This window comes from Aquarana catesbeiana, linkage group LG05 (assembly GCF_042186555.1).
Source record: "Aquarana catesbeiana isolate 2022-GZ linkage group LG05, ASM4218655v1, whole genome shotgun sequence".
In the NCBI taxonomy this organism is placed as follows: Eukaryota; Metazoa; Chordata; class Amphibia; order Anura; family Ranidae; genus Aquarana; species Aquarana catesbeiana.
Genome location: NC_133328.1, coordinates 450,973,823 through 451,118,001, shown reverse-complemented (window position 1 = coordinate 451,118,001; position 144,179 = coordinate 450,973,823). Strand labels below are relative to the sequence as shown.

Below are 144,179 nucleotides of genomic sequence, written 5' to 3'. Positions count from 1 at the left end.
TAGGCCCACTGGAATATGTTCCTATTTTCCAAAGAGGGTGCGACCCTTCTTGAACCTAGCCTATAATGCCCTGCACTGCTCCTTTTCCACCCTCCTAAACTTCAACCACTCCTTCATCTCTCCACCCCCCCCCGTCCCTACCTATTATTCCATACAACTTATATGGAAAATTAGTATGCCATACATTCCTTTGGCTATGGAGGCTAACCGCCTACTATTAGCTCAACTGAGCAATCTGGGCAGAATAATTTGGATGCAACTCTCCACCTTCTAGATTGCTGTCTGGTCTGGAAGTCTGGAATCCCATGTAACCCCTCTAATTGTGGGCTATTACCTATATGTTTATGTATTTAGATTTGTATCTACCAAGCTGTAACACCTGCACTTTGTCTTATATGTTTATTGATGCTATCCTTTGTTGCCCTTTGAGTGCTGGATATTTTAAAGTGGTTGTAAACCCTTACAACACACCTTTTGCTACAGGTAAGCCTATAGTAAGGCTTACCTGTAGCTACCCTGGATATCTCCTAAACCTGAACGGTTTAAGAGATATCCCCTGTATTTGCATGTGCTGACATAATCGGCACATGCGCACTGAAGCAAACCGATTGCTTCATTGTGCATGCTTCAGTTAGACTGTGCCATCACCGGCCGCTCCTGCGCGCATGTGCAGGAGTGACTTAATTGCAGCTCCAGCCAATCACAGTGCTGGAGCCTGCGATACCCAGAAGTAACTCCGGGAGCGATGACGCCGGCCAGAGCAGTGAACCACTGGGGACCATTGCGGGGGCTTCGATCTATGATAAATAATAAATAATGAGCTAGTATGCTATGCATTATGCTTTTGTCTTGTCTTGTTTTTTGTTTTGTTTTTGGGTTTACAACCACTTTAACCTGTTGGGGATAATTCACTTCACCTCTTGTCCCAGATATAGAACGGGAGTAAAAGATAACCTCTGCAAAGTGAAGGAAGTTTTACTTGGGGCAGGTTGGTTCCCCTGCACAAAACCACGTTACTGTAAATGATCTCGCGGGATCCGGATAGCAGGTGCACACGCCCGCTGCACAGCGGGGGTGCCGATGCTTGTGGCCGACGATCGGGATGACCGCTGGCCACGAGCGATCGTGACCAGAAGACACAGAACAGGGAAGTGTGTGTGTAAACACACACTTCCCTGTTCTGTTCTGACAAGAGTCACAGATCGTGTGTTCCTATTAGCTAGGAACCACGATCTGTCACTTCCTGTAGTTAGTCCCTCCCCCTTCGGTTAGAATCACCTCCCAGGGAACACAGTTAATCCCTTCACCGCCTCCTAGTGTTAACCCCTTCACTGCCAGTGACATTTTCACAGGAATCAATGCATTTTTAATCGCACTGATCGCTGTATTAATGCCAATGGTTCCAAAAATGTGTCAGAATTGTCCGATGTGTCCGCCATAATGTCGAAGTCACAATAAAAATCGCTGCCATTACTAGTGAGATCACTTTTATCGGTGGCGGGAGAGGGGCCCCCCTCCCGCCGCGATCCGGTGCCCTCCGCCGCTTACCGGAGCTGTCGGTAGCGGCGGAGGCGATCGCGTACTGTTCTCTGGCGTGTCTGGAGACGAGTGAGGCCAAGATGGCGCTCACTCGTCTCCATGACACTGCTGGGCGGAAGCGACGTCAAAACGTCACTTCCGTCCACGCCTCTTAAAGGCATATTTTTTCAAATGTCATTTTTCTAAATGACTTTTTTTTTTTTTTTTATTGCATTTTAGTGTAAATATGAGATCTGAGGTCTTTTTGACCCCAGATCTCATATTTAAGAGGTCCTGCCATGCTTTTTTCTATTACAAGGGATGTTTACATTCCTTGTAATAGGAATAAAAGTGACACAATTTTTTTTTTTTTTAAACAGTGTAAAAATTAATAAAATATTGTAAAATAAATAATAAAAAATAAAAAAAAAATTTTTTAAAACCCCCCTGTCCCGACGAGCTTGCGCGCAGAAGGGAACGCATACGCGAGTAGCGCCCGCATATGAAAACGGTGGTCAAACCACACATGTGAGGTATCACAGCGACCGGTAGAGCGAGAGCAATAATTCTAGCCCTAGACCTCCTCTGTAGCGCAAAATATGCAACCTGTAGAATTTTTTAAACGTCGCCTATGGAGATTTTTGAGGGTAAAAGTTTGACGCCATTCCACGAGCGGGCACAATTTTCAAGCATGACATGTTGGGTATCAATTTACTTGGCGTAACATTATATTTCACAATATAAAAAAAAATTGGGATAACTTTACTGTTGTTTTATTTTTTTATTCAAAAAAGTGAATTTTTTCCAAAAAAAGTGCGCTTATAAGACCGCTGCGCAAATACGGTGCAAAAAAAAGTATTGCAATGACCGCTATTGTATTCTCTAGGGTGTTAGAAGAAAAACCATATATAATGTTTGGGGTTCTAAGTAATTTTCTAGCAGAAAAACCTGTTTTAAACATGTAAACACCTAAAATCCAAAACGAGGCTGGTCCTTAAGTGGTTAACCAAAAATATGTAGAAGAATACATATCGGCCTAAACTGAGGAAAACATTTGTTTTTTTATATATTTTTGGGGGATAGTTATTGTAGCAAAAAGTAAAAAATTATGCGTTTTTTTTTTCAAAATTGTCGCTTTTTTTTGTTTATAGCGCAAAAAATAAAAACCGCAGAGGCGATCAAATACCCCCAAAGAAAGCTCTATTTGTGGGAAAAAAAGGACATCAATTTTGTTTGGGTACAACGTCGCACGACCGTGCAATTGTCAGTTAAAGCGACCCAGTGCTGAATCTCAAAAAGTGCTCTGGTCAGGAAGGGTGCTGAAGTGGTTAAGTTATTACTGAGCAGGTTCCTGCATTGGGAGATTTCCCCTCTCCTCTTCACAACAGTGACCACTGTAACATTTGGAATTTTCCATCACTTTCTGCCATGATAATAATGGTCAATAGCATAAAAGACGAGTGAATATACTCAGTGAAGACACAGATGGCACTAAATTTCAAAGGGAGTTCTAATCCTTCCCTACTCCAAAGAAAAATGAAAAAAAAAAAGTTATAGCTGTGCATGCACAATAGAATATCTAGAAAGAAATGAACATTAATGAAGATATGAAGTTGATGGAGCACTGGATCAGGATCTTGGTAAGTGAGCTGCTCTCTAAGATCTGATGAGTCTGAAGAAGAGACATCTGAATTGACAGTCATAAGTTTGGTAGAGTGAAGGCAGTGCCAGTGGTATGGTGGAGAGTCCAGTTTGACTTTAATTCATCATAATGGTAAAAAAGCTATCAATGCATTTCAGGGACTTTCCTGAATCTTTATGAGGGCTTGTGCAGGAGTGACTTGGATCAAAGCTGGACTGAGAGCAGATATCAAGGCCTGCTGTTGTCACTGATCTTGCCACTAATCTAGACTGTGAGAATGGTGACCAAAGCAGGCCCTTATTCCATGCTAGAGAAATCTACTCCAGGATACCAGGCCTTTAAGATATGTGATTTAATTTTCTAGCAACAAATATTGCCATATAACTGAAAACCTTTTATTTTTGCAATGATGGATCAGGTTGGTTTTCAATATAACCATGTCATCAGCAAAAAGGTCAATAATGTGTGACACCTGGTTTATCGCAAAACCTTTAATTAAGAGGAATGCTCTTAATGCTTTTGCTAGAAGTGCCCTAAAATGTGCACTATTATGGGCGTTTGCCTTATCTTGTTCCATAGATATTTCAAACTCTCTTATTACGTTTCAGATGTAGCCCCCTTTATCAAGGGCTTGATAAAGGTAACTCTGCCCTGAAATGTGTAGCTCTGCCCCATGTGTGACATCATTACAACCTCACTTTCTGTCAATATTACACCTCCACATATTCAGCCAGGAATGTGTGTGTTGTGTTCTCACGGCTAAACTCTTTTATAATAGGTCAGTAAACCTGGCATGATTGTTTAATATATGTTAGTTCAAACTAACAATATAATTGCTTAGGCCTGGTTTCCACACATCCTTTTCAATGCCATTGAAAAAGAGATCTGGTTTTAACACCCAGGCTTGTATAGACATGCTAGGGCAGTATAGGGGCAGGCTAGGGTAGTATAGGGGCAGGCAGAGGGGCCCAGGGGGCAGTTGTTGTCATGACACACAAAACCGCTGAAAAAAAAAATCTTGGTCATAAATTTGCTGGGTAAATAGAAGAGAAGGAGAGGCGGCCGTGGTTCAATTTGCTGCCCCTCTCAAAGTGCTGCCTGGGTCTAATGGACCCACTGGGATCCATGGTAGGTTCGGCCCTGGCCTCATGCCTATAAAAGAGGTGCCAGACAGTGGGAACATCACAACGGAGAAAGACAGCTTCAGGACAAGACCGGCTTTTTTTGTTTTTTAGCAGGTAACCTGCGGTGAGGAAGAAGAAGAAGATGACAGCGGCGGCAAGGAAGAGGAAGAAGATGAAGACGGGCATCAAGGAAGAAGAAGATGGCGGCAGCGAGGAAGAAGACAGCTCCACGGGAAATTAGAGCACAAGAAGAAGACGGCATTGGGAGATTACAGAAACGGGAGATGATGGAACCGGGAGAAAAATGGCTTCTTATTTACCAAAGTACTTGTCAAAAACCGTCTCCTGTAGTTTGTTAACATTTCACAGTTTTTTGGTGAATGGGTAGGGGTACGATGTACCTGATACCCATTCACAAAGGGAGGGGCGGGATCTAGGGGTTTCCAGATTCCAATAAGCCCCCCGCCTGCAGACCCCGACAACCACTGGCCAGGGTTGTTGGGAAAAGCCCCCTGTCCTCATCAACATGGGGGCAAGGTGCTTTGGGGTGTAGGACACAGAGACCCCCCTGCCCCAAAGCACCCCCCCATGTTTAGGGCATGCAGCCTAGTATGGTTCAGGAGGGGGAGTGTTCACTCGTCCCCTCCCTTTCCTGATCCACCAGGCGGCATGCTCAGATAGTGGTCTGGTATGGATTGTGGGGGGGACACCATGCTAAAAAAATTAAATTCATAATAGACCCGGATTTTTGGGAGACCCCAGGGCAAAAATCCAAATCCATACTAGACCCCAAGGGCCTGGTATAGACCTGGGGGGAACCCCTTGCCATTGTTTTTGCGATGTTGTTTTTGCCGGCAATTTCAGCTTTCAAAAGAAAACTTACCCAAGCTCTACTGCTGTATGATGTAGTTAGTGTGCAGAGTGGTCGGTGCTCTGGCTAATTGAGTTCACAGAGAATCCATAACATGTACAAACCGGCAACTCGACAGATTCTCTACAGAAAATTTTATTGTAGCATTACAGCAGTAACCTTATCCAAAACTGATGTGTTTCGGCCTAAGCCTTCATCAAAAGCATAAAAAATTAACATAAAAAACAGGTATATATAGCACAACATGTTAACCATTAAAGTTCCACTGATGCAACAGTGTAAAAAAATGCAATACAAAATACATAATATATTTCAAAGACTCATTTCAAAAACAGGCTAACATCCATCCTATTGTTCTTACCCAGTGACATCCTGGTAATTAACGTGTGTGTCCACCCCACCTCTCGTTGGAGCAGGGTGCGATGAGTGTCCCCCCTCTTGTAGATTGTTTGATTTGTTCTAGACCGAAGAAAGAAAAGATGTCAAGGTTACCTCCATGCAATGTCTTAAAATGTTTTGATACATTTGAAATGTCTTTCTATCAATCCAAATGCCAAAAACAAATCAAACAATCTACAAGAGGGGGGAGAGGGTGAATCTCCCTAACAGGGTCAGAGGTAACAATAAATTCCTTATAGGTAATCTAATCCATCTCCACAATGTCCAAAACTTAAAAAAAAAAGTTTTGCCTTTAGTTATACTTTAACCTTGCATTTTTTTTTACAGTCTGTATTTAATGTTCAGAGATAAAATGGAAACTAGTGCAAGCAGACCTTGCAAGTGTAAACAAATCTGGCAATAAAAAATTGTGATTTCTATACAAATGTGTTAATATTATAAAAAGGAACATTAACAGAACAATAAACTGAATTTTGGTTGGAAGTTTAATCAAAAAATGGGTCAAGAGCATAAAATCTATAAAGCAGTCTAGGACACAACCCTACATTTCTTACTCATAAAAGGGATCTTGAGTGTACCTTTTTTCACCAAGCTATTAAATATCTATTAAATAGGTCAAGGACACTGTAAAGTATTGCTTTAATGATATTGATTCATGCAAAACTAATAGAAAAAAAAGATCTAGCTTTCACTGCATGACATTGAAAGTATTTGAAACAATGTGATCAGGCAACATGCTGTCAGACAAGCATGCTAGTTCTTTGCTGAATCACACGCATGCAGGATCTTAGTGTACCGCCCCCCTGGGTCTACTGGGAGCAGGAAGGTACCTCCAGATACAGGGACCGGGCTTACATTCACCCCAGGGCTAAGTCCATGGCTATAATGGGAAGTTTGAACAGAATATAGGTGTCAATCACTTTAGGTATTTTTTAATTCTTTAATTAGAACTTGATAAAGGTTGTAAGAAAGAGGTTGAGGGGAGGTTTCAGATATCCTTTTTGGCAGATCACTTGCAGACTCCTTGAATCCAAGGACAAACAACTTTCTTTGAGCAGATCTTGAATACCTGGTTAGGTCTCTCACACAGACCTAGCAACCAGCAATTGCCTGGATAAGCCTCCCTCACAGATTTAGCGGCCAGTAGATGCCTGGATAAGTCTCTCTCACACACTTTGCAGCCAGGAGTGTATTACCTTGATTAGATTGTAGAACAGCGTGACAGTGCTAGAAACTTTAAGCTGACCCGGTGGTACAGTAAGGGTAGTTAGATGTAGGTGTGTCCTCCAAACGAGTTACCAGGCCCTTCTGAGAGACCAGCCTTCATTCTGGCGCTCTCCAGCAAGGGTCCTCCCCTGGATCTCCTCAGCTTGGCTCGGCTTCTTCCACTTAGGCCAGACAGCCTAAGGACCACCTCAGGAGTAGTAGGCCCAGACAGAGCGTGCACCAACGTAGCCTCAGGCCAGAAAGGCCACGAGGCGAGGACTGACTAGAGCACATGGCATCTGTCCAATAAATACTCCTTCCCAGAATGCACAGCGGCCAGGAACCTCCTACTGGGCTGTTTCCAGAAAAAGAATATTCATTACAGCTCAACCTAGTTGTAATTCTCACACTGTCCTATGGTACCAGTAACACCTACTGGCAACAGTGGGAAATGCACAACACAGTCAAGTTTAGAACAGAACTAAATAAACTATGTACAATCAATCTGAGCTGTTTACACCTCAGCCAAAAACTAAATTTACACTATAGCCCCAATTTTAGGAACAGGGGGCTACATTAGCATATTTCAAAAACTGGTTGAGTGTTAAAATCTCCATGATTACACATGGGATTAATTTACAAAAGTCAAATAGACTATACACTTTGCAAATGCAGTTGCTGCACAGCTTAGTAAATGAGGGGAAACTCTGACTTCCATCATCCAATCATGTGCAAGAAAAAATTCTGTTTTGTTTTTTTTCCTTGCTTGTGATTGGATATTCTTTGCAAAGTGAAGCTTCCCCTCATTTACTATGCTCTGGAGCAACAGCACTAGCAAATTACACAGTCTATTTGCCTTTAGTAAATCAATTCCATGGCTTCTTAAAGTGGTTGTAAACCCTTTTAAGTAACTTTTGCCTATAGGTAAGCCTAGAATAAGCCTTACCTATAGGTAGTGGAAATATCTCTTAAATGTGCGCCGTTCTGGAGATATTTCACTTGTACTGTACCGATGTCATCATCGGCGCATGCGCTGTGAAGAAATGGACAACCGTGCTGTTTCTTTCCCCAGCGTGTGCCGTGACTGACGGCTCCCGCACGCATGCACGGGAATGACATCACGCGACTCCGACCAGTCACAGAGCTGGAGTCCGTGGCCCAGGAAGGAAGAGGGGCGAAGATGGACGCGGCCTGCACGGGGGACAGCGCGGGCTTCGTTTGCAAGTAAGTGTCATATAATGGGCTAGTATGTGATGCATAGTAGCCCATTATGCTTTTAATTTGCAGGTCTTGCGGGAAACAAAAGAGGAAGTAAAACCTATCTAGACTCAAAATCAAAAATGTAACATATTGCAACTTGTCAATGGCTGTATTCGTTTTCTGTATATATTTATTTTTTATTTTCTTTTCACCTGGACAGTAAAGCTGGCCATAGATATTCTTTCAAAAAGATATACGTGTTTTTCCATCCACACAAACAAGGTGAATGGAGGAATCCCGACACTGAGAAAGCGGGTTTGATTTACAAAACTGAAGAGTGCAAAGTCTAGTGCAGCTCTGCATAGAAACCAATTAGCTTCCATTTTTTTGTCAAAGCTTAATTAACCACCTCAATACAAGACACTTTTCATTTTCCAGCTTTCATCGCTGTCACACTTTGAATGACAATTTTCTTCACAAAAATAGAGCTTTGTTTTAGAGTTATTTAATAACTGCTGGGTTTTTTATTTTTTACAAATAAAAGACCAAAAGTTTTGAAAAAAAAATTTTTTCTTAGTTTCTGTCAGTAAATTTTGTAAAAGTAATTTTTCTCCTTCACTGATGTGCGCTGATGAGGCTGCACTGATGGGCACTGATGGGGTGGCACTTATGGGCACTGATGAGGTGGCACTTTTGGGCACTGATTAGGTGGCACTGATGAGGAGGCACTAATATGCTGCACTTATGGGCACTGATAGGTAGCATTTATATGGGGCACTGATAGGCAGCACTGATGGGGGCACTGGTGAGCACTGATAGGTGGCACAGATGGGCACTGTTCGGCGGCACTGATGGGCACTGATAGGTGGTGCAGATAAGCGGCACTGATGGGTGGAACTGATGGGCATTGATGGGCAGCACTGATGGCCATTGACGGGCAGCACTGATAGGTAGCATTGATGGGCAGTGAAAGCCATCACTGACTGGCATCACTAATGGGCACTAATTGGTGGCACTGGTGGGCACTGATTGCTGGCACATTATTGTAATCAGGGCACTGATGATCAGTGCCCTGATTACCCATCTTGCTGTCCCCTGCGAGGAGATGCCACTGATCGGCTCTCCTCGCCACACACCAGTGTGAGGTGATGAGAGCTGATTACGAGCACTTCAGACACAGCCGATCACATGGTTAAAGAGCCGTGTTAGGGAGCGGGAGCTGCTGTTCGGGAGCGCAGTCATATGACGTCCACCCAGAATGAGAGCCGCACCTTCCCTCCGTCATTTGACAGTGGACGGGCAGCAAATGGTTAAACAAGTTGAAGTTATAAGCTCATTGGCTACCATGCTGCACCATGCTACCAACTTCACCAGTTTTTGCACTAGACATGTGCAGAACGGAAAAATTTATTTTGTTTCCTTTCAGATGGATTTGTTACGTTACTAATTTCATTTCTTAATGGAATTCATTTAGTTTGGTTGTGGAATTTGTTTAGTTTAGTTTTCGTTAAATTTCGTTTGTTTTCGTTAAACTTTGTTTCATTTATTAATTTTCTAATAAATTCCAACTTTTCAGAAAGATCAGAATTCGGATCGGTCAAAAAATGATCGATTCAAGCCGGTCGCCCGCATCCTTCCCCACTGACAGATGGATGTAAAGATAAAAAATGCTGGCAATTGCCCAGCAATAGTAAAATGTAAAAAAAAAATAGCATATGGCCCCCCAGTCCATACCAGTCCTTCGGGTTTAATATAGATTTTAAGGGGAACCCCACGCCAAAATGAAATACAAAACTGGTGTGGGATCCCCCCAAAATCCATACCAGACCCTTATGTGAGCATGCAGCATGGCAGGTCAGGAAAGGGGGGGGCAAACAAAAGCCCCCCCTTCTGAACTATACCAGGCCACATACCTTCAACATGGGGGGGTGCATTGGCCCTAAAGCACCTTGCCCCCATGTTGATGAGGACAAGGGCCTTTTCCCGACAACCTTGGCTGGTGGTTGTTGGAGTCTACGGGTGGGGGGCTTATTGAAATCTGGAAGCCCCCAAATCCCCCCATGTGAATGGGTATTGGGTACATCGTATCTGTACCCATTGACCAAGAAAAGTGTCAAAAAGTAAGAAACACAGGAAACAGTTTTTGACAAGTCCTTTATTAAAAAATAAATAAAAAAAGGATCCCTCGATGTCCATTATGATGCCCACCGACCCCAAAAAATGGCAAAAAACGTTTTGCCTCTTAAGAGGCTACCCACCATATGCTCCCTCTTCGGCTTTGACAGTTCTTATATAGGCACCCGGTTACATCACCCAGTGGCACCGCCCCCTTCTGACATCACATGACATACAAATGACTTACTGGCAGGGACAATAGGTAAAAAAAAAACTAAATTGCAGGGGGGGGGGGGGGGCTTTTGTGTTACTGCTATTCCAAGAAATGGTGGATGTGAAGTGCTGGACTTGATTATTTTATATGTCAGTCAGGGAGCAATATTTGAAACTGATGCCCTATAGTCAATTAATTAGAATATGCCAGATTTCCTCAACAGATGGAATTTATTTTGATTTAAGCCAGGCTCATGTTGGAGAACTTTGTTCAGCGGGGGTAGCTTTGTGCAGAATTAAATAAATCACTTAATAAAGGTTTGTCCAGGGATAGGGCATCCTTGCTTATGTTAAACACAAAAGTTTCATCCAAACATATTCATGTGGTACTTACCTTCAATGCAATCCCCTCCAATTGAGCTTATTATTAGGAAACTCTGGAGAGTTCTGGCTAATGATCCGAAGTTGGAGGAGATATTTAGATAACCCCTCCCCCCCCCCACACACACACTTCTGCTCATAAGAGGCCACAGGCAGTCAGAAATGCTGTAATATGTGCAGAGGTTCAAGTTTTATTACTTTCATGGATTAAAAAGAAACCTTATCTGTACAGCAGCCCCCCAGCCCCCTTAATACTTACTTGAGCCCCATCGCGATCGAGCGACGTGCATGAGAGCCTCAGCTCTCCCTCCTCATTGGCTGAGACAGTAGCGGGAGACATTGGCTCCTGCTCCTGTCAATCACAGCCAATGAGAAGAGAGAGGGGCTGGGGCCAAGACACAGCTCTGTATGTGAATAGACACGCAGGGCAGTGGCTCTGGAGTAAGCCTGTTTGTGTGCCCCCATTGCAAGGTACTTGTTCTGGGGGCACTTGGCAGGAAGGAGGCACCAGGAGCGCTGGCAGGAGACCCAAGAAGAGGAGGATCCGGGCTGCTCTGTGCAGACCATTCAAGTTCCTCCACCTTAAACTCGCTCATCAATGTATTTATGGATCTTGCTTAGTGCACTGGTGCAAATGATTTGGTGGAGCGGGGATTATGGTGTGGGGTTGTTTTTAGGGGTTGGGCTTGGCCATTTTGGAGAGTTTTCATGCTCCCAACTTTGTGGGAACAAATGTGCTTCTGGAAGAATGATCAAACATTCCCATAGACACACTCCTAAACCTTGTGGAAAGCATTCCCAGAAGAGTTGAAGCTGTTATAGCTGCAAAGGGTGGGCCAACTCAATATTGAACCCTACAGACTAAGACTAGGATGCCATTAAAGGGGAAGTAAACCCTTATGGGTTTACTTCTTCTTTATTCCCCTGCAAAGTAAAAGCATAATGGGCTAGTATGCATCGCATACTAGCCCATTATGTTGCACTTACCTGCAAACGAAGTCCACGATGTCCCCGCTGGTACCGCGTCCATCTTCGCCCCTCTTCCTTCCGGGGGCCGTGGACTCCGGCTCTGTGACTGGCCGGAGTCACATGACGTCACTCCCAGGCATATAAGGTCACGACACAGACCCTATAGAAACGGCACGATCATGCCCTTTCTTTAGTGCGCATGCAGGTTTAGGAGATATTTCCAGTACCTACAGGTAAACACTATTATAGGCTTACCTGTAGGTAAAAGTAGTGTGTAAGGGTATACAGCAACTTTAAAGTTCATGTGTGTGTAAAGGCAGGCGTCCCAATACAGTGTATTTAGAAAACATAATTCTGTGGAGTACTGCAATGTTGTGGCTGCTGCAAAAACTAGGCATTACACAGGGGATATCTGAATCATGTAGAGAACAGCTGGAAATCTTTTGCATGTATATAAGGAGGGACTCTGACCACCAATGTAATGAGGGATTTCTTTACTGACCACCAATGAAGAGGAAGAGGAACTTGCACTGACCATTAATGTAAGGGGGAAATCTATAACGACTGCCAAATACCAACGTATGGGGGGTTAAAGCAGGCCACAGATGGATTCAAATTTGATCGGTTAGGCAGAGACTGGCCACATTTTGATCTATGCATGGCCATTTCTGTGCAAAAGATCATTAGACCGACTTCTGTAGAACAGGAATGTTGGAAAAATGTTCTCAATCAGCGCTTTCAGCTGTTGATTAGTGTGATCTGACAGCAGAGTCCTGCTGTCAGAATAGACTGTCTGAGTAGGGAGAATTCCTCCATCTTCCTCGCTCATGTAGATGGTGGAATACGTTTTTGTGGCCTGCTGGCTTATTTATCTATGACCAGCTTTACACTCACCACCAACGTACTACCAATGTACTGTAAGAGGGGATTTGCACTAACCACCAATATAAATGAGACGTTTACACTGACTAGTGATGTAAGGCCTATTTTACACTTGCAGTTGGAGGATAGTAAAAAATAGGTGGTTGAACCATGGTTTTACTGCTCCCTTTAAGCTGCAAAGGCAGCTGGATAGGGTTGTGCACATTCCACAACCATGATGTGTTGCTTTATGGCTGTGACCAAAATTACACACCCAGTTGCATTTGCCTGGCAGTACTGCTGCCAAACACAACCCATTTAAGTGAATGCGTGCAATTCAAGCAGTTGCGCCATGGTGATGCGTTCTTTTCAGGGTTAAAACAAGCAGTGGAGAGATGATATATTGACTCCCAGCGGCTTGTCAACTGCCTTCTGAAAATTGATCCACCTTGGATCTTTTCTCTGTGGAGCAGCAAGAGCTTCAACAAGTGTAAATGAGCCCTAACAGAGGTAGTTACAGTGACCGCCACCCTGCTAACCTCTTCATCCTTATCCACCCCCTCTCAACGAATCTTTTGCATCCTAAATCCCCTCTGAACCCCAAAGCCCTCTACTTATATATGAATGCCTTACTCTGCTCAGATTTGCATCCTAACCCCCTGTTTACCTCTGCACACCCCTTTTTTACTCACCTTTGCATGCCAATCATCCTGCTCACCTGTGCACCCAAATGGTTAACCCCCTTCCCTCAGCTCACCTCTGAAGTGCTGCAGCACCCTTTAACTGCTGTACCTGGTAGCGTGCTCCATTGTGGCAGTGCTGGCAGGACTCTTGATCCTGCTTTTGACTGTTTACACTCATGGGCAGCATTCAGGAGGTGCTGGTGGGTGGGAATTTGGGGGGGGGGGATGGTCATATGAATGTGTGAGTGATTTGCATAGTGTTGGGATATTTACATATGAATCATATTAATATGCAAATCACCCAATTCAATAGTACATGCTGTAACAGGGCAGAGATAGGCAGAGGTAAGGTCAGTCTCAGGCCACTGTCAGGGTAAAGCCTGGGACACAGCCATCTAGGGACAGGTAGGTAAAATTGGGGCTGTCCCACCAAGTATGTTGTTATAATGCTTGCTTCCTGACAACCATTTAGCACAAGCTGTCATATTTAGCAGTGGTAGCATTACCACTGCTAAAGGTTTCACTTCCAACATTGTTAAATATCGAGTGGCTAGACCAAGCGATAATTAGCATTTTTTTTTTTTTTTTGTGAAATTACTTTAATTGCATTTTTATGTGGTACTTACCATGTTTTATGGCTTTTGTGGTATTTACTACACACTCATTTTTTTTTTTTTTTTACATGAACCTTTTATTTAATGACATGTAATATTTGGCTGCAATGGATCACATGACTAAATTATTGCATGTCATATGGCTTAGTGAACTGAGCCCTGTGTCACTTAATAAACAATTAAGAAAATATTTCATTCATGCAACTTAGCTAAATCTCAGTATGGAAATTATATTATTTCAGTAGACAAAACATTTTATGGAAGCATTCATCCATCTCTATTTTTTTTTTTAACAGCCTGCTTGTTTACTTGTTCTCTAAGACACATTCTCTAGAGCCAATAAAGTAAAAGAAAGAAAAACAGATCTTGCACATTTACAGTATTCTTAATCGCGCAGTTAAATACGATGAAATGAGCAAAGTATTCATGTAAGAGAATTCTTTCCCACTAGAGGAATATTATGCTTTGCTCATACTTCAATGAATTAAGTCAAGCCTGAACAATGAAAGGAGGAAAAAATAGTGTCAGCAAAGTTTGAGGCTTTTACACAAGTTTAAAGGAAATCAAAACATCAAATGTGTGTTCATTCCTAAAGACAATGTGCATGAATAATTTATCATTTCAAATGTTTAGCAAGTGAAACAATAATGCATTTTATTCTTGTTTTTATGACTTTACACACCCAGCTGTTCCAAAAAAAAAAGTAGAGTTCTTTTAAAGACAAAATAATAATATAAAAAACACAGCGCAATGTATAATATATAATACCTCAGTAAGTAAATGGATTACCTGATTGATTGATGCTTAATTCATGTAAATGAATTAAGGAAAAAAAATGCAGCGCAATGCTCTAAAAAAAAACAAAAACATTATAAACGCACATGAATCATGTGTAATACCACTTAACCACTTAAGGACCGAGCCTATTTTTCAGACGCAGTGTTTACAAATTAAAATCATTTTTTTTTCTAGAAAATGACTTAGAACTACCAAACATTATATATTTTTAATATATATATATAAATATTTTTTTCTTCTAACACCCTAGAGAATAAAATGGCGGTCGTTGCAATACTTTCTGTCACACCGTATTTGCGCAGTAATCTTAAAAGTGCACTTTTTTGGGAAAAAATACACTTTTTTGAATTAAAAAATAAGACAACAGTAAAGTTAGCCAATTTTTTTATATATTGTGAAAGATAATGTTAAGCTGAGTAAACTGATACCCAACATGTCATGCTTCAAAATTGCGCCCACTTGTGAAATGGCGACAAACTTTACTCTTAAAAATCTCCATAGGCGAAATCAAAAATTTCTACAGGTTACCAGTTTTGAGTTACAGAGGAGGTCTATGGCTAGAATTATTGCTCTTGCTCTAACAATCGCAGTGATACCTCACATGTATGGTTAGAACACAATTTTCATATGCAGGCGATACTCACGTATGCATTCGCTTCTGTGCGCGAGCTCGGCGGGACAGGGAGCTTTAAATTATTTTTTTTCTTATTTATTTTACTTTTTTTTTTCACACTGTCCTTTTAAAGAAAACATTTTGTGTCACTTTTATTTCTATTACAAGGAATGTAAACATCCCTTGTAATAGAAAAAAAGCATTACAGGACCTCTTAACCACTTGACCACTGGGCACTTAGACCCCCTTAATAACCAGACCAATTTTCAGCTTTCAGTGCCCTCACATTTTGAATGACAATTACCCAGTCATGCAACACTGTACCTATATGAACTTTTTGTCCTTTTTTTCACACAAATAGAGCTTTCTTTTGGTGGTATTTAATCACCGCTGGGTTCTTTATTTTTTGCGCTATAAAAGAAAAAAGACCAAAAATTCTGTAAAAAAAATTTCTTTGTTTCTGTTATAAAATTTTGCAAATTAGTAATTTTTCTTCATATATTTTGGCCAAAATTTATGCCTCTACATATCATTGGTAAAAATAACCCAAATCAGTGTATATTATTTGTTCTTTGTGAAAGTTATAGAGTCCACAAGCTATGGTGCCAATATCTGAAAATTGATCACAATATCTGAAAATTGATTACTGACGGCCTATCTAATTTCTTGAGACCCTAACATGCCAGAAAAGTACAAATACCCCCCAAATGACCCCTTTTTGGAAAGAAGACATTCCAAGGTATTTAGAAAGATGCATGATGAGTTTTTTGAAGTTGTCATTTTTTTCCCACAATTCTTTGCAAAATCAAGATTTTTTTTTTATTTTTATTTTTTTCACAAAATTGTCATATTAGCAGGTTATTTCTTATACACAGCATATGCTCCCGAGTATGGCGATACCACATGTGTGAGACTTTTAAACAGCGTGGCCAAATACAGAGGCCCAACATGCACGGAGCAGCTTCAGGCGTTCTGGAGCACCCAGGCCAATTCTGACATTTCTCTCCTACATGTAAAAATCACCATTTATTTGCTAGAAAATTACATAGAACCCCAAAACATTGTATATTTTTTTTTAGCAAAGACCCTAGAGAATAGAATGGTGGGTTTTTTGAAGTTGTCATTTTTTCCCACAATTCTTTGCAAAATCAAGATTTTTTTATTTTATTTGATTTTTTTTCACAAAATTGTCATATTAGCAGGTTATTTCTTATACACAGCATATGCATACCACAAATTACACCCCAAAACACATTCTGCTATTACTCCCGAGTATGGCGATACCACATGTGTGAGACTTTTAAACAGCGTGGCCAAATACAGAGGCCCAACATGCACGGAGAACCTTCAGGCGTTCTGGAGCACCCAGGCCAATTCTGACATTTCTCTCCTACATGTAAAAATCATCATTTATTTGCTAGAAAATTACATAGAACCCCAAAACATTATATATTTTTTTTTAGCAAAGACCCTAGAGAATAGAATGGTGGTCGTTGCAGCTTTTTATCTCCCACGGTATTTGCGCAGCAATTTTTCGAACGTGTTTTTTTTGGAAAAAAACTGTTTTTTGCTTTAAAGCTTCAATAAGACCCCACATCTCATATCTAGGCTGGGAAGCCTGAAATAAAAAAAAAAAGATCCTGGCTTCGATCGTAGTGGTGAGTCGGTAGAAGCAGCTGAGGGCGGTGGGAGTGGGGGATGTCCCCTCTCGCCTCCCGTAAGAACGATCAAGCAGTGGAACAGCCACTATGATCACTCTTATGGTGTAGGGAATCGCCGGCTGAAAAAGCTGATATCTGAATGATGCCTGTAGCTGCAAGCATCATTCAGATACAGTGGGGCAAATAAGTATTTAGTCATCCACCAATTGTGCAAGTTTTCCCACTTAAAAAGATGAGAGAGGCCTGTAATTGTCATCATAGGTATACCTCAACTATGAGAGACAAAATGTGGAAACAAATCCAGAGAATCACATTGTCTGATTTTTGAAAGAATTTATTTGCAAATTATGGTGGAAAATAAGTATTTGGTCACCTACAAACAAGCAAGATTTCTGGCTCTCACAGACCTGTATATTCTTCTTTTCCTCTGTCCTCCACTCATTACTTGTATTAATGGCACCTGTTTGAACTTGTTATCAGTATAAAAGACACCTGTCCACAACCTCAAACAGTCACACTCCAAACTCCACTATGGTGAAGACCAAAGAGCTGTCGAAGGACACCAGAAACAAAATTGTAGACCTGCCCCAGGCTGGGAAGACTCAACCTGCAATAGGCAAGCAGCTTGGTGTGACAAAATCAACTGTGGGAGCAATAATTAGAAAATGGAAGACATACAAGACCACTGATAATCTCCCTCGACCTGGTGCTCCACGCAAGATCTCACCCCGTGGGGTCAAAATGATCACAAGAACAGTGAGCTGGGACCAACGTAACAAAGGCTACCATCAGTAACACTCTACGCCACCAGGGACTCAGATCCTGCAGTGCCAGATGTGTCCCCCTGCTTAAGCTAGTACATGTCCGGGCCCGTCTGAGGTTTGCTAGAGAGCATTTGGATGATCCAGAAGAGGATTGGGGGAATGTCATATAGTCAGATGAAACCAAAGTAGAACTGTTTGGTAGAAACACAACTCGTCGTGTTTGGAGGAGAGAGAATGCTGAGTTGCAACCAAAGAACATCATACCTACCGTGAAGCATGGGAGTGGCAACATCATGCTTTGGGGCTGTTTCTCTGCAAAGGGAACAGGACGACTGATCCGTGTACATGAAAGAATGAATGGGGCTATGTATCATGAGATTTTGAGTGCAAACCTCCTCCCATCAGCAAGGGCATTGAAGATGAAACTTGGCTGGGTCTTTCAGCATGACAATGATCCCAAACACACTGCCCGGGCAACGAAGGAGTGGCTTCGTAAGAAGCATTTCAAGGTCCTGGAGTGGCCTAGCCAGTCTCCAGATCTCAACCCCATAGAAAACCTTTGGAGGGAGTTGAAAGTCCGTGTTGCCCAGCGACAGCCCCAAAACATCACTGCTCTAGAGGAGATCTGCATGGAGGAATGGGCCAACATACCAGCAACAGTGTGTGACAACCTTGTGAAGACTTACAGAAAATGTTTGACCTCTGTCATTGCCAACAAAGGATATATAACAATTGAGATTGAGATGAACTTTTGATATTGACCAAATACTTATTTTCCACCATAATTTGCAAATAAATTCTTTCAAAAATCAGACAATGTGATTGTCTGGATTTGTTTCCACATTTTGTCTCTCATAGTTGAGGTATACCTATGATGACAATTACAGGCCTCTCTCATCTTTTTAAGTGGGAGAACTTGCACAATTGGTGGCCGACTAAATACTTTTTTGCCCAACTGTATCCCCGCACAAAGTCAAGGACGTCGTATGACGGCCGGCAGGTGGGAAGTGGTTAAAACGCATTTTTTTTTAACACAAAGTTGTCCATTTATACAATATTTCTAACAGATAGCATGTACATACCAAAAATGACACCCCAAAATAGATTCTCCTTCTCCTCCTGAGTACGGCGATACCACATATGTGAGACTTCCACAGCCTGGCCACATACAGAGACTGAGTACAGCCGAGTATGGATGAGCATGGCAGAGTATGGCCGAGTATGGCCGAGTATGGCTCAGCATGGCTGAGTATGGCTGAGCATGGCCGAGCATGGCTGGGTATGGCTGAGTATGGCTGGGTATGGCTGGGTATTGCTGGGTATGGCAGAGTATGGCTGGGTATCACCAAGTATTGCAGAGTATGGCTGGGTATTGCTGGGTATGGCAGAGTATGGCTGGGTATCACTGAGTATTGCAGAGTATGGCTGGGTATTGCAGAGTATGGCTGGGTATGGCAGAGTATGGCTGAGTATGGCAGAGTATTGCAGAGTATTTCGGGGTATTGCAGAATATTGCAGGGTATTGCAGAATATTGCATAGTATTGCAGAGTATTGCAGGGTATTGCAGAGTATTGCAGAGTATTGCAGGGTATTGCGGGGTATTGCAGGGTATTGCAGAGTATTGCAGGGTATTGCAGAGTATTGCAGGGTATTGCGGGGTATTGCAGAGTATTGCAGGGTATTGCGGGGTATTGCAGAGTATTGCAGGGTATTTCAGAGTATTGCAGAGTAATGCAGGGTATTGAAGAGTATTGCAGAGCATTGCAGAGTATTTCAGAGTATTGCAGAGCATTGCAGAGTATTGCAGGGTATTGCAGAGTATTGCAGGGTATTGCAGAGTATTGCAGGGCATTGCAGAGTAGTGCAGGGTATTGCTGAGCATGGATGGATGGATCCATGGATGTGACAGCAATTGTCACAGAGCAGTGCTGTGGGCATTACACATCCAGCCCACAGCGCTGCTGCCATCCGATCCCTCCCCCTCTGTACCGATTGCTACAGAGAGGGGAGGGAGGAACCGGTGTCATGACATGACGCCGGTTTGTTTATGTGATCGCTTGGTCATTTGACGGAACGATCACGTGGTAAACGGCCGCGCCCAGAGAACGGATGTTCTCAGGTGCATGCCCCAGGGGGCGCGTGAGAGCAGGATTCTGGGAGGACGTAACTGTACGCCCTCCCAGAGTTATCCAATTGCCCTGCAGCCGTCATTTGGCTATGGGCCGGTTGGTAACTGGTTAAATATGAGTTTTGGGGTCAAAAAAACCTCAGATCTCATATTTACACTAAAATGCAATAAAAATAAAAAATAAAATGTCATTTGAAAAAAAAAAAAATTCTCTTTTAAGAGCATTGGCCACAACTGACATTGGACGTCGCTTCCACCAGTCAATGCTACGGACTTGAGTGGGGGCCATCTTCCCCTCACTCAGCAGTCAGCAAAACAGGGGGAAGGACCTGATCATCTCTGCCGCTACCGGTGGGTCTGGTAAGCAGCGGAGACCACCGTAGCGTGGCGGGAGGGGGAAGCCCTCTCCTAAAACCGATAAAAGTTATCTCATGGCAGGGGCGGACTGACAACTTGTGGGGCCCCCGGGCAATAGAAGATCATGAGGCTCCCTGTGTCCCCACCCACACGCAAGCCACATCTACACAAAGCCCCACCTACATAAATCATGGGGCACACAGTAAGGCATACAGCAGGGCTCAGGCACAACGCAGGGCATGGGGCGCACAACAGGGCACATCAAGGGGTACACAGCAGGGAACAACACAGGGCATGGGGCACATCACAGGGCACACAGGAAGGCACATCATGGGGCAAAGGGCACATCAGGGGGTACACAGCAGGGCACTGAGAACATCACAGGGCACATCACAGGACATACAGCAGGGCACTGAGAACATTGCGGGGCATGGGGCACATCACAGGTCACACAGCAGGGCACATCAGGTGGTACACAGCAGGTCATAGGGCACATCACAGGGCACACAGCAGGGTTTATTATGCTGTATACAGCAGGGCACATTATTAAGCACAGCATGGTGTATCACAGGGGGCACAGGGAACATCAGGGTGTACACAGCAGGGCATGGGGCACACAGTAGGCACATCATGGGGTACACAACGGGGCACATCACAGGGCACATCAGGAGGTACACAGCAGGGCATGCATCACAGGGCATGTGGCACATAGTAGGGCACACAGCAGAGCACAGGGCACACAGTAGGGCACATAATTGGAAACAGGGCACATCTGGCGGTACACAGCAGGACACATCACAGGGCATGGGGCACACAGTATGGTACACAGCAAAGCACAGGGCACATCAGGGAGTACGCAGCAGGGCACAGAGCACATCACAGGGTATGGGGCACACAGTAGGTCACATCAAAGGGCACACAGTAGGGAACATCATGGGTCACAGGGCACATTAGATGGTACACAGCAGGGCACATCACAGGGCATGGGGCACACAGTAGGGAACATCAGGGAGTACACAACACATCACAGGACACACAGTAGAGCACATCAGGCAGTACACAGCAGGGCATGGGGCACATAGCAGGGCAAAGGACACATCACAGGGCATGGGGTACACAGTATGGCACATCTGCGGGGTACACAGCAGGGCACATCACAGGCCACGAGGCACGCAGTAGGACAAATAGCAGGGCAGAAACCAAAACACAGGGCACAAAGCAGGGCACTGGGATCCTCCAGACACGGCACAGTGTCTCTCAGGGCAGCTGTGGGGGGAGAAGGCATAGGGGGACACCGTGGGTGGGTGGAGGACACAGGGGGACACTGTGGGGGGTGTAAGGCACAGGGGGACAAGGTGGGCAGGTGGATACAGGGGGACATGGTGGGGGGTGTAAGGCACAGGGGGACACAGTGGGTGGATGAGGACACAGGGGGACACGGTGGGTGGTGTAAGGCACAGGGGGACATGGTGGGGGGGCGTAAGACACAGGGGGACACGGTGCGTAGGTGGACACAGGGGGACATGGTGGCGGGTGGTGTAAGGCACAGGGGAACATGGTGGGTGGATGAGGACACAGGGAGACACAGTGGGGGGGTTTAAGGCACATGGGGACACAGTGGGTGGAGGAGGACACAGGGGCACACTGTGGGGGGGTGTAAGGCATGGGGGACATGGTGGGTGGGTGTAAGGCACAAGGGGGCACTGGGGGGGTGTAAGGCACAGGGGGACACTGGGGGGGTGTAAGGCACTGGAGGGGTGTAAGGCACAGGGGGACACTGGGGTGGGGTGTAAGGTACAGGGGGACACTGGGGGGGTGTAAGGCACAGGGGGACACTGGAGGGGTGTAAGGCACAGGAGTACACCGGGGGGTGTAAGGCACAGGGGGACACTGCGGGGGGTGTAAGGCACAGGGGGACACGGGGGGAGTAAGGCACAGGGGGACACTGGGGGTGTAAGGCACAGGGGGACACCGGGGGGGTGTAAGGCACAGGTGGACACTCTGGGGGGTGTAAAGCACTGGGGTGTGTAAGGCACAGGGGGACACTGGGGGGTGTAAGGCACAGGGGGACACTGGGGGGGTGCAAGGGACAGGGGGACACACATTGTGGGGGGGTGGAGGACATTGGGGCTCGGGAGACTAGGGGCCTCCTGCAGTTCTGTTGGGGACCAGGACCTGTACTGTCTGCTGTCCCGCGATGGCGGCCATCATCCATGGTACCTTCAGCAACAACAGCACCTCACCCGATGCCTGAATACATAATGCAGTCTAACAGGGATTCAGCAGGACACGGCTGTGATAATACCTCTCAAAGCGCACTGCTCCTTGCCGGCTCCTCCTCTCCTGTCATCTGTCCCAGGTGATGTCATGTGCAAGCATCTGGGGTGGACGGGAGGGAAGGAGGAGCCGGCAAGGAGCAGTGTCCTGTGAGAGGTATTATCACAGCCGTGTCCTGCTGAATCCCTGTTAGACTGCATTATGAATTGCAGGTGCAGAGGCTCTCATGGGCCCCCTAGCGGCACGAGCCCTCGGTCCGCGTCCGACTGACCGATGGGTCAGTCCGCCCCTGTCTCGCGGCGAATCTGCCGCAGAGACCAATTTTATCTGAAAGCCGACTGCCCACTGAAGAAGAGGATACAGGGGTTTTGGCAGCTATCCGTGGCCATAACAACGATATTACTCTTCAAACAGCCGACATATACCGATGGCGGTTGGTCGGCTAGTGGTTAAGGCAGAGCTTAAAATTTCAAGTCCTGAGCTACTAGCTAAGCCTTAAGGGTTACTCACCACCAGTTGCCCCACTCAACCCCTACCATGCCCCACCTCTAATCCCGCCCCTAAACACACCGTCCTAAATGATCTCATGAAATGACACTTAAATGTTTTATGCAGAACTAAGTTACAAAAATAAATATTAACAACTTTAGCAGTGCAGCCTCCCCTGTGACCATCAGTGCAGACCCACCTGTGCTCATTAGTGCAGCCGCACCTGTGCCCATCAGTGCTGCCTCACCTGTGCTCATTAGTGCTCCCCCACCTATGCCCATAGGCCTGCACAGGGGGTGTGCCCAGGCACACCCTAATCACCTCGTGCAGCGTAGATTACCCCGGCTGAAGTTTCACCAAAGCCACTCAATGGGGCTCCTAAAATTGTCAAAAATATTATAAAAATAGAATAATAAAAACTACTGACACCAACCTCTGCCCTACTAACACATCCATATTTTAATACATTTTAAAATGTTTTTTACATTTATTTATAAGAGTGTGTGTGTATATATTACATATACATACATACATATGCATACACACGCGTGTTTGAGCTTTGGGGTGCACACACTAATGCAATAGGCTGCGCACACCTATGCCTGTGCCCATCAGTGCAGCCCCACATGTGCTCATCAATGCAGCCCCACCTGTGGCCATCAGTGCAGCCCCACCTGTGGCCATCAGTGCAGCCCCACCTGTGCCCATCAATGCAGCCTCACTTGTGCCCAATGCAGCCTACAGTGTGACCTGTGCCCAATGCAGCGTGACCTGTGCCCAATGCAGCCTCACCTGTGCCCAATGCAGCCTCACCTGTGCCCAATACAGTGTGACCTGTGCCCAATGCAGCCTCACCTGTGACAAATGCAGCCTGTGCAGAGGAAGAGGCGAGCTGTCTGGATCAGCAGAGAGCAGGATTGCCCACTGTAATAGCTTTCAATTGAATTTGAGGGCTGGTTTAACCACTTCAATACCAGGCACTTAGACACCTTCCCGCCCAGGCCAATTTTCAGCTTTCAGCGCTGTCGCAATTTGAATGACAATTGCGTGGTCATGCTACACTGTACCCAAACAAATTTTTTATCATTTTGTTCCCACAAATAGAGATTTCTTTTGGTGGTATTTGATCACCTCTGCGGTTTTTATTTTTTGCGCAACAAATAAAAAATGACCGAAAATTTTGAAAAAAAACAAGTTTTTCTTTGTTTCTGTTAAAATTTTTTGTAAATAAGTACGTTTTCTTCTTCAATGACAGGCACTGATATGGCTGCACTAACGGGCACTGATATGGCTGCACTGACGGGCACTGATATGGCGGCACTGATGGGCACCGATGAGGTGACACCAATGAGGTGGCACTGATGAGGTGGCACTGCAAGGCACTGATGATGGGCACTGATAGGTGGCACTGATGGGCACTGATAGGTGGCACTGGTATGCGGCACTGATGGGCACTCATAGGTGGCACCGGTGGGCACTGATAGGCGGCACTGATGGGCACTCGTAGGTGGCATTGATGGGTACATATGGGTGGCACTGATGGGTACTTATGGGTGGCACTGATGGGTGGCACTGATGGACACTGATAGGTGGGCACTGATGGGCACTGATGGGCACAGATGGGCACTGACAGGTGGTACCGATGGGCAATGACAGGTGGCACTGAACACACTGATTGGTGGCACTGATAAAACATATTGGGGGCATTGCTGGGCAGATCTGGAACATAATGGTGCCAATCAGTGCCCATTTGTGGGCACTGATTGGCACAGATTGGGCACATTGGGCACATGTGGATGGCCATGGGGTACATACCTGGCCATCCACATGTTGCCCCTTCCCTGGTGGTCCTAGTGGCGATCCCTGGTGGTCCAGTGTGGTGATCTGAGGGGGGGCTGCGCTGATAAACGATCAGTGCAGACCCCCCCTGTCAGGAGAGCCGCAGATCGGCTCTCCTCTACTCATGTCTGTCAGAAGCAAGAGAGGAAAAGCCGATCAACGGCTCTTCCTATTGCCTGCATGATCAGCCGTGATTGGACATGGCTGATCATGTGGTAAAGAGCCTCCACACCACTCCACCAATCGCCGCAATGCGCGCCCCGTGGGCGTGCGGCGGCATGTTATCCTGCTGGACATCATATGACGCCCAGTCAGGATAACTAAACCACCGCCCGGCCTTCATCTGCTATGGGCCGGGCGGGAAGTGGTTAAGGTACAGGTGTTCCCCTAGTTACAAACATCCGACTTATAAACGACTCCTACTTACAAATGGAGGGAGACAACAGGAAGTGAGAGGAAATCTACCCCTAGGAAGGTAAATTCACTCCCGTAAGAGATATTATGGGAAAAAAGGTACCTCCACTGATGCTTTATCACCAAGTCTTGTTTCCACAACAACCAACATTTTCAAAATCCAATTGTCATTGGGACAGAAAGTGAGGTAAAATCTTCTGAACAGGAGCACAGAATGCAAAACAAATGTTACAGGGGTGATAACCCTTCCCTATGCTATCCAAAAAGCTTAAAAATCATTTTTTTGGCTGGAGCTACACTTAAAAAATGTATCTGTTCCGACTTACAGAGAGATTCAACTTAAGAACAAACCTACAGACCCCCATCTTGTTTGGAACCCGGGGACTGCCTGCACCACTAAAAAATTTTTAATTATAATGCAAACAAAAAAACTAGTGTATATGAATGGTGGTGACACCCTCTGCTGAGCAGGATGTATCTAAACACCTCTCAATCCAATATTGCAACAAGAGTGCTATGCCTCTAGGAACATCTGTTTAAATACATCAAATAAATAGGTGTTCCTAGAGGCATAACGCTCTTTCTTGTAATGTTGGATTGAGAGGTGTTAAGATACTGGCTGCTCAGAAGAGGGTGTCACCACCATTCATATACACTAATTTGCTTTATTTGTATTGTCATTTTATTTTTATTAGTGGCACCTTAAGTGGTATTACACGTGATTCACATGCATTTATAATATTTCATTTAACTTTTTTGCATTTGCATTTTATTTAACTTAAAGTGGTTGTAAAGGCGGAAGTTTTTTTCTTATCTTAATGCATTCTGTGCATTAAGTCAAAAAGCCTTCTGTGTACAGCAGCCCCCCTCAGCCCTCCTAATACTTACCTGAGCCCCACCTCAATCCAGTGATGTTGCATGAGAGACTCTGCTGTCCAGGACTCCAGCTGCTCTCAATCAAAGTCAGTGAGCCAATGAGGAGAGGGGGGGTTGCGGTTCTGTGTCTGAATGGACACAAGGAGCTGCAGCTCCGCTCCGGGTGCCCCCATAGCAGGGATGGATCCAGAGTCTAATCTCGGGAGGGAAAATACCAGAAAATATGTTTTTTTGCGGGCAATTTATCAGGGAAATTCCTGGTGTTGGCGCTTCAATCATCCAGGCACCATGGTTGTTTTGGTGTCAGGATGATTGAAGCGCATTATTTCTATTATTACATTGTTATACAAAATGAAATAGTTCAACTCACCATAATGCCGAATCACTGTGAGCCCCGAGTGTGTCACTTGTCACGTCACCTGTCACCAGATGCAGATCATCACTTGCCATGTCACCTGCCACAAGTTGCGGATTGTCACTTGCCATGTCATCTGCCACACGTTGCGGATTGTCACTTGTCACGTCACCTGTCACCAGATGCAGATCGTTACTTACCATGTCACCTGCCACAAGTTGTGGATTGTCACATGCCATGTCACCTGCCACACGTTGCAAATTGTCACTTGCCACATCACCTGCCACAAGTTGCGCATTGTCACTTACCACTTCGCCTGTCACCAGATGCAGATTATCACTTGCTATACGTTGTGGATTGTCACTTGCCAGGTCACCTGTCACCAGATGCAGATTGTCACTTGCCACGTCACCTGCTACAAGTTGCGCATTGTCACTTGCCACGTCACCTGTGATTAGATGCAGATTGTCACTTTCCACTTCACCTGACACACGTTGCGGATTGTCACTTGCCTGCTACAATTGTCACTTTCCTGCTAAGGTGGGGATTGTCACTTTCTGTGTCCCAGAGTGAAGTCAGGCAGCAGAGAGATGATGTAATCTCTCTGCTGCCCGAGGCTGCCTGCACAGTGAGGGCAGAACTTTAGGGATGCAGGGCAGGCAGTGGGCAGTGAGAGATGATGTCATCTCTCTGCTCCTCTGATTGGTCAGCAGCCTGCTCACCTGCCGACTGACTTGCCCTGGCTCACCCGCTCACTCACCTGCCCGCCGAGCCGCCCGCTCACTCACCCACCTGCCGAGCTGCCCGCCCGCCAAGCCGCATGCTCACTTACCCGCTGACTGGCTCGCACCTCACCCACAACTAATTTCTGGGGGGGGGGGCAATTGCCCCGTTGCCCCCCTGGATCTGCCCCTGCCCCATAGCAAGCTGCTTGCTGTGGGGACACCCAACAGGAGGGAGGTGCCAGGAACACCGAAGAGGGACCAGAGAAGAGGCGGATCTTGGCTGCTCTGTGCAAAACCACTTACATAGCAGGTAAATATAACATGTTTGTTATTTTTAACAAAAAAAGAGACTTTAGTATCACTTTAATTCTGGTAAAAGGATGGAAGGTCCAGGTGACCCTGCCCTAGTATGCCTACTTGGTTTTGCCTGGTTCTGTTGTTTGAGGATGCAGAATGTTTCCTAATCAGATATTGTCCAAAGTTTAGCTAAAAAAACAAAACTAAATAATAAGCACAAGGAACATAACTTACAGTCAGTAGAATGTGCCCCTTTTGCTGATTCCAATTCTTTTAGTAGAAATCCTTCTTAATACATAAAGATATTCGGAAGGGAGGAAAGATCAAAAGCACAACATCCCAGAAAGTACATTGAAAATAGAGAGGGGCATTGAGGCCATATGTAGGCCCCAGGGACTTTTAACGGTGCTGGGCACAATAAGGTAGAGAGAATATAATAAAATAACTCTTTTATTTAACAATCTTTAAAAAACAGACATTGGCCAAGAACAGAATACAAAGCAAAAAGGTAATTCATTGATACAGAGATTAATACCACTTTCTCAACATGTTTCGCTTTCCTAAGCTTCTTCAGGAGATATATTGTGATATTATGGTTAACTATGGAAATAGAAAAAATATGTGTAAACAATAAATATAAACAATAAGAATTAATGTCTGCTTGTGAATCCTACAATCATAATGTATATTGAATTAATCATAAAAAGTCAGTATGATAAATGGGAAATACAAAAAATAATAAAGAATATATATACACATATATAATACATCAGAGTATATACAACATACCATGTGTATCAGAATGATAATAAAAAAAAAAAAAAAACACATCAACCACCACGTCACAATTTTACTTGTGCAATCTTACCTATAGAGAAAGATATAGTTAAAAAAAAATGGGTTTGTGCAATGGCAGATGTTTTGCTCTTCAGTCCCCACCTCACTATGAAGGTATGCAGAGAGAAAGAAAATTTCAAGGAGTAAATGAAATTCTCTGAAAAGGAGAAAAATCACATACAAAGGTATTATAATAAGTAATATCAGTTTTAATGGGGTCAACTACCAGTGATATTGTATATGGGGATAGATAAAGGTGTACCTCTAATAGAATCAATTATAGATAACGAGGGGTTACATCCGAAGGACGATAAAAAGCTAGATTGCTGAATGTGTGGAAGGGCGGTTCTTGTACTGCAGTAGAGTAGCAGTCAGGAAGTGGGCAGCATACAGGGCCAGAGCTGATGGATGAGCTAGACCTGGAAATATGTCTGCAAACTCCCCCAGAGAGCCTAAAGATATAGACAAAATGAATAAACTAAATTTTCAATCATGTTACACAAAGATAGGTCATTGCTAAAAAAAGAAATGACTGAGAAGACTTACTACTGATGATTAAGAAATTTTATAGCAGCGTTGCTGGTAAATAACATCCGTCTGCCCAGCGCATTACCAGAGGGAATGACAGAAGCTGGCGGGGAAAAAACCCCGATTTTAAAACTCTCCAGCGTGACGATGTCTGACTCGTCATCACGCTGCAGACCAAAAATGACATCTGCGCATGCGCACGCATCCCAACTCTTCGACGGAGATGAACGTAAGCGGCGTCAGGCATGTGAGACTGACCCGCGGCCATCTTGGAAAATCCTGTGCCCTAAATCTGGAATTACGGAAGTTCACAGGGCTCAAAATAGAAATTAAATAGTAGATAATGGCAGCGCGGGGAACGAAAGCGGCATCTAGTATAGCGTAGCTGTCCCGCGGCCATTTTTGTAAATCCTATGCCCTGAGTTTTGCGCTAAGGAGGCCCAAGGGCTGCAGCAAAGATAGTAGAGCATGATTATACAGTTTATATATAGATAAATGGAAGAGGGGAGAGCAGCACTAGGTGTCAATTGAAGGGCAACAAAGCAATCAAGACATTGATTAGGAAATGACTTGCTGAGTGCCCCGGGTGTCCGTACATACCAAAAAAATGGAGGAAAAAGGACTAAAAAAAGAAATAGGAGCAAAAGCTCATACCATACACAAAATTGGGATATGCAAATACTGGCAAAAGGATAAAAAATATAATTAATTAATCCATCCACCAAATTATATAAACAAATCAATTGTATATGAAAAAAATATTAAATACGTAGGTGGTGATGAAGGGAACAGAAAAGAAAAAAAAAAAAAAAAACATCCTACAAAAAAAGGTTTGTAACTCAAGGCATCATTTAGGCCTGGATGTTTCAAAGCATTAAGAGTGACAATCCACTTGGTCTCGCGTTGTAATAAGATCTTATCATAATCCCCCCTCTCTCGTTTGGGGGGACATGTTCCAGAGCATAAAAGTGCATTTTACTCTCATCGAATTGATGATAAAGACCCATATGTCGGCTTATGGGGGTTTCCATCTTTTTTTTAAACACTAAAGAGACATGGTCTCTAATCCGATGGAAAAAGGGACGTTTGGTTTTCCCCACGTAGAATGCGTTACATTCGCATATCATTATATAAACCACGCCTATGGATTGGCATGTGGCTTGGAAATTGGGATTATAAAGCTGACCATTTGGAAGGATGATGTTGCAGGATGCATAGATGTATCTGCAAAAATCACATTTGTGGCAGGGTTTAGTGCCCTTGTTTTTGGTATGGGTTATGGACAGTGGAGCATAATGACTATGAACTATATGATCCTTGATTGATCGGGATCGTCGGTACGTAATCTTGGGATAATTTTTTAAATGTTTGGACACCTTCGGATCCCCCATCAGCAAATACCAGTGCTTTTGCAGCAAATCACGCATTTGCCGATGCTGTCCAGAGAATGTTGTAATCATTCTTAAACCTGGGTCTGATTTTGGTTTAGTGTGCCCATGAATTAGTTCACTGCGGTTACTTTTTTTGGCCCGAAGATAGGCTCTTTTTAGACATTTATTACTGTAGCCGCGTGCCCTGATACATTCTCTCAGTGCCCTGGCCTTGGATTCGAAGTGGGCATTCTCACTGCAATTCCTCCTTAATCTTAAATACTGTCCGTAGGGAACATTGTTAATGAGGGGCTGAGGATGGGAACTGGTAGCATGCAGGAGTGAGTTTCCTGCTGATGCTTTACGAAAAAGAGTAGTTCCTATGGTTCTATCAGGATTGATAAAGAGGGTGACGTCCAGAAACGTTAAAGTGGACTGACTTGCTTCCATGGTGAAAGTTAGGTTATAGGGATTGGTTTTCAAACCCTCAAAAAAACGGGAGAGATCTTCTCTACTTCCGATCCAGATTAGGAACACATCATCAATATACCGTTTCCAAAAAAAAGAAATAGGAGCAAAAGCTCATACCATACACAAAATTGGGATATGCAAATACTGGCAAAGGGATAAAAAATATAATTAATTAATCCATCCACCAAATTATATTTGTCCCTCCAGGTGCAGGGAGTCGCTATGGGGACCAGATGTGCCCCCACTTATGCGAACCTGTACCTGGGGGAGTGGGAGCAGAGACTCTTCTTTAGGGAAGACTTGCAAATCCTGGTGGAAAATATACCGATATGGAAACGGTATATTGATGATGTGTTCCTAATCTGGACCGGTAGTAGAGAAGATCTCTCCTGTTTTTTTGAGGGTTTGAAAACCAATCCCTATAACCTAACTTTCACCATGGAAGCAAGTCAGTCCACTTTAACGTTTCTGGACGTCACCCTCTTTATCAATCCTGATAGAACCATAGGAACTACTCTTTTTCGTAAAGCATCAGCAGGAAACTCACTCCTGCATGCTACCAGTTCCCATCCTCAGCCCCTCATTAACAATGTTCCCTACGGACAGTATTTCAGATTAAGGAGGAATTGCAGTGAGAATGCCCACTTCGAATCCAAGGCCAGGGCACTGAGAGAATGTCTCAGGGCACGCGGCTACAGTAATAAATGTCTAAAAAGAGCCTATCTTCGGGCCAAAAAAAGTAACCGCAGTGAACTAATTCATGGGCACACTAAACCAAAATCAGACCCAGGTTTAAGAATGATTACAACATTCTCTGGACAGCATCGGCAAATGCGTGATTTGCTGCAAAAGCACTGGTATTTGCTGATGGGGGATCCGAAGGTGTCCAAACATTTAAAAAATTATCCCAAGATTACGTACCGACGATCCCGATCAATCAAGGATCATATAGTTCATAGTCATTATGCTCCACTGTCCATAACCCATACCAAAAACAAGGGCACTAAACCCTGCCACAAATGTGATTTTTGCAGATACATCTATGCATCCTGCAACATCATCCTTCCAAATGGTCAGCTTTATAATCCCAATTTCCAAGCCACATGCCAATCCATAGACGTGGTTTATATAATGATATGTGAATGTAACGCATTCTACGTGGGGAAAACCAAACGTCCCTTTTTCCATCGGATTAGAGACCATGTCTCTTTAGTGTTTAAAAAAAAGATGGAAACCCCCATAAGCCGACATATGGGTCTTTATCATCAATTCGATGAGAGTAAAATGCACTTTTATGCTCTGGAACATGTCCTCCCAAACGAGAGAGGGGGGGATTATGATAAGATCTTATTACAACGCGAGACCAAGTGGATTGTCACTCTTAATGCTTTGAAACATCCAGGCCTAAATGATGCCTTGAGTTACAAACCTTTTTTGTAGGATGTTTTTTTTTTCTTTTCTGTTCCCTCCATCACCACCTACATATTTAATAATTTTTTCATATACAATTGATTTGTTTATATAATTTGGTGGATGGATTAATTAATTATATTTTTTATCCCTTTGCCAGTATTTGCATATCCCAATTTTGTGTATGGTATGAGCTTTTGCTCCTATTTCTTTTTTTAGTCCTTTTTCCTCCATTTTTTTGGTATGTACGGACACCCGGGGCACTCAGCAAGTCATTTCCTAATCAATGTCTTGATTGCTTTGTTGCCCTTCAATTGACACCTAGTGCTGCTCTCCCCTCTTCCATTTATCAATATATATACTGTATAATCATGCTCTACTATCTTTGCTGCAGCCCTTGGGCCTCCTTAGCGCAAAACTCAGGGCATAGGATTTACAAAAATGGCCGCGGGACAGCTACGCTATACCAAATGCCGCTTTCGTTCCCCGCGCTGCCATTATCTACTATTTAATTTCTATTTTGAGCCCTGTGAACTTCCGTAATGCCATATTTAGGGCACAGGATTTTCCAAGATGGCTGCGGGTCAGTCTCACATGCCTGACGCCGCTTACGTTCATCTCCGTCGAAGAGATGGGATGCGTGCGCATGCGCAGATGTCATTTTTGGTCTGCAGCGTGACGACAAGTCAGACGTCGTCACGCTGGAGAGTTTTAAAATCGGGGTTTTTTCCCCGCCAGCTTCTGTCATTCCCTCTGGTAATGCGCTGGGCAGACGGATGTTATTTACCAGCAACGCTGCTATAACATTTCTTAATCATCAGTAGTAAGTCTTTTCAGTCATTTCTTTTTTTAGCAATGACCTATCTTTGTGTAACATGATTGAAAATTTAGTTTATTCATTTTGTCTATATCTTTAGGCTCTCTGGGGGAGTTTGCAGACATATTTCCAGGTCTAGCTCATCCATCAGCTGTCTATGGGCGCTCTGGCTCTGTATGCTGCCCACTTCCTGACTGCTACTCTACTGCAGTACAAGAACCGCCCTTCCACACATTCAGCAATCTAGCTTTTTATCGTCCTTCGGATGTAACCCCTCGTTATCTATAATTGATTCTATTAGAGGTACACCTTTATCTATCCCCATATACAATATCACTGGTAGTTGACCCCATTAAAACTGATATTACTTATTATAATACCTTTGTATGTGATTTTTCTCCTTTTCAGAGAATTTCATTTACTCCTTGAAATTTTCTTTCTCTCTGCATACCTTCATAGTGAGGTGGGGACTGAAGAGCAAAACATCTGCCATTGCACAAACCCATTTTTTTTTAACTATATCTTTCTCTATAGGTAAGATTGCACAAGTAAAATTGTGACGTGGTGGTTGATGTGTTTTTTTTTTTTTTTTTTATAATATCATTCTGATACACATAGTATGTTGTATATACTCTGATGTATTATATATGTGTATATATATTCTTTATTATTTTTTGTATTTCCCATTTATCATACTGACTTTGTATGATTAATTCAATATACATTATGATTGTAGGATTCACAAGCAGACATTAATTCTTATTGTTTATATTTATTGTTTACACATATTTTTTCTATTTCCATAGTTAACCATAATATCACTCCTTCTTAATCCATGTCTCCCACCCCTGTCAACATAATCTTCAAATGCAATGGGGGGTTAATAAAATAAGGGCTTTCGATAGGCTCTCTTCCAGAGTGTCTGGCTATGCCAACTGTTGCCGCCAGCTGCTACATTTATAGAAGCCATACTTCTATGAATAAAACATGATCTAAGAATGGAGGGGGCAGAACGTTAAATAATCTTTGTGTCCTTCATTCCTAATATCAAAGAACGCAAAACACCTGAAGTGCAATAATAAAGAGTCCAAAGTTGAAAAAAATTAAAAAGATCAAACATATAGAAAGTTCAATATAAATCTTGTAAAGAAGTACCAGGTAATGAATTTCAGGTGATCTCCCTCCTTTAGTGCTTCAGTCACCCAGTGCGACCTCTATCAATGCCAGAAAAATGCACTCACCAGATATAGTCATCACGAACTTGCACTTTCTACCTCTATCCAAATCCAAGGACCTTTTTTGGAATGTATCAGGGTATATGGATCATGACCAGAAAGCTTTCATTCTCATAGTAAAAACAACCCAGCTTATCCTATATGAAGCAATAAGTCACCAATAACAAAAAAGAGAAAATCTCATGGTGCAGTATTTATTGGTGAACTAACATGTAAAAACAAGCATACAAAAAATATATAAAACGATTATGCCATCTTAAGGAAGGGAAATCCTGTCTACAAAATGGAAGGGCAAGAAGAAAGCAGTATAAGGGCTGGAACATCATTCCTGTCCGGTGCCATTTTAGAAGTGGGCAAATATACTATTTACTGAAAATAAAAACGTATTCACATATGCACATTACAGTATTCCTGTGATTCCCTTATTCCTGTGATTTTCTGTTACCCAATTGGCCTATCCTGGACCTGTCTTCTGCCCGCCTCCTGTATTTGATGGCGGCTATCCACCAGACCTCATCTGCTCTGAAACCCACCTGGCACCTGACCTTGGCTTCCCGCTAACTATTTAGTCTCTGCATTACCAAAGACCTGTTATGTCTTACGGGTGCCACCTGTCTGTTAGTCTCCCCATATCATTGCAGGTGGCTGAAAAGGAAGTCAAGCTGCGGGCAATCATTAAATCTGGAACCTTCAGCTGCTTCTTGGACATCAACCTTGCCAAAGACATATGCATTCCCCGTATGCAAAAGAGGAGACTTGACGTGCAATTAGCTGACGGCACTACTCCCAGCTCTGGACCTGTTACTAAGGAGATCATCCCTACCCTAGCAACCACAGATACTGGTCATCAGAAATTCCTGCGTTTTGATGTCATCAGGTCTCCTATATTCCCAGCCATCCTAGGAATACCTTGGTTGCAGGCTCACAACCCGCAAATCAACTGGCCCAAGGGAGAAATCATCTTCTCATACAACTACTGTCTCCAACACTGTGGTGCCCCCATGCCCGTCAATTCTCATGTGTGTCTTTCCGTCCAGTCTACACCAGATATCAGTCTTTCCATCCCTTCCGCTTACCATGACTTTCTTGATGTTTTTAAAAAGAAGAAAGCTGATATTCTGCCTCCACATCGATCCTATGATTGCCCAACTGAATTTCTTCCGGGAGCAGGAATATCTTTCAGATGAATCTTTCCATTGTCCCAACTGGAGCCCTCCAGCAATACATTGATGAAAACATAGCCAAAAGATTTATCCGCCCCCTTCTATCTTCTTTGTCGAGAAGAAATATCAATCCCTCAGCCCATGTATTGATTACAGAGAACTTGGCTCGTATTAGGGAAGGTGATGAATGGAAGACCGCCTTCCGAGCATGCTTCGGGCATTTTAAGTACCTCATGATGCCCTTGGGCTATGTAATGCTCCCGCAACATTTCAACACTTTGTGAATTACATTTTCAGAGAGTATCTTGATCTGTTCTTGATTGTCTATCTGGATGATATACTATATACTAATTATCAGCTTTACTTGAACTGCACCAAGACCATGTCAGAAAAGTACTAACCACTTTACCAAAGCACAGTGTGTACCTTTGAGAAGCAGTCTGTCCAGTTCCTGGACTCATAATCTCCACTGAGGGGATCTCCATGGATCCTCAGAAGGTGTCCAAAGATTTGTAGGCTTAGCTAATTTTTATAGGAAATTTATCAGAAATTTCTCAGCCATCATTTCTCCGATCACCCAGCTCACCTGTCAACATACACAGTTCCTTTGGATCCAGGAATCTCAAGCGGACTTTGAACAGCTGAAGGCTCTTTTCACCTCTGCCCCCGTATTGCAACACCTGGATCCAGCGCTCCCCTTCGTCCTTGAGGTGGACGCATCCGAAGTGGCAACAGGGGCCGTGATCTCTCAGCGCCAGGGCCCAAAGGCTCTGCTTCACCCAGTAGCCTTTTGTTTTAGGAAACTGAACCAGGCTGAAAGGAACTATGACATGGGCGATAGAGAGCTCCTGGCAATCAAAGTCGCCTTTGAAGAATTGAGGTACCTGTTGGAGGGTGCTAATCACCCAATAATGATCTTCACAGATAATAAAAATCTGGTATACTTAAGGTCTGCAAAACAACTAAGACCTCTGCAAGCTAGGTGGGGTTTACTCTTTTCCAGATTTAATTTCCACTTAACCTACTGCCCAGGATCCAAGAACGGAAAGGCAGGTGCTCATCCCAGATGTTCCACCAAATCAGCTGAGTGTGCTCCCCAAGCACCATCCTATCTACCCAAAATTTTTTGCTGATCCAACCCAGCCTAAAGTCATCCATTGAATAAGCTTCCCCATTATGTCCCCAATCTGAACATGACTCATTAAGGAGGCAGGATGGATTACTATGACGCCAGGATAAAATCTTCATACCTCAGGAGGCAAGGTCTCAAGTGCTCAGGACATTCCATGACCACCAACTTGCCGGACACTTTGGGGCTCGTAAAATAAATTAGCTCATCCAGTGGTCCTTTTGGTGGCCTAACCTTATTTGGATTATAGAGCCCATGTTAAATCAAGCACAATATGTCTACGTAGCAAAGGCCACAAAGCCAAGGGATGGGGGTTATTGAGACCCTTACCTATCCCTAATCGCCCCTGGGAGATGATCTCCATGGACTTCATTGTAGACTTGCCTCCCTCTGAGAGTTTTACTACCATCCTGGTTGTGGTAGATCCGCTATCCAAAATGGCCAACTTCCTGCCAATGGTGGGTACTCCATCTGCTGCTAAAATGGCTCACATTTTCATCAAGGAAATCATTAGACTTCACAGACTACCCAAAAACATTATCTCAGACTAGGGGGGCGATACAATTTACTTCCAGGTTTTGGAAAGCCCTTTGTAAAGCCTTGGAAGTGGAACTATGCCTATCATCTGCCTACCATTCCCAAAGTAATGGGCAAATTGATCGCACAAATCAAACCCTGGAGAAATATCTAAATTGTTTCTCAGCTTTCTCCAAAGAAGACTGGGCATCTCTGCTCCCACTAGCAGAATTCACCTGTAATAATTCTATCCATTCAGCTACTAACCAGTCCCTATTCCGGGACAATTATGGATTCCATTTTTCTGCCCTGCCTAAAACTATACCAGAATCAACAGTATCCGCCATACAGGACAGACTTGTTTTTATACAAGACAATTATCGAGTCCTCCAGGAGTCCATACAGAAAGCTCAGACGTAAAACAAAAAATATTTTTACAGGAAACTGAGGGGGAATCCTTCCCTCAAGGTCAGGGATGAAGTGTGGCTGTCTACTGCCAACCTGGAGCTGCCTTGCCCTTCACAGAAGTTGGGACCCAGGGAGAGCGGAACCACCTCCGCTACCAGGAAAAGTTGAAGAGGAAACAGAATACGAGGTAGAGTCAATCTTGGATTGCAGGAAAAGGGGGATACAAATCCAATATCTGATCAAATGGAAGGGGTATCCACTCAATGAAAGTTCCTGGGAACCTGAAGCCAATATATATGCCCCCAGACTCCTCCAAGAATTTTTGTGCCAAGTATCCAGAAAAAGTGGCCCAAGTGGGTATTGGGAGGCTGCCCGTCGGGGGGGCACTGTTAGGACACCATCCACAACGAAGGTGCTCGAAGACCTGGCATCCCTGCCAGTACTTTACATGGCCATAGGAACTCACACTGGCGCATAACACATGTGCAGATGCGCATAAGAATGTGCATTGGCACACTCATGCGCACTGGCAAATGGGTGCGCGCCAGACCATGCAGGCGCACAAACACCAATGCCCCCAATGTAGTTTGGGGGTGTCAAGCGGCCTTTATACTGAAGCCTGGCAGTGGCTGCCATTGCTGGTTGATCTTGGACTTCTCCAGTGCATTATTCCTGTGATTCCCTTGTTCCTGTGATTTCCTGTTACTGAATCAGCTTGTCCTGGACCTGTTTCTGCCCACCTCCTGTGATTGACTCCAGCTATCCACCTGACCTCGCCTGCTCTGAAACCCACCTGGCACCTGACCTTGGCTTCCCATTGACTATTCTTCAGTCTCTGCATTACCAAAGACCTGCTACATCTCACGGGTGTCACTTATCTACTGACTCCTCTCCAGCACATCAGCTGTACTCAAGAACACTCTGCTATCAGCCCAGCGGGCGACCCATGCTACTTTGGGCCTGACCTCTCCTGTCTCAAGCCTCAGGGAGGTCTGGAACTTAGCCACAAGGGAAGCCTTCTCTCCATCGGCTTCCAGCACCAGGTACTTGATGCTGGGCTATAAAAAATTACTGCTCTTTGATGCATGCAAAACTTTTTAGACTCCTGATGATTCCTGTGTGCGCAAAACAGCTGTAGAGGTTTATTGTTATACAATGCCTGAGGTCCTAGCTGCCACTCTGCTTCAGATTGGCAGCATTCCATGTAAGTGCAAAGCTTACTATTTACACATGATGTTTTGTGCCTGAGGTCCTGCCACCGTTTTCCCTGCTGGATGGGCGGCCTTTTATGTAAGTACTATTGGCACAGTTGTTTTATTTTTTATATGCTTGTTTTTAGACGTTAGTTCACCAATAAATACCGCACCATGAGATTTTCTCTTTTTTGGTATTGGTGACTTATTGCTTCGGATGGGATATGCTAAGTTGTTGTTACTGTGCGAATAAAAGCTTTCTGGTCATGATCCATATACCTTGATCCATTCCAAAAGAAGGTTCTTGGATTCGGATAGACGTGGAAAGTGCGAGTTAGTGAAGACCTGGATCTTGTCATATGTGATTTTTGCTGTTCTAAGCTTCAGATAGCAACTATATCTGGTGAGTGCATTTTTCTGGCATTGGTAGAGATCGCACTGGGTGATTGATGAACTAAAGGGGGGAGATCACCTGAAATACATTACTTGATACTTCTTTACAAGATTAATTTTTTTTTATGTTTGATCTTTTTGAATTTTTTCACTTTTGGACTTACTATTATTGCACTTCAGGTGTTTTGAGTTCTTTGATATTGTGTTGGGTAGGGATGAGCCAAACACCCCCCGGTTCGGTTCGCACCAAAACCTGCGAACGGACCGAAAATTTGCGCGAACTTTAGAACCCCAATGAAGTCTATGGGACTCGAACGTTCAAAATCAAAAGTGCTAATTTTAAAGGCTAATTTGCATGGTATTGTCCTAAAAAGGGTTTGGGGACCTGGGTCCTGCCCCAGGGGACATGTATCAATGCAAAAAAAAGTTTTAAAAACGGCCGTTTTTTCGGGAGCAGTGATTTTAATGATGTTTAAAGTGAAAAAAAAAGTGCGTGCTTCCCGTGCTTAGAACAGTCCCTGCACAAAATTACATTTTTAAAGGAATAAAAGTCATTTAAAACTGCTTGCGGCTTTACTGTAATGTCTGGTCCTGGCATAATAGATGAAAATCAGTGAGACAAACGGCATGGGTACACCCCCAGTCCATTACCAGGTCCTTTGGGTCTTGTATGGATATTAAGGGGAACCCCGCACCCAAATTAAAAAAAGGAAAGGTGTGGGGCCCCCAGGCCCTATATACTCTGAACAGCAGTATACAGGCGGTGCAAACAAGACAGGGACTGTAGGTTTGTTGTTAAGTAGAATCTGTTTGTAATTTTGAACTGGTACATTTTTAAAGTGTAGCTCCAGCCAAAAAATCTATTTTAAGCGTTTTGGAAAACATAGGGAAGGGTTATCACCCCTGTGACATTTGTTTTGCTGTCTATGCGCCTCTTCAGAAGATTTCATCTCACTTTCTGTCCCAATGATAAATGTTTCTTGACAATTTGGGGTTTTTAGTGAAACAAGGATTGTTGATAAAAAATCAGTGGAGAGGAGACACGTTTTTCCCATATTAACTCTTACAGGAGAGAATTTCCCTTCCTAGGGGTAGATTTCATCTCACTTCCTGTTGTCTCCTTCCGTTTGCAAGTAGGAGTCATTTGTAAGTTGGATGTTTGAAAATAGGGGCCTGCCCTATATACTCTGCAGAAATTGGGGCCTTATGCCGCATACACACTGTCGGACTTTCATGCATACTTGGTCCGGCGGACCAGAGTCCGCCGAGCAATCCGATCGTGTGTAGGCTCCGGCGGACTTTTCCAGCGGACTTTTTCCCAAAAGCCCGCCGGACCTAGATTTGAAACAAGTTTTAAATCTTTCCATCGGACTCAGTTTCTGGCGGAAAGTCCGCTCGTCTGTGTGCTGGTCCGACGGAAAGCCCGCTCATGTGTATGCTGGTCCAACGGACCAGATACGACGCGAGGGCAGGGTATTGCATTTCGTGCCCCCTGCAATAGGAAAAACAAATTTTCCTATTGCGGTGAGCCTGGGGCATACCAGGCCCTGAGGTCTGGTATGGAATATAAAGGGAAGCCCCTATGCCGAAAAAACAGCGTGGGGTCCCCCTAAAATTCATACCAGACCCCGATCCGAGCATGCAGCCCGGCCGGTCAGGAAAGGGGGTGGGGACGAGCGAGCGCCCCCCCTTCTGAACCGTACCAGGCCGCATGCCCTCAACATGGGGGGTGGGTGCTTTGGGGGAGGGGGCGCCCTGCGTGGCCCCCCCACCCCAAGGCACCTTGTCCCCATGTTGATGAGGACAAGGGCCTCTTCCCGACAACCCTGGCCGTTGGTTGTCGGGGTCTGGCGGGGGGCTTATCGGAATCCAGGAGCCCCCTATAATAAGAGGGCCCCCAGATCCCGGCCCCCCACCCTATGTGAATGAGTACGGGGTACATGGTACCCCTACCCATTCACCTAGGGAAAAAGTGTCAATAATAAAAAACACTACACATGTTTTTAAAATAATTTATTAAACAGCTCTGGGGGGGTCTTCCTCCGGCTTCGGGGGTCTTCTTCCGGCTTCGGGGGTCCCTCCGGTTGCTCTTCTCCCAGGTATTCCAGTTCTTCGGCCGGGTGATGTTGACCACGCCCCCTAAAACATCACAGTCCCAGCATGCCCAGGGACTGTGACATCACAAGGGGGTGAGGTCTCCGCCTATATAAGTCACAACGGAGCCCTCAGAGAGCAGTCCAGACGGAGAGAGCGTCGTGTCAACATCTGGAGAAGAGAAGAGGGAAGAAGACAAGAAGCCAAGAAGCCCAGAAGTCCGGGCCTCCACTGGCATGAGAGCGGCCTGAAGACAGCGGAGGAGCCGGCCGAAGAACTGGAACACCGGGAGAAGAGGAACCGGAGGGACCCCCGAAGCCGGAAGAAGACTCCCGAAGCCGGAGGAAGACCCGCCCGGAGCTGTTTAATAAATTATTTTAAAAACCTGTGTACTGTGTTTTATTATTGACACTTTTTCCCTAGGTGAACGGGTAGGGGTACATGTACCCCATACTCATTCACATAGGATGGGGGGCCCCCCGCCCGCAGACCCCGACAACCAACGGCCGGGGTTGTCGGGAAGAGGCCCTTGTCCTCATCAACATGGGGACAAGGTGCTTTGGGGTGGGGGGCCCCGCAGGGTGCCCCCTCCCCCAAAGCACCCCCGCATGTTGAGGGCATGTGGCCTGGTACGGTTCAGGAGGGGGGGGGCGCTCGCTCGTCCCCACCCCCTTTCCTGACCAGCCGGGCTGCGTGCTCAGATCGGGGTCTGGTATGTATTTTAGGGGGGACCCCACGCCGTTTTTTCAGTGTAGGGGGCTTCCCTTTAAAATCCATACTAGACCTAAGGGCCTGGCATGACCCGCGACGGGGCTCGCAAAGTGTCAATCTCGCCGATAAAAGTGGCAAGATTGACTTCCTTTTCTAGTCCCGTCGCACCTGAGTCACGTTCAAAATGAACAGACTTGTCCATGTGTGGGCAAGTCCGTTCATTCTGAAAGTCCGCCGTAACTCCGGCGAAAGTCCGTCGGAAAGACGGGCAGACTTAGCCCGCCGGAAAGTCCGGTCGTGTGTGGGCAAGTCCATCTGTTTTAAAGTCCGGCGCACCTGGCGGACAAAGTCCGTCAGAAAGTGTGCCGGACCAAGTATGCCAGAAAGTCTGATCGTGTGTACGCGGCATTAGGTGTTGGTGTTGCCACAACACTGTAAGCCCCTTACAGTTACTCTTGGTGGGCACAGGAATGGGCCCTGCTGTGAAATATTAGATCAAGAATTGTAATTACATGCCCCTGTTGAACAGGGTCAGAAAAATTGGGCCTGTGGTGGTGGTGGTGGTGGTGCTGGTGCCACAACAATGTAAGTCCTCACAGTTACTCTTGGTGGGCACAGAAACGGGCCCTGCTGTGAAATATTAGATCAAGAATTGTAATTACATGCACCTGTTGAACAGGGGCAGAAAAATTGGGCCTTTGGTGGTGGTGTTGCCATAACACTGTATGTCCTCACAGTTACTCTTGGTGGGCGCTGGAATGGGCCCTACTGTGAAATATTAGATCAAGAATTGTATTTACATGCACCTGTTGAACAGGGGCAGAAAAATTGGGCCTTTGGTGGTGGTGGTGCTGGTGCCACAACACTGTAAGTCCACACAGTTACTCTTGGTGGGTGCAGAAACGGGCCCTGCTGTGAAATATTAGATCAAGAATAGTAATTACATATCCTTGTTGAACAGGGGCTGAAAAATTGGGCCTTAGGCACTGGTGCCACAACACTGCAACCCCTCACAGATACTCTAGTTGGAGCGCAGGAACGAGCCCTGCTACAAAGTATTGCATCAAAAATTGTAATTACATGCTCCTGTTAAACAGGGGCTGAATAATTGGGCCTTAGGCACTGTTGCTGGTGCCATAACACTGCAACCCCTGACAGATACTCTAGTTGGAGTGCAGGAACGAGCCCTGCTGCAAAGTATTGTATCAAAAATTGTAATTACATGCCCCTGTTAGACAGGGGATGAAAAATTCGGCCTTAGGCACTGATGCCGGCGCCCCAAACCAAAAATATTCTTATAAGCTATCAGCATGATCATTGAGGAGGAAGAGGATAGTCACTCAGCATAACAGGATAGTCACTCAGCATCAGCATAGGCAGTCTTTAAGGGATCTGACATTTAAAAAAAAAAATTATTCGGTTACATCAGCATCAGGTGCTTGGTAGCTGGTGGTGATCCAAGACTGATTCATTATTATGAAGGTCAGTCGATCGACAGATGGACCGGTGGACAGGAGCACCCTGTGATCAGTTACAAAGCCTCCAGCAACACTGAATGTGCGTTCCGAAAAAACGCTGGATGCAGGACAGGCCAGTAGCTCAATTGCATACTGTGCAAGCTCTGGCCAGTGATCCATCCTCAAGACCCAGTAACCCAAAGGATTTTTGGTGGGAAAGGTGTCCAAGTCAGATCTTGCCCCTAGGTATTCCTGCACCATGTAAAACAGATGCTGGCAATGGTTGCTGGAACTGCTCAGACCTTGGGGCTGCGGACTAAAAAATTGTCTGAACGCATCATTCAGATGGCCACCTTCTCCACCGCTCCTTCTTTGAATGAGCGAAGCCTCAGCAAAACGTTGTCCAGGAACAGGAGTTTGTAACCTCCCAGTCTCTGGGAACGCATTGCACAAACATTTCTGCAAGGCCTCCCGGAGATGTTTCATCCTCTGCTCCCTCTGCGACGGCAAGATAAGGTCCGCAACCTTACCCTTTTAATGTGAATCAAGGAGTTTTGCCAGCCAGTATTGATCCCTTTCCTTGATACCACGAATATGAGGATCCTTCCGCAGGCTTTGCAGGATCAGGGAGGCCATGCAGCATAGGTTTGCTGAGGCATTCGGTCCGGATTCCTCTGGGTCATTAAGGATGACATGATCCGCAGCCACCTCCTCCCAGCCACGTACAAGTCCATGGGTATCTTGGGACTCTAAATGATCCCTTAAAGACTGCTGCTGCTGCTGAGTGCCAGGCTTCACCTCCATGCTGACACAATCCTCCTCCTCCTCGTCCTTCCTGTGTGATCAGCGGGCATGCAGAAACACTGTCTGGATAAAGGGGGCCTTCAGAGCTAAGGAAGTCCTCCTCTTCCTGCCTCTGTTCTGCCTCAAGTGCCCTGTCCATTATTCCATGCAGTGTGTGCTCCAACAGGTGGACAAGGGGGACAGTGTCACTGATGCATGCACTGTCACTGCTCACCATCCTTATGGCCTCCTCAAATGGTGACAGGACAGTGCATGCATCCCTGATCATGGCCCACTGGCATGGGGAAAATAAACAAGTTCCCCTGACCCTGTCCTGGTGCCATAATTGCACGGGTACTCATTGATGGCCCTCTGCTGCGTGTGCAGCCGCTGCAGCATGGCCAACGTTGAGTTCCACCTGGTGGGCATGTCACAGATTGGGCGGTTCTTGGGCAGGTTAAATTCCTTTTGGAGGTCAGCCAGCCGAGCACTGGCATTATATGACCGGTGGAAATGCACACAGACTTTCCTGGCCTGCCTCAGGAGATCCTCTAAGCCCGGGTACCTACCCAAGAACCACGGCACCACCAAGTTAAGGACGTGAGCCAAACAGGGCACATGGCTCAGTTGTCCCTGTCGAAGGGTGGAGAGGAGGTTGGTGCCATTGTCGCAAACCACCATTCCTGCCTTAAGCTGGCGTGGCATCAACCACCTCTGAGCCTGCCCCTGCAGAGCTGACAGAATCTCTGCCCCAGTGTGGCTCCTGTCCCCCAAGCACACCAGCTCAAGCACCGCATGGCATCTTTTGGCCTGCGTACATGCGTGGCCCCTTGAACGCATATGGAGCACCGCTGGTTCCGAGGACAAAGCACAGGAAGAGGCCATGGAGGAAGAAGAGGAGGGGTGGAGGAGAGAAGTGTGTCAGAATCACCAGTAGTAACATTTTGGAAGCGTGATGGCGGAACAACCTACAACATTACTGCCCCTTGTCCTGCATCCTTCCCAGCTGCCAGCAGAGTCACCCAATGCGTTGTGAAAGATAGGTAACGTCCCTGTCCATGCCTGCTGGACCATGAGTCAGCGGTAATATGCACCTTACCACTGACCGCCCTGTCCAGCGAGGTCAAGACATTGCCTTCCACATGCCGGTAGAGAGCTGGAATCGCCTTCCGTGAGAAAAAGTGGCGTTTGGGAACCTGCCACTGAGGAACCGCACATTCCACAAACTCACGGAAGGGGGCAGAGTCTACCAACTGAAAAAGCAGCAGTTGAAGTTCTAGTAATATAGCCAAGCTAGCATTCAACTGCTGGGCATGGGGATGGCTGGGAGTGAACTTCTTTCGTCGGTGCAGCAGCTGGGACAGGGAAATTTGCCAGGTACAATCTGACGTCGGTGTACCGATAGCAGATTGCCCACAAGTACTTGGCCGTGACACACCTAATTCTACACCTTCACACCTTTCAGTGCAGGTCTCAGAGAGGACTGAAGGTATAGTGGGGTTGGAGATCCCAGATGATGAGGAGCAAGGAGAGGTCCTCATTGTTCTTTGGTGTGGGTCTTTTAGGTACACTTGCCAACAAACTGCATGGCAGGTCAACATATGTCTGGTCAAGCATGTGGTGCCCAAGCGGGTGATGTTTTGGCCACGCGAGATACGCTTGAGACATATGTTGCAAATAGCAGCGGTGGGATCTGATGCACTCGTCTCAAAAAAGGCCCACACCAAAGATCTTTTGGAATAATGCGCAGAGACAGCAGCGCCCTGCACATGCGGAGCTCTGCAGTGTGATGCAGTCGGTGTGCTGCCCTTAAGCTGGCCCCTGGAGGGCATCCTGCCTCCTTGGTGATGTGCCTCCTCCTCCTCCTCTCTCCTATCAGGCACCCACGTGGAGTCAGTGACCTCATCATCCCCTCCTCCTCCTTACTGGAGCAAAGCTGGCAGTATGCTGCATCTGGGGGAACATAACTGCCAGATTGCTGTCTTTCTTGGGTGCCCCCTCTGTCTAGGCTCACGTTACTGCCTTCCTCTAGCTGAGTACCATCATCGGAGCCTTCAAAACGCTGGGCATCCTCCTGGAGCATGTACCCAACACTGTGGTCAAACAGTTTGGGGGACTCCTCAGGAGGACATGATGGGGCTAGGGAAGGAGTGACTGATGACATTGAGCTGAGGGAAGAGGCATCATTGGCAGCTGCTTTGCCAGACAAAGTACCCTGAGACTGGGTGAGAGAGGATGAGGAGGAAGAGGATGGCTTGGTCATCCACTCTACCCAGTCTTCTGCATGTTGCGGCAAACATGGCCAGCTGCCGAAAAAAAGGACAAGCGTGCCCCATGGCCACGTGCTGATGGGGATGCACCGTGTCCACGAGCAGCACTGTTGCCTCTAGACACAGACCCTGCTTGCCCTCTTTTATTGGCTTGTGACTGTCTGCCTCTCCTTGTTGGCCTTCCAGACATACTAATGGCCTGCAGTGAGATGTAGCTGCACAAAACTGGGATGTATATATATACTGATTATACTGCAGCTAGCAGAATGCCTGCCTGTGGTATTAATAGGATCAGAAGAAGAACAGCAGCACATCTCTTCAGGTAGCTATAGGTGCAACTGTGCAGGGGTACACAGTACACTAACTGTAAGTACTTCCAGCTGCCTGCCTGTGGTATTAATAGGATCAGAAGAAGAACACCAGCATTTGTCTTCACGTAGCTATAGGTGCAACTGTGCAGGGTACACAGTACACTATCTGTAAATACTTCAAGCTGCCTGCCTGTGGTATTAATAGGATCAGAAGAAGAACACCAGCACTTGTCTTCAGGTAGCTATAGGTGCAACTGTGCAGGGTACACAGTACACTAACTGTAAATACTTCAAGCTGCCTGCCTGTGGTATTAATAGGATCAGAAGAAGAACAACAGCACTTGTCTTCAGGTAGCTATAGGTGCAACTGTGCAGGGTACACAGTACACTAACTGTAAATACTTTAAGCTGCCTGTGGTATTAATAGGATCAGAAGAAGAACAACAGCACTTGTCTTCAGGTAGCTATAGGTGCAACTGTGCAGGGTACACAGTACACTAACTGTAAATACTTCAAGCTGCCTGCCTGTGGTATTAATAGGATCAGAAGAAGAACAACAGCACTTGTCTTCAGGTAGCTATAGGTGCAACTGTGCAGGGCACACAGTACACTAACTGTAAATACTTCAAGCTGCCTGCCTGTGGTATTAATAGGATCAGAAGAAGAACAACAGCACTTGTCTTAAGGTAGCTATAGGTGCAACTGTGCAGGGTTCACAGTACACTAACTGTAAATACTTCAAGCTGCCTGCCTGTGGTATTAATAGGATCAGAAGAAGAACAACAGCACTTGTCTTCAGGTAGCTATAGGTGCAACTGTGCAGGGTACACAGTACACTAACTGTAAATACTTCAAGCTGCCTGTGGTATTAATAGGATCAGAAGAAGAACAACAGCACTTGTCTTCAGGCAGCTATAGGTGCAACTGTGCAGGGTGCACAGTACACTAACTGTAAATACTTCAAGCTGCCTGCCTGTGGTATTAATAGGATCAGAAGAAGAACAACAGCACTTGTCTTCAGGTAGCTATAGGTGCAACTGTGCAGGGTACACAGTACACTAACTGTAAATACTTCAAGCTGCCTGCCTGTGGTATTAATAGGATCAGAAGAAGAACACCAGCACTTGTCTTCAGGCAGCTATAGGTGCAAATGTGCAGGGTACACAGTACACTATCTGTAACTACTTCAAGCTCCCTACCTGTGGTATTAATAGGATCAGAAGAACAACAGCATTTATCTTCAGGTAGCTATAGATGCAACTGTGCAGGGTACACAGTACACTAACTGTAAATACTTCAAGCTGTCTGCCTGTGGTATTAATAGGATCAGAAGAAAAACACCAGCACTTATCTTCAGGTAGCTATAGGTGCAACTGTGCAGGGGTACACAGTACACTAACTGTAAATGCTTCAAGCTTCCTGTGGTATTAATAGGATCAGAAGAAGAACAACAGCACTTGTCTTCAGGTAGCTATAGGTGCAACTGTGCAAGGTACACTAACTGTAAATACTTTAAACTTCCTGTGGTATTAATAGGATCAGAAGAAGAACAACAGCACTTGTCTTCACGTAGCTATAGGTGCAACTGTGCAAGGTACACAGTACACTAACTGTAAATACTTCAAGCTGCCTGCCTGTGGTATTAATAGGATCAGAAGAAGAACAACAGCACTTGTCTTCAGGTAGCTATAGGTGCAACTGTGCAGGGTACACAGTACACTAACTGTAAATACTTCAAGCTGTCTGCCTGTGGTATTAATAGGATCAGAAGAAAAACACCAGCACTTATCTTCAGGTAGCTATAGGTGCAACTGTACAGGGTACACAGTACACTATCTGTGAATACTTCATGCTGCCTGCCTGTGGTATTAATAGGATCAAAAGAAGAACAACAGCACTTGTCTTCAGGTAGCTATAGGTGCAACTGTGCAGGATACACAGTACACTAACTGTATATACTTCAAGCTGCCTGCCTGTGGTAATAATAGAATCAGATGAACAACACCAGCACTTGTTTTCAGGTAGCTATAGGTGCAACTGTGCAGGGTACACAGTACACTATCTGTAACTAATTCAAGCTGCCTACCTGTGGTATTAATAGGATCAGAAGAACACCAGCACTTGTCTTCAGGTAGCTATAGGTGCAACTGTGCAGGGTACACAGTACACTATCTGTAACTACTTCAAGCTACATACCTGTGGTATTAATAGGATCAGAAGAACACCAGCACTTGTCTTCAGGTAGCTATAGGGGCAACTGTGCAGGGTACACCGTACACTAACTGTAAATACTTCAAGCTGCCTGCCTGTGGTATTAATAGGATCAGAAGAAGAACACCAGCACTTGTCTTCAGGTAGCTATAGGTGCAACTGTGCAAGGGGACACAGTACACTAACTGTAAATACTTCAAGCTGCCTGCCTGTGGTATTAATAGGATCAGAAGAAGAACAACAGCACTTGTCTTCAGGTAGCTATAGGTGCAACTGTGCAGGGCACACAGTACACTAACTGTAAATACTTCAAGCTGCCTGCCTGTGGTATTAATAGGATCAGAAGAAGAACACCAGCACTTGTCTTCAGGTAGCTATAGGTGCAACTGTGCAAGGGGACACAGTACACTAACTGTAAATACTTCAAGCTGCCTGCCTGTGGTATTAATAGGATCAGAAGAAGAACAACAGCACTTGTCTTCAGGTAGCTATAGGTGCAACTGTGCAGGGTACACAGTACACTAACTGTAAATACTTTAAGCTGCCTGTGGTATTAATAGGATCAGAAGAAGAACAACAGCACTTGTCTTCAGGTAGCTATAGGTGCAACTGTGCAGGGTACACAGTACACTAACTGTAAATACTTCAAGCTGCCTGCCTGTGGTATTAATAGGATCAGAAGAAGAACAACAGCACTTGTCTTCAGGTAGCTATAGGTGCAACTGTGCAGGGCACACAGTACACTAACTGTAAATACTTCAAGCTGCCTGCCTGTGGTATTAATAGGATCAGAAGAAGAACAACAGCACTTGTCTTAAGGTAGCTATAGGTGCAACTGTGCAGGGTTCACAGTACACTAACTGTAAATACTTCAAGCTGCCTGCCTGTGGTATTAATAGGATCAGAAGAAGAACAACAGCACTTGTCTTCAGGTAGCTATAGGTGCAACTGTGCAGGGTACACAGTACACTAACTGTAAATACTTCAAGCTGCCTGTGGTATTAATAGGATCAGAAGAAGAACAACAGCACTTGTCTTCAGGCAGCTATAGGTGCAACTGTGCAGGGTGCACAGTACACTAACTGTAAATACTTCAAGCTGCCTGCCTGTGGTATTAATAGGATCAGAAGAAGAACAACAGCACTTGTCTTCAGGTAGCTATAGGTGCAACTGTGCAGGGTACACAGTACACTAACTGTAAATACTTCAAGCTGCCTGCCTGTGGTATTAATAGGATCAGAAGAAGAACACCAGCACTTGTCTTCAGGCAGCTATAGGTGCAAATGTGCAGGGTACACAGTACACTATCTGTAACTACTTCAAGCTCCCTACCTGTGGTATTAATAGGATCAGAAGAACAACAGCATTTATCTTCAGGTAGCTATAGATGCAACTGTGCAGGGTACACAGTACACTAACTGTAAATACTTCAAGCTGCCTGCCTGTGGTATTAATAGGATCAGAAGAAGAACACCAGCACTTGTCTTCAGGTAGCTATAGGTGCAACTGTGCAGGGTACACAGTACACTAACTGTAAATACTTCAAGCTGTCTGCCTGTGGTATTAATAGGATCAGAAGAAAAACACCAGCACTTATCTTCAGGTAGCTATAGGTGCAACTGTGCAGGGGTACACAGTACACTAACTGTAAATGCTTCAAGCTTCCTGTGGTATTAATAGGATCAGAAGAAGAACAACAGCACTTGTCTTCAGGTAGCTATAGGTGCAACTGTGCAAGGTACACTAACTGTAAATACTTTAAACTTCCTGTGGTATTAATAGGATCAGAAGAAGAACAACAGCACTTGTCTTCACGTAGCTATAGGTGCAACTGTGCAAGGTACACAGTACACTAACTGTAAATACTTCAAGCTGCCTGCCTGTGGTATTAATAGGATCAGAAGAAGAACAACAGCACTTGTCTTCAGGTAGCTATAGGTGCAACTGTGCAGGGTACACAGTACACTAACTGTAAATACTTCAAGCTGTCTGCCTGTGGTATTAATAGGATCAGAAGAAAAACACCAGCACTTATCTTCAGGTAGCTATAGGTGCAACTGTACAGGGTACACAGTACACTATCTGTAAATACTTCATGCTGCCTGCCTGTGGTATTAATAGGATCAGAAGAAGAACAACAGCACTTGTCTTCAGGTAGCTATAGGTGCAACTGTGCAGGATACACAGTACACTAACTGTATATACTTCAAGCTGCCTGCCTGTGGTAATAATAGAATCAGATGAACAACACCAGCACTTGTTTTCAGGTAGCTATAGGTGCAACTGTGCAGGGTACACAGTACACTATCTGTAACTAATTCAAGCTGCCTACCTGTGGTATTAATAGGATCAGAAGAACACCAGCACTTGTCTTCAGGTAGCTATAGGTGCAACTGTGCAGGGTACACAGTACACTATCTGTAACTACTTCAAGCTACATACCTGTGGTATTAATAGGATCAGAAGAACACCAGCACTTGTCTTCAGGTAGCTATAGGGGCAACTGTGCAGGGTACACCGTACACTAACTGTAAATACTTCAAGCTGCCTGCCTGTGGTATTAATAGGATCAGAAGAAGAACACCAGCACTTGTCTTCAGGTAGCTATAGGTGCAACTGTGCAAGGGGACACAGTACACTAACTGTAAATACTTCAAGCTGCCTGCCTGTGGTATTAATAGGATCAGAAAAAGAACACCAGCACTTGTTTTAAGGTAGCTATAGGTGCAACTGTGCAGGGTACAAAGTACACTATCTGTAACTACTTCAAGCTCCCTACCTGTGGTATTAATAGGATCAGAAGAAGAACACCAGCACTTGTCTTCAGTTAGCTATAGGTGCAACTGTGCAATGGTACACAGTACACTAACTGGAAATACTTCAAGCTGCCTGCCTGTGGTATTAATAGGATCAGAAGAAGAACACCAGCATTTGTCTTCACGTAGCTATAGGTGCAACTGTGCAGGGTACACAGTACACTATCTGTAAATGCTTCAAGCTGTCTGCCTGTGGTATTAATAGGATCAGAAGAAGAACACCAGCACTTGTCTTCAGGTAACTATAGGTGCAACTGTGCAAGGGGACACAGTACACTAACTGTAAATACTTCAAGCTGCCTGTGGTATTAATAGGATCAGAAGAAGAACAACAGCACTTGTCTTCAGGTAGTTATAGGTGCAACTGTGCATGGTACACAGTACACTAACTGTAAATACTTCAAGCTGCCTGCCTGTGGTATTAATAGGATCGGAAGAAGAACACCAGCACTTGTTTTCAGGTAGCTATAGGTGCAACTGTGCAGGGTACACAGTACACTATCTGTAACTACTTCAAGCTCCCTACTTGTGGTATTAATAGGATCAGAAGAAGAACACCAGCACTTGTCTTCAGGTAGCTATAGGTGCAACTGTGCAATGGTACACAGTACACTAACTGTAAATACTTCAAGCTGCCTGCCTGTGGTATTAATTGGATCAGAAGAAGAACACCAGCATTTGTCTTCACGTAGCTATAGGTGCAACTGTGCAGGGCACACAGTACACTATCTGTAAATACTTCAAGCTGCCTGCCTGTGGTATTAATAGGATCAGAAGAAGAACACCAGCACTTGTGTTCAGGTAGCTATAGGTGCAACTGTGCAGGGGTACACAGTACACTAACTGTAAATACTTCAAGCTTCCTGTGGTATTAATAGGATCAGAAGAAGAACAACAGCACTTGTCTTAGGGTAGCTATAGGTGCAACTGTGCAAGGTACACAATACACTAACTGTAAATACTTCAAGCTGCCTGCCTGTGGTAGTAATAGGATCAGAAGAAGAACAACAGCACTTGTCTTCACATAGCTATAGGTGCAACCGTACAGGGTGCACAGTACACTATCTGTAACTACTTCAAGCTGCCTAACTGTGGTATTAATAGGATCAGAAGAACACCAGCACTTGTCTTCAGGTAGCTATAGGTGCAACTGTGCAGGGTACACAGTACACTAACTGTAAATACTTCAAGCTGCCTGCCTGTGGTATTAATAGGATCAGAAGAAGAACAACAGCACTTGTCTTTAGGTAGCTATAGGTGCAACTGTGCAGGGTACACAGTACACTAACTGTAAATACTTCAAGCTGCCTGCCTGTGGTATTAATAGGATCAGAAGAGGAACAACAGCACTTGTCTTCAGGTAGCTATAGGTGCAACTGTGCAATGGTACACAGTACACTAACTGTAAATACTTCAAGCTGCCTGCCTGTGGTATTAATAGGATCAGAAGAAGAACACCAGCACTTGTCTTCAGGTAGCTATAGGTGCAACTGTGCCATGGTACACAGTACACTAACTGTAAATACTTTAAGCTGCCTGCCTGTGGTATTAATAGGATCAGAAGAAGAACACCAGCACTTATCTTCAGGTAGCTATAGCTGCAACTGTACAGGGTACACAGTACACTATCTGTAAATACTTCAAGCTGCCTGCCTGTGGTATTAATAGGATCAGAAGAAGAACAGCACTTTTCTTCAGATAGCTATAGGTGCAACTGTGCAGGATACACAGTACACTAACTGTAAATACTTCAAGCTGCCTGCCTGTGGTATTAATAGAATCAGATGAACAACACCAGCACTTGTTTTCAGGTAGCTATAGGTGCATCTGTGCAGGGGTACACAGTACACTAACTGTAAATACTTCAAGCTGCCTGTGGTATTAATAGGATCAGAAGAAGAACAACAGCACTTGTCTTCAGGTAGCTATAGGTGCAACTGTGCGGGGTACACAGTACACTAACTGTAAATAGTTCAAGCTGCCGGCCTGTGGTATTAATAGGACCCGAAGAAGAACAACTTCTCTTTTCCTTAGGTAGCTATAGGTGCAATTGTGCAGGGTACACAGTACACTGACTGTAAATACTTCAATCTGCCTGCCTGTGGTATTAATAGGATCAGAAGAAGAACAACAGCACTTGTCTTCAGGTAGCTATAGGTACAACTGTGCAGGGTACACAGTACACCATCTGTAACTACTTCAAGCTGCCTACCTGTGGTATTAATAGGATCAGAAGAACACCAGCACTTGTCTTCAGGTAGCTATAGGTGCAACTGTGCAGGGTACACAGTACACTAACTGTAAATAATTTAAGCTGCCTGCCTGTGGTATTAATAGGATCAGAAGAAGAACAGCACTTGTCTTCAGGTAGCTATAGGTGCAACTGTGCAGGGTACACAGTACACTAACTGTAAATACTTCAAGCTGCCCACCTGTGGTAATAATTGGATCAGAAGAAGAACACCAGCACTTGTCTTCAGGTAGCTGTAGGTGCAACTGTGCAGGGTACACAGTACACTAACTGTAAATTCTTCAATCTGCCTGCCTGTGGTATTAATAGGATCAGAAGAAGAAAAAGAGCACTTGTCTTCAGGTAGCTATAGGTGCAACTGTGCAGGGTACACAGTACACTAACTGTATATACTGTAAAAACACCTGCCTGCCTATCAGTATATTAGAAAGGGTACACAGTACACTAACTGTAAATACTTCAATCTACCTGCCCGTGGTAGGAAAAGGATCAGAAGAAGAACAACAGCACTTGTCTTCAGGTAGCTATAGGTGCAACTCTCCAGGGTACACAGTACACTAACTGTAAACACTTCAACCTGCCTGCCTTTGGTAGTAATAGGACCAGAAGAAGAACACCAGTACTTGTCTTCAGGTAGCTATACGTGCAACTGTGCAGGGTACACAGTACACTTACTGTAAATACTTCAATCTGCCTGCCTGTGGTATTAATAGGATCAGAAGAAGAACAACAGCACTTGTCTTCAGGTAGCTATAGGTGCAACTGTGCAGGGTACACAGTACACTAACTGTAAATACTTCAAGCTGCCTGCCTGTGGTATTAATAGGATCAGAAGAAGAACAGCACTTGTCTTCAGGTAACTATAGGTGCAACTGTGCAGGGTACACAGTACACTAACTGTAAATACTTTAAGCTGCCCGCCTGTGGTATTAATAGGATCAGAAGAAGAACACCAGCACTTGTCTTCAGGTAGCTGTAGGTTCAACTGTGCAGGGGTACACAGTACACTAACTGTAAATACTACAAGCTGCCTGTGGTATTAATAGGATCAGAAGAAGAACAACAGCACTTGTCTTCACGTAGCTATAGGTGCAACTGTGCAGGGGTACACAGTACACTAACTGTCATTACTTCAAGCTGCCTGCCTGCGGTATTAATAGGATCAGAAGAAAAACACCAGCACTTCTCTTCAGGTAGCTATAGGTGCAACTGTGCAGGGTACACAGTACACTAACTGTAAATTCTTCAAGATGCCTGCCTGTGGTATTAATAGGATCAGAAGAAGAAAAACAGCACTTGTCTTCAGGTAGCTATAGGTGCAACTGTGCAGGGTACACAGTACACTAGCTGTATATACTGTAAAAACACCTGCCTGCCTATCAGTATATTAGAAAGAGAATAACAGTAACGGATCTAGCTAAACTGAATACAGTGTATATATATATATATATATATATATATATATATATATATATATATATACACGGCACCTGGGATGCATATATATATACACAACACACTGTAAGTGCAGCTAACTGACTCGCCTGCCTACTCTATCTAATTTATATCAAATGACACTGTCTCTCTCTCTCTGTCTAATTCTCTCCACCGCCGCAACACACTACACAAGGCCGCCACGCAGGCGGCCTTGTATAGTGTGGGGCGTGTACTAAACCCCCTGAGCCATAATTGGCCAAAGCCACCATGGCTTTGGCTAATTACGGCTCTCTGTGCAGATGGCGCCAATCAACAGCCAGCAATGCACTGCGATGCCGCAGTGAATTATGGGCAGTGACGTGCCACTCGAATTTGGCGCGAACGGCCCATATCGTTTACAATTAGACGAACGGTCGAACATGCGATGTATGGGTCAAACTCGAAGCTCATCCCTAGTGTTGAGCGCTGCAATTTTTCTTTGTTACTATTACTATAGTGTTTTGTATATCTGCACTAATTGTTGGCCCCTAAACCCATTTAGCGCTGACACAATTTTTTCCTATTTTATTGTGTTATTGGCTGCTTAATTTGGCAATGCAGTATAATCAGTGTCTTACAGCTAGGTATGGGAAGGGAAGGCCATTTTTTTTTCTTTTAAGCACGTGGTGTGTGAACGGTGCAAAAAAAGTGCACACGCATAAAAAGTGATACACAAAAACGTGCACAGGGTGTACTCTATTCCTCTAAAGAAGAAGGACATTAACCCTGATCCCCTGAGGAGTTTGGCTCCAGACAGGGACTGAGGTACTCACTATGGGCCATCTGGCCGAAATCAGATGGACCCCTTTCCTTGGGAGGTCTACCGAAATAGACTCACCCAAGTACTAGGTGGGGCTCCCCCGAAGGGAGACCCCATTAAGAGAGAGCGAACTAAATCAGAAGGCCATATCCACCCCCTCCCAAGATGTTCAGGGCAGGCCTGAGGACTTACACCCTACCAGTCATGTGCAAAACGTCCACAGCCAGACCAGTGCAGCCCGGTCCCCACCAGGAAGGTGTGGATCTTAGAGAGCTTAGGGAGAGCCCAGGAGGAAAGGCTCACCCACCACTCCCACCATTCCCACATAATTACATCCCACCACCATGGATCAGGGACAATAGCACAGCGCCACCACTTGGTAACTGATAAGAACAGATACTACACTTGATCTTAGCCAAAAGGCTGAGAAGCGATTTCTTGCCTTATTTCAAAGAGAGGAACTAGCCATCCTTTGACCTAATAAAGACATTTGATATTTGCATATCAGTGCACTCTGACTTTCAGGGGTATTGGAATAATCGAAGAAACACATGCAGGTGCCTAACAGTAACTAGATTTTAAATCTATGTCTGCTTTATAGTTAAGCAATAGAACTAATATATTTATTAGATTTCATTATCCAGGCCTTTTCTAATTCCTAAAGTGTAAAATACTTTTACTACAACTGAGTTGCCTTCCTAGCTGCTTACATACAGTATATAATAATAATTAGGGATGAGTCAAATCTATCTAGGACCAGTTCAGGAGATGTTTGCCAAACTGCTTAAAAGTTCACATAACAATCTGAACCCTATTGAAATGAATAAGAGCCAGATGTTAAAATTTAATTCTGACAATTTGTCTAGTTAATATGCTATGCCAAACAAAGAACATGGGGAGCTGGGCACTGCCCTGTGGGACATGTACCAAAGCAAAAAAATACCATTCATTACAATTCTCCGGCACAGCATGAATGATACTGTGGGGTTGATTTACTAAAACTGGAGCTAATAGAAAAAGGTTACCATCCAGCTAGATCATGTATGTTGCCAACATCCCTAGATTGATAGATGAAAAAAAAAACTGGAGAATGCAAAACCTGCTGCAGCTGTGCTTGTTAGCCAATTCGATTCTAACTTTCTAAATTCAGTTTATTCAATCAAGCTTTGACAAAAAAAACAAAACTGAAACCAGATTGGTTTCTATGGCGAGCTGCACCAGATTTTGCACTCTCCGGTTTCAGTAAATCAACCCCTGTGTTCTGCCATCACATAAATTGCATGTGCAATAATTTTGTTATGCAGCAGCAACCCAGTATGATTGATTTCCACTCCAAAAATGTTTAATATGTAGTTTTTGCAATGACCACTAATTTTGTGTAGCAGCAATAATTCAGAATATATCAGTGTAGATAGTAGACACAAATGAGCTAAAATCAAGCTAAAGCCATCAACTGCTTACAAACTAGCAAAACAAGTTTCATAGCATAACTTGTGGTCCTCTTTTCAGTACCACCCTGCACTAGGTACAAAGGTTAATAAAGGGATGTTAGAGGGAGAGGTAAAGCATATTTTATAGTAAAAAATATGTCAGTTTATTATGACACAGGCAACGGCCAGAAATATTGAGTGCACATGCTGCACAAAATGTAAATGTTCTTACTAGACCACAATGAAACAAAGAGATACTAGGCAGGTTTTATTATTAAATAAAAATTAGAGTGAGTGTACTGATTTTCTGGACAGTGTGTACTCTCGTCTGCAATAAACAATAGTGTATTTTTTCTGAGACTGAAAAATGATAAATTGTACATATTTACAGCAGAGTTTGTAAATCCTTTTTGATAATCCACTATTTCAGAGGGAGAGAGCAAAGAAATCTAATCTAGCAATTAAACAAAAACAATATTGCTTTTTACTTAAATTGAAGGCAGAAAAATTGTACAGATTTGCAGCACACTTTTTAAGCCCGAATTTGACAGGTCTTCATTTCTGACGGAGAGGGCAAACATATTCCACCTGGAAATAAAAGAAAGGATTGTCTTTTTTTCGTAGATTGAAGTCAGAAACATTTCACACATTTACACCTCAGCTTTTTTGGAGATGCCACAATTTCTTAGGGATAGAGCAGGCATATTGCACCTGGAAATAAAATATAGTGTAATGTTCTTTTTTAATTAAAACAGTAAAAAAAAAAATTACAGATTTGCACCCTGCCTTTTAAGCCTTAAATGGATAGGCCTTAATTTCTGATGAAGAGAGCAAGCATCTTGCATCTGGAAATGCACAGAAAAATTTCACACATTTACAGCAAAATTGATTTTGCTACCACTGAAATACAGCAGTGGGGCAAGTACAAGTTAGTAATTTGTGATCTTCCTCAGCTATCTCCTCTAACCATGTAAAAGTCAAGGGATTTGGGAGGGAATAAACTCACCCCTGGAAGCTTGTAACATTTCTTATTTCTCCTCAACACCTGTGCAGCAACCATACTCCTCCTCGTGCTTCTCCTGTGCCCAAAGTGGCCTTATAGGGATGATGTCAGGATAAAGTGGGCCCTGGGACACCAAGAGTGCCCTCTTTTTCCTGCCTTGTCAATGATTCCTAAGGAAGCATAAGATGCTTGCAGCCATCCTTAGGAACAGCTGACATCACTGGGAATCCCTGCCCTGTAAGCAAAAGCCATATTTGGGCAATGATATTTTCACTATCCCTGCCCTTCGCTTATATACATTGCATCTGGAAAGTATTCACAGTGCTTCACTTTTTCCACATTTTGTTATGTTACAGCCTTATTCCAAAATGGATTCAATTAATTATTTTCCACAAAATTCTACAAACAATACCCCATAATGACAATATGAAAGAAGTTTGTTTGAAATCGTTGCAAATGTATTAAAAAATAAAAAAAACAAAAAATCCCATGTACATAAGTATTCACAGCCTTTGCTCAATACTTTGTTGAAGCACCTTTGGCACCAATTACAGCCTCAAGTCTTTTTGAGCATGATGCTCAATATTTTCACTATTCCTGCCCTTTGCTTATATACATTGCATCTGGAAAGTATTCACAGTGCTTCACTTTTTCCACATTTTGTTATGTTACAGCCTTATTCCAAAATTGATTCAATTATTTATTTTCCACAAAATTCTACAAACAATACCCCATAATGACAATATGAAAGAAGTTTGTTTGAAATCATTGCAAATGTATTAAAAAATAAAAAAACAAAAAATCCCATGTACATAAGTATTTACAGCCTTTGCTCAATACTTTGTTGAAGCACCTTTGGCACCAATTACAGCCTCAAGACTTTTTGAGCATGATGCTACAAGCTTGGCACACCTATTTTTGGGCAGTTTCTCCCATACTTCTGTGCAAGACCCCTCAAGCTCCATCAGATTGGATGGGGAGCGTTGGTGCACAGCCATTTTCAGATCTCTGCAGAGATGTTCAATTGGGTTCAAGTCTAGGCTCTGGCTGGGCCACTCAAGGACATTCACGGAATTGTCCCATAGCCACTCCTTTGTTATCTTGGCTGTGTGCTTAGGGTTGTTGTCCTGCTGGAAGATGAACCTTCGCCCCAGTCTGAGGTGCAAAGTGCTCTGGAGCAGGTTTTCATCAAGGATGTCCCTGTACATTGCTGCATTCATCTTTCCCTAAATCCTGACTAGTCTCCCAGTTCCTGCCTTTGAAAAACATCCCAATAGCATGATGCTGCCACCACAATGATTCACTGTAGGAATGGCATTGGCCAGGTGATGAGTGTTTCCTTCAGACATGACAAGAGTTTAATAATTGTTTCACCAGACCAGAGAATTTTGTTTCTCATGGTTTGGGAGTCCTTCAGGTGCCTTTTGGCAAACTCCAGGCAGGCTGTTGTGTGCCTTTTACTGAGGAATGGCTTCTGTCTGGCCACTCTACCATACAGGCCTGATTGGTGGAGTGCTGCAGAGATGGTTGTTTTTCTGGAAGGTTCTCTTCTCTCTACAGAGAAATGCTGGAGCTCTGTCAGAGTGACCATTAGGTTCTTGGTCACATCCCTGACTGAGACCCTTCTCCCCCGATCGCTCAGTTTGGCTGAGCGGCCCGCTCTAGGAATAGTCCTGGTGGTTCCAAACTTCTTCCATTTATGGATGATGGAGGCCACTGTCCTTCAATGCTGCAGAAATATTTCTATATCCTTCCCCAGATCTGTGCCTCGATACAATCCTGTCTTGGAGGTCTACAGACAATTCCTTGGATTTCATGGCTTGGTTTGTGCTCTGACATGCACTGTTAGCTGTGGGACCTTATGTAGGCAGGCGTGTGCCTTTTCAAATTATGTCCAATCAACTGAATTTACCACAGGTGGACTCTAATCAAGTTGTAGAAACATCTCAAGGATGATCAGTGGAAACAGGATGCACCTGAGATCAATTTTGAATGTCATGGCAAAGGCTGTGAATACTTTTGTACAGGTGATTTTTTCGTTTTTTATTTTTTTAATAAATTTGCAAAGATTTCAAACAAACTTCTTTCAGGTTGCCATTATGGGGTATTGTTTGTAGAATTTTGAGAAAAATAATGAATTGTATCCATTTTGGAATAAGGCTGTAACATAACAATATGTGAAAAAAGTGAAATGCTGTGAATACTTTCCGGATGCACTGTAGCTGATGTCAGCTTGGGGAGCTGTCATTTGGCTAGTGGTACCATTGATATTGATTGTGTATGCTTGGCCATTAGATTTTTGTTTCATCTAGTTGGAGGCTGTGGAGTTCTAAGGAAGCACCAGAGGGGGCTTTTCATGAGCTAGAGGCTATGAACTGGCTGTGAGGACTTCAGAGAGAACGTATCCAAGGGAATCAGTGCATAAAGCAGTGAGTACAGTTCAGTTACTAGAGGAGACAGCTTGGCTTACAAAGTACAGATGTGCTGGTTCAGCTTAAAGGCTTTTATGCCTGTACTGTTGTCTGCCTTATCTCACCTATTTTTGTCTAAGGAGTCTGCATATCTACCTGTTTCTGATCGCTACTAGGGGTGTCCTGTGACCTTTTACCCTATCTCCCACATTTTCCTTTTCTGAGAAATAAACTTCTTTTTTGTTCAAGAATAAAATGACTGGTGCCCAACTTCTTTCTTTCTGCAACCTGAGAATGTATGTCGGCCATCCCTACCCCCAGTAGTCATCATTGGGCTCCCGGAAAGTCGGGACATGGCTACATCTATGCAAAGTTTTTTTTATTCTCATTTCAAGATATGCTACAGCAAAAGTGACATTTACACAGACAAAAGCCAAGTGTGGACAGCTCACTGTTGAGGGCAAGAGGGCCTTTTAAAGCATCCTCCTACTTGAATCACTCATGTATGTCCTCTAACACATGTGGCAGTGTGCTCTCTAATCACTTTGTCAATCGGACACAGCAGATCACAAAGCAGGGTATAGATATAATGAAACTGTCCCAGGACCATGTGATCCTTTTTTTTTATTTTGGTGACTGGGGGTTATACAGTGCATACATTGCTACCAGAGCAGCCAGACAGTATTTCGTGATCACTAGCCCCCCCAGTACAATGTCACCATACCAGTGCGACCAGACGGTATCCCTAATTGCCAGAACACTAGTCCCAGTGTAAACAGACCAATGAAAGCCACCAAAGGTGTTCCTGATCACTAACCACATTAGTTACAGTGTCACCATACCTACACCTACACCAGTACAGCGGTACCAGACTACAGCAGCAACCAACAGTGTTGCTGATATTCACCACACCAGACCAGTGCAGCCAGCAACATTGCTCTTGATTGCTGCTATACCATGGCAACCAGACCAGTGTAAGACAGCAAATGCCTGTTCCTGATCACCACCACATCAGTCCCAGTATCACCTGAACAATGTAATCTAGAAAAAGTATTCCTGACTGCTACCACACCAGTTCTAGTGTTGCTAGACCATTGTAAGCCAGCAACAGTGTTTCAGATCACTGCCATACCAATGCCAGTGTCACCAGACCCAGTGCAGCCAGCAACAACGTTCCTGATCACTGCCACACCAGTCCCAGTTTTGCCAGAACAGTATATACCAGCAGCAGTATTCTGGATTACTAGCCACACCAGTCCCAGTGCCACTAGACCAGCGAAAGCCAGCAACCGTTTTCTTGATTGCTGCCACACCAGACGCAGTGTCGCCAGACCAGTGTAAGTCTGCAACAATGTTTTTGATCATTGCCATACCAGTGCCAGTGTCACCAGAACAGTGCAGCCTGCCACAGTGTTTCCGATTGTCACATGAGTCGTGGTGTCACCAGAACAGTGTAAGCCAGTAACAGTGTTACTGATCACTAGCCACACTGGTGCCAGTGTCACCAGAGCATTATAAGCCATCAAACGGTGTTCCTAATTGCCACATCAGTCATAGTGTCACCATATCAGTGCAGCTAACCAATTTCCCTGATCACACCCACACCAGTATTGTGTTGCCAAACAATAACGTTCCTGATATTCACCACACCAGACCAGTGCAGCCAGTACCACTCCCACTGAGCTCTGTGGTGAGCAGTCATGTTTCTCTTCATGCATGTAGTACTCAAATGATGGATGGATTTACCCAATTAGTTGTGCTGCTTGCAGAGACTACAAACGATTTTGGTACTTTCTGCCGCACAGAAAAAAAAAACACACAGCTGAGATATGGGAAGGGGACCAGGTAATACCAACCCGTGGAGCAATGCCACCTTTTGGAATAAGGCAGCTGCTCTCTCAACTACTTTGCAAGCTGTCCCTGGACTACATCCAGCCTTGATAAAAGATAAAACTGTATACAGCCAAAAGACTTTGAGAGTTTAGCATTTAGCTGAATGCAAGCATGTAAAATTTGGATCAAACTTATGTTTGGTCTGAACTTCATTCCTAATATTGAGCAACCCTGACATTTTTTTAAATCAAGTTGAGATCACTCTGGTTTCTATGTTAAGTCTAGTCTTGTCAAACTCAGTGAATGTTTTATCTATTTTATAATAATTTCATGAAAGATATATTCCCCTTCCTTTATACTTGGGTCTCTGGGCTTCAAGGGCACTCTAGATTTCATAATTAGTCCAAAATGCTCCAAGGTGCTGCACTATGACTCCAATCACTCTAAAAAGAAGGAAGTCAGTATAAGTTCCCTTTAACTCAGAATGTCCAATATTTCCATCTCCCACTTTGTAGCAGTATGAGGTCTCATGAGGATCTTTCATAAGGGATTCAGCCACTTTATAATTAACTGAAGACTGACATGACCGCACAGGTGTGGGAAAGGTTACTTCTTCACCAAACTCATTCTCCACAAGGCCTGCCAAATATCTGCTAATTGGTAGCTGCAGCTCTGTAGGGTTCAAACAGATCTACAATAAGACAGAAAAAAAAAAAATCTACCACTGTATATCTGGAGATTTCATGCAGGGAAAGTAGTGATAAATGAAATGGCTGTTCCATTTACCTATCAAACATTTATTTATGATTATCAAAACATGTATTTCTGATTAAGCAAATATATTTGATGCAAATTGTTATGCCGCGAACACACAAACGGAAATGCCACCAGCAAAACTCTGATGAGAGCTTTTTGTCGGAAAATGCGACCTTGTGTATGCTCCATCGGTCATTCGGACACGCAAAAAATCACGCATGCTCGGAAACAATTCGACGCATGCTTGGAAGCATTGAACTTAATTTTCTCAGCTCATCGTAGTGTTGTACGGCTCCTCGTTCTCGACGGTCGAAAGTTCAGAGAACTTTTGTGTGACCGTGTGTATGCAAGGCAAGCTTGAGCGGAATTCTGTCGGAAAAACCATCCAAGTTTTTTCTGATGGAATTTCTGATCGTGTGTATGGGGCATTAGAAGTAAAATTGTGTAACAGCTGGCCTTTTGAAGACCTGGTCAGGCAACGAGTCTTTGAAGTGACATGTCTATGTCGCTAAGTATTTTGCATTTCAATCAAGATTTCATTTCAAAGACCCTTTAGCTAGCTAGTTGCCATCCCCTTTAAAACACATAAATTGTATTAGCTGTACTTGTCAGACAGAGCTTCTTTTGAAATGAACATGTACTGTGATTGTGCTGTGGTGCTCTCTCTGCCTGTAGCTAGACTACAGGCTTGTGTAAAATAAATACATCTATTTTTCAATCTGGCTTCAACAACAGTCAAAATGTTACTGAAACCCATTAGTCGTGGGTTTCCCAAGCAGTAGGTATCTCTGGCAGTGGCTTTACACTGTGTTATACAGTTTTATGTTTAGTTTAATTTCAAAATGTTCTTTATACTTCGTATTTTTTTTTTACAATAAAACATTTTCCTTATAATGATAATGTAAGAATGTGTATTGTCACATAAAAATGAAATAAAGTAGAACATATCAGTTATGTTGTGCTATATGTTCATATTTTGTTTGAATTAAACCTATTAAAAAGTTTATTTTAATATATTTTTAGCTACTATATTTTATCCACAGCAGAAAGGAATTTGGCTCAGGAGTTACACATGACAGTTTTTTCTGCTGATCTGAGTTTATTATTAGCTCAGTGTTTTATAGATACAGTGCCCCTAATTTCCCCCTAACAACAAATAATTTTGTATTGTTCTGTACAGCTCTACAAGAAAGACTTGCTGTCCTGAACACCCACATCCCCTACACTATGGCAGGAATCGCAGCCTAGGTGCATAAAATACAGTAGGTTGCCATCTCCTTCATCTATGTACTGAGGTAGGGCAACTAGCAATCAACACAAAGGATACTGTATAACCTTTCCTCAGTCTTTGCAGATACATATGTTTTCAGAAGTTTGTAACAGGTCCACATGGTAGGGTGGTGGCAGAAAGGTATCCTGTGAAATGTAACTGTGGTTAACTCCTTTTGCGTGTCTCTAAATTCTGCCCATTTATTGATGCACTGGATTACATGGAGTGTTGTAGACTTTCAATTCAATTGAGCAGTGGGAGTGAACACTGGAGAGGCATTAGTACCTGTGTCTCATAAGACACAACCTTGTGGCTTAGATAGGCTCTAGTTTTCTTTTGCATGTTAAATGATGAAGCATGCATGGCAGGCTGAAAATACTGCTGCTAATTGACAGCAGTAGCTCAGCATTGTCAGCCTGCAACAGAATATGCTGTTACTGGCAAAAAATAAAGGTGAGAAACTTTGCAACAGAGTCATAAAAAACTTAGGAAAGCTGTATACAATGAGACATGATGCTAAATATACTTAAAAATAGTAACTAAAATCAAACAAACAGAAAGCAGCGCTAATTAAATGTGCAAAGTAACCATAAAGTGCTTGGTAACAAACTATGTAAAATCTGCTCATATATACAGTATATCATCAATGTATTGTGATATTTGTGCCCAAAGTGCAAAATGCTGCAATTGTATGCCATGCATTAAAAAAAAAATCACAATCCACAGAAAATTGACTGTAAAGTGAGTCACACCAAAAACATATACATGTGATCCAATAACAACACTCCAAAGTCTTTGATAGTGCTCCACATTAATTATGTACAGTACTACTCTACTCCACCCTTCACAAATGTTCCAGAGTGCCCCTTCAAGTAGTGGGCACTCACCAGCTGCAGTTGATTCCTTACAAAATTAAGAAGATCAATGTGCACCTTTTACTGTGCCAAGATCATTCTTTCCAGTATACCATAGACATGTGCACACTGAAATATTTTGTTTCGGAATTTCGTTTTCGTCCGAAAAATAAATTTATTTAGTTACTCCCGAAATTCGTTTTTATTTATTTAGTTTTTCGTTAAAAATTGCATTCGTCCGAAAATCCAAATTAAGGTTGAATCTGTCATTGAAGGCTTATGGTGTCTGTCGAATGTTCAAAGAAGATTCGACTGAGCAGCTAAACTGTACGACGCCATATAGTTTACCTGCTCCGTCGAATCTTCTTAGAACTTTCAACAGACACCATAAGCCAAAGTACATGTGTACTTAGTTTTAGCTATTTTACTGCTCCTCCTCTTTGGTTACAATCAGCCTATAACATTCATCATCATCATTATTTTTATTTATCTTTTCTCCCCCTACATTGAATCTTTTCTCCCCTACGTCGAATCTTTTGTCTCTATGTCGAATCTTTTCTCTCTATGTAGAATAATCTTGGACTAATAGAGTTAAGGTTAGGCACATTCGACCACAGGTTTGATGGACACAGATTGTTATTGTCATCATCATGTTGAATCACCTATCTATATCGAACTGTTGTAGCAACGAAAACGAAAATAAAGTATTTGTTTATGTTGGATCTTTCGTTTTTCGGACTCTGCACTTTCGTTATCGTTTGTTAAAACGATAATGAAAATGCAAACGAATGCACATGTAGCGCTGACAACTGTTGTTTCTAGCTCTATGTGTATTATTCAGTACAATAGTTGTGTTAGTGCCATCTTGTGGATAATTGATAAAGTACAGTAAGTTTACGTCTCAGGATTAAGTGACATGGAAGTGATTCATTGTTTACTTCGGAACTGTAGCTCTGACCCACCCACAATGCTCCTGGACAAAGTCAGAACTGAACTGCATTGTGGAGGGATATAAAAGGGTAAGCGGCGGCCATTTTATGTCTCTTGTTCCTGGGACGCGTGGCCTGCCAGCAGGACTCTGTGGGTGTGTATGTCCCACAGGGTTGTGGCCTACCTTGCAAAGGAGCGGAGCAGCTGCAGTATCCTGCGATCGCATCGCAGTGAGCCGGACAAGAGACGTGATTGTTCCGGAGGATCCGTGGGGAGTTAACCGAGGACTCCCGCTCGTTTGTGACGGAACAGTGTGACGGCGTGGTGGTGCCTCTTTACGGAACTGAGAACTGCTGAACCGGAGACATCCACCTGCCTGGATCCCGTGTGGTGAAAGGGTTGATATCCAGAAGTTTAATTGAGTATTACACACACATCTTTAGAACTGTACAGAGTGTTGCTGGGACTGATAGTCCCACGGAACAAGTTAAGTCTGAGATTATTACATCCAAATAGACGTCAGTGTTCAAGAGCGGATGTTAGATGTTTTGTTTCTTCATATAAAGACACCTAGTCACTCATTTGGATTACAATTGTTTTAGTGTGTTATACTACACTACATAGCACACAGGAGGAACCCCCTATACGGATTACAATTATAAAAGCTAGCGAAGACTGAAGACGTCTGGACTGCCTTTTTCATTGCAGGGCCCTGCACTCTAGTATAGTGACTTTAAGGTTTAGATTAAGGGGAGCTCCCAGGTGTAGATTCATATCAATATATATATTCCTGTGATTGTCATTGATTGTCATATCATTCCTTATACTATTGCACTACGTTTGTGTGATAGTATATTTATTGAAATAACTCTTTATATAAATATATTACTTATAGAAAGAAAGAAGTTGTTTTTGGTCACTATTGAAGTTTGTGTGCAGTGTTGTCATTTCCCATACAGGTTGAGCTACCAGTACCCAGGGAGAGGTAATCCTAATTGTAAGTGTATATTGTGGGTTAAAGTTAATGCTCATATTATTTCAACACTGCACTACAGTTGTGTCAAGGGGAGTGAACAATTTAAGAAGTGTGTAGAGCAAAGAGGACAGGCCCACTTAAACCAGCAGCTCCACCGTGAGTATTGCTACATGTGGTGGCTCGTCCGGGATCACTGTCACTCTAAAGCCAAGCACCCTCTTAATAACCCTAGAATGAATCCCCTCAATGCGGCACAGTGGTGTGAGGCGGAAGGTGTCCGCTCAGAAGCGAGCGTAGCCATGGAACTCTGGGGAGATATCAGGGAGAAGGAACACATTAACCAAGTGGTGAAAACACTATCCCCAGGACAAAGAGCCAAGGTGGTCGCAGTAAGACCTGATCATGAGACATGCCGCACCTATGCCTTATTAGAATGGAGGAAGGGAGTTCCGGAAAACTTCAAGGGTGAAAGTGTTGAACTCGCTGACAAGACAAAATATTACCTGACTCACCCAAAAGAGCAGAGGGAGGATCCTGCCACCTTCTCTCAGATGAGTCTAACAAGAGTCAGGGGTCCATCGCAGTCAACACCGACTGCAATTGCGCCCGAACTCATCACAGCCCTTGGAAACTAGGTATCCCAATGTCAGAAAGGGAGCCCAACCTATTCAGGGATTGGGTACCGGAAACTGGGCATCTTCTCGGGCCAATGGCCTGTACCCAAAGGAGAAGATGCTTTTGAAGAGTGGTTGGAACAGACCACGCAGGTGCTGGATGAGTGGGGCATCCCTGAAACCCAGAAAAAGCAGCGGATCACTGAAAGTCTCAGGGGGCCTGCTTCCGAGGCCATTCGAAATTTAAAGCTCAGCAAACAGAACTGTGTAGCCCAAGACTACTTAGACATCCTGCAAGATGTATTTGGATGTACTGAAAAGGTTTCTGACCGAATTTACCAATTAGAACACGCCTATCAGGAAACTGGAGAGAAGTTATCAGAATATATGAGATGGCTGGACAAGGTCATTCACCAGATATTACTGAAGAAGGGAATAGACCCTTGTAAGGTGGATGAGATTCGAGCCAAACAAGTCCTGAGGGGTGCACAGCCTTTGGACCCCATCACCCTCCAGTTAGGAACCCGCCAAGGTGGAGGCATATTGAAGTACCCAGATCTAATTCGGATTGTAAGGGAGGAAGAAGCTATCCTGGAAAGGAAGAAGGAGAACATTCAAGAACCAAAGCACACTGTTGGAGTTCGAACAGTTAATGTGATAGAGGATGATCCCCAGATTGAGCTTCTTAAGACTCAGGTGAGTCAGTTGATGGAAATGATGGCTTTGCTGACCACGAGATCCCCAAATCCGCCAAGTGAAGGAACAGAAAAATTGAAGAGAGTACCAGACTCCACCTTCAGAAGCCGATCTGGACGTTGTTTCAACTGTGGAGGGGTTGGACACTTCGGGAATGTGTGCCCAAGTCCAAGAGCAGCAGTGCAACGTCAAAAGCCAGCGGAAAACTTCAAAGGGCCCCAGTGAAGGAGTCAGCTGGGCGCCCTGTAACTGTTGTCAACTCCAACAAAACCCAAATTCTCAAAAGAGAAGGAGGAAGAATGAAGCTGAGGAAGCGTCCATGGAAACGAGGAGTCAAGATGCACTCTAGTAGGCAGGAGAAGCCGAACCCTCAGGGTGAATTTCCCCGCAACTTAGTGGGACCCTCTCCGATCATTCCAATCCAGGTAGAAGGAATCTACACCAAGGCACTGTTGGATACCGGAGCCCAAGTGACCTTAAAATACAAAGATTTCTACGTGAAGCATCTCAAGCATCTGCCCTGCAAAAGTTGGAGGAATTGGAGATATGGGGTTTAGGTACCCAGAACTTTTCTTATGAAGGGTATATCCCTATCAAACTCACCTTTGACCCAAGTGTGGCTGGAAAGGCGGAGACTTTCGACACCCTGGCAGTTGTGTGCCCCCTGGGGCCCACAAAAGTTCCCTCATCATCGGAACAAACACTGATCTGGTCAGAAGACTCCTGATACCCCTTGTACAGAAGGAAAGTGCTCCGGCCATGAAGGTACTTCCCATACTAACCTAAGTGTACAAGGACATGGTATATGAGCAGAAGGCCCCAGCAGAAGGAGTGGGAAAATTTTGGCGTTTAGACCAAGGTGAACAACTACTACAACCAGGTGAAGTGGTGTGCATGAGGGCCTCTGTTAAGTTGAGCTGGAGACGACCTGGTCCTTTCATTGTCTTGGAAACGGACACCCAGGAAGAGAATGTTGGTCTCGAGATACTTCCAAAAGTGTTATCGACTAAGGCACTTAAGAGAAGCAGGGGGAGAGTCTCAATCAGTGTTTGGAACACAACAGCCTTGCCTGTGAAGGTACCAGCAAGAATTCTGCTTGGGCAGGCGAATCAAGCAACCCCAGTTTCACCAAGAGCTGTAACAAGGAGCCCCGAAGAAGAGATTCCCATACAGAATTTCTACCCAAAAAACACCTCTCATAAGCCTGCTTGGATGGAGAGGGCCAAAGCCCAGCTCATGAGATGGAAGGACGTTTTCTCAAAGAGTGAGTTTGACGTGGGGTATGCCAAAAGTGCAGAGCACAAGATCCGGCTGGAAGAAGACAAACCCTTCCGGAAAAGAGTAAGGAGAATCCCGTTGGGAGACCTTGAAGACCTCCGAGAACAGCTGGCTGAGCTAAAAAGGACTGGGATTATCAAAGAGTCCAGAAGTCCATACGCTTTTCCGATAGTGGTGGTGAGGAAGAAAAATGGGTCACTCTGTGTATCGACTACAGGACTCTGAACCGACGGACCATCCCAGATCAATACACTACCCCCCGTATAGAAGATGCCCTACAGAGCTTTTTAGGGGCAAAGTGGTTCAGTGTATTAGATCTGAAGAGTGGCTATTATCAGATCCCCATGAGTCCTGAGGATAAGGAGAAGACTGCTTTCATCACCCCCGTGGGGTTCTATGAATTCAACCGGATGCCACAAGGTCTGTCTGGGGCCCCAGCAACTTTCCAGCGGCTCATGGAGAAGACAGTAGGCGACAGGAATTTGATTGAGGTCTTAGTATACTTAGACGATATCATTGTGTTTGGCCGAACTATTGAAGAGCATGAAGAGCGGCTGGAAAAGGTTCTAAAGAGGTTACATGAAGAGGGTTTGAAACTTTCAATGAAGAAGTGTCAATTCTACCAATCTTCAGTGAACTATCTGGGGCACATTGTGTCTGAAGAAGGAATAGCAACTGATCCTGAGAAATTGGAAGCTGTTACCTTTTGGCCAAGGCCCACGAATGTAACTGAGCTCAGGTCCTTCCTAGGATTCTGCTCCTACTACCGGAGGTTTGCGGAAGGGTTTGCAAAAATAGCTCACCCACTCACAGAATTACTAAAGAATCAGGAAGAGGCTGATGTGGATTCGGAGAAACCTGGGAGACAAAAAGAAGGGCCCCGGAAGAAAAAGAAATCTATTCTAGATCAGTGGACTCAGGAATGTGAGGAGACATTCAGTCTATTGAAGAAGAGTCTTACAACTGCTCCAGTGTTAGCTTATGCGGATCCCACCAAGCCCTATGAACTGCACGTGGATGCTAGCCGAGATGGGCTGGGTGGAATGCTCTATCAGGATCACAATGGACATTTAAGGCCTGTTGCTTATGTGAGCTGAAGCTTGTCTCCTGCTGAGAAGAAATACCCAACTCATAAACTTGAGTTTCTGGCCTTGAAGTGGGTTGTGGTAAACAAGCTGAGGGATTTTCGTTATGGTGCCGAATTTGTAGTGAAAACAGATAACAACCCCCTCACAGCCCTTTGTGAAGGAGCCGTCAAGCAGGAGAAAGGTGGAGCCAGAGCTGAAGAGATTGGAGTGACTATGGCAGGAGTACCCAGGTATTACTGCAATGTCTCCCAGATTGCTGCAGAGGGTTTACCTAAATTATCAAGGAAAGATTTTAGGAAAGATCAACAAGAGGATCCACTCTGCAGCCTGGTATTGGAAGCTCTGGAGGGTAAACACCCTGACCTACTTTTGAAAAGCGCCCGAAAAGAAGCTCTATTGTTACACAAAGAGTGAGATCGGTTGCAGTTGTTGCAAGGGGTGGTCTACCGAAGGGGCCCCTCTGAAGATCCGGAGGAGAAGTGGCAATTGTTGCTGCCAGAGAAGCACAGAGAAACAGTGTTAATTGCTTTACATGATTGTCATGGACATGTGGGGTCAGAAAGAACTCTTCAATTAATAAGAGATAGATTCTACTGGCCTTACATGAGGAAAGAAGTGGAGAATTACTGTCACTCCTGCCATAGGTGTATTCAGAGAAAGACTCTGCCACAACGGGCAGCCCCAATGGGACATTTATCAAGCCAAGGCCTCATGGATCTAGTTTGTATAGACTTCCTGTGTTTAGAATCTGACTTGAGTGGGCAAGGAAATATTCTGGTAGTCACAGACCATTTTACCAGATATGCTCAAGCTTTCTCCACGAAAGATCAGAAAGCAGTCACAGTGGCAAAGACATTAGTGGAGAAATTCTTGGTTCATTACGGCTTACCACAGAGGATCCCCTCAGACCAGGGAAGGTACTTTGAGAGTACACTCATCAGGAGGTTGCTGAATCTACTGGGAATAAAAAAATCCAGAACTACACCCTATCATCCACAAGGAGACCCTCAGCCGGAGAGGTGTAAAAGAACTCTTCTTAATATGTTAGGGACGTTAACCTCCGAGCAAAAGCCCGACTGGACTAAGCATATTGCCGCTTTAGTACATGCATACAACAGCACCAAGAGTGACGTGTATTATTATGCAGTACAATAGTTGTGTTAGTGCCATTTTGTGGATAATTGATAAAGTACAGTAAGTTTACATCTCAGGATTAAGTGACATGGAAGTGATTCATTGTTTACTTCGGAACTGTAGCTCTGACCCACCCACAATGCTCCTGGACAAAGTTAGAACTGAACTGCATTGTGGGGGGATATAAAGGGGTAAGCAGCAGCCATTTTAGGTCTCTTGTTCCTGGGACGCGTGGCCTGCCAGCAGGACTCTGTGGGTGTGTGTGTCCCACAGGGTTGCGGCCTACCTTGCAAAGGAGTGGAGCAGCTGCAGTATCCTGCGATCGCATCGCAGTGAGCCGGACAAGAGACATGATTGTTCCGGAGGATCCATGGGGAGTTAACCGAGGACTCCCGCTCGTTTGTGACAGAACAGTGTGACGGCGTGGTGGTGCCTCTTTACAGAACTGAGAACTGCTGAACCGGAGACATCCACCTGCCTGGATCCCGTGTGGTGAGAGGGTTGATACCCAGAAGTTTAATTGAGTATTACACACACATCTTTAGAACTGTACAGAGTGTTGCTGGGACTGATAGTCCCATGGAACAAGTTAAGTCTGAGATTATTACATCCAAATAGACTTCAGAGTTCAAGAGCGGATGTTAGATGTTTTGTTTCTTCATATAAAGACACCTAGTCACTCATTTGGATTACAATTGTTTTAGTGTGTTATACTACACTACATAGCACACAGGAGGAACCCCCTATACGGATTACAATTATAAAAGCTAGCGAAGACTGAAGACGTCTGGACTGCCTTTTTCATTGCAGGGCCCTGCACTCTAGTATAGTGACTTTAAGGTTTAGATTAAGGGGAGCTCCCAGGTGTAGATTCATATCAATATATATATTCCTGTGATTGTCATTGATTGTCATATCATTCCTTATACTATTGCACTACGTTGGTGTGATAGTATATTTATTGAAATAACTCTTTATATAAATATATAATTATAGAAAGAAAGAAGTTATTTTTGGTCATTATTGAAGTTTGTGTGCAGTGTTGTCATTTCTCCTACAGGTGGAGCTACCAGTACCCAGGGAGAGGTAATCCTAACTGTAAGTGTATATTGTGGGTTAAAGTTAATGCTCATATTATTTCAACACTGCACTACAGTTGTGTCAAGGGGAGTAAACAATTTAAAAAGGGTGTAGAGCAAAGAGAACAGGCCCGCTTAAACCAGCAGCTCCACCGTGAGTATTGCCACACACATGTCTAGCATACCATCACTTCAGGGAGGTCTTGGACTGTATCCACTTAAACCTTATTTATCACTAGGGATGAGCTTCGTGTTCGAGTCGAACCCATGTTCGACTCGAACATCGGCTGTTCGATCGTTCGCCGAATTGCGAACGTTATGGGCCGTTCGCGCTAAATTCGTGTGGCGCGTCACGGCCCATAATTCACTGCGGCATCGCAGTGCATTGCTGGCTGATGATTGGCCAAGCATGCACTATGACCCGCATGCTTGGCCAATCACAGCGCCGTCAGTAGAGAGAGCTGTAATTGGCCAAAGCCAGGGTGGCTTTGGCCAATTATGGCTCAGGGGATTTAGTACACACCCCACACTATATAAGGCCGCCTGCACGGCGGCCCTGTGTAGTGTGTGTTCCGGTGTGCTGAGAGATAGAGAGAGAGAGAGACAGTGTCATTTGATTTGAGTTAGATAGATTAGGCAGAACAGTCAGTCAGTTAGCTGCACTTACAGTGTATTGTGTATATATATGCATCCCAGGTGTTGCATATATATATATACACTGTATTCAGTTTAGCTAGATCCGTTCCTGTTATCTTCTATCTAGACTATTTACATTTAATGCAGTGCGTCCTGCTCACAGTGTTCAGCTAGATCCGTTCCTGCTATTTACATTTAGTGCAGTGCGTCCTGCTCACAGTGTTCAGCTAGATCCGTTCCTGTTATCTTCTAGACTATTTACATTTAGTGCAGTGCGTCCTGCTCACAGTGTTCAGCTAGATCCGTTCCTGCAATTTACATTTAGTGCAGTGCGTCCTGCTCACAGTGTTCAGCTAGATCCGTTCCTGCTATTTACATTTAGTGCAGTGCGTCCTGCTCACAGTGTTCAGCTAGATCCGTTCCTGCTATTTACATTTAGTGCAGTGCGTCCTGCTCACAGTGTTCAGCTAGATCCGTTCCTGCTATTTACATTTAGTGCAGTGCGTCCTGCTCACAGTGTTCAGCTAGATCCGTTCCTGTTATCTTCTAGACTATTTACATTTAGTGCAGTGCGTCCTGCTCACAGTGTTCAGCTAGATCCGTTCCTGTTATCTTCTAGACTATTTACATTTAGTGCAGTGCGTCCTGCTCACAGTGTTCAGCTAGATCCGTTCCTGTTATCTTCTAGACTATTTACATTTAGTGCAGTGCGTCCTGCTCACAGTGTTCAGCTAGATCCGTTCCTGTTATCTTCTAGACTATTTACATTTAGTGCAGTGCGTCCTGCTCACAGTGTTCAGCTAGATCCGTTCCTGTTAAATTCCTACTGACAGGCAGGCTTGTCTGGTTACAGTATATAAAGCTACCTGAAGAAAATTACAGGTGTTCTATTTGATCCTATTAGTACCACGGTCAGGCAGCTAGACTATTTACATTTAGTACAGTGCGTCCTGCTCACAGTGTTCAGCTAGATCCGTTCCTGTTATCTTCCTACTGACAGGCAGGCTTGTCTGGTTACAGTATATAAAGCTACCTGAAGAAAATTACAGGTGTTCTATTTGATCCTATTAGTACCACGGTCAGGCAGCTAGACTATTTACATTTAGTACAGTGCGTCCTGCTCACAGTGTACAGCTAGATCCGTTCCTGTTATCTTCCTACTGACAGGCAGGCTTGTCTGGTTACAGTATATAAAGCTACCTGAAGAAAATTACAGGTGTTCTATTTGATCCTATTAGTACCACGGTCAGGCAGCTAGACTATTTACATTTAGTACAGTGCGTCCTGCTCACAGTGTTCAGCTAGATCCGTTCCTGTTATCTTCCTACTGACAGGCAGGCTTGTCTGGTTACAGTATATAAAGCTACCTGAAGAAAATTACAGGTGTTCTATTTGATCCTATTAGTACCACGGTCAGGCAGCTAGACTATTTACATTTAGTACAGTGCGTCCTGCTCACAGTGTTCAGCTAGATCCGTTCCTGTTATCTTCCTACTGACAGGCAGGCTTGTCTGGTTACAGTATATAAAGCTACCTGAAGAAAATTACAGGTGTTCTATTTGATCCTATTAGTACCACGGTCAGGCAGCTAGACTATTTACATTTAGTACAGTGCGTCCTGCTCACAGTGTACAGCTAGATCCGTTCCTGTTATCTTCCTACTGACAGGCAGGCTTGTCTGGTTACAGTATATAAAGCTACCTGAAGAAAATTACAGGTGTTCTATTTGATCCTATTAGTACCACGGTCAGGCAGCTAGACTATTTACATTTAGTACAGTGCGTCCTGCTCACAGTGTTCAGCTAGATCCGTTCCTGTTATCTTCCTACTGACAGGCAGGCTTGTCTGGTTACAGTATATAAAGCTACTTGAAGAAAATTACAGGTGTTCTATCCCAGCTTAGTGCAGCTACAGGCCATTAGTATGTCTGGAAGGCCAAGAAGGAGAGGCAGACAGTCACAAGCCAATAAGAGAGGGCAAGCAGGCTCTGTGTCTAGTGCTGGTCGTGGAGACGGTGCATCCTCATCAGCACGTGGCCATGGGACACGCTTGGCCTTTTTTTCGGCAGCTGGCCGTGTTGAGCCGCAACATGCGGAAGACTTGGTCGAGTGGATGACCAAGCCGTCCTCATCCTCCTCATCCTCTCTCACCCATGCCCAGGGTGCTTTGTCTGGCAAAGCAGCGGCCTCTTCCCTCAGCTCAATGTCATCAGTGACTCCTTCCCTAGCTCCACCATGTCCTCATGAGGATTCCCTCGAACTGTTTGACCACAGTGTTGGGTACATGCTCCAGGAGGATGCCCAGCGTTTGGAAGGCTCTGATGACGATACTGAGCTCGATGAAGGCAGTAACATGAGCGCAGACAGAGGGGGTGCCCAAGAAGGACAGCAATCTGGCAGTCATGCTCCCCCTGCTGCAGCATACTGCCAGGTTTGCTCCAGTGATGAGGAGGGAGGGGATGATGAGGTCACTGACTCAACGTGGGTGCCTGATAGGAGAGAGGAGGAGGAGGAGGAGGAGGAGGAGGAGGCGGCAGCACATCACCAACGAGGCAGGATGCCCTCCAGGGGCCAGCCTAAGGGCAGCACATTGACTGCATCACACCCCAAAGCTCCACATGTGCAGGGCGCTGCAGTCTCTGCGCGTTATTCAAAAAGTTCTTTGGTGTGGGCCTTTTTTGAGACGAGTGCATCAGATCGCACCGCTGCTATTTGCAACATATGTCTCAAGCGTATCTCGCGTGGCCAAAACATCTCCCGCTTGGGTACCACATGCTTGACCAGACATATGTTGACCTGCCATGCAGTTCGTTGGCAAGCGTATCTAAAAGACCCACACCAAAGAACAAAGAGGATCTCTCCTTGCTCCTCATCAGCTGAGATTTCCAACCCCACTAGACCTTCAGTCCTCTCTGAGACCTGCAGTGAGAGGAATGAAGGTGTAGAATTAGGTGTGTCACAGCCAAGTACTTGTGGGCAATCTGCTTTTGGTACACCGACGTCAGATTGTACCAGGCAAATTTCCCTGCCCCAGCTGCTGCACCGCCGAAAGAAGTTTGCTCCCAGCCATCCACATGCCCAGCGGTTGAATGCTAGCTTGGCAAAATTGCTAGCACTTCAACTGCTGCCTTTTCAGTTGGTAGACTCTGCCCCCTTCCGTGAGTTTGTGGAATGTGCGGTTCCTCAGTGGCAGGTACCCAAACGCCACTTTTTCTCACGGAAGGCGATTCCGGCTCTCTACCGGCATGTGGAAGGCAATGTCCATGCCTCGCTGGACAGGGCGGTCAGCGGTAAGGTGCATATTACCGCTGACTCATGGTCCAGCAGGCATGGACAGGGACGTTACCTAAGTTTCACGGCGCATTGGGTGACTCTGCTGGCAGCTGGGAAGGATGCAGGACAAGGTGCAGTAGTGTTGGAGGTTGTTCCGCCACCACGCCTCCAAAATGCTGATTGTGACACACCTCTCTCCTCCACCCCCTCCTCTTCTTCTTCCTCCATGGCCTCTTCCTCGGAACCAGCGGTGCTCCGTAGGCGTTCAAGGGGCTACGCAAGTACGCAGGCCAAAAGATGCCATGCGGTGCTTGAGCTGGTGTGCTTGGGGGACAGGAGCCACACTGGGGCAGAGGTTCTGTCAGCTCTGCAGGGGCAGGTTCAGAGGTGGTTGACGCCACGCCAACTTAAGGCAGGAATGGTGGTTTGCGACAATGGCACCAACCTCCTCTCTGCCCTCCGACAGGGACAAATGACCCATGTGCCCTGTTTGGCTCACGTCCTTAACTTGGTGGTGCAGCGGTTCTTGGGCAGGTACCCGGGCTTACAGGATGTCCTGAGGCAGGCCAGGAAAGTCTGTGTGCATTTCCGCCGGTCATATAATGCCAGTGCTCGGCTGACGGACCTCCAAAAGGAGTTTAACCTGCCCAAGAACCGCCTAATCTGTGACATGCCCACCAGGTGGAACTCAACGTTGGCCATGCTGCAGCGGCTGCACACGCAGCAGAGGGCCATCAATGAGTACCTGTGCGACTATGGCACCAGGACAGGGTCAGGGGAGCTTGGTTTTTTTTCCCCACGCCAGTGGGCCATGATCAGGGATGCATGCACTGTCCTGTCACCATTCGAGGAGGCCACGAGGATGGTGAGCAGTGACAGTGCATGCATCAGTGACACTGTCCCCCTTGTCCACCTGTTGGAGCACACGCTGCGTGGAATAATGGACAGGGCACTTGAGGCAGAACAGAGGCAGGAAGAGGAGGACTTCCTTAGCTCTCAAGGCCCCCTTTATCCAGACAGTGTTCCTGCGTGCCCGCCGATCACACAGGAAGAGGACGAGGAGGAAGAGGAGGAGGAGGAAGATTGTGTCAGTATGGAGGTGGAGCCTGGCACTCAGCATCAGCAGCAGTCTTTAAGGGATCAGTCCCAAGAAACACATGGACTTGTACGTGGCTGGGAGGAGGTGGCTGCGGACCATGTCGTTCTTAGTGACCCAGAGGACTCCGGACCAAATGCCTCAGCAAACCTACGCTGCATGGCCTCCCTGATCCTGCAAAGCCTGCGTAAGGATCCTCGTATTCGTGGTATCAAGGAGAAGGACCAATACTGGCTGGCAACCCTCCTTGATCCACGTTACAAGGGTAAGGTTGCGGACCTTATCTTGCCATCGCAGAGGGAGCAGAGGATGAAACATCTTCGGGAGGCCTTGCAGAAAGGTCTGTGCAACGCGTTCCCAGAGACTGGGAGGTTACAAACTCCTGTTTCTGGACAACGTGTTGCTGAGGCTTCGGTCAGTCAAAGAAGGAGCGGTGGAGAAGGTGGCCGTCTGACCGATGCGTTCAGACAATTTTTTGGTCCGCAGCCCCAAGGTATGATCGGTTCCAGCAACCATCGCCAGCGTCTGTTTTACATGGTGCAGGAATACCTAGGGGCAAGATCAGACTTGGACACCTTTCCCACCGAAAATCCTCTGGGTTACTGGGTCTTGAGGATGGATCACTGGCCAGAGCTTGCACAGTATGCAATTGAGCTACTGGCCTGTCCTGCATCCAGCGTTCTTTCGGAACGCACATTCAGTGCTGCTGGAGGCATGGTAACCGATCACAGGGTGCGTCTGTCCACCGACTCGGTCGATCGGCTGACCTTCATAAAAATGAATGAGTCTTGGATCACCACCAGCTACCAAGCACCTGATGCTGATGTAACCGAATAATTTTTTTTGAAATCTCAGATCCCTTCAAAGACTGCCTATGCTGATGCTGAGTGACTATCCCTGAGTAATTATCCTCTTCCTCCTCAATCATCACGCTGATAGCTTGTAAGAACATTTTTGGTTCTGGGCGCCACCACCAGTGCCTAAGGCACAATTTTTCAGCCCCTGTTTAACAGGGGCGTGTAATTACAATTTTTGATGTAATACTTTGCAGCAGGGCTCGTTCCTGCATTCCAACTAGAGTGTCTGTGAGGGGTTGCAGTGTTGTGGCACCAGCACCAGTGCCTAGGGCCCAATTTTTCTGCCCCTGTCTAACAGGGGCGTGTAATTACAATTTTTGATGCAATACTTTGCAGCAGGGCTCGTTCCTGCGTTCCAACTAGAGTGTCTGTGAGGGGTTGCAGTGTTGTGGCACCAGCACCAGTGCCTAAGGCCCAATTTTTCTGCCCCTGTCTAACAGGGGCGTGTAATTACAATTTTTGATGCAATACTTTGCAGCAGGGCTCGTTCCTGCGTTCCAACTAGAGTGTCTGTGAGGGGTTGCAGTGTTGTGGCACCAGCACCAGTGCCTAAGGCCCAATTTTTCTGCCCCTGTCTAACAGGGGCGTGTAATTACAATTTTTGATGCAATACTTTGCAGCAGGGCTCGTTCCTGCGTTCCAACTAGAGTGTCTGTGAGGGGTTGCAGTGTTGTGGCACCAGCACCAGTGCCTAAGGCCCAATTTTTCTGCCCCTGTCTAACAGGGGCGTGTAATTACAATTTTTGATGCAATACTTTGCAGCAGGGCTCGTTCCTGCGTTCCAACTAGAGTGTCTGTGAGGGGTTGCAGTGTTGTGGCACCAGCACCAGTGCCTAAGGCCCAATTTTTCTGCCCCTGTCTAACAGGGGCGTGTAAATAAAATTTTTGAAGCAATAATTTGCAGCAGGGCTCGTTCCTGCGTTCCAACTAGAGTGTCTGTGAGGGGTTGCAGTGTTGTGGCACCAGCACCAGTGCCTAAGGCCTAATTTTTCAGCTCCTGTTCAACAGGGGCATGTAATTACAATTCTTGATCTAATATTTCACAGCAGGGCCCTGTGAGGGCTTACAGTGTTGTGGCCACAGCAACACCTAAGGCCCAAATTTCTGCTGAGTATATAGGGCAGGACCCTACTTTCAAACATCTAACTTACAAACGACTCCTACTTGCAAACGGAAGGAGACAACAGGAAGTGAGATGAAATCTACCCCTAGGAAGGGAAATTCTCTCCTGTAAGAGTTAATATGGGAAAACAATTTCTCCTTTCCACTGATGCTTTCCAATCCTTGTTCCACAAAAAAACCCAAATTTTCAAAAAACATTTTTCATTGGGACAAAAAAGTGAGGTGAAATCTTCTGAAGAGGAGGAAAGACAGCAAAACAAATGTCACAGGGGTGATAACCCTTCCCTATGTTTTCCAAAAAGCTTAGAAAAGATTTTTTGGCTGGAGCTAAACACGTTAAAAATGTTCAAAATTACAAACAGATTCTACTTAACAACAAACCTACAGTCCCTGTCTTGTTTGCACCGCCTGTATACTGCTGTTCAGAGTATATAGGGCCTGGTGGCCCCACACCTTTCCTTATTTTAATTTGGGTGCGGGGTTCCCCTTAATATCCATACAAGACCCAAAGGGCCTGGTAATGGACTGGGGGGTACCCATGCCGTTTGTCTCACTGATTTTCATCCATATTGCCATGACCCGACATGACATTAAACCCGCAAGCAGTTTTAAATGAGATTTTTTCCTTTAAAAATGACATTTGGTGCAGGGACTGTTCTAAACATGGGAAACATGCGTCACTTTACAGGCATACTATAGACACCCCCCAGGTACGATATTTAAAGGAATATTTCACTTTTTTTTTTTTACTTTAAGCATCATTAAAATCACTGCTCCCGAAAAAACGGCCGTTTTTAAAAGTTTTTTTTGCATTGATACATGTCCCCTGGGGTAGGACCCGGGTCCCCAAACCCTTTTTAGGACAATACCATGCAAATTAGCCTTTAAAATGAGCACTTTTGATTTCGAACGTTCGAGTCCCATAGACGTCAATGGGGTTCTAACGTTCGTGCGAACTTTCGGTCCGTTCGCGGGTTCTGGTGCGAACCGAACCGGGGGGTGTTCGGCTCATCCCTATTTATCACCTTATTTATCACTTAGATAAAAGAAGCAGCCATGGAGCTCAATATGATCCCAGTGTAGCTAATATTTTTCCTAATAAATAGGAGCAAGAATAAGTTTTCAATAAAGAATGGCCTCAATTAAAACTGTACGAGAGGTACATTGATGACATTGTGATAATTTGAGAGTGAACACAGGACACACTTGAAGATTTTCTAAGGCACATAAACCAGAACAAATATGGCAATTGATTTACAGCCAATATACAAAATGATTATATACTTTTTCTAAAATGGAAAAAAGGAATACCTAAAGGACAATTTATGAGAATTAGGCAAAACTGATCATGACTCTGATTATGGATGTTCTGGTCAAGAGATTTGTACAGAAAGGATATAGAAAAGAAGTTTTGGAAAGTACTATAAGAATGGCTAAAAATATGGAGAGTGAGTCATTACAGTAAACCAAAACACAAAAGAATAAATCTTTTGACACAGCATTTATCAGAGGCTTAATAATCAGTACAAAAGGATGGAGAGGAGTGTAAAAAACACTGGCCCATACTGCTCAGAGATCTCAGTTTGGGTAAAAGAGTGCCAAAAAGACCACAATTTATCTCCAAGAGGGCCCCAGGACTAAGGAACAAAATAGTACACAATATTTTAGACCCCCCAGCAATCCTTCCAACAAAAAGGCCATTTTGTTGGAAGGATTGCTGGTATTATGTTCTACTATATGCTTTTACATATCAATCTAGGTGAGTGTAGATCTGAACTTTTTATTAGAATTAAACATTTTCAGCAGACACTCCTTTTATCCTGCACGAATATCCTATATGAATTTCCATGTGCTGAGGAGTGAGGTTCGTAAGAGAAACACTGTGGATCCATGAGACCTTTGAGTCTAATAAGAGTAAATGACCTACTATTTGTTTGAGGGGTCCACTGGATTAGGTAAGCACATACCCTACAGAGTTTTTGTGATGGGTATAATGGTGTCTGGTGTGTGAAGATTTATGAAAATATGTTCACTAATACACGGTGGAATTTGAAACTCTATGGACTATTGCATTAGATTGGACATTTATTATATTTGCATATTTATGTATTAATATTTTTAGCACGTAGTTTTTATATTTATGAGTTTTTTCACATGCAGCGGGTAAAATAAGCACTAAACACATCACCATTATTCTAGGTAAATATACTTCTAAAGGTGCTATAGACATGAAATTTTCACCACATGTCGCAACCCATGCAATCCATACATGCAAAGAAACCAAAACAAATACTGTAACCAAATGTCCCACACTCTGCTTGAGTGCTTTCATCATATACCGCTTCCTCCAATCTGAATATAGATATCAGATATTCCAACCGCTGCTAACCAAGAACTAGGCAGTACTTGTTTTGGCTGCTGAACATGAACTGTTTATTGAAATACACAGGGCTTTTTTTCAGCGGGAACACGGGGGAACGCAGTTCCAGCACCTCCAGCACTGAATGTATGTAATAGCATGGGGTGTGGGGTGTGCTGGAGGGTCTATTGATGTTGTCTGCTGGGGGATCTATTGTCACTGATGGGGATATGATTTTGTGTGAGGGTCTATTGTTGCTGATGGGGAATATATTGTTGCTGGCTGCTGGGAGATCTGTTGTTGCTGCTGCGGGGGGTCTAATGTTGCTTGGGTGAATATTTTGTTACTGGGTGTGATATTTTGTTGTGGGTGGTTCAATGTTGCTACAGGGAATCTATTGTTGTTGGGGTGGAGTCCATTGTTGCTGGGGGAGTCTATTGTTGTGTGGGGATCTATTGCTGGGATTCTATTGTTGCTGGCTGCAGGGGATCCATTTTACTGCTTTTCTTTTTATCATTACCATGTTCCATACAAATGATTTAGCACCACAAAATGATACTTGGTTCTCTATTTTCTAAAAGGGGCAGTACTGGTAGGTGGGTGGAATCAAAGGATGGTGGTCAGAGGTGGGTAGGGGGGAGAGACAAGGGGTGACTCAGACGGGGAGAGTTCCTGCACCTATTCTCCGAGAAAAAAAGCCCTGGAAATACAGATACACATAGGTAACACTTGAGACAATGCTCCCTCCCTTTGCATTCAGGGAGAGGTACACTGTCCAATCAGCAGAGGGAGCTGTTGGAGGAATTCCCCCTCCCTCCTCAGAGCAAACACACATACACATCCCATAATACTTTTATCCAAAGGCAGACAGACACAATAAAACAATGGAATAAAGCCACACCCCAAAAGACCCAGAAAAGAGTCCACAACAGTATGAGACAATATATAATATATCTATATATAGATATAGATATATATATCTATATCTAAATATATAGATATATAGATATAGATATCTATATATCTATAGATCTCTATATCTATATATATATCTATATCTATTATCTATCTATTTATATTTATAGCTATATATATATATATATATATATATATATATATACACACACACACACATATACACACACACAACATTCCAGTGTGGTTGTACAGCGAGTCCGATTAGTACAAATCAGACTGGGGTTCTCGGTCACCCTGTCCCCCTAATAGACACAGGGTGACTTAGACATAGGAGGTGCATGGGGAGCTGAAACAAGGATTTCCCAACCTATCCAAGGGATTCCCCCGCCCAAAGTGACTAACGTCACAAAAACGTTCAGAAATTAAGTTATGTGTAATAAAATGGAATGACACAGGGAAAAAGTATTGAACACATGAAGAAAGGGTGGTGCAAAAAGCATGGAAAGCCAAGACACCAGCTGAAATGTATCAGTAATTAGAAAGCAATGCTGCCCCCTGTCAGTGCAAATTAATATCAGCTGGTTCAGTCTAAGAAAGGTATCTCATTACCAGGGCTTTTTTTCTCGGAGAATAAGTGCAGAAACTCCCGCCATCTGAGTCACCCCTTGTCTCTGCCCCCTACCCACCTCTGACCACCATCCCTTGATTGCACTCCCTACCCACCTACCAGTACTGCCCCTTTTAGAGAATACAGAACCAAGTATCGTTTTGTGGTGCTAAATCATTTGTATGAAACATGTTGATGATAAAAAGAAAAGCAGTAAAATAGATCCCCTGCAGTCAGCAACAATAGAATCCCAGCAATAGTTCCCCACACAAAAATAGACTCCCCCAGCAATAATAGACTCCACCCCAACAACAATAGATTCCCTGCAGCAACAGTGAACAACCCACAACAATATATCACACCCAGTAACAAAATATCCACCCAAGCAACATTAGAACCCCACCTCAGCAACAACAGATCTCCCAGCAGCCAGCATAAAAATAGACCTCTCCCTCAACAGTAGATCCCTTCCAGCAACATAAGACCCCCCAGCAACAGTAGATTAACAAATCTGCAACAATAGATCCTCACACAAATGTTCCCCACCAGTGACAATAGATCCCCCAGCAGACAACATCAATAGACCCTCCAGCACACCCCACACCCCATGCTATTACATACATTCAGTGCTGGAGGTGCTGGAACTGCGTTCCCCTGCGTTCTCGCTGAAAAAAAGCCCTGTGTATTTCAATAAACAGTTCATATCTGATGATATCCACATAGGATGAAACATGTCAGGCTGGCCGATGCAAGCACACTTTTGAACCGCGCATTATCTCTTTCCATTTTCTGTGATGATGTTTTACTGGACTCCTGTAAGTAGACTATAATAAAAACTTGTGTTTTATCCTTATGGGCTTCATTATTGTCACTTTTTTTCTATTGGGTACTATGCTGCTGACCTGGTGATACATGACAACTGTATCTATTTCTGATGGAGTGTGCCAACTGGATGCACCGATTGAGCCTTTGTTCTACACGCTTACATCGCTTGTTTTTTACATCTCTCTGGTAAGCAGATTGACAAGCACCTGGGTGTGGTGTGCTTTTCTCCTGCACACTGAAGTTTTGGTGGAGGTTTCATCTCAGCTCTGCCCTTCATTGATTTATATGGACTATCTTATTTTATTTAGCGCTGCATTTATGACTTTTTGTACTTATGTTTGATGAATCAACAAACCATGCTGGCTGCTTATTTTACTTGTTAATATTTTAGGTTAGTGCTGATATTTGGTTACCACTTTATTACATACACTCAGTGCTGAAGGTGCCGGAACTGCGTTCCCCTGTGTTCCCGCTGAAAAAAAGCCCTGCTCATTACCAATGTGTCACACATGAAACATCTCATGATGGGTAAAAGCAAAGAGCTCTCTTAAGACCTTTGCAACCTTCTAGTTGCAAAACATACTGATTGTATTGGTTACAGAAGGATTTCTAAACTTTTTAATGTTCCAGTGAGCACTGTTAAGGTCATAATCTGGAAGTAAAAAGATCATAATTTTCCTATAAACCGGCCATGACCAGGTGCTCCTCGCAAGATTTCTGACAGAGGAGTGAAAAGAATTATCAGAATAGTTGTCCAAGAGCCAAGGACCATTTGTGGAGAGCTTCAGAAAGACCTGGAATTAGCAGGTACAATTGTTTCAAAGAAAACAATAATTAATGCAGTCAACCGCCATGGCCTGTATGCACGCTCACCATGCAAGACTCTATTGGTGAAGAAAAAGCTTGATGAAGCTCGTTTAGACTTTGCTGCACAACATTTAGACATGCCTGTGAAATACTGGGAGAATATAGTCTGGTCAGATGAGACCAAATATGAACTCTTTGGATGCCATAATACACACCATGGGGGTTATTTACAAAATTGGCGCGATTTTGGGACCATCCACATTTATACAGCGATCAGTGCAATTAAAATGCATTGATTACTGTGTAAATGTGACTGGCAGTGAAGGGGTTAACCACTAGGTGGCGCTGTAGGGGTTAAGTGTGTCCTAGGGAGTGATTCTAACTGTGGGGGGAGGGGCTATGTGTGACACGACACTGATCATTGCTCCCGGGTACAGGGAGCTGTGATCAGTGTCCTGTCACTAGGCAGAACGGGGGAAATGCTTGCTTACATTAGCATTTCCCCGTCCTTCCTCTCTGCGAGACGATCGCAGGTATCCCCGCAGACATCGAGTCCGCAAGGACCCGCGCTCACACTCACGGAGGTCACGGTGGGCGCGCGCGACCACAAACTGCTTCTTAAAGAGCAACGTACAGGTACATCTGCCTGTACGTGCCCTTCTGCCGACGTATATCAGCGTGAGCCGGTCGGCAACCAGTTAACTACTTCTTCCCTGTGTCATTCCATTTTATTACATATAACATCATTTCTGAACTTGTTTGTTTTGGTCTCTTTATATGTATGGATTGCATGGGTTGTTACTGACATGTGGTGAAAATTTCATGTCAATAGCACCTTTTAAAATATATTTACCTAGAAAAATAGTGACGTGTTCAATACTTATTTTACCCGCTGTATACCTGTATATACTTCTTGGTTTGGATTTTGGATATAGAGGATTTATTAATTATTTTTATGTTTCTATGTTAATATTATTCAGTTTTTTTATTGGGTATATAGGATTTATGAAATTTCTCTCATTTATTTATTTTTTCTAGCAATTTATTTATCATATAAGTGTAAGGATTGATTATAGGAGTTCAAACACCTTGTTGTTGAGAATATATATAAAATTGTTTTACTTAAATGCACATAAAAGGTACTGTATTGGAGTTTCTTTATTAGAGTTCTTTGATTATAGCAGCCATTTGGTATGGTGTTTGCACCATTTAGTGGTAGCTACTCCAGGAGTAGTATCTTTCTTTTTCGATTTAAAGCTATAGTGTTGATCCTAGTTGTTGGCAACAGAGCAAGGATTTTCCTATATATTTATATGGAGTATTGGTAATGGTACTAACACGTTGCTAAAAATAGATACAAACAAAGCACAAAGGAAAATATTACTAGTAAAAATGGTGTTAACTAGCCAAGGCTAAAGAGAAACACCAAGAGAAAAAAAGAGAGATATCGTAAAATATCCCAAACATCGGCAAAATATCTTTCACAGATGAGAGAAAGCAATGACACTGGCGTAGAGGTATAACAAGATAGTGTCTTTGCTGAACATACATTTGATCTATCTCCAATGCCTCAAGCTCTATGTAACAAATAAGATAGATATATACTAGTAACCTACAGTAGCTATATCCATAAAAAAGATATTTTGGCAATGTTTGGTGGGATATTCTTCCATGTCCCTCATTTTCACATCACAGACCTATATAAGGTAAGGTTACCAAATTTTCAAGTGAAATCCAGTGACAGCATGTTGACCTTGGCCTATTTAAACAACACCACCCCAAAAACAAACCCCATTCAAGCCACACCCACAAAACCAAAAATCGTCAAAAACAAAATCGCCTCATCTATGCTTGTGGATTTTCGTGGTGCTTTTGAGCACTCTGTGTTGACATTTTATTAAACTTTGTAGACACTACAGTGTGGTAATGCCCTAAAATCAGATCACATGCTATTCCAAAAACATATTTTGTCACTGTTTGGCAATCGGTATGAAGTTGAGAGATTTAGCTTTATTTCTTTTGAAGTGTACACCTTCAGATAGCTTTTAGATCTGTTTTTTCTACTACTTCAACCACTCAATTCTGGCCTATTGCTAAATTAAAAAAAAAAAAAACATGTCCCAGAATAAATTACGTAAGAAAGAGATTTGTTATCCATTTAAAATTATTCAGGAGGGATGCTGTTACTTTATGCAAGCCGATAATGTACAATTAAAAGAAATGATTACACATACAAATCATGTGATGTTATAGTATAATGTTGAAAAAGATTGTGGATTTAACGTGTAGCCTCACAGGGTGACACTGTGGATACGCAAGTAACAGTGTGCCAACGTCCCAACAGTGAGTATAAAGAGACTAAAAGCTAGAAAATTGGACTTTAACCACTTGCTGCCCGCCGTCGGGTCCCGGTGTGCATGCCCGGTGGCCGCGATGTCCACTGGGCACCCGCGATTGCCCAGTAACCGAGCAGGACCATGGATCTGTGTGTGTAAACACACAGATCCATGTCCTGTCAGATGGGGAGACCGATGGTGTGTTCCTTGTACAGAGGAACACCGATTGGTCTCCTCCCCTTGTGAATCCCCTCCCCCCACAGTTAGAATCACTCCTTAGGAACACATGTAACCCTACAGCGCCCCCTCCTGGTTAACCCCTTCATTGCCAGTCACATTTATACAGTAATCAATGCATTTTTTATAGCACGGATCGCTGTATAAATGTGAATGATCCCAAAAATGTGTCAAAATTGTCCGATGTGTCCGCCGCAATATCGCAATCACCATAAAAATTGCAGATCGCTGCCATTACTAGTAAAAAAAAAATAATAATAAAAATGCTATAAATATATCCCCTTATTTTGTAGACGCTATAACTTTTGCGCAAACCAATAAATATACGCTTATTGCGATATTTTTTACCAAAAATATGTAGAAGAATACGTATCGGCCTAAACTGAGGAAAAAATTTGTTAAAAAAAAAAAACAATTTGGATATTTATTATAGCAAAAAGTAAAAAATATTGTGTTTTTTTCAAACTTGTCACTCTTGTTTTGTTTATAGCACAAGAAATAAAAACCGCATCAAATGTGATCAAATACCACCAAAAGAAAGCTCTATTAGTTGGGAAAAAATGATAAAAATTTCATTTGGGTACAGTGTTGTATGACCGCGCAATTGTTATTCAAAATGCGACAGTGCTGAAAGCTGAAAATTGGCATGGGCAGGAAGGGGGTGAAAATGCCCTGTATGGAAGTGGTTAAAGGCACATGGGTAAACCATGTAAAAATAATTAGGGTTTTTTTATTTGTAGAAAGCTATTAAAAAAAATTTTTTACACATAGATATATATAAAATTCATGAAACTAGTATTGTATGACCCACACATAAATTCTGACACCACTTCCAAAATAAACAGTTACAGTGATACACCCGATGGTACAATGGTTAAAGTTCCAATAGTAGTAACCATATAGGGATGTAGACATGGAATAGTTTGAGTCAGAGTGTGAATACAAATACAAGATATTCACTCTACATTTTGCGCGTAGGGATACGCTTCTTCAGGAGCACAAAGATCTATTAAACATATATGAAAAACATAGTTTTTCATATATGAAGAAAATTAAAGTACAGTAAAGTTATGTGGAGGCAGGATAGCCTTCTCTGAAGAGAAAAGTTTTCATGGATTGCCTAAAAGTGGGTACATTTGGAGATAGTCTGACAGATTGGGGTAGGGAATTCCAGAGGATGGGAGAGGCTTGGGAAAAGTCCTGGAGGCAAGTTTGGAAGGAGGTGATGAGGGAGCTAGAGAGCAGGAGGTCTTGGGAAGAACGAAGAGGACGATTAGGTTGGTATTTTGAGAACTAATTAAACTAGGTAATAATACCACTTCTGTTGTGGTATATACTGTAAAAACATTGCTGTGACCAATCTGTGTTAAAGATTAATAATCAATACATAGTGACAATTTACAAAAAATATGTGCAAAAGTTCTATGATATGAATATTTTAAAGTGACAATTATAGTGCAAAAAAAAGACTTTGATCTGTGCAATAAAGTGCTGTTGTGCTCCGTTCCCAAATAGATATCTGTGCATCCACCACGTGGGAGACTGTGGACACTCCACACTCACCAGATAACATTGACTCCCCTACCTTATAGTAAGGAAAGTCTGCTGGGCTTGTAGGTCTTTTTCTGGGAGACCTATCACACTGCAATGTCCTCCGGTGGCTCCCACTGGTACAGATTGTCTCCAAATGGTTCCAGGGCTCCAAATCCAGTTTATGCAGGTATGCAATAAATGGAGAGAAAGCTCTTAATGGTGTAAAGCCCTAGGTAATTTATTTCTTATAGGCATTTTACATGGTAAAAACTACTTAAAAAATGGTCTTATGATACCAGAAATAAAAAAGTTAAAAAAGTCACTGTTTAAAAATGGCCTCTTTGCTATGAGAGTGATGGATGCTGTTGATCACCTGGCGTGTGTTCCTCTCTCTAGGCCATATGTGACACACGGGAGAGCCAGCTTTAAGTCAGACCTACAAGCCCAGCAGACTTTTCTTACTATAAGGTAGGGGAGTCAATATTATCTGGTGAGTGTGGAGTGTCTACAGACTCTCACGTGGTGGATGCACAGATATCTATTTGGGAACGGAGCATGACAGCACTTTATTGCACAGATCAAAGACTTAAATTTTTTGCACTATAATTGTCACTTTAAAATATTCATATCATAGTATGGTATTATTAATTAGTTTATAGTGGAGTAGGCACTGTCTGTACATCTATTCATTAAAAACTGCATGACCCTTGTGAGTAGAGCAGTGATGGGAAAACTGAAAAGATGGGAAGCGATAGTGCAGAGTACATATGTGGAAAATTGCTTTTCAGAGGCACTTGACAAATGCCACTGAAGTGATTTGTGTTAACCATTAAAAGTCAGCTGTACTGCACCCCAACTGCATGCAATGCAATTTATGGCAGCACTGTCTGCCAAATGCAGCCTGTGGTATAAATTTTGCTGCACTGCACCGCACCCTTGCAGGTTGGAAGTTGGGGGGTGGTAGTAAAACAATAACTCAATCACCTATTTTCCCAGCCCGTGCAAATGAGGCTTAAAAGTGGCTGTGAGCTTATGCATTCATACATTGACATAAGTGAACTTCACATAAGTGCAGCTTTCATATCTTTCGTGGTAAGCTATGAGCGCTGTTGTCCCATACACAGAGAAATTATGGGTAGATTAGAACTAAATAAGCCTACTGAACTATAATTGTTGGCCTGTGTATGGTAAATAATGAGTACATTTATCATGGCTTGGCCATACTAAATAAGAGCTTACTCTTTACCCAGTGCCTTTGTACTTCATCCTGCTCTGCAATTTTCTCAAAAAAATCTGATTGGTCTCACCAAGGAGCAATTGGCCTGTGTTTTTCATGTTGAGATTTAGAATCATTCACACAAAAAAAGAAGAAAAAAAAGGCATCTACTGGGATTTAGCTTCAGAACACGAAAGTCAGAAAGAATGTTAGAGCTTTTCAGCAAATTGAATGTTGCGTGACTTTAAATAAAAAATAGAAAATTATACACATTGTCTATGGTTGAAGCTATTTCATAGTAATATGGTTATTAGAAGGCCATACTAAAGCCTACTCATTTGTTACAGGTCCAAATACCCTACAAGAACACTCTCCAAAAAACAAAAAAACAAACAAAAAAAACCACTCTGTTATATTATTGTCATGACAGGTTGAGACCTGTGAGAAAATAATGAATTCCGAAAGAATAATATCAAAAGCCCAACCTAAAACTGTCTTCAGAATCTAAGCCTCAGTCATAAGTTCAGAATAAGGATAAACGTTTTCTTTTTACCGGTTTGCACGTGTCCTTACTTAACCTATTCATAGTCAAACATTTTGCTACATAGTCTACAGAACCTCCTGGCAGCATAGTAAAATACGTAGTAATACAGTATATATTTAATTGCTTTGATTGAGAAGGAACATTCTTGTTCTGTTTCAATAGTTTTTTATTAGTATTACAAAAGAGAGTGATACAATTTAGTAGATATTTTTACATTACTGTGGCTATCAAGTATGGTAAAGGCATACAGTAGTATCAAGTCAAGTGATATAGGTATAGTCCCATGTTTCAAGCAGGTAATGTTCGCAACTGTTAGGCTATTAGATGCAGGGGACTAGCTCAAGGGTATAAACCCAAAGTGAACACCACAAAAATTTCAACAATATAAATTTGAAGATATGACAGGTTACATACTGTGATAAACCTCCAATAGGATCAGAAGTCAGGGTACAAAACCCGACATTATTATCAAAAACAATTTAGAAAAAAAATTTCAAAAGAGAAAAAGTGGAAAGAAAAAAGAAAAGAAGGGGAAGGGAAAGAAGGGAGACAAGGAATGTCTGTCCAAAGATCCAAAAGTCCAACGTGATCTCGCCAAGGAGACCAACTCTAGGTATCCGGGACCTGTAAATAAGAGAGTCAGGGGTTCCATATTTGATCAAATAGCGGTTGTTTATCCCTCAAGACATTTACCATATTTTCGTGGAGCATAATCCAGGTCAGCTTATGCTTCAGCAAAGGTAATTCTAGCACCAGACTTTTCCATGCAGTGGCTAGTGCAATTTGGTGGCCAAAAAGATAATAAATCAAAGTTTGTGTGTGTCCGGTTCATCCGGTTCATTTAACAGTGCTATCCGAGCATCTTTGATAATATTGGCCATGGTGACAGAATAAACTAAGGGATGGACCTATATCCAGAAATGCCTGACTTTAGGACAGGTCCACCAAATGTTAAGGGTTGTCCCCACTTGACCACAAGCCCGGAAACAGGAGGATGAGGTACCCAGGTACATTTTAGCAAGTCGTTCAGTTACCAAGTAACATCTAGCATTTACTTTGTGGATCATTCTGTTCTGAGGCTGTAAAGAGGCCTAGGCACCAGTATACAGGAAAAAGGTATTTTTAGGGGGTAAGTAATGATAACCCAAGTCATTTTCTTTTTACTATATTTCCAAATGCTGCAACAAATTTACAGCATTATTATGTACTTTTAACCACTTACGGACCAGCCACCGTCGCTTTACGTCGGCTGTTTGAATAGGGATGTCAGGGTTATGGCAGCAGCTAGCTACCATAACCCCGGTATCCTCTTCTTCAGCGGGCGGTCCAATTTCAGATAAAAGTGGTCTCTGCGGCAGATTCGCCACAAGATCACTTTTATTGGCAGCCGGCTTCTGTGCAGGCGATCACGTCCTTCTCCCTGTTAGGTATGGAGATGAGTGAGGGGAAGATGGTCCCACCCGTCTCCATACCATTGCACGGAAGAAGCAACGTCAAAATGTCACTTCCACCCATAGTTTTTAAGGCAACATTTTTTTTTTTTTTTCAAATGACATTCAATTATTATTATTTTTTTTATTGCATTTTAGTGTAAATATGAGATCTGAGCTCTTTTCTTTTCTATTAAAAGGTTTACATTCCTTGTAATAGGTATAAAAGTGACACATTTGTTTTTAAAAAGAACAGTGTAAAAACAAAAGGTAAAATAAATAAGATTTGCTTGCGTGCAGAAGCGAATGCATGCGTGAGTAACACCCGCATATGAAAACGGTGTTCAAACCACACATGTGAGATATCTTTAGAGCGAGAGCAATAATTCTAGCTCTAGACCTCCTCTAACTCAAAACATGCAACCTGCAGAATTTTTTAAACGTCGCATATGGAGATTTTTAAGGGTAACAGTTTGTCGCCACTTCAAGAGCAGGCCCAACTTTGAAGCATGACATGTTGGGTATCAATTTACTCAGCATAACATCATCTTTCACATTATAAAAAAATTGGGATAACTTTACTGTTGTCTTATTTTTTAATTTAAAAAAGTGAATTTTTTCCCAAAAAAGTGCGCTTGTAAGAACGCTGCGCAAATACGGTGTGACAAAAAGTATTGCAACGACCTCCATTTTATTCTCTAGGGTGTTAGAAAAAAATATATATAATATTTGGGGGTTCTAAGTAATTTTCTAGCAAAAAAAGATTTTAACAACAAGTTTGAAAAATAGGCTTGGTCTTAAAGTGGTTAAGCACAGTAACGTGCTTACATAATCTTTTAGCTTTGGTAAACAAATAGCTACCAAACTAGGTGCATGCTTATGTAAACATTAAGTTTTATCTAAGACAGTACCTGAGAAATCTAAGGAGAGCGTTATTGCAGGCAAACTGAAGTCACCAAACTAGATACTGTATGCAGTCAAATTAACATTTGTCCTAAAAGCAAGCATACAGGATACCATTGTTTATTTTATCCTTCTGGAAAAAGCTATTTATTGACTTCAGAGCTTTCTGAATTACTGGCATGTGTGCAGTTCTGACTTTGCTTTGTTCCACTGTGCTGCACGCTTAGTCAAGGCCAGCCAGTAAGTTGTGTTTTCAAAGTGAGGTCGACAATGACAACCTTCAATTTTGTCTTATTAAAGATTTCCTTTTATGACTACAGCCTAAGATAGTCTTGTAGAGAGTATTGTTTTAAAACAAGTCAGCCGTCCATAACCTAAAGACTTGCACAGAGAGAGGGGAAGAGTGAGGTACAGTCATTGTACTGTACTGTAAAGCAGCAAGGTAAATATGGGAAAATGAGCTTTTAATACTTTCATTTATTCTTCATCATCATTATCAACTTCCATATGTAAGCCATGTTAACATCACCAGTACCAGATCCATATGCATATACTTCTTCTCTGCTGGCTTCAGTAGCACTTCAAGAGCCTCTCTGAGATACACTTTTAATCAGCCATTTGTGGCTTTTTATTCAGGTGTAAAAACCTAAAGTGGAGTACTTCATCCCTTTAATTAACACAGTCTAGACCAGTGATGGCGAACCTTGGCACCCCAGATGTTTTGGAACTACATTTCCCATGATGCTCATCTACACTACAGAGTGCATGAGCATCATGGGAAAAGTAGTTCCAAAACATCTGGGGTGCCAAGGTTCGCCATAACTGGTCTAGACATATGTCCTATCTAGAACTACACCCTTCATCGTCCAAGACCATTTGTAAAATCATCTAGATTGTAAGCTCTAACGAGCAGGGCCCTCTGATTCCTCCTTTATTGAATTGTATTGTACTTGTACTGTCCTCCCTAATGTTGTAAAGTGCTGCGTAAACTGTTGGCGCGCTATATAAATCCTGTATAATAATAATAATAATCTACACGTTCCCTCCAGCTCACAGAAACACGTCTCGCTATTAATTGATTTAATTTTTGCGGTTTGTATTCATTATATAAAAAATACATTTATAATTATTATGCAGTAAGAAAACAAAATAATGAATTTAATATTTTGTATGTAGTCTAATACTTCTGTTAAAGTAACATGGTGATGGAGGTGTATGCTGTTTAGATATGAAAACATAAAAAAAGCATGAAAATTAAAATATGGCTAGTTCCCAAATGCCTAGTATGAAAGGCACATGACCCAAACAAAGAAGCTCCAATGAACTCTAACATTGTGCTTTTGAAGGAAATAAGGTAGTGTACAATATTATTATGCTGGATTTATATGGCGCCAACAGTTTATTTATTTATTTCAGGTACTTATATAGCGCCGTCAATTTACGCAGCGCTTTACATATATATATATATATATTATACATTCACATCAGTCCCTATACCCTCAAGGAGCTTACAATCTAAGGTCCCTAACTCACATTCATACCTATACTAGGGCCAATTTAGACAGGATCCAATTAACCTACCAGCATGTCTTTGGAGTGTGGGAGGAAACCGGAGGACCCGGAGGAAACCCACGCAGACACAGGGAGAACATGCAAACTCCAGGCAGGTAGTGTCGTGGTCGGGATTTGAACCAGCGACCCTTCTTACTGCTAGGCGAGAGTGCTACCCACTGCACCACTGTGCCGCCCCGTTTGCGCAGCGATTTACAACATGAGGGCAGACAGTACAATTACAATACAATTTAACCACTAGGCGTCCGCGCTATAGCCGAAAGACGGCTACAGCGCGGACTTCAATTGCCGGGAGGGCGTCCCTGGACGTCCTCCTGTTTACTTCCGCATTGCACGCTCCCGCGGGCGCGCATCGCGGAAGTTTTGTGCTGGCCGTGTCCCTCGGACACAGCCAGTCACAGATCACCGTAAACGGCCAATGACAGCGGCCGTTTACAGTGCGATCGGCGGTGCCAATGAGAGAGGATCTCATATGTAAACATATGAGATCATCTCTCATCGCCGGCTCTCCCTCCTCACACAGAGACAGCGTGTGAGGAGGGAGAGCGGAACCGCTGCGGCGGTGAGTGTAAAAGAAAAAAAAAAAAAGGAAAAAAAGGTGTCCCGCTGTTAACGGTCCCTGCCATCTGCCCTGCCATCTGCCCTGCCATCTGCCCTGCTATCTGCCCCTGCCATCTGCCCTGCTATCTGCCCTGCTATCTGCCCTGCTATCTGCCCTGCCATCTGCCCCTGCCATCTGTCCCTGCCATCTGTCCCTGCCATCTGCCCTGCCATCTGCCCCTGCCATCTGCCCCTGCCATCTGTCCCTGCCATCTGTCCCTGCCCTGCCATCTGCCCTGCCATCTGTCCCCAGTGCCATCTGTCCCCACCTGCCACGTATAAGTGCCATCTGTCATCAGTGCCACATAGTGCCATCTGTCATCAGTGCCATCTGTCATCAGTGCCACATAGTGCCATCTGTCATCAGTGCCATCTGTCATCAGTGCCACATAGTGCCATCTGTCATCAGTGCCATCTGTCATCAGTGCCATCTGTCAGTGTCACGTGCCATCTGTCATCAGTGTCACGTGTCATCAGTGCCACGTATCAGTGCCACCTGTCATCAGTGTCATCAGTGCCACGTATCAGTGCCATCTGTCATCAGTGTCATCAGTGCCACGTATTAGTGCCATCTGTCATCAGGGCCACGTATTAGTGCCATCTTTTATCAGTGCCACGTGTCATCAGTGCCACATATCAGTGCCATTTGTCATCAGCGCCACATGTCATCAGTGCCACATATTAGTGCCATCTGTCAGTGCCACGTATTAGTGCCATCTGTCAGTGCCACGTATTAGTGCCATCTGTCATCAGTGCCATGTATTAGTGCCATCTGTCATTAGTGCCATCTGTCATCAGTGCCACATCAGTGTCAGTGCCAGGTATCAGTGCCATCTGTCATCAGTGCCACGTATCAGTGCCATTTGTCATCAGTGCCACGTCAGTGTCACATGTCATTGTCCTGGTTCTCCAGGGCCTTCAAAAGTGTAAGAGGTAGTCAACAAATTAGATGTGTAATTTATGCTCCTAGAACACCTGATGGTGCTCCCTGCATGTTGGGCCTCTCTATGTGGCCAGGCTGTGAAAAAGTCCCACACATGTGGTATCGTAATACTCAGGAGGAGTAGCAGAATGTATTTTGGGGCGTCATTTGTGGTATATACATGGCATGTGAGAGAAATAACCATTACAATGACAATTTTGTGGGGGTAAAAAAAAAAAAAAAATCTTCATTTTGCAAAGAATTGTGGGAAAAAATGACAACATCAAAAACCTCAACATGCATCTTACTAAATACCTTGGATTGTCTACTTTCAAAAAAGGGGTCATTTGGGGGGTATTTGTACTTTCCTGACTTGTTCGGGTCGCAAGAAATGAGATAGGCCATCAGTACATCAGGTGTGATCAATTTTTTATGATTTGCACCATAACTTGTAGACTCTCTAACTTTCACAAAGACCAAATAATATCCACTAATTTGGGTTATTTTTACCAAAGATATGTAGCAGTATAAATTGTGGCCAAAATTTATGAAGCAAAATTACTAATTTGCAAAATTTTATCACAGAAACTAAGAAAAATGCGTTTTTTTTCAAAATTTGCGGTCTTTTTTCATTTATAGCGCAAAAAATAAAAAACCCAGAGGTGATCAAATACCACCAAAAGAAAGCTCTATTTGTATGAAAAAAAGGACAAAAAATTCATTTGGGTACAGTATTACATGACTGAGTAATTGTCATTCAAAGTGTGAGAGCGCTGAAAGCTGAAAATTGGTCTGGTCACGAGGGGGGTTTAAGTGCCCAGTTGTCAAGTGGTTAAAGAAGAAATACAGCCAAAGATTGTTTGGCTGTACTTCTAATGTGGATCACAGGAGTGCAGTTTTGTGAGGAAATCCCTGTGAGACGTCTGGCACATAGATGTGTGCATGCGCATGACATGTCCCGAAGAACGGCTGACAGGCGCGCATGTGCGCATGAATTCACGGTCACAAATGCGCATGCACACGCATGCGGACACAATTCCTCTTGGCGCAAGATGCTATTTAACCACTTCAGCCCCTGACCATTTGGCTGGCCAAAGACCAGAGCTTCCAAACAAAATTGACGTCCTTTTTTCCCCACAAATAGAACTTTCTTTTGGTGGTATTTGATCACCTCTGCGTTTTTTATTTTTTGCGCTATAAACAAAAAAATCTATTTAAAAAAAACACAATATTTTTTTCTTTTTGCTTTAATAAATATCCCTAAAAATTATATAAAAAACATTTTTTTCCTCAGTTTAGGCTGATACGTATTTTTCTACATATTTTTGGTAAAAAAAAAAAATCACAATAAACGTTTATTGATTGGTTTGCACAAAAGTTATAACGTCTACAAAATAGGCGATAGTTTTATGGCATTTTTATTAATAATTTTTTTTTTTACTAGTAATGGCAGCGATCTGCGATTTTTATCATGACTGTGACATTATGGCAGACAGATTGGACACTTTTGGCGCTATTTTGGGACCATTCACATTTATACAGCGATCAGTGTGATTAAAAATGCACTTATTACTGTGTAAATGTGACTGGCAGTGAAGTGGTTAACCAGTAGGGGGCGCTGCAGGGATTAAGTGTGTCCTAGGGATGTGTTCTAACTTTGGGGGGATTGGCTACGTGTGTCATGACACTGATCACCGTTCTTGATCACAGGGAGCTGTGATCAGTGTCCTCTCACTAGGCAGAACGGGGAAATGTTTGTTTACATCAGCTTTTCCCAGTTCTTCCTCTCCGTGAGATGATCGCGGGTATCCCCGCAGACATCGAGTCCACGGGACCCGCGATCACACTCACGGAGCTCACGGTGGGCGCGCACGCCCACAATGTTACACCTTAAAGGGCAATGTACAGCTACGTTAATATGTCTGTATGTGCCCTTCTGCAGACATACATCAGCGTGAGCCGGTCGGCAAGGGGTTAAAGGGATCTCATTCTCTTATCCTTTGCTAACTGATCTTCAGCTGTGTCCTGAATCCTGATTGATCCTACATGTTCTCCCTGTTGCTGACCTGGCGTGTTCCTTGACCTTGGCTGTGGATCCTGCTTCTGTCCTGCTGTTAACCTTTGACCCTGCTCTGTTCCCGACTCTGGCTCTGCTAATGACTTTGTACCCCACTGCCTGCCTGCTGCTGACCCCAGCTATTTCTGCTTCTGCCTTTGATCCTGGCTTCCGTTAACCTTCGAGTGCTTGCCCGGCTGTCTGCTGCACCAGCTCTGCTCACCGCTGTATGCTCCAGCCTCCAGGGTCCTGACATGCTGCCAGACCAGAACCATCAACATGAGCAGACTGCCCCTTTAACATGAACCAGGCCTTCAAACATTATCACTGTTTCTGTTTCTCTGGTTCTACGGTCTCCTTGGAGTGGCACTCTCTGCTACAGGTCTGCAATCAACATCAGGCACTCGTGTCCCTGTTGTCCCTCGGCTTCCTCTGTCTCATCTTCAGTGGGGCCAGGGTGGGAGATATAAGAGAGGCTGACCTTATAAACTAAGTCTCCTATCAGGTACGTGACAAGTTTATTCTGCATTCCTGTGACCAGCTTTCCTTCAGACATTAGGCTCGGGAAGGATCATGACCATCTGGTCAGGATCCATCCACAGGCCTGGACCGCCACCCGACTGCTAACACCCCCTCTACAGCCCAGTGCTTCAGTGAGCATGGGGGGGTCAGAGCAGAGAGCTGGTGACTGACAGTCACCAGCTTTCTGCTCAGGGAGCTGTGAGAACCAAGCGATAGGTGGTGTTTGATTGCTCGGTTCTCAGTGTTAGGACCAGCGGGGGACAGATGCAGTATCGGACCGATGAATCTGAATGAGTATGATTCTAAAAGATCTGGATAGAGTTGGAGATAGTGAGACAGAATGGTGGTAGGGATTTCCATGGGATGGGAGAGCCTCAGGAAAAGTCTTGGAGGCCAGCGTGGGAGGAGGTGACAAGGGAGTTAGAGAACAGGAAGTCTTGGGAAGAACAAAGAGAAAAATTAGCTTGGCATTTTGAGACTAGGTTAGTGATGTAGCTGAGGGCAGAGTTGTGGATGGCTTTGTAAGTTGTTGTTAGTATTTTGAATTTAATTTGTTGAGGGAGTGGAAGCCAGTGGAGGGATTGGCAGAGAGGAGTAGCAGACTCTGAACGATTGGTAAGGTGGATGAGCCTGGCAGCAGCATTCATGACTGACCGAAGGGGGATAGCCTGTGTAAAGGTAATCCAGTGAGGAGAGAGTTTGAGTAGTCGAGGTGAAAGATGACCAGCGAGTGAACTAGTGGTGTCAGTGGCTAGGAAGGGGCGTATTTTGAAGATGTTGCGTAGGTTGAGGTGGCAAGATTTAGACAGTGATTGAATGTGGGGCCAAAAGGATAGTTAAGAGTCCAGGATTACACCATGGCGTGTGAGGATGGGTTGATAGTTGTGCCTTTGATCTTGACAGAGAAATTAGGAGAAGAGGCGCATGGGGGAGGAAATATTACGAGCTTGGTTTTTGGTAGACTGAGTATGAGGAAGTGGTGTGACATCTAGGCTGATATGTCTATTAGTAAGTTAGTGATATATGAGGAGACTGAAGGAGTGAGCTGAGGGGTAGAGAGATACATTTGGGTGTCCTCGGCCTAGAGATGGTATTGGAAGCCTTGGAAAGCAATTGCCTAACCCAGGGAGGAAGTGAAAAGAGAGAATAGGAAAGGTCCAAGAATAGAACCTTGCGGGACCTCAACACAGAAAGGAAGAGGAGAGGAAGATGTACAATTTTAGATAATGGTAAAAGTGCGGTTGGATAAGTAGGATGAGAACCAGAAAAGAGTACAGTCATGGAGACTGGTGGTCCACTGTATCAAAGGTAGCAGAGAGGTCCAGGAGTAGGAGTACAGAATAGTGTGAGTTTTAAGAGAGCAGTTTCAGTGGAGTGTTGAGTGCAAAATCCAGACTGAAGGGGATCAAGAACATTTATAAAAGTGGGCTACCAGGCCCTTAACTACAGTTCCTGTCTGCCGTGAACTCATGGGTTGGAGGGGGGGGGGGGCAGAGCAGAGAGCTGCTGAGAGCTGCTGATTGACAGTCAGCAGCTCTCTGCTCAGGGACCTGTTAGAACCAAGCAATCTGCAGCGTTTGATCCCTCGTTTTTCACTGTTACAACCCATGGGGGACAGATGCAGCATCGGACCGATGCTGCATCCACCAAGGTAAGTATGAATCTGATAAAAAACAAAAACCCCATACATCCATTTTAATACAGAAGGAATCAGAGGGCCCAGCTCGTTAGAGCTTACAATCTAGGAGGGAGGATCAAGTGATACAATAGATAATAACTGTGGGTGATGACCTGATGAAGAAAATGAAAGTACAGATGTTAGGTGGAGGCAGAATAAGCTTCTCTGAAGAGAAGTTTTCAGGGATCGCCTAAAAGTGGATAGAGTTGGAGCTAGTCAGACAGATTGGGGTAGGGAGTTCCTTGGGATGGGAAAGGCTCAGGAAAAGTCCTGGAGGCCAGTTTGGGATAAGTGACAAGTGACTAAAGTGACAAGTGACTAAAGATTATTTTAATCTATGATAGTTATTTGTTTTTTATACCATTTTGATTTATGTTTTATTTTTTGCATATATTATATGTGATAAGATGTATAAGAAAAAGTCCAGAGGATCGCTGCACTTAAAATTTCTTTATTGAACCAAAGTTCAAACAAACATTACATGATGTGTAAGTTAATTAAGTTTCGGGCTCACAAGCTTACGCCCTTCTTTAGATCAAACACACATTAATATATATATATTTTGTGTAAATTTTTTTAGCTCCTTCAGCTATGGCCATGGGTACTTACAATGTAGGATCATTATGAGTTTGTACCATATGTATGCGTATATATATATATATATATATATATATATATATATATATATATATATATATATATATTGGTATACATGCACCCTTGTCCCTATGTTCATTGACTTGATCCTAATATGGTATATCCAAGTGTGCGCGTGCACTTGTTTGAAAAGGGCATTTATTGAGAGTTGTCTATTCGGTGATTTGATCCCAGAGGGGTTCAGGGACCTTTGTGTTTTGGTACCCTAAGGGCGTTATGTGCCCCTTGCGAGGAACCACCCCCAATCTCTCTTTGTCAGCTCTTGCTAGTGCTGGCCTGTATAGAGAGTGGCAGACATGTTTGCCTTGCCCTCTATGGGATAGTCTAAAGCAAAATGGCGGAGGTTGACTATTATGTCTGACATCAGCCCTGCGCAACGGTTCTCTGGAGCGCAAACAACACAGCGTGCATTCTAGACACTGGTCTGGCCGCGAGGGGAGGCTAACAAAACTACTGATGTGGTAGTTATCACACTTAGTGGCGGTGCATGGCACTGAGAATTAGCACTCTGATGGGGTAAGCTCCAGATCTCCGTATCACTGCATTCACTCCCAGATGGTTGTGAAATGTTTACCCAGTTTTCTCTTCATATAATTACTTATGGGATAAGATCCAAATCATCCTTTTGTTGCAATTTTCCCAGATGGCTGTGAACTGTTTGCCGATTTTTGGCTTTTGTCATTTGATTACTTTTGTTGCATGTGTCTGGCCTGTGCACTGATAGAGATCTTTGGCATCTCACTGTGGGTACATATGTTTGTAACACCATGCGTATTGTTTAATGGGTACTTAGTAAATTGATTACATAGGTATGTGTGTATGTTTACTTATGCATGCATAGATGTATTCCCTTGTTGACATTTGGGCCTTGCCCTTCTGCTGGACTGCCCACGGTTGTGGGTGGGGCCTTTGAACCCCTCTGGGAGGTGCTCTATGAATGCACACTTGTATATAAAAAGCTGAAGGAGATAACACTGCTCTGAGGAAGAAGGTATTCCTTTGAAACGCGTCAGCCGGCAGTGGCCCTCAAAGTCTTTTCTATTACCATCTGGAGACTGTTGTCGTCAGACTGATTGCCATCATCTGAAGGCTATTTTATATTGCGGTTTTCTTTGTGAGTAGTTTTTATTTTTTATTTTAACCACTGCAGCCCCGGAAGGATTTACCCCCTTCCTGACCAGAACACTTTTTACAATTTGTCACTGCGTCGCTTTAACTGCTAATTGCGCAGTCATGCAATGCTGTACCCAAACAAAATTTGCGTCCTTTTCTTCCCACAAATAGAGCTTTCATTTGATGGTATTTGATCACCTCTGCGTTTTTTATTTTTTGCGCTAGAAACGGAAAAAGATGGAAAATTTTGAAAAAAAATGATATTTTCTACTTTTTGTTATAAAAAAAATCCAATAAACTCAATTTTAGTCATACATTTAGACCAAAATGTATTCGGCCACAAGTCTTTGGTAAAAAAAATGTCAATAAGCGTATATTTATTGGTTTGCGCAAAAGTTATAGCGTCTACAAACTAGGGTACATTTTCTGGAATTTACACAGCTTTTATCTCATTTCTTGAGGTGCTAAAATGGCAGGGCAGTACAAACCCCCCCCAAATGACCCCATTTTGGAAAGTAGACACCCCAAGGAAATTGCTGAGAGGCATGTTAAGCCCACTGAATGTTACATTTTTTTGACCCAAGTGATTGAATAATGATAAAAAAAAAATTACAAAAAGTTGTCACTAAATGATATATTGCTCACACATGCCATGGTTATATGTGGAATTGCACCCCAAAATACATTTAGCTGCTTCTCCTGAGTACGGGGATTCAGTGGCGTAGTGTGGGTTGTCAGCACCCGGGGCAAGGCAAGTAGTTTGCGTCCCCTAACCTGCGGACTTTTAGCACTCCCCAAGTCCCTTCAAATACAATAGTACTGACCTACCTGATTCCTATACTGACCATTACACACTACACTGACCACTAACCACTACACTATACTGTCCACTACACTGACCACTACACTGTCCACTACACTGACCACTACACTATACTGTCCACTACACTGACCACTACACTATACTGTCCACTACGCTATACTGTCCACTACACTGACCACTACACTATACTGTCCACTACACTGAACTGTCCACTACACTGTCCACTATGCTATACTATCCACTACACTGACCACTACACTATAATGTCCACTACACTATACTGTCCACTACACTACACTGACCACTACACTATACTGTCCACTACACTGTCCACTACACTATACTGACCACTACACTGACCACTACACTATACTGTCCACTACACTAACCACTACACTATACTGTCCACGACACTATACTGACCACTATACTGACCACTACACTATAATACTGACCACTATACTGTCCACTACACTAACCACTACACTATACTGACCACTACACTGATCACTAAACTATACTGACCACTACACTGACCACTAAACTATACTGACCACTACACTGTTTACTATACTGTCCACTACACTGTCCACTATACTACACTACACTGTCCACTATACTGTCCACTACACTAAACTACACTATACTGACCACTATACTGACCACTAAACTACACTATACTGACCACTAAACTACACTATACTGACCACTATACTACACTACACTGTCCACTATACTGTCCACTACACTAAACTACACTATACTGACCACTATACTACACTATACTGACCACTAAGCTACACTAGACTGACCACTATACTACACTACACTGACCACCATACTACACTACACTATACTGTCCTGCCTACAGTCAGTCTCTCTCTCTCCCCCGAGCCAGTAACAAGACTCTCACGAGGGAGTCTCACTTTCTTGCCCTGGCCTGCATCGGTCCGGAGGAGGAGGAGAAGACAGCTCACATTTTTGCTCCTCTCCCCCGCGCTCTGGCTGCTGCCATGCTCAGTGTCCAGCGCACTGTGATTGGGTGTATGGGGGTCATGTGCAGAGGCGGGACTTCAGGAGCGATCGTGGACAGGCCAGTCCTACGCCTCACATGACCCCCATACGCCCAATCACAGGGCGCCGGACACTTAACATGGCGGCCGGAGCGCGGGGGGACACAGGAACTTGAAATTAGGAGGAGGCAGCCAGTAGTGACACATACTGGCGCCCCCCCTAAATGTCGCGCCCGGGTCGGGGCCATGGCACCCCCTGCACCCCCCACGCTACGCCACTGCAGGGATACCACATTCAGGATTTCTAAGGGAGTACATTTTTTATTTCACTCCTCACTACCTATCACAGTTTTGAAGGCCATAAAATGCCAAGATGGCACAAAACCCCCTCAAATAACCCCATTTTGGAAAGTAGACACCCCAAGCTATTTGCTGAGAGGCATGTTGAGTCCATGGAATATTTTATATTTTGACATAAGTTGCAGGAAAATGACAAACTTTTTTTTTTTGCACAAAGTTGTCACTAAATGATATATTGCTCACACAGGCCATGGGCATAGGTGGAATTGCACCCCAAAATACATTCTGCTGATTCTCCTAACTATGGGAATACCACATGTGTGGGACTTTTTGGGAGCCTAGCCGCGTACAGGGCCCCGAAAACCAAGCACCGCCCTCAGGATTTCTAAGGGCGTAAATTTTTTATTTCACTCCTCACTACCTATCACAGTTTTGAAGGCCATAAAATGCCCAGATGGCACAACCCCCCCCCCAAATTACCCCATTTTGGAAAGTAGACAGCCCAAGCATTTTGCTGAGAGGTTGTCACAAGTTGCGGGAAAGTGACAAACTTTTTTTTTGCACAAAGCTGTCACTAAATTATATATTGCTCAAACATGCCATGGGCATATGTGGAATTACACCCCAAAATACATTCTACTGCTTCTCCTCAGTATGAGGATACCACGTGTGTGGGACTTTTTGGGAGCCTAGCTGCATACGGGGCCCTGAAAACCAATCACTGCCTTCAGGATTTCTAAGGGCGTAAATTTTTGACTCACTACCTATCACAGTTTCGTAGGCCATAAAATGCCAAGATAGCACAAACCCCCCCCAAATGACCCCATTTTGGAAAGTAGACACCCCAAGCTATTTGCTGAGAGGCATGGTGAGTATTTTGCAGCTCTCATTTGTTTTTGAAAATGAAGAAAGACAAGAAAAATGTATTTTTCTTTTCTTTTCTCAATTTTCAAAACTTTGTTGCAAAAAGTGAGGTCTGCAAAATACTCACCATACCTCTCAGCAAATAGCTTGGGGTGTCTACTTTCCAAAATGGGGTCATTTGGAGGGGTTTTGTGCCATCTGGGCATTCCATGGCCTCCGAAACTGTCATAGGCAGTGAAGAGTGAAATCAAAAATTTACACCCTTAGAAAGCCTGAAGGAGGTGCTTGGATTTCGGGGTTCCGTACGCGGCTAGGCTCCCAAAAAGTCTCACACATGTGGTATCTCCGAACTCAGGAGAAGCAACAGAATGTATTTTGGGGTGTAATTTCACATATTCCCATGGCATGTTTGAGCAATATATCATTTAGTGACAACTTTTTGTAATTTTTTTGGAAGCCTTGGAAAGCAATTGCCTAACCCAGGGAGGAAGTGAAAAGAGAGAATAGGAAAGGTCCAAGAATAGAACCTTGCGGGACCTCAACACTTTGTGCAAAAAACTTTGTGCAAAAAAAAAAAAATGTGTCTTTTTCCCGCAACTTGTGTCACAATATAAAATATTGCATGGACTCGACATGCCTCTCAGCAAATAGCTTGGGGTGTCTACTTTCCAAAATGGGGTCATTTGGGGGGGTTTTGAACTGTCCTGGCATTTTATGTGCAACATTTATAAGCTTATGTCACACATCACCCACTCTTTTAACCACTTGACGACAAAGCCCTTTCTGACACTTTTTGTTTACATAAAAAAAATATTTTTTTTTTGCAAGAAAATTACTTTGAACCCCCAAACATTATATTTTTTTTTTAAAACAAAGGCCCTACAGATTAAAATGGTGGGTGTTTCATTTTTTTTTTTCACACAGTATTTGCGCAATGATTTTTCAAATGCATCTTTTTGGGAAAAAACACACTTTTTTAAATTTTAATGCACTAAAACATACTATATTTCCCAAATGTTTGATGAAATAAAAAAGATGATCTTAGGCCGAGTACATGGATACCAAACACGACATGCTTCAAAATTGCGCACAAACGTGCAGTGGTGACTGAACTAAATACATTTTTAAAAGCCTTTAAAAGCCTTTACAGATTACCACTTTAGATTTACAGAGGAGGTCTACTGTTAAAATTACTGCCCTTGATCTGACCTTCGCTGTGATACCTCACATGCATGGTGCAATTGCTGTTTACATTTGATGCCAGACCGATGCTTGCATTCGCCTTAGCGCGAGAGCAGGGGGGGACAGGGGTGCTTTTTTTTTCTTTATTTTTTTTTTGCTTTTTTATCTTATTTTTAAACTGTTCCTTTCATTTTTTTTTTTAGCATTTTTATTGTTATCTCAGGGAATGTAAATATCCCCTATGATAGCAATAGGTAGTGACAGGTGCTCTTTTTTGAAAAAATTGGGGTCTATTAGACCCTAGATCTCTCCTATGCCCTCAAAACATCTGACCACACCAAGATCGGTGTGATAAAATGCTTTCCCAATTTCCCAATGGCGCTGTTTACATCCAGCGAAATCTAAGTAATAAAATGCTCGTAGCTTCAGGTTTCTTAGGCCATAGAGATGATTGGAGCCATTCTAGTCTCTGGTCAGCTCTATGGTCAGCTGGCCGAATCAACGGCTGCATTCTCAGGTTCCCTGTTGGGACAGGAGAGCTAGAGAAAAACATGACAGACAGTGGGGGGGGGGCATTCCCTCCCACTACTTGTAAAAGCAGTCTAGAGGCTAATTAGCTGCTAGGATTGCTTTTACATGAAAGCCGACCGCTGGCTGAAAAGAATGATACCAAGATGATACCTAAACCTGCAGGCATCATTCTGGTATAACCACTCAAAGTCCAGCAACATACCAGTACGTTGCTGGTCCTTGTTGGGCATATAGTTTAACCTTTTTTTTTCATGCAGCCTGTGGGCTGAATAAAAAAAAGAGATTGATCGGTGGGTATGCCCACCATTAGACTACCTCCCTTCATCCACCCACTTCTAATGATGGGCATACATGCACCGTTTATATATGCCGAAGCATGGGGGCATCCGCCCCAAAAGGTAGGAGCAAACCTGCTGCCCCCATGCTTCGGCATATATGCTCTTTTTTTAACTGTGGTGGTGAAATCACCTCCTACAGCGCTGGAGTCACGGCTTTATGTATTGTGGGAGCAAACACTGTTGCTGTCAAGATAAATAAATCCGCACTGCAACTGAATTGCGTACCTGCTAAGCAAATGATGGTTAACAATAAAACAAAATAACATTACAGTATAACAGTAAGACTTACCATACCTGCAAAGCAAATACAAAAAAAAAATATATACATGCCGAAGCACGGGGGCATCCTCCCGCAAAAGGTAGGAGCATATCGCTCCTCCGCCCCTACTACCCCCAAGCTTGGGCATATATGCTGAAGTATGTAACTGTGATGGTGAAATCACCTCGGACAGCGCTGGAGTCATGGCTTTATGTATCGTGTCAGCAAACGCTGTTGCTGTCAAGATAAATAAATCCGCGCTGCAGCTGAATTGCGTACCTGAAAACAAAAAAATGGTTAACAATAAAACACAGTAAACAGTAAAGTATAAAAAAATTGCATATCTGAAAAGCAAACATGATAAAACATAATAACAATAAAACATTGCAGAATAGAATACAGTAAAAAAGAGCAGAACAATAGAGAGAGAATAGAGAGAGAGAGAACAATAAAACAACTATGTTTGTTTTTTTTTATTCTATATATGTTTTTTTTTTTTTTTTTTTTTACACTTTTTTTGTAACTGTAACTTTTTTAACTGGTACCAGGTTCGGGTCTCTCAAAATGCTATGGCATCTTGGGAGACCCTGTGAAAGTGTGCCTAGTCTGTGCAGTGCTGTACTCTATGCTAAAACTCAACTAGTGTATGGTAGCGTTCAAAACATTCACCAATGCAAAGACCAGGATTGTCAAGACAGGAGGGACAATAATAGCGGGTGTCACGCCTATATCCGCGCTTGCTGCAGACACGACATCTTCTTTGGGGGGCTCGTTGGGTAGGGGTACTCGGGATGACATAAGGAAAATGCCTCTCATGCAGCTGGCTTACTGCATTTGGATTGGGAAAGTGAGATGGATCACCGTCTGGATACAGAAGGGCTCTGACGATCTCTTCCTGGAATTTAAGGAAGGATCCAGTCCATCCTGAAGCTCTGTATAGCACATAAGCGTTCAGCAAAGCCAATTGAAATAAATAAACAGACACTTTCTTGTACCAGCGTCTGGCCTTACGGGCAACTAGGTACGGCGCCAACAACTGGTCATTGTGGTCCACCCCTCCCATGTTAAGGTTATATTCGTGGACACAGAGGGGTTTCTCCCCAACACCAGTCACCGTAGGAATTTGGACTGTCGTGTCTGCATGAAGGGAGGTAAGAACGAAAACATTCTTATTATCCCGCCACCTCACAGCGAGCAAGTTATTACACTTCAAGCAGGCTCTCTTCCCCAGCCTAAGAGGGGAATCTACAAGCTGCTGGGGAAAGCCCCGCTGATTAGGTCACACAGTGCCACATGCTCCAATCTGATAATCAAACAGGTGACTAAAAAGTGGCACGCTTGTGTAATAATTGTCCACATACAAGTGGTACCCCTTTCCGAATAAGGGTGATGCCAAATCCCACACAATCTTGGCAGCGCTTCCTATGTAGTCAGGGCAGTTTGTCGGCTCTACGTGACTATCTTTTCCCTCGTAAACCATAAAACTACATGTCTGTGGCCCTGTCACAGAGCTTATACATCTTGACCACGGGGTCAAGATGCTGGGAAGGTACTGTTTTAATGACAAGCGGCCAGAAAACGTAATCAGGGACTCATCAATGCAGACAACTTGATGGGATGTAAACAAGTCTGCAAAACGTTGGTTGAAGTGGTTTACGAGGGGCCCAATTTTGTAGAGCTGATCATATCCAGGGTCTCCACGAGGACGACAGAGTTCATTGTTGTTGAAGTGCATGAACCGCAAAATCTGCTCATATCGTGCCCTGGTCATGGAGGCAGAGAACAAGGGCATATGGTGAATTGGGTCAGTGGACCAATATGACCGCGACTCACTCTTTTTAGTTATGCCTATGTTGAGGGAAAGGCCCAGAAAGATCTTAAATTCGGAAACCGTAATTGGTTTCCAATCTCTGGCAAGGGAGGACTGGGGAATAGTGGTGATGTGTTGACCAGCGTACAAATTGCTTTGGTCCACAATAGATCTATAGAGATCTTCGGTGAAAAACAGCGAATAAAAATCAAGTGACGTAAAATCAACTGTTTCCACCTGAATGCCGGGTTGACCAGTAAATGGGGGAAGTACGGGTGCTGCAGAAGTGGTGAGTTCCCAATAAGAATGGCGAATGCAGCTGGAAGGGCACTATGGGCACGACGGGCCTGTGTTCGTCTTCTTCTTGGTGGCAGCGGGACACTGCTTGTGCTTGCCACCTCACCAGCTTGAACCGCACTTATGGGACTCGCCACGTCACCAAGTGTTACTGCAGTGCTGGATGTATGACCAGGGTGTACTAGGCTGCTGGTGTTTGCCAGTTCACCAGAAGTAATAGCGGCGCTAGTACTGCTCTGCTCCATACGATGGACCTGCGATTCTTGCACCTCAACAACAGCAGAAGAAGGTCGGTGTCTGGTACGCCTGACCTTGGCAGGGACCACAATTCCGTTGTCAGAGCTATCTGTCATGGAGCCGCTGTCATCTACAGGATCATATTCTTAGCCTGAATCTGACAGATGAGTGACTTCCTCTTCACTATCTGTCATGCTCAGAAACATGTAGGTCTCTTCACTAGTGTACCTTCGATTTGCCATTTTGGGCTCTAAATTTAGTGGTACACTAGTGAGACTCACAGGTAAAAAAGCTCCTGACTGTTGGCGACTGGATCAAAATTCTACCAAAAAAAATGTTAGCGATCGCAGGGATCAGGCCTGACTCTGTGAACGCTGCAGTTATGTGTGTTTAGTGTTTTGTAAGTGACAGGGATCGATCGATACTGCACTTGGGTGGGCTGGGCAGGGCTGGGCCGAGGGGCAAAACGCAGGTGCTAGCAGGTATCTGGGCTGATCCCGCTAACACTGCGTTTTTGGGAACCCTAAACTGCTGGGGACGCTAGTATAGATCAGATCAGATATTGATCCGTTCAGATACTATACCACTAAGGGAGGTGTATGCTGCATGCATGGGTGTTAGCGGTGCTGGCACTAACCTGACACCGCCTGGGGCGATGCAGACCCTACCTGACCCTAAAACTTAACTTATATCACCTGCCGGGCGATCAGGGGGTTAAACCTTTATTAGGTAATAAACGGCGGGTGCCCTGACACTATAAAAAATAAACTAAATAACCAGCGTCACCCGTAACAGTTATATGGTGATCACTGGTGAAAGGGTTAACTAGGGGGCAATCAGGGGGTTAAAACCTTTATTAGGTAGTATATGGGGGTCCCTGATGCTATGAAATGCTGATGGTGAACCTAAATACTTACCTCCCTAACTAGCGTCACCAGTGACACTAATACAGCAATCAGAAAAACGATCGCTTAGTGACACTGGCGACGAGGGGTGATCAAGGGGTTAACCTTTATTAGGGGGGTTAGGAGGGTATCCTAGACCTAAAGGCGGCTAACACTAACTGCCCTACCACTTATAACTCTCACAAACTCACACCAATGCAATAATCAGAAAAAAAAACTGCTATTGGTGTCACTGTGACAGGGGGTACAGGGGGGTGATCGAGGGGGTTATTGGGGGGGGGTGAAAAGTGTGCCTAGAGTGTTTTACTGTATGTGTAATGTTGGTGCACTTACTTGGATGTCTTCTCTCCTCGACACCGGAACGAAAAAGACCGACATGAGGAAAGATGACATCACTTCCTCTGCCGCTGTTTACATTTCCAAGGCAGAGGAAGATTGTCATTGGCTGGGAGCGATCGCGAGGGGGTGGCCACGAATGGATGGCCTCCCCATCACCTCAGATCACTCAGGGAACGATGCCGACCGCCCCGGACCCCCTGCCCGCGGGAGGCAAGTAACGTACCCATACGTTACTTTGCCTGCCTGTGCCATTCTACCGACGTATATTGTCGTGAGGCGGTCGGCAAGTGGTTAATAAAATATATCTAAGGATAATGCACAAGGTTGGTGCACTTTCTTTTTTTTTTATTCCCTTTACACAGCATGTGTGATCTATTTTAACTGTGCTGTTTAATCTGCTTTAAGGGACCAGGATCTCTATTTTTTGGGGGGTTAAGAAACACTTTATATTAGGTTTGATGCAATGCACAGTCAGGAAGATCTGCTTTACTGCTCTTAAAACAACTCCATGTTATTTAGGTAGAAGTAAGAAAGCAGATTTCCTTTGGGTAGGCATGAGGTGGAGATGTGGGACATAAGAAGCTAAATTGTTGAACCAGTACATTTTGGTGTGACCCTTCTGGCTGTTTAGTGTGACAGATATTTGAATCATTAGATTATCTGAACAGAATCACAAATCCTCGACAGTTAAAATAGATCACACATGTGTATTTGCTACAAGAGTAAATACTCTCATTCCTAGAAGAGTGAATTTTAAGACATTCACTTAAAGTGTTACTAAATCTTTCACCTGTCTCAATAAACAGGTTAAAAAAGTGTTACTAAACCCACAACAGTAAAATCAGTCTGCATATGCAGTAAAGCATGCTTGTTATACTCACTGTGAAACCTAAAGGGTAATCATCTGCATTGTGTAAAAAGGCTGTTTGATCCTGTATCCAAAAATCCTCCTTTTCTTGCATGATCCCCATAACATGTCTGGATAAGACAGAGTTACTGGAGTCAAGCTGCCCATGCTCAGTTTAGTGTGTATTGCTATAGAGTTTTTGTTTTCTTGGGAAAGTGCATGTGATCAACACAGGGCCAATCAGCACTGCCCAGACAGAGGATCAGGCGTCCTGCATCCTGATAGGACAGCCAGTGTAATATGAAAACTCCCCCTACAAGCTTTAACTAGACACTGGTAGAAGTCACAATACTGCTATATACTGCTGATGAGAAAATGTATTTAAAAGTTCATATTTACTAAAATAATTGCATTTCCATGTTCTGCCTACTGTGGGAGAGCAGATATAGTGAATGCAGGGTTCTGGGTTTAGTAACACTTTAAGTTTATTTCCTAGTTAAAGCAGAACTTTACCTGTAACAACTTGATAAAAAATAATGTTCTTTAGCAAGGAACAAACATTCTGCATTAATATTTATGCTACCAAAATTAGTGTGTGCTGCAAATTGCCTCCAGCATGGCTCCTGTTTCTTCTTGCTGGAGGCTGCCATTTTGCTAAAGCCCAGAGCCCACAAACCCATCGATTTAGCGTATCAAAAAACAGTTACATTCCTGGAATGTCAGGATTGCTAACTGTCACATTTGCTTGTGTCCTTAACCAAACTGTCAAACCATCAAATGGCTGGTGTCATAACTGATCACATGTGCAGCACCATGCTAGTTGCAGATCAAACAGAGGCAGCTTCCTCGGCTGTAAAGGTCAGGAGGATTTAATTGCACTTTCAGGCTGTCAGCAAATCAGCCTCTACAAACTCGTCAGTGCCTAAAAATGCCTAAAAACGGAGAGAAAATGAGCATGTGCAGAGCAGGGTGGGACAGTAAATTACTGGATTTTTAACAGTATAGATACTTATTTTTAATGTTTTACATTGTTATACCTGCAAAAGGGGCAGCCTGAAGTGATCTAGCAGGACATAATTTTTTTACTAAAGTTCCACTTTCTTATCCCAGCTTGATTTGTGTGACTGGGAGCCAGTACAGTAGCAAAGAACAAAATGATAAGCAAACATTTAAAACTGATTTAACCACTTCCAGCCCACCCCATGTACATGTACTGTGGCGGGGCGGTCTGGCTGCACAAGACATGTCTTAAAAGTGTTTTAAAAAGACACAAAACAATCAAAAAAATAAGAAAGTCCATAAATCTATCCCATAGTTTGTAAGAGCTATAACTTTTGTGCAACCACTCAAGCTTATTGGGATTTTTTTTTACCAAAAACATGTAGCGGTATACTGATTGGCCTACATTTATGATGAAATTAGATTTTTTACATTTTTTTATTGAATGTGTTTTATAGCAGGAAGTAAAAAAAAGTTTTTTTTTTTCAAAATTGTCTGTCTTTGTTTATAGCGCAAAAAATAAAAACCGCAGAGGTAATCAAATACCACCAAATGAAAGCTCTATTTGTGGGGAAAAAAAGGACATCAGTTGTCAGTTAAAGAAACGCAGTGCCGTATTGCAAAAAATGGCCTGGTCAGGAAGGGGGGTAAAAGTGGTTAATACAAGTGTGCAGATTAGCAATTATGTAAAAAAAAAAAATCTTGACTTTTTAATGGGTAGGTGTTCTTAGATTTAGGACGGATGTAAAACAACCACATATTTTGGGCATAAACATTTTCATTTATATACTGTACTTGTATGAAGTGGAAAGTTAATAGCTGCAGTTAAGGTATGTGAGAATGTCTTGTTAAATATACAGTAGTGACACATAGGGGGTGATTTACTAAGAAGGCACTGCACCAGTTCATACATTAATTGGTGCACCGGAAAAGTCATTAATTGAACGTGCGAACCAGCGCACATTGAAGCGCAAATAGCGATAATAAATATCCGCATACGTAAACTGCAACTGTTGCTAGGGTAACTGCGGTTTACTCATTGATAATAGCGCACGCCCAATACAGTTGGTTAATTTCATCTCATTGGATGTGTCTTGTTAGGCAATTAGTAGGTGTACTCAGTTAATTAACCCTTTTGATGCTAATCTCATTCCTATCACTTCTAATATATCTTTGAAATGTGTTTTTTTCTTTTTTTACCCAAATCTTTCAATACATTACCAAGAACAGAGAAGTGTTTCTAAACCCAATAAATTAATATTTTCAGATCTTGATCTTTAAAGGTGACCATACACTGCAATCAGATCTTAAATGAAATTAGATTTAGTGCAAGAGCCTGTTTGATTTCCTATAATTTGAATTAATTGTTCAAGTGCGTCTTCCTAGTACCTATTTTGCCTAAATATCGAGTTGTACAGAGTTTGGCTAATCAGATTGCATAGTGCATGACCATCTTAAGTGCCAGATTTGGAATGTAAATGGGCCATGACTCACTTGTATTTTCCAAATTTTATTTCTTGGGCATTATACAAGGCACATGAAAAAACACCTTTTTTCAAGACATGCTAAAGTGATCAGGAATCTTCAAACTATGGCTCTCCAGCTGTTGCGGAACTACACATCCCATGAGGCATTGTAAAACTCTGACATTCACAGACATGACTAGGCATGATGGGAATTGTAGTTCCTGAACAACTGGAGGGCCGTAGTTTGAAGACCCCTGTGCTAGACCATTATTATGCCTCCAGAATTGGGAGTGTGGCATTTACCCAACTTCTCTCTGCTGGTGGACACAATTTACATCTATAGATATATCTATATATACACACACTGAAGCAGGAAGTAATATACATTGGCCCGGAAGTGAATCTGTACACAGGAAGTAGGTGTGTGTGTTTTTTTTTTTTTGCTACTTTAGCAAATACATTTGAGAGGTTTAAATCACCATAAAGTTCATTTTTATCCCATCTCATTATCATCACATCATGGTAGCATATCCATCACTTTTAGTAATTAACAATTTTAAAATTCTTTATTTATCCTTTACAAAAGTATAAGCCGAACATCCTATGGCTAACCCAATGTATACAACTTGAAATCCCAACCCCATCCCCCCCTCCCCCCACCATCCTGCAGTGACGCCGCCTATGAGGGCCAACGATCTCACAAGAGCAGCTCGGCAAATCTCCCTGTTTTCTTAAATAGTATCCACTTCCCCCACTTATCTCCGCCATAAACAGCTTCATCCCCTGGCCCGATATCTTCTACCTCGCCCACCTCTGAGGTATAAGTTTCATTGACCCTTAATAGCCAATCGCGGATGTTTGGACCCACGACCTCTTACCATTTTTTTGGAATTAGACTTTTTGCCGAGTTTAATAATACCGGAGTTAAAGATGCATTATACTTTCTATTTAGACCTTCTGACCCATGGAACAAACACACCCAGGGGTCTAACCTAATCGCATTCCCCATTATCTCTTCTATAATTTTTAGCACTTCCTGCCATAATTTTTTAATAATTGGACAATCCCACCAGGTGGGCCATCGTTCCTCTATCGGCACACCCCCTCCAGCAATTTATGGGTTTCTCCGGTTGGAACTTATTTATTTTATCTGGTGTCGCATACCATCTAGATAGGCATTTAGAATTTGTTTCTATCATTCTCGTGTCCACAGCTGATGTGTTATGCATTGAAGATGGCTTCCCAAGACACTCCACTAGTTACAGGTCCCAGTTCAAATTCCAATTTTTTGGTAAATACCGGCATCACTCCCTTTCCCTCATCCATCAATATTTTATATAATTCCGTTGTTTTCCTAAATACTTTATCCCTCGCAAACAGTTTCTCCAAGGGCCTAAGATTTTCCTTATCTCTAATAGGACCTGGGAGACTATTGATGAAGTGCGTGAGCTGATTATATCGCCACTCATCAATTTTCATTAGGTCCTTGAGCAGAACTAACTCCTGAAAAGTGACTATTTTACCATTCTTCGTGATATCCTTCAATTGTGCATCATTTTTTATAATCCAATTCCCTCCCACCTCCCCCATCCCTGGCTGAAAAAACTCATTATCCTTTTAAAAAAAAGAATGGTGAATTAAACTCCAACGCGTATTGTTTGTGTAGCTGATCCCATAACTTAAAAATGTAACGTGTTATAGTGTGTGCATTGGAACCTAACTTTCTAAAGTGAGGGGGATTCCATATTAATTGATTCAGTTTTGCATTGCTCAGATCGTTTTCTAAGTTTACTCATCTTTTGTCTATCAAGTCCTTACTCCAATCTAACACCCGTGATAATACTATCCCCCTGTGATATTTTTTAAAGTCTGGGAGTGCCAGACCCCCCTGTGCCTTACCCCTACTCAGGACCTTATAAGCGATCCGTGGTTTCTTATTTTTCCATATAAATCTAGTGATAATGTGGGTTAATGCTCTAAAATAGGTCTGTGGAAGAGGGATTGGGAGCAGCTGCATTTTATACAGGATCTTTGGGGCCAGAGTCATCTTAACGGTATTTATTCGTCTGATCCACGAGATCGGAAGGTGCATGTTTTTTTTAATTTCCTGCTTAATCTCATCTAGAAGTGGGATAAAGTTTAAGAGATAAATTTTCCTTAAAGTGTTTGCTAATGTAACTCCAAGGTAACTGATTTTTTTACACCACAGGAAATGGAATGCTTCCTTAAGTATGGTTACTTCTTGTCTATTGATGTTAATATTTAAAACTTCTGACTTACTAAGGTTGACCTTATAGTTGGATAACTCTCCATATCTCCGCAACGTATCGAGTAGGTTAGGGATCGAGATTCTCGGTTTAATAATGTAAAACAGTACATCATCGGCAAAGGCTGATAGTTTGTGTTCTTCTCTCCCCACCACACAACCACTTATATCCGGATTTTTTCTGATCAAGGCCAATAAGGGCTCCAAAGTCAACACAAACAGAAGGGGGGACAGGGGGCAACCCTGCCTGGTCCCGTTTTCCATTTTGAACTCTGCCGATGTTGTACCGTTCACTCTAACATAAGCCGAAGGAGATTTGTATAATGCTCGAATCCAGTTCAGCATAGTACTGCCCAGACCGATAGATTTCATCGTCCTAAACATGAATCCCCAGTCTACTCTGTCGAAAGCATTCTTTGCCTCAATCGACAGAAGTAGTCCTGGGGTCCCATTCGCTTTCAGAGCCTCTATGACAAGGAGCGACCTAACGCCATTGTCCCTCCCCTCTCTCCCAGGTATAAAACCTGTCTGATCTGGGTGAATCAAATATGTCATTTTATCTTTTAGTCTTCTGGGACTTTGGCAAATAACTTGATATCTGCATTTAGCAGTGCTATCGGCCTGTAGCTTGAACACAACAAGCTATTTTTGCCTTCCTTCAAAATAAGTGACACTGACGCTGTCAATGCCCCCTCACATAACTCCTCCTGACCCCCAACCCGTTCCAAATCTGACAAAGCTTTGGGACCAGGGACTCTTTACATTTTTTATAGAAATAAGTTGTAAAGCCATCTGGTCCTGAACTCTTTCCTGAGGGAGATGACTTCAAAGCCCTCCCGATCTCTTCAGCCGTAATCGGTCCATCTAATTCCATTGCATTACATTCCGGGAGACTTGGTAATCCTGCCCTCCTTAGAAACTCTGCCTCCTTTCCTCTCTTTCCTGGGAAGCCATCCCGCTTTGCCTGACTGAATACAGGGTTGTATAATACCTCCGAAATTCTTCAGCTATGTCCCTGGATATATATTTTAGTTCCCCCTTTTTATTTTGAATCTTGTCTATAAAGTTGACCCCTCTTTTCTTCTTCAGGACTGTTGCCAGGTGCCTCCCCACTTTATTACTCCTTCTAAATCTCTCTTTTTGATATTTATTTAGAATACGGTTAGATTCTATCTCCATTAAATCTTTTAGTTCTTCTGTTTTTATTATTAATTGTTGTGGAATAGTGTTTGGGCTCCCCCTATCGGCCTTGTGGGATTGTTCGAGGTGGTGGATCTCTTTTATAAGGTCTGCTTTTCTTTTTAGACTTTCTTTTTTCTCATCAGCCCCTATTGAAATCAAAATGCCCCTTATATAGGCTTTTAGTGCCTCCCACAAAACTGAACCAGAGATCTCTCCAGTGTCATTTGTTAGGAAAAACCCATCAATTTCCTCCTGTAATTTACTACAGATATTCGGGTTTTCGATGAGTTTTTTGTCCAAGTGCCATGAGAATGGGCGCCTCCGGAATCCCGGGATCTCCATCCTCATCAGAACAGGGGCGTGGTCTGACAATGTGGTTATTTCAATCTTCGTATCCTTTACGTATTCTAATAACCTATGGTCCACCATAAAATAGTCCAACCTGGAGTAAGGCCCATGGACTGAGGAAAAAAAGGTATTGTCCCTGGCCTTCGCATGCTGTATTCTCCATGCATCAATCATTTGGCAGTTGTGTAATTTATACCCTATGTTTTTTAGAAGTTTCCTACTTACTCCCTGACCTTTAGATGTACTGTCCAGTGCTGGATCTAAACAAAAATTAAAATCTCCTGCCAGTATCACCTCACCTGTCCTGAAATCCATTAACTTGTTCAGGACTTGCGACAGAAACTCGATCACGTTTTTATTTGGACAATACACATTTGCTAGCGGCCATCCAAATCTGCGCTCCTCTCTAGGAGAACGAACTTGGTCCGTTTTGAGAGCCCTATTGCCACCCCTTTGGCCCTCTTTATAGGAGAATTACTATAAAACCAGTTTGGAAAGCAATTGGAAAACAACTTAATATGTGTGTCCTGTGAAAGGTGGGTTTCCTGAAGAAACGCAACATTTGCCCTGTAGTGCTCTATCTCTCTTAACACCTTGTGTCTCTTAGAAGGGGAATTCAACCCTTTAACATTGTATGTTAAGCAAGTGATTTCTGTCATCTCGCCTTCATTTTATGATAGGGCCACACCGCAATGCTGCGTCCTTCATTTAGACTCCCTTTTGCGGAGCCCCTGCAGGACCAATTCCCATCCCCCCTCCCCCCTCATCCCAAACCCCCCTCCCCCCCCCTCACCCACCATCCACCCCTCACCCCACCCGCCCTTGGCCCTCCCCCCCGCCAGCCAACACCTGGCTCCAGGTCCGCAACAGAGAGATAACATTGTTCTCTGCCTGCTTCCAGCCACAACGTTGGGGTGTGACTCCGACAGCGGGTCACCGCGGTCACCCTGCTCCCCCCCTTAAAAAAAAGGTGGGGGGCAGGACGAGCGGGCAGCCAGATGACCATCCACTCTGCCTTCTCAGGCCACCGCCCCTCCCCCCAATCCCCCCCGCCCCTCCCTCACCCCAGCCCCCCCATCCCCCAGCCTCTATCTCAGGGTTATTAATCTGGAACTTCCAAACTACACCATTAGAACTCAACTATGTTCACGATCTATTTCAGCCTAATTGGGCATAACTGGGATAGGAATGTCCAACTCTCTACAGAAGTCCTGCAGGTTCTCTATATATTTCAATCTAACTGTTCTGCCTGCTTTCACAACATTCAGCGATGTAGGAAACCCCCAGCTATATTTTAAATTAGCCTTCCTCAGAACTTCCAGCAGGGGTCTTAACTGTCGCCTCCTGGCTAGGGTCCCCGCCGAAATACTGGCAAAGATCTGGATCTCTGCCCCGTCAAATTTTACAGGCTGGACTCTTCTGAGATTGCTCCAGATCCTTGCTTTATCTTCATAATGGTGGAATCTGATAATGACATCTCTTGGTGTATCTTCACTAACGCTTGGAGGTTTCCTTATCCTATGGACCCTATCTATTTTCAGTTCTTCATCTGGACCTCTGTCTAGGATTGGGTTGAAGATAGCTTTTATTTTGGTAAGCAGGTCTTCACTATGTTGTTCCGGTAGGGCACACACTCTTAAATTTTGTCTGCGACTCTGGTTTTCTTGTTCTTCGATTTTATAGAGTGTGTCCCTTTGGGTCAATTGTAGGTTCCTTATTTGCTGTTTCAATTCGATTATTTCTTAATTCTGTTTATCAGTAACTTCCTCCACTACTTCCACTCGCTTCAGCAGGTGGCCCATATCAGTTCTGACATTGAGAATCTCTGATTTGATTACATTTTCCAACTTTGCAAACATTTCTAGCATTTCAGTTTTTGTAGGTAATGGATCCATGTTGTTTCCTTCCTCCAGGCTACTGTCTTTCCCTGCCTCGCCGTGTATTCCACCGTAAGCGCCTTTCTTCCCTGTATCTTTCTTCTTGTCCTTCTCTCCCTGCTGTTTGCTTTCTTGAGCTGGACTCTTTGGGCTTCCAGAGTTTGCCTCCTTCAAATATTTTTGGATGGAACTTGAGTTAAGACTTTCTCTTGGCTTCTTTGCTTCCGCCCCTCTTTGAGGGCGCCCTCACATGATCACTACCACAAGCCAACCTTTCCTCTCTCCCCGGTACCACTGAGCTTCTACTTTTCCTCCTATCCCCCCCACACTCCACGCACCGCACTCCGTGCCTCCCTCCTCTCCTTGATGTGCACATGTCGCAGCACCGTGGGATTCCCAGCGATCGACATTTCAATCTAGGTACCTGGTAGAAATGAGTACTAAATAGTTCAGATCTAGCCGCTTTACAAACTCCCTGTTGAATAACAGTAACTTTAAAGAAGTCCAGGTAATCCGGCAACTATACTATTCTGTAACTCTCTTTTTTTTTTTTGCCTTATAAAAGAAGTCTTATCACATACTTTAGCACAGCAACCCCCAAAGCCCTTTTGACATTAAGGCGCAGTGCAATCACCAGGCAATTCACATATATTTATACAGTACATGTCCTATTATTGTCCTGCTTAAGACTGCTACAGAACTCTACATGTTACCTTGAGATGCAGGTCTTCTCCCCCATAGGGGTCTTACAGGGGTTCACTTACTGGTACGGTGTCGGCTGGCTTCTTAGGAAAAACTTCACTGGAGATCTACAGCCACCCTCTGCCTCTGGCGAAGCCTGGGTGTATTAGGAGGACTGGGGAAGAGGCTTCCGGCAGACCGCTACCACTCGCTTTTTTTTTTTTTCAGAGATGCAGTGAGGCTGATGATTGGTTGTATATATATATGAAAGACAGCGCTCGCAAAAAAAATATCAATACATACACCATAAATTGTGTTGCAGCTGCTGGATACAAGTACTGTGACTTTAAATAGATAAACAAACAAAACCTGCGCTGGCAACTTATACAACAAAAAAATATAAAAAAATATATATAGTTGATAGTGATGTCGCTAGTAGAATGCGACTATATATATAGTAGATAGTGATGTCGCTAATAAGATGCCACTATACAAATAATATTCAATACAAATCGTGATAAATTATTTAGTATTTACTATTTGTGACCATTATTGAGTGTTGCTATCTATAAACATAAATCCTCTAAAGATATATATGATATGTGTAGCCATATACTAACCAAGAAAATATTAGTGACCTTAGTAAATAAACAATAAAGTTCAAAGATGGATATAAATATTCCTTCTACAAGAACAACAAAAACAGCAGACTTCCATCTTCTTAGATTGTAAGCTCCAAGGAGCAGGGCCCTCTGATTCCTACTGTATCAAATTGTATTGTATTGTATTTGTACTGTCTACCCTCAAGTTGTAAAGCGCTACGTAAACTGTTGGCGCTATATGAATATTGTATAATAATAATAATAATAATCTTCTAATCCAGAAGGTTAATGACAGTCACCCAGAATGCTGTGTTGGATATAGTGAGATGGAATAAGGCTTAGACTGCTGACACTATAATAAGACCTTGGGAGCCGCGGACCTCATGTTCCACCCAAAAAATAAAAATAAATATATATATATATATATATATATAGTGTAATCCTGTGAGATACGAGATCAATTGCGCATGATAGCGCTACTCACGGAATCGGACATGCCGCTGAACGGCATGCGTTCCACTGACTACAGGAAATGGTGTCACTGGTTTTCAGGCGTAAGCCGGATGTTGCGTCGACGCGTTTCGCCCCTCCTCCAGGGCGTTATCAAAGACATAACATCCAGCCCACACAAAATCGAATTTATATGCCGCATCAGGTGAGTGACAGTCAATTAAGGCTAGTCGATAGAAATTACCCACCTCTTCCTGATTCATCATATCCTGTTGCACTTACAACAAACTTTAATAGATGAACAAGAACACGACATCCCTGTCATCAAAACATACAAGTATACACGCTCATTTGTCTTATATAAACAAAAATGTAAGGTACAAATATATCTCAATGGAATGCCTGAACAAATATAAATAAAAAATACATAATATATGCTCAAATGCCATCGTTCCTAAAACAACGTATATATCCACGTAACATCATAATTTATTTATGTTGAAAACATTTAAAAATATATATATTCTAATATTTTTTTAATAAAAATCAATAAAAAATAATAATGCATGAAAAATAATAAATAATAAATTAAATAAAAATGAAAAAATAAATTAAAAATAGGTTGGAAATAAAATAAAATAAAAATAAAAATAAAAGATAAAAAGTAAAAAGAACAGAAAAAAATAATTAATTAAATTTGAATAAAAAGAAAAATGGAAAAACTGAAATGAAATAAAAACCAGAAATTATCAGATATTATAAAAAATTATTAATTAATACAAATTAATAATGGGCGGAGTTACCAATTTGATAAAAAACAATTAAGGTCCAACTCAATGTTAAGGCCAAACGGGCTCAGCGTGCGTAATCTATGGATCCACTGAGTTTCGTTCTGGGATATAGCCTTTCTGAGATTGGAACCTCGTCAATGCTCCTCAACCCTATCAATCCCACAAAAGGTAAGTACACTAGGGTCTTTATTGTGAAACAACCTGAAATGGTTGGATAGACCATGATGTCTATATCCTTTCCTGATCCTATTGACATGCTCTCTAAGCCTTACACCCAACTGTCTAGTAGTTCTCCCCACGTACTGGAGGTTACATGGACAAGACAGGAGGTAAGTAACATGTGTGGTACTGCATGTTATAAACTTATTAATCTCATAGGATCTACCATCTGACAGAGAGCTAAAGTGGGTGATTTTCCGCCTGCGAAATTTGGATGTCTTACACAACACGCATCTGCCACAGCTGTAAAACCCAGTACTATCTAAAAAGGTACATACCTTTTTAGGAGGGTTGATGACATTGTGTGCCAATTGTAACCTGAGCGTGGGCGGTTTGGTATAGATGAATTTGGGCTGATTTGGCAGAAATTTCTTCAGATCACTATCTTGTAAAAGAAGGGGCCAGTACTTCTTAATAATTCTTTCAAAATCTCGGTACTGCCTATTAAACCCAGTCATAAATGCTAAACCATAATTCTGTTCCTTTTTTTCTCTCGATTTGAACAGATCATCCCTATCCATCCCACCAATCATTTGTTTTGTCTTCTTTAGATCTTCTAATCTGTAGCCTTTATCTTGAAACCGTTCCATGATGACATTGGCTTGTAAGTTAAAATCCTCTAAGTTACTACAATTTCTTCTGATCCCAAGCATTTTGCTTTTTGGGATACCCCCTAGCCATCTAGGATGATGGCAGCTTGTTAGAGGAATGTCAACATCTTTGAAGAAGGTACGCGTGAGTAGTCTATTCCCCTCTTTGAATAGCGTCAGATCTAGAAAATTTATCTCATGATAACTGAAACTCTCAGAAAAAGAGATGCCAAAACGATTGGCCCCTATTCTGGCTAAAAATTCAAGAAAAGAATCTGGTGATCCAGCCCAAATAATCAGGATATCGTCTATATATCTTTTATATAGTCTGAGCTCCAGTATATTGGACTGATAGATAGCTCCATCCTCCCAAAAGCTCATGAACAGGTTAGCCACTGAAGGTGCATACTTAGCCCCCATCGCGACTCCTTTCCTTTGTCTATAATATTCTTTTTCATGCCAGAAGAAATTGTGGCTCATTGCCAGATCAAGGGCCTTCAAAATAAACTTTTTCTGTTTACGTTTCATATTGGTATTCCCCAATGCCCACTCCACTGCTTGTAGGGCATGTTCTTGCTGAATATTCATATACAGTGAATTGACATCAATACTTGCCAGCAGACAATTTTCATCCACTGTCACTGTACTAATTAATTCGATTAAATCTTTACTATCTTTGAGGTATGCAGGACATTTTCTGGTAAGCGGTTGCAAGAGATAGTCTAGGTATTCACCGAGTCTAGAGAAAAGTGATCCAATCCCACTGACTATTGGTCGACCAGGAGGCTTAGAACGATTTTTGTGTATTTTTGGTAACTGATATATCACAGGTACTCGTGGTGATTCTGGGATAAGATATCTGGCCTCCTTCTTTTTCAAAATGCCTTCATCGGTTGCTGTTTTAATTACATTTTTGAGTTTAGCCTTGAATTTCTTTGTAGGGTTACCCTTCAGTTTTTCATATGTTTCTTGGTCTCTGACTAGTCTATTCAATTCTTCTAGGTAGTCGGTTTTATTAAGTATCACTACCCCCCCTCCCTTGTCAGCTGCCCTAATAACTATGTTTTTGTTTTTTTCTAGTAACTCCAGACCCTTTTCTAAATCTTTTTTGCGCCTCTGCGGCTTGACAATAAGTTTATCCAAATCCTGCTCGACCAAGGATTTAAATACTCCAACAAAATGGTTGTTGTTAATCTGGGGGTTGAAAATAGAATTATTCTTCAAAGTTGTGTGTAAATACTCCTCTTCCAGGGAGCTCACCGAAGCTTCATTGTTGGAAAAATACTTTTTGATATTGACTTTCCTGATGAAACATTGAATTTATTAAGATTTTTATCCATGGCAAACTTTAAACCTAAATTTAATACTTTCAATTCTTCTTGGGAAAAACTGGCATCACTGAGATTGAAAATTCCTTCCATTAGGCTTCTCTTTTGTGCTTTCCTTTTCCCTCCTCTGCAGCCTCTTGTTCTCCTTTTCTTTCTGAATCTTGTAATAGAGAGGTCATGGGATACCATGGTCTCCTTTCCTCTGGTGGACTCTGATCCTTCCCCCATCCTCTGGGTGTTGTGGCTCCTCTTCCTCTCATAATCGGTGGTCCTCCTGATCCCCTTCTCTGAAAATCCCCTCTTTGATTGTTGGGGTACCATCCTCTACCTCGGTTGGGCGGGGGATGGTAGCTAGAGTAGTTTTGGGACCAAGATTGTCCCCCATATCCCCCTCCTCTATTACTATACCCCCTTTGGTTGTAGGACCCTCTATGGTCATAGCCTCTTTGGCCATAGGATCTTCTATGGGATGGATAGGGATGCTCATAATCGTGAGGTTCAAATCGATTATATGTGGGTACACCATACCCGGATGCTGATGCATCATAGTACTCATTATTCTGATTAGGGATGAGCCGAACACCCCCCTGTTCGGTTCGCACCAGAACATGCGAACAGGAAAAAAAGTTCGTTCGAACATGCGAACACCGTTAAAGTCTATGGGACACGAACATGAATAATCAAAAGTGCTAATTTTAAAGGCTTATATGCAAGTTATTGTCATAAAAAAGTGTTTGGGGACCTGGGTCCTGCCCCAGGGGACATGGATCAATGCAAAAAAAAGTTTTAAAAACAGCCGTTTTTTCAGGAGCAGTGATTTTAATAATGCTTAAAGTCAAACAATAAAAGTGTAATATCCCTTTAAATTTCGTACCTGGGGGGTGTCTATAGTATGCCTGTAAAGGGGCGCATGTTTCCTGTGTTTAGAACAGTCTGACAGCAAAATGACATTTTGAAGGAAAAAACTCATTTAAAACTACCCGCGGCTATTGCATTGCCGACAATACACATAGAAGTTCATTGATAAAAACGGCATGGGAATTCCCCAAAGGGGAACCCCGAACCAAAATTAAAAAAAAAAAATGACGTGGGAGTCCTCCTAAATTCCATACCAGACCCTTCAGGTCTGGTATGGATATTAAGGGGAACCCCGGCCAAAATTAAAAAAAAAAATGACGTGGGGTTCCCCCTAAATTCCATACCAGACCCTTCAGGTCTGGTATGGATTTTAAGGGGAACCCCGCGCCAAAAAAAAAAAAAAAACGGCGTGGGGTCCCCCCAAAAATCCATACCAGACCCTTATCCGAGCACGCAACCTGGCAGGCCGCAGGAAAAGAGGGGGGGACGAGAGTGCGGCCCCCCCTCCCTCCTGAACCGTACCAGGCCACATGCCCTCAACATTGGGAGGGTGCTTTGGGGTAGCCCCCCAAAACACCTTGTCCCCATGTTGATGAGGACAAGGGCCTCATCCCCACAACCCTGGCCGGTGGTTGTGGGGGTCTGCGGGCGGGGGGCTTATCGGAATCTGGAAGCCCCCTTTAACAAGGTGACCCCCAGATCCCGGCCCCCCCCCTGTGTGAAATGGTAAGGGGGTACATAAGTACCCCTACCATTTCACGAAAAAAGTGTCAAAAATGTTAAAAATGACAAGAGACAGTTTTTGACAATTCCTTTATTTAAATGCTTCTTCTTTCTTCTATCTTCCTTCATCTTCTGGCTCTTCTGGTTCTTCTGGTTCTTCCTCCGGCGTTCTCGTCCAGCATCTCCTCCGCGGCGTCTTCTGTCTTCTTCTCCTCGGGCCGCTCCGCACCCATGGCATGGGGGGGAGGTTCCCGCTCTTCTCTTCTTCTCTTCTTCTCTTCTTCTCTTCTTCTCTTCTTCTCTTCTTCATTTTCTTCTCCGGGCCGCTCCGCAATCCATGCTGGCATGGAGGGAGGCTCCCGCTGTGTGACGGCGCTCCTCGTCTGACAGTTCTTAAATAACGGGGGGGCGGGGCCACCCGGTGACCCCGCCCCCCTCTGACGCACGGTGACTTGACGGGACTTCCCTGTGGCATTCCCCGTGACGTCACAGGGAAGTCCCGTCAAGTCACCGTGCGTCAGAGGGGGGCGGGGTCACCGGGTGGCCCCGCCCCCCCGTTATTTAAGAACTGTCAGACGAGGAGCGACGTCACACAGCGGGAGCCTCCCTCCATGCCAGCATGGATTGCGGAGCGGCCCGGAGAAGAAAATGAAGAAGAGAAGAAGAGAAGAAAAGAAGAAGAGAAGAGCGGGAGCCTCCCCCCCATGCCATGGGTGCGGAGCGGCCCGAGGAGAAGAAGATAGAAGACGCCGCGGAGGAGATGCTGGACGAGAACGCCGGAGGAAGAACCAGAAGAGCCAGAAGAGCCAGAAGAACCAGAAGAACCAGAAGATGAAGGAAGATAGAAGAAGCATTTAAATAAAGGAATTGTCAAAAACTGTCTCTTGTCATTTTTAACATTTTTGACACTTTTTTCGTGAAATGGTAGGGGTACTTATGTACCCCCTTACCATTTCACACAGGGGGGGGGCCGGGATCTGGGGGTCACCTTGTTAAAGGGGGCTTCCAGATTCCGATAAGCCCCCCGCCCGCAGACCCCCACAACCACCGGCCAGGGTTGTGGGGATGAGGCCCTTGTCCTCATCAACATGGGGACAAGGTGTTTTGGGGGGCAACCCCAAAGCACCCTCCCAATGTTGAGGGCATGTGGCCTGGTACGGTTCAGGAGGGAGGGGGGGCCGCACTCTCGTCCCCCCTCTTTTCCTGCGGCCTGCCAGGTTGCGTGCTCGGATAAGGGTCTGGTATGGATTTTTGGGGGGACCCCACACCGTTTTTTTTTTTTTTTTTGGCGCGGGGTTCCCCTTAAAATCCATACCAGACCTGAAGGGTGTGGTATGGAATTTAGGGGGAACCCCACGTCATTTTTTTTTTTTAAATTTTGGCCGGGGTTCCCCTTAATATCCATACCAGACCTGAAGGGCCTGGTATGGAATTTAGGGGGACCCCCACGTCATTTTTTTTTTTAATTTTGGTTCGGGGTTCCCCTTTGGGGAATTCCCATGCCGTTTTTATCAATGAACTTCTATGTGTATTGTCGGCAATGCAATAGCCGCGGGTAGTTTTAAATGAGTTTTTTCCTTCAAAATGTCATTTTGCTGTCAGACTGTTCTAAACACAGGAAACATGCGCCCCTTTACAGGCACACTATAGACACCCCCCAGGTACGAAATTTAAAGGGATATTACACTTTTATTGATTGACTTTAAGCATTATTAAAATCACTGCTCCTGAAAAAACGGCCGTTTTTAAAACTTTTTTTGCATTGATCCATGTCCCCTGGGGCAGGACCCAGGTCCCCAAACACTTTTTATGACAATAACTTGCATATTAGCCTTTAAAATTAGCACTTTTGATTTCTCCCATAGACTTTTAAAGGGTGTTCCGCGGCATTCGAATTTGCCGCGAACACCCCAAATTGTTCGCTGTTCGGTGTACTTGCGAACAGCCAATGTTCGAGTCGAACATGAGTTCAACTCGAACTCGAAGCTCATCCCTAATTCTGATTATTATTAGTAACTCTTCCAGGATCTTTGTATGAGCCATCATATTTCCGAGCAGGAGTTTTGATAGTATCCAAAACCCGTTCCGGCTCCATCCCTGAATACCAATATGAAACGTAAACAGAAAAAGTTTATTTTGAAGGCCCTTGATCTGGCAATGAGCCACAATTTCTTCTGGCATGAAAAAGAATATTATAGACAAAGGAAAGGAGTCGCGATGGGGGCTTAGTATGCACCTTCAGTGGCTAACCTGTTCATGAGCTTTTGGGAGGATAGAGCTATCTATCAGTCCAATATACCGGAGCTCAGACTATATAAAAGATATATAGACGATATCCTGATTATTTGGGCAGGATCACCAGATTATTTTCTTGAATTTTTAGCCAGAATAGGGGCCAATCATTTTGGCATCTCTTTTTCTGAGAGTTTCAGTTATCATGAGATTAATTTTCTAGATCTGACGCTATTCAAAGAGGGAAATAGACTACTCACACGTACCTTCTTCAAAGATGTTGACAAGAATGGCTACATTCCTCTAACAGGCTGCCATCATCCTAGATGGCTAGGGGGTATCCCAAAAAGCCAAATGCTTAGGATCAGAAGAAATTGCAGTAACTTAGAGGATTATAACTTACAAGCCAATGTCATCATGGAACAGTTTCAAGATAAAGGCTACCGATTAGAAGATCTAAAGAAGACAAAACAAATGATTGGTGGGATGGATAGGAATGATCTGTTCAAATCGAGAGAAAAAAAGGAACAGAATTATGGTTTAGCATTTATGACTGGGTTTAATAGGCAATACCGAGATTTTGAGAGAATTATTAAGAAGTACTGGCCCCTTCTTTTACAAGATAGTGATCTGAAGAAATTTCTGCCAAATCAGCCCAAATTCATCTATACCAAACCGCCCACGCTCAGGTTACAATTGGCACACAATGTCATCAATCATCCTGAAAAGGTATGTACCTTTTTAGATAGTACTGGGTTTTACAGCTGTGGCAGATGCGTGATGTGTAAGACATTCAAATTTCGCCCACTTTAGCTCTCTGTCAGAATGGTAGATCCTATGAGATTAATAAGTTTATAACATGCAGTACCACACATGTTACTTACCTCCTGTCTTGTCCATGTAACCTCCAGTATGTGGGGAGAACTACTAGACAGTTGGATGTAAGGCTTAGAGAGCATGTCAATAGGATCAGGAAAGGATAAGGACATCATGGTCTATCCAACCATTTCAGGTTGTTTCACAATAAAGACCCTAGTGTACTTACCTTTTGTGGGATTGATAGGGTTGAGGAGCATTGGCGAGGTTCCAATCTCAGAAAGGCTATATCCCAGAACGAAACTCAGTGGATCCATAGATTACGCACGCTGAGCCCGTTTGGCCTTAACATTGAGTTGGACCTTAATTGTTTTTTATCAAATTGGTAACTCCGCCCATTATTAATTTGTATTAATTAATATTTTTTTATAATATCTGATAATAATTTCTGTTTTTTATTTCATTTCAGTTTTTCCATTTTTCTTTTTATTAAAATTTAATTAATTAATTTTTTCTGTTCTTTTTACTTTTTATCTTTTATTTTTATTTTTATTTTTATTTTATTTTTATTTTTATTTTATTTTATTTCCAACCTATTTTTAATTTATTTTTTCATTTTTATTTAATTTATTATTTATTATTTTTCATGCATTATTTTTTTTTATTGATTTTTATTAAAGAAATATTAGAATATATATATTTTTAAATGTTTTCAACATAAATAAATTATGATGTTACGTGGATATATACGTTGTTTTAGGAACAATGGCATTTGAGCATATATTATGTATTTTTTATTTATATTTGTTCAGGCATTCCATTGAGATATATTTGTACCTTACATTTTTGTTTATATAAGACAAATGAGCGTGTATACTTGTATGTTTTGATGACAGGGATGTCGTGTTCTTGTTCATCTATTAAAGTTTGTTGTAAGTGCAACAGGATATGATGAATCAGGAAGAGGTGGGTAATTTCTATCGACTAGCCTTAATTGGCTGTCACTCACCTGATGCGGCATATAAATTCGATTCTGTGTGGGCTGGATGTTATGTCTTTGATAACGCCCTGGAGGAGGGGCGAAACGCGTCGACGCAACATCCGGCTTACGCCTGAAAACCAGTGACACCATTTCCTGTAGTCAGTGGAACGCACGCCGTTCAGCAGCGATCACTGACTAACTCTGAATGCCTGCTCTGCATGTCTGTTCCGTGAGTAGCGCTATCATGCGCAATTGATCTCGTATCTCACAGGATTACACTATATATATTTCTTTTTATTTTTTGGGTGGAACATGAGGTCCACGGCTCCCAAGGTCTTATTATAGTGTCAGCAGTCTAAGCCTTATTCCATCTCACTATATCCAACACAGCATTCTGGGTGACTGTCATTAACCTTCTGGATTAGAAGATGGAAGTCTGCTGTTTTTGTTGTTCTTGTTGAAGGAATATTTATATCCATCTTTGAACTTTATTGTTTATTTACTAAGGTCACTAACATTTTCTTGGTTGGTATATGGCTACACATATCATATATATCTTTAGAGGATTTATGTTTATAGATAGCAACACTCAATAATGGTCACAAATAGTAAATACTAAATAATTTATCACGATTTGTATTGAATATTATTTGTATAGTCGCATCTTATTAGCGACATCACTATCTACTATATATATAGTCGCATTCTACTAGCGACATCACTATCAACTATATATATATTTTTTTTAATATTTTTTTGTTGTATAAGTTGCCAGCGCAGGTTTTGTCTGACGATTTTTGGTTGTGGTGACGGCACCACCGGTCTGAACAACGAGACAAGGGGGGGGGCGGGGGTACGTCCGAGCGGCCTGAGGATGGCTCCGGGAGGTGCTCGCCCCCAGAACAGGTCCAGGAAGCCAAGGGGGGATGGGAAGGAGAGCGCACTTAACCCGCACGAGAGTCTCGGGGCTGCCGGAGATCTTCCGCTGAGCCAGCCACCTTACCTATGGCTCCGGCTCCGGCAAGGCAGTCGGCTCCCCACCTCTCGTGCAGCTGATGTTTCCCTCATCACGAGCGGATCCGCCGCTCATTACCACAGCGCCGCCGGGCCCCTCTCCCACCTCTTGTGCGTCACATCCCGCACACCGGGGCTAGTAGTTGGAAGTAGGTGTGTGTTTTGAGGCCAAATCATTTAGACATACACACATGACCCACACAAACACCACCCCATGTAAAAATAATTAAAAAATGATCTTAATTTGCAAATATGGATCATCTCTTCCTCAGAGAACAGTGAGCGGGGCATGGTGGTGGGAAGAAATTAGCAGCAGTACAAGCAACTTCCTTTGAGGGGCATGATGTCATTCCTGTGTGCTGACCACCGCTTCTGGGAACCAAACGGGCATATACCTCCGTGCACACAGCAGTTGCACATCTCACATACACAGTGGTTGCGCATGTAGATGCATTTGGCACATCTAGCTGCAGAAACCCAATTTTTATGGAAATTAATAGTAAAGGAGATGCAGATTTCCAGGACTAGACTAACAAATGTTTCTAGTGAAAGGCAACTGGTGTTTTCTATTAAACAAGTCTGAATGGCCATTGACATGCATCACAGTTGAACTTAGGAATGTGTCTTTGCAAAGTTAAACTAAATTAAATCCTTTCTTATTTTTGCTTGGGGATAAAGTGCAGAGGGATTAGAAATCTTGTCAGTTTTTGGGGATGTCTGCATCCCTGATAGGGTGAAGACACCTCCCAAATTTTGCCAGTTTCTCCTCTTTATTCAATTTCCGTCACATAGCCAAACAGGAAGTGAGGGTAAAACCCTACCAATGTCTTTCCCTGGGGACACACAGGTCAATCTAAATAGTTTCCCCATTAGGTAAATTGCACTCTAGCATTTTGCTGTGTACACCCCAAATTATTAGGTATCTTGGACTTTGGGGTTTATTTACTAAAGGCAAATCCACTTTGCACTACAGTGCACTTGCCGGAAATCCGAGGGGGACAAGCAAGGATAATAAAATAAAGCATCTTTACTTCTACATGATTAGATGATACAATCACCAGAGCTTCCTCTCAGATTTACAGCAAGTACACTTGTATTGCAGCGTGGATTTGCCTTTAATAAACCCCAAAATACCTAATAATTTGGGGTGTACACAACAAAGTGCTAGACTGCAATTTGCCTAATGGGGACGCTAGTTAGGTTGACCTGTGTGTCCCCAAGGAAAGACATTGGTAAGTTTTAACCTCACTTCCTGTTTGTCTATATGACAGGAAGTAAAGCCAATTTTCAGAAATAGGACACAAAGCCCAACCTAAAAAAGACAAGCAGGGCTTCTAACACTCACTTGGTTTCCCTCACATGTCCACAATTAAAATAGGATTGTCTTGAGCTAGATTTTAGCTCAGTGCTCTAAATCAGTGGTTCTCAACCTTGTCCTCAAGTACCCCCAACAGGCCATGTCTGCAGGTTTGCCTTTATCTTGCACAGGTGCTTTAAATCAGAGTCAATGGCTTGGTATTTTGGACAGCTATTTTAGGTAAGATAACTTCCCAAAACATGTCCTGTGAGGTGTAATTGAGGACCGAAGCTGAGAACCACTGCACTAAAATGGAAGATTGAATACCTACCTCTCTGTAATTTTCCTTTCCTGGTGCTTATCCATGGTAGCATATGCACAATCCATACATATGCTACCATGAAGGCACAAGGAAAGTAGCTTTTAGACAAACCACACCTTTTTTTGTTTTGCCATGACAATCAGCCTAGTTAAGCTTCAGCTGGGAAATCTGTTGCATGAAAATTGTTTGGGGGGGAAATGCATTATTTGGATTGAGCATGCATCTGCAATACAACTTATTAACAAATCACATAAAAATTTGCTACAAATTTTATTGGTCAACAAAACAGGACTTGAAAATAGCAAGGAAAGCCAAAAACACATGTATGTTAATTTGAGACACTAAGACCCCTTTCACACTGAGCCACCCCGGGCTTCAGCGGTAAAGCGGCGCAATTTTGTAGTGCTGCTTTACCATCATTTTAGCCAAACAGGGGTTAAATTCACCTGCAAAACACCACTGCAGCGGTGCTTTGCCGGAGGTATAGCAGCGCAGCCCCATTGTTTTCAATGGGCAGGGGCGCTTTAGGAGCGGTGAGTTCACCACTCCTAATGCGCTCCAAAGAAGCTGCTGGCAAGACTTTTTCTGACGCCCTGCCAGCATACCGCTCCAGTGTGAAAGGAGCCCCTGTTTCAGGGTGTTTTTTTAACGCTATAGCGCCTCAGTGTGAAAGGGGTCTAACAGAATATGGTTTTGAGGTCTGACCATTTTGCAGAGATAATTAACAGGAGTTAAAAGGACTGCACCCACAAATGGACAGTTTCTTAAGGATTTAAACATTTATTAGTCACAATATCTTGAGGAAGATTTAGCAAAATAACGCAGCACAGACAATTAAATCAAAGTGAAACTAATAACCTACAAACACAGATTGACACCATCAAAAATATTAGACAGATAGACTCTTGCCTCTTTTCAGGGCAAGGTAAAGCATGCTATCTGCAAGCTTTATATAACATAGGTTTGTGTGCTAATGAGGCAATTGAAAACACATGCACAGTCCATGAAACACACAAAATGCAAGTTCACCCAATGCAGAGACAGAACTTCAAAGTGGATACACCTGTTAAGGATGTCCTTAAATCACTAACCCAAAAAACACACTCTCTGAGCATGTCCAAAAAAATCCAAGTGATGTTCATACACAAAAAGCAACAAAAAAATACAAAGTCCCTGAGCATGCCCAGACCAACCCAAATGCAGCTAGCACAAAATAAGCCACCCTCAGATCCAAAATTAAGCACATCATCCAGCATTCTACAAAATTACAGATGGGACAAACACCCCCCATTCCAGGGGGGGTGCAAACAAAGAGCCTAACATGGGCAAAGGTTATACAACATATACCATTGCAGTCTATGGGAACTGATTTGTTAATTTTGCTAGTTCCCACTTGGCTGGCTTATATTCTAGTTATTGGCCTTAAAATGGGTATGGGTAAAATTGCTTAAAAGCTAGTAACTTGGGGGGGGGGTTACTCTGCCTGTAAAGTGGTGCATCTGTAGAATGTATCCAAAATGCTGCTTCAAAGATGTACGGCTTTAGAGAAAAGTTACAAGATTTTAACCCAAACCAAAAAATAGCCTGCCCCTCCAATACATCCAAGGCCATTTGAGTCTGTTAAGGCTTAAAATGAGAACCCCCACGTGAAAAATACCACCCCAAACTAAAAAAATACTGTGCCCCTCCCACACACTAACAAACCCCTAGCTAAACACACAGCAAGCCAGCCCATGAAAGGGGGGTGGATGCTTGGAGGCAGGAGGGGCTCGGGCACCCCAAAAGTCAACCACCTTGTTCCCATATTCGGGGGACAATGGGCCTCTTCCACACAACCCTAGGCTGGAGTTGTGGGGGGCTGCAGACAGTGAGCTTTAAGGAATGTGGAAAGTTCCTTTAAACTAGTGGGTACAAGGTGCTTTGTGGTTGGTATTGGGCTGAGCCCAACATGCCCCAGAGGCAGCCAGCTATGTTGAGTGCATGTGGCCTTGTATGGTTCAGGAGGGGGTTGGGCGATCTTGGGCGCTCTTCTCGCCCGTTTCCTAGCTGGCCCTGTTGTATGCTCTGAAAAAGGCTCACAGCCTTTTGAGAAGTGAGTGGATTCTGGGGTTCCCTTTTAAAAGCAAAAGTTAGCCCATGGAAATCCAAGGGTTTAGAGGGGGGAGACAAGAGCATTGGAGAATGGAGTGTGGAGTTCCCCTTTAAAAGCAAAAGCTAGCCCAAGGAAATCATATGCATTAGAGGGGAAGGTTAAATGCTCTTTTAGGAGGAGCTAGAGGAGTGAGAGTCTTTTTACAGAATTTTAACAAGGTGCATGTCACATGTTGGCAACGTAACATGCTGACATGACCTGTGTGCAAATCTCCTTAAAAAAATACATACAGGTGGACCAGCATAAAAAAAAAAAAAAAATTGTCAAGTTTAGAGATGTGCCCGTTCAACCCATGCAATTGCAAGTACGTTGCTTAACATTTACTAAGATTTTGGCAGCGCAGTGAACAAACGCATGTGAGCGAGAGCAAGAGCTGCTTGTGCATGCGCACTGCTTACATTGAGCTTTCTCTGAAAAATGTACTTTCTCATTCTATTTTGGCCATATTTGTTACTCGGGCAGTTGTTACTAAACTTCCTCACATCACCCCATAATATTGGCACCTCCATCTTCTGGCAATATTGATTTGGAGATGCCGTGTGCCATGTCCATAGTGGCGCACAGATTGCATTTTTCCATGCGCCAAGGTCGCTATAGTAAATGGGGGATTCGCGCTCTGTTACCGGCGCACCATTTAGTAAATATGGAAATGTGCGTTGCGCCTCGCTGTGCGCCTCTACCATAATTCCCACTAGGTTAGATTAGATTTTACACAGAAAATAGTAAAAGAATTTGATTAATGAAATAGGCTAAACACATGTACAACTAATATGACTTCTGCTTTAAAAGGGAATATAAAGTGTTAACTTCAAAAGAAAAAATATATATTGTGGGGGCATATGGAATGGGAATACTTTGAACACATCAAAGATGTATAACAAGTTTTCATGCTCCAAAGACGTGAGAAAATTGTCTCTGCTGGGGATCAGAATGTAGATTTTGCAGAGGAGGGATTAGGCTTTTGACTTGTTTTTACAAAAGATGCAGAAAATAATCAGAATAAAGAAAGACTCAAAATGTTCATTCACTCCATTCTATCTAGATCAGTCGCTGCAAACCAAAGAAGAAAAAAAAATGTTTTCCAGTACTTACTTGGTTCACAGAGCAATTTCTGTCAAGAAACAATATTGCTGTGTACAATTACAATATATAAAATCTAGACAAGGGACAATTAAAAAGAGGCTTTACAGCTAGGTTCATTCATATGCAATGCAAAGGTGTGTGAACTCTAGAGATAATTTTAAAGTTTGAATATTTTCTTAAACTAAAGCTAAACATAAGACAAATTATGCCTTTGTAGTCAGTAACTGCTTCAGGTGGACATTATAAGATTGTTTAAGAGAGTTTAGTTTGTAGAGGTACAATGGATGGTTGTTAGGAGAAAATATTGTTACCATCATTAAAAATAGAAAAAAAGAAATAAAAAACCAAATCTAAGGGTCTGGTATGGATTGGGGGGGGGGGGAGACGCTGTTTTCTTTTTTCAATTTTGGCACGGGGTTCCCCTTAGAATCCATATCAGACCCAAAGGATGACGTCCCCGGGGTGACCCTGCCCCTTGTGACATCATTGACCCGGCATGCACCTGTCAATGATGTCACAAGGGGTGAAGACCTTTTTTTTGGGGGGGGGTGGTGGTGGCGGCGTTTATAGTGATTGATGCTGAATCTACACCGGGGGGGGGGGGCATTTTTTTTGTTTTTTTATAAAGGATTTGTCAAAAACTGTCTGTGTTTTTATTTCTTTTTGACACTTTTTTTGATGACTATGTAGTCACCCCATACTCATTCACATGGGGGGCCAGGATCTGGGGGCCCCCTTCTGATAAGCCCCCTTCCCACAGACCCCCACAACCACTGGCCAGGGTTGTGGGGATGAGGCCCTTGTCCCCATCAACATGGGGACAAGGTGCTTGGGGGGGGCAGATTACCCCCCTGCTGCAAATTGCTCCCACTATGATAAGGGTATGTGACTTGGTATGGTTCAGAGGGGCACTCGCTCGCCCCCCCCCCTTTCCTGGCCTGCCAGGCTGCATGCTCAGATAAAGGTCTAGTATGAATTTTGGGGGACCCCATGCATTTTTTTTATTTTGGCCTGCGGTTCCCCTTAAAATCTATACCAGACCCGAAGGGCCTGGCATGGATTGGGAGGGCCCCCATGCTGTTTTTTTTAACAATTCTTGTTCAAAATTGAGGACATGTGTGATTCTAATGCATTCCAATAGAAGGCAATGAGCCTGAAATTTGCATCTGAATCGCACAGCAGTGCTCAGAAAATGCACAGGACTCAAATTTGAATTGAAATCACACTGTCACTGGACCGCAGATATGTGAACTAGCTCCATAGAAAACCAGTTTGGTTCAAATGTTATACGAATCAATTGAAGTTTAAAATGCATCCAATAAGCATATATGTGAAAGGAGCCTTAGACTTGATTTGCTGTTTGACGCATGATCCGCATTTGGATCATGCTTCAGACAGTAACAGACATGAAGAGGCATTGTATCTACTCACCACCTGTTTTACACTCCTAATTACTGGACAACCATGCAGCAACCATGCTCTCTGTGCGTGATTGCTGGGCGGTTGCAACGTGGCACCATTCACTTGAATGAGTAGTACGACAGGGTTAAAATTGCTGCTGTTGCGAAAAAAATAATTGTGATTACGGCATATGTATACCCCTGTGGCTGCCTCAGCAGCAATAGGGGGAGCAGTTGAAGGGTGGCAAAATTGCAACTCAACTGTGGGTTTTTACCACCCCCCAACTGCAAGTCTAAACAAGTCCTTGAAGAAACTCTGGCTCTAAAGAAAAAAAGCAACCTTTAATACTACTATAATAAGAATATTTAGCAATTCTCCAACCAATGAATTACATTTTTGCTCTCCTGCATAGCTTCACCTGCTGGAAGATTCTTCAACATCTGTCACTTCTAAGTGTATCAGATCCCTGTGCTTCCCCACTGTCTGCTGTAGTTCCCCCTGGTGGCCACTGCATTATTATCATCTACCTGGAGCTGCTAAGTGGAAATGTCGAAAGTTGAAGATTTTATTGGCAGTTGTAGTTTTAGCAGGACTGGATAGTATTATATTGTACTTTTAAAGGCTGGCTTTTCCCCTTTTCTTAGTGCCAAAATTCTCCCCACTCTGTCCACAGGTACATATCTTTCATCGTTTTGCACAATTGCTCCCTTGATCACTCTTAGCTTGGGTGTTCACAGTTCATGGATTTGCAATGTATCACCTGTTGTAGATATGGTAAAATAGTTCAGCAAACTATTTCACTGTAATTGCTCATTTACACATGAGGGGGGCAGTAAAAATGGGTGGTTGATCCGTAGCTTTACCAACCCTTGACCACTCCCATTAAGCTTCAAAATCAGGCCGATGCTAGAATCGTTACCAATCGTTACTTGATGTTGCAATCCAGTCCAAGCCCATCTAAAATCTGCAAACCTAGGTAAAGTAATTTCATGGGACCTGAATATTAATAATTTTTCAAATAAATGAAAGAGGATTTTACATATGCTTGATTCAAAAATTGAGTTTAAATTGTAATTAAAGAACAAACCTGAAAACAAAACGATTAGGTCAAATTTTTTTCTTTCTAAACATATAAAAAAAGTGAAGAAGTAACAATTTTGTCAACAATTTTAATCAATAAGAAACTCCAGCAGATTTAATTATTAAAAGGCATGAGAACAAGGGCATATTTCTCTATGCTGCTCTACTACTCTGTAATGTAAAACACTTTTGTGACGGGAGTCACTTTGGGCAGGGGGTCCGTGGAACCCAGAATGCCTTAGAGAGGTTGGGAAACCCTTGTTTCAGCTCCTCATGCACCTCCTATGTCTAAGTTACCCTGTGTCTATTAGGGGCACAGGGTGACCGAGAACCCCAGGGAGGGAAAGTATTCAGACCCCCTTAAATTTTTCACTCTTTGTTATATTGCAGCCATTTGCTAAAATCATTTAAGTTCATTTTTTTTCCTCATTAACGTACACACAGCACCCCATATTGACAGAAAAACACAGAATTGTTGACATTTTTGCAGATTTATTAAAAAAGAAACATTGCATTGGTGGCAATCAGTGGGACGCTTCCTGCAGTCTGGGACATCCAAACCTCCGCCTGGATCCAAGATCAGGATAGCAGACTGGAATCAGAGTTCCTGGGGCTGCTGTGGATCGTCCTTTCAGCATACTCCAGGACTGTGTCTGAATACCTGGAGCTCAGGCAGGAGATTCGGGTAGGACTCTGGATTGGAGCCCTCCAGGTCGCTGGTATGCAACAGGGCAAGTTCTTTCCAACCCCAGAGCAATGGGACAGTGACCAGCGGGCGTTGCGGATGCCATTCCTGGCAGAGCGACCCCAGGAGCAGTGGGTGACTGAGTTGGACAGGCTGGTCCAGCAGGAGATAGAGCTGGACAATCGCTATCGGGTTCTGCAATGGCACGCAGAGCAGGAATATTTAGGGGAGACAGCAGAATGCTCTCCAGAGGGATATGAATTTGGTGGCCCTGGATTGCTGTGGGAGAGCCTTACAGATCGTTTTGTGTTTAGCGATGAAGGGAAACCTACCCTTGAGGACCTGCAAGAATACAGAGAGGTCTTGTAGGGGTCTCAGAGCTTAAAACTGATCTGGACTATTTGCTAAGGAAAGAACAGCATCTGGAAAGGGCATACAAGAAACTGCTAGAACACGTTCAGCAACATGCAAGAGAATTGGCAGTGGAAACTCCAGGGATTTCCATCTCCAAAGCTGAAGTGCTGACAACAGGGCAGAGCTCTGCTAACATCTGCCCAGAACCGATAACATCTTCTGGGTTCTACGGACAAGAACCTGTACCTGTACGTGATCTGCTTCCCCCGGGTGGGGGGTCTGATCGGACCCCCCACTGGTGCCCGAGGCGGTCGGCTTTGGTCTAGGAGCGATGAGAGGCGAGGGGGAGACCATCCATTCGTAGCCCCCCCCTCGCGATCGCTCCCAGCCAATCAGAATCATTCCTCTGCTGCTGTATGCTAAACAGCAGCAAAGGAAATGATGTCATCTCTCCTCGGCTCGGTATTTTCCGTGCCGGCGCCGAGGAGAGAAGACTTCACTGTGAGTGCACCAACACACACACACAGTAGAACATGCCAGGCACACAATACACCCCCGATCCCCCCCATCACCCCCCAATCACCCCCCCCCCCCCCCCCCGTCACACTGACACCAAGCTGTTTTTTTTTTTCTGATTACTGCATGGTGTCAGTTTGTGACAGTTAGTGTGGTAGGGCAGTTAGTATTAGCCCCCTAGTCTAGGGTACCCCCCTAACCCCCTCTAATAAAGTTTTAACCCCTTGATCACCCCCCGTCGCCAGTGTCGCTAAGCGATCATTTTTCTGATCGCTGTATTAGTGTCACTGGTGACGCTAGTTAGGGAGGTAAATATATAGGTTCGCCGTCAGTGTTTTATAGCGACAGGGACCCCCATATACTATCTAATAAATGTTTTAACCCCTTGATTGCCCCCTAGTTAACCCTTTCACCACTGATCACCGTATAACCGTTACGGGTGATGCTGGTTAGTTCGTTTATTTTTTATTAGTTCGTTTATTTTTTATAGTGTCAGGGCACCCGCCGTTTATTACCGAATAAAGGTTTAGCCCCCTGATCACCCGGCGGTGATATGTGTCGCCCCAGGCAGCGTCAGGTTAGTGCCAGTACCGCTAACACCCACGCACGCAGCATACGCCTCCCTTAGTGGTATAGTATCTGAACGGATCAATATCTGATCCGATCAGATCTGTACTAGCGTCCCCAGCAGTTTAGGGTTCCCAAAAATGCAGTGTTAGCGGGATCAGCCCAGATACCTGCTAGCACCTGCGTTTTGCCCCTCCGCCCGGCCCAGCCCAGCCCACCCAAGTGCAGTATCGATCGATCACTGACACTTACAAAACACTAAACGCATAACTGCAGCATTCGCAGAGTCAGGCCTGATCCCTGCGATCGCTAACAGTTTTTTTGGTAGCATTTTGGTGAACTGGCAAGCACCCGCCCAGGCAGCGTCAGGTTAGCGCCAGTACCGCTAACACCCACGCACGCACGGTACACCTCCCTTAGTGGTATAGTATCTGAACGAATCAATATCTGACCTGATCAGATCTATACTAGCGTCCCCAGCAGTTTAGGGTTCCCAAAAACGCAGTGTTAGCGGGATCAGCCCAGATACCTGCTAGCACCTGCGTTTTGCCCCTCTGCCCGGCCCAGCCCAGCCCACCCAAGTGCAGTATCGATCGATCACTGTCACTTACAAAACACTAAACGCATAAATGCAGCGTTCGCAGAGTCAGGCCTGATCCCTGTGATCGCTAACAGTTTTTTTGGTAGCGTTTTGGTGAACTGGCAACCACCAGCGGCCTAGTACACCCCGGTCGTAGTCAAACCAGCACTGCAGTAACACTTGGTGACGTGGCAAGTCCCATAAGTGCAGTTCAAGCTGGTGAGGTGGCAAGCATAAGTAGTGTCCCGCTGCCACCAAGAAGAAGACAAACAGGCCCGTGCAGCACCCGTACTTCCCCCATTCACATCCCCAACCAAATGCAGTCGGCTGCATGAGAGGCATTTTTATGTCCTCCCGAGTACCCCTACCCAACGAACCCCCCCAAAAAAGATGTTGTGTCTGCAGCAAGTGCGGATATAGGCGTGACACCCGCTATTATTGTCCCTCCTGTCCTGACAATCCTGGTCTTTGCATTGGTGAATGTTTTGAACGCTACCATACACTAGTTGAGTATTAGCGTAGGGTACAGCATTGCACAAACTAGGCACACTTTCACAGGGTCTCCCAAGATGCCATCGCATTTTGAGAGACCCGAACCTGGAACCGGTTACAGTTATAAAAGTTACAGTTACAAAAAAAAGTGTAAAAAAAACAAAAACACAAAAAATATATAAAATAAAAAAAAATAGTTGTCGTTTCATTGTGCTCTCTCTCTCTATTCTCTCTCTATTGTTCTGCTCTTTTTTACTGTATTCTATTCTGCAATGTTTTATTGTTATTATGTTTTATCATGTTTGCTTTTCAGGTATGCAGATTTTTTTGTCTTCAGGTACACAATTCACGACTTTGAGTGGTTATACCAGAATGATGCCTGCAGGTTTAGGTATCATCTTGGTATTATTCTTTTCAGCCAGCGGTCGGCTTTCATGTAAAAGCAATCCTAGTGGCTAATTAGCCTCTAGACTGCTTTTACAAGCAGTGGAAGGGAATGCCCCCCCACCGTCTTCCGTGTTTTCTCCGGCTCTCCTGTCTCAACAGGGAACCTGAGAATGCAGCCGGTGATTCAGCCAGCTGACCATAGAGCTGATCAGAGACCAGAGTGGCTCCAAACATCTCTATGGCCTAAGAAACTGGAAGCTACGAGCATTTCATGACTTAGATTTCGCCGGATGTAAACAGCGCCATTGAGAAATTGGGAAAGCATTTTATCACATCGATCTTGGTGTGGTCAGATGCTTTGAGGGCAGAGGAGAGATCTAGGGTCTAATAGACCCCAATTTTTTCAAAAAAGAGTACCTGTCACTACCTATTGCTGTCATAGGGGATATTTACATTCCCTGGGATAACAATAAAAATGATAAAAAAAAAAAAATGAAAGGACCAGTTTAAAAATAAGATAAAAAAGCAAAAAAATAATAAAGGAAAAAAAAAAAAAAGCACCCCTGTCCCCCCCTGCTCTCGCGCTAAGGCGAACGCAAGCGTTGGTCTGGCGTCAAATGTAAACAGCAATTGCACCATGCATGTGAGGTATCACCGCGAAGGTCAGATCGAGGGTAGTAATTTTAGCAGTAGACCTCCTCTGTAAATCTAAAGTGGTAACCTGTAAAGGCTTTTAAACGCATTTAAAAATGTATTTATTTTGTTGCCACTGCACATTTGTGCGCAATTTTAAAGCATGTCATGTTTGGTATCCATGTACTCGGTCTAAGATCATCTTTTTTATCTCATCAAACATTTGGGCAATATAGTGTGTTTTAGTGCATTAAAATTTAAAAAAGTGTGTTTTTCCCCAAAAAATGCATT

The 144,179-nt window shown here is 43.6% G+C and overlaps 1 pseudogene; it reads right to left on the bottom strand.

Annotated features, from left to right (window-relative positions):
* Positions 1–56,293: 56,293 nt before the first annotated feature.
* LOC141146417 (U2 spliceosomal RNA) lies at positions 56,294–56,435 on the bottom strand (annotated as a pseudogene).
* Positions 56,436–144,179: the final 87,744 nt, after the last annotated feature.